This window comes from Sciurus vulgaris (genome assembly GCF_902686455.1).
Source record: "Sciurus vulgaris genome assembly, chromosome: 2".
In the NCBI taxonomy this organism is placed as follows: domain Eukaryota; kingdom Metazoa; phylum Chordata; class Mammalia; order Rodentia; family Sciuridae; genus Sciurus; species Sciurus vulgaris.
In genome coordinates, this window is record NC_136462.1 from 170867802 (window position 1) to 171011980 (window position 144179).

The following is a 144179-nucleotide window of genomic DNA, read 5'->3' on the forward strand; positions in this document are numbered from 1 at the left end:
TAAATAAGACATTTGGAAAACTCTGTTCTACACTTGGCTCTCTCATCATTATTTCAGTGGAAAAGCACAAAGGAGGTGAGACAATTCTTTACCACTTTCAGATCCTGATGTAAAGGGAGATTTGATTTTTCTCTTGGAAGATGGTAGTAGGATATGTAGTAAAGTTATTAGATTGGTGTGCCTCTAAGTCCCTCTCTCAGAGTAGCTAACTCTTAATCTTATTTGCTGATACAGAGAAATATGTCTGGTAGCTTTGTCTCAGTCTATACAAAGTTAGTTATCCTTGGTAGAGATTCTTCCAGCAAGGTAGATTTTGGCCCTTATTTTCTTTTTGATGAGAAAGTGATGAATTCAGTTTCTCACTAGTCTTTACATCAGTGTTTTCTCCCATTTCAATATCTGATTATCCTATCAGTAATTTGTAGACTTAAGTATTTCTAAATGTGATTCTGGTTAGTTGACATTTGATTAATCATGTTAACTTAAACATTATCCTTTGAAAAGTCTTCATCAGAATTCATTGTGTACTACTGTCACTAATGGAGCCCTTTTCTAAAATTATTTGTTGTAGTTACTTAGGTAGAGGCCATAGGATAGAGAATATTTGTGTCCCAGGACAATCTTCTGTGTTTACAAAATTACCGAGCTGTTATTCTATGGGATTGCTCTTCAAACAACTTCTCTATGCATAGGTTCTCCGCATGAATCTCAGTCTAATAAATAGCATCAAAAACCAGCAGCTTATAAGTTGACTACTCGCTTTTAATTATTTTGACTTATATTATTGTACAAGGTATTCTAATACTTTCCATATCCTTGACTGTCCATAGACAGGAAGCCTCTCTCTACTGGTGGGAAGTATCATACTATTGCAGTTGTGGTGAGAGCCAGGTGTAGAATGGAGTTTTCTAAATGTATAAGTTAGGAGGCTAGGTCAGTCCATATATAATACTATGGGCCAAACCATGGGATTATAATTTTGGCATCAAGACATTTGACCCTTCTTTCAGAGTCTTCATTCTATAGACTCTGGAAAAGTAGAAATTACCTTCTAACAGAGCCAATTACCTTTAAAGGTCATGAAGTTAAGATAATTTTTTTTTAACATAGATCAACAGTATTGACATTTGCTTTAAAACTGTAGGTCAGCTTTTATGCTATAGTAGGAAGATAAGCCCCTGTCTTGTGATTCAAGTCAAGTAAATGACTTCAAGAAATCAGTTCATGGCTATTCTTGGGCTAGGAAAAATGTCTCATTTATAAAATGCATAAAATGATGATTTACAGCTCAACCCAAGGAGAGATTTTTGTGTATGGTATGTCAAAAAGAGTTTTTGATCAAAGGAATTTTTTAAATGTCCTCTAATAAGCTAATAATGTAAATCTTCAAAGAAGAGTTGTCTCCAGCATTTCAAAACATACTTTTCAAGAAACATGGTGGAAAAACATTTGAAAGTTCACTACAGAAGCTAGAAATCTTGACTAAAATATAACATATCTCTTTAAAGGCAGAGTTGATTTCAAAAGAATATGAAGTTGAAAATTTACCGTGAAGCAAATAAATATCAACTAGTTCTAGTGCTTTATCCCAGTGATGGTGATAATGGTGGTGGAAAGCTGGCGTCCTAGGAAATCATGAAGTATGTGTTTTATTGGCCACATAGGTATAGTATAAAAAGTTTTGGCTGTCACAAGGTGGGATATTGGAGTTCAAATAATATCCCATCTATATACTTAAGACAAAGAGTCTCTTCACTAGCACATGAAGACTAAGAAAACCTCTCTCAGCCTGGTGTATGTGTTAAAACACAATAGGCTTCTCTAAGAAATTGTAAGCATGAGTCTGACCTTACAAAACTTGGAGTTTGAGCTACACTAGTTTTCATAATCTCAAAACCAAGAAATTATAAGGCTAATGGAATAGCAGGTGAGTCATACTGGCGAAAGCAAGCACAAAACTAATCTTTAAAACATCCTCAACCTGGCTTAAAGATTCCCGTAGGAAAAACCCCCATTTAAGATGACTTCACTGTGCTGGGCACGGTGGCACACCTGCAGTCCCAGCTTATCGAGAGTTCAAAGCCAGCCTCAGCAAAAGTGAGGCACCGAGCAACTCAGTGAGACCCTGTCTCTAAGTAAAACAAAATAGGGCTGGGGATGTGGCCCAGTCACTGAGTGCCCATGAGTTCAATACCTGGTGCCCACCCTGCCGCAAAAAAGATGAATTCACAATCCAAAATTACTCTGTTACCTTTTCATCTCTGTGACCAAAATAGCTAACGAGAAATTTAGAAAAGGAAAGATGTTTTTTTGTTTATGGTTTTAGATGTTTTGGTCAATTATAGGCTGCCCCCAATGCTTTGGACCCGAGCAGAGGAAACACAGTGGGTGGGGCAGGACAAGATATAGACCCCCAAAGGAATACCCCCAGGAACCAACATCTTCCAACCATGCTCTATCTGCTCTATCAATTTTTACCACCACCCAGTGGTCAGATCATCAGTGGATTAATATACTGATGAGGTCAGAGCCTTCACAATCCAATCAATTCCCAAAAGCATCACCTCTAAACATTGCTTCATTGGGACCCAAGCCTTCAATATATGAGTCTTTGAGGACATTTGTATCCAGAGCATAATGATTACAAATCACACAAGGAAGCTAGTCATCAGACAGCAGGGTTCGGCTTGTCTAAATCCTTGAGATAAAATTATTAAATAGAAACTTTATAGTTAAAAAAAAATAGAAACATGAAAGGACTATGAAATATAAAAAAGTACTTTTTTCTCAAGATAATGTATTTGTGCTTCATTTATCCTGTATATATTGGTTCAGTACTTTATTATATTATTACATTATACTATTATATTACACATCACTTCTATTTTTAGGTGTATACAATGTTTCTGTGTAACTGGTCCTTTGAACATTTTGACTGTGAGACATTCCCTGGCTTATGTTATTAATCACCTTTGGGAGAAATAGCATTAGAAATATATTCCTCAGGACTTTCTGAGATTTGTTTTGAATCACCAGAAACCAAGATATATTTCCCTAACAGGTAACTGAAAATAGACACTGGAGCAGGTCTTCCTGGGTCCACTGTTTGCCCTGAGTCTGAACTTAAGCAAGTTACCTAAATTTTCTGTGTCTCATATTTACAATGGTGATAGGAGACTTCCACATCTATTAATCAGGAGGAGAGGATTTTACCTAACTTTCAATGAGGAGAACTAGACAAACTGCTTTAAAAACAGTGTAAGTATATATGTATAGGTTATATATTATTACATAATTTTATATGACATCACCCCAGAATCTAGGGATGTTCTTGGCATTTGGGGCTCTTTTTCTCCTGAGGGTATTTACTGTTTCAAAGAGGAAAGATGGAGGTGTGTTGATCAACTTAGTGATGATTTTGAGTGTCCCCTGGCTGAAGAGACAAGCATTGGTTAAGAGTGGAAGGACTTATGAAGCCCTCTCATTTGGATTGGGTCTCTGAAAGCAAATTATATTAAGAATAAGGATGAGCCAGAAGTAAATGGATCCACTCAGAGATTAAAACTCAACCTTTTTTTATCTATCAAACTCCTGAAATCAGAATAAAATGATCTTGGAAGCAAGTGTTTGGTGATGATTGTGTTCTTAGGTTGAATGATGGTTCTCTTTTTTTTTTAAATTTTGCAATGAGGTGTAGGATTCCATGGTCTAAATTCCGAGACTCATGTAGCCCTGTCTTTGTGGATTATTGCATTCAAAGGACTATAATCCAGCAATCAAAAGTATAAATGAATTTCTAAATATTCTTGTCATTCTCTTTTACTGCCTGAAGCTATTCAGTCCCCAAACTAGTATGTTGCCTCATTTCATTTTTATTCTGTTCCTAAAAATTCCTTATGGTGTCCTCTCGAGTGTCAGCACCATTTGTTTTCTTCCCTTAACCACTTTCCTATTTACCACTAGCTCTCTACTTTCTCGAGAGGAAGATCCTCTCTCCACAGATCCTTTCTGACATAGATATACCATCTGTTTCTAAGTTTTTTTTCACTGTACAACTAAACTGTGAATCTTAGAGAAGTAGTAAATTTCAAAGACCATGGCCAGAATTCTCCATGATTGAGAGAGGAAGAGGGTAGGAGACCTTCCATATCCATGTGTCCAAAGGACTTGTGCCCTTGTACCTATTACACTTTCCATCTGTCACCCCTCACCCGACTTCTTCAGTTTATGCTGGCCAAATCAGAATTCCTGCCAGGCTTCTATCACAGAAAGAGCTTTTAGACTTAGTTCCCTCTGCCCAAATTCATCTTTGTCTTCTCCACAAACATTGTAGGTAGAGAATGGAAAACTTCCAGAAGGTCTACTTACCAGATTTAGTATTTAATCATATTCATACCTTCTCCCCATTCAGAGAATCTGCAGTCTCCTTCAGTCCCTATTCCTTGTATAAGGAAAGTTGATATGGATTTTAAACACCCTCATGGTGGAGGCTACTCTGGAAATTTCTCTACAAAAGAAGCAAGTGTTGGGCACTTCCAGCCTCCAAATGTGGCTGGGCAGGTTGGGGATAATCCTCATATGGACTCAACCATGTTGGATTCTTTCAGATCTCTCACCATAGGAAACCAGTTTGAACTGAAATCAAATTGGATTGGGGTCAATTCTCCAAAAATAACTGTATTGGTGGAGACCCTGAGGGATTTGGGCCCTGTTTATGCTTACCTAAGAACTCAATAAGATGGAGTACGCTTGCTATTACTCCCAGTTCCCTAAATCTACTCAAGAAATGTAATATGGGCCCCATGAGATGACCCTTGAGTTTGTAATCCATTCTTTTGCCTCCTCAGGTTGGTCAGCTACTTCAGTGCTAAAAAAGTTTGTTTCTTGCTCTGGGATTAAAAATGTAGCAAATTGTGGTTCACTTACCTATCTACTCCAGCCAGGGGATTGGCCAAGGCTCAAGTCACTTCAGGCAGACATTCCACCTTAGGAATTCTCCCAGCCACATATGAACACACCCTATCCACCAACCATGACATTAATTTCAGCCACTTTGGTTGTACCTGCATAAGTCACCTTTGGAGTAGGGTGGTAGGTTCTGCACCTCTTTATTTTTGTGTCTGCATCTTTGTATCACTTTAGTGGAATGCTCAAATCATAACTCAAGGCTTTTTTTATTTGGACCTTCATTGGCATATTTTTTCCACAAATTTCTCAAGTTTCTGGGAGCTATTAGCCTGTTCTGACTGTTCCGAAGTTGGCTTGAAGTTGACTTCCATGGCAGAAGCCAGATCCCTTTGGAATGAAACCATTCACCACCAATGGAGCGAGACAGCAGCTTTTGACTGTTCCAAGGGGGATTGACGTAGGCTGTTTTTCTTTGTTAAGAGAGTAATATAATTTCTTAAGAAACCAGATGGCTATTGAAGCTGTCTCAAAGATAATATCCAGTTTGCAATTTTACAGGGAAGTTTTGCTTCTGAAAAGAGTCTCGAGTTTACTATATCACATTTGCTCCTTAAATCTGATTTTCAAATTGGAGCCATGCATCTCCCTACCCGCACCCCACAACCAAATCAGTTTTCATATTATCAAAGTCTCAAACACATTGCTCTGGCTTTCTGGAGTTATTTCAGAAAACCATTCTTCTGTTCCCACTTCTTTATTCCATTGTTTCACCCATTTGGCTTTCATACCAAATATGCACTATTGGTTTGAGTAATCATTTAATCCAAGGTGTGGTAGTATCATAAACCCGAAGACCTGTAGATTCACTGCCAAAATATAGTGACCCTACATAGTCCAGTATTTGCAGTTAACAAAACTCAGAACCACAAATCACTATTTTTATCTCGAAATAATTTTAGAATTTTAGTAGAGTCCAATTTGTTATCTAGATTAACATCTTAAGAGCTCCACATATTTCTTTCATTCTCTTACTCTCTCCTAAACAGGTCCAAGTACAGGTCTATCTCCTTTACTGCTGATAAAATTGTTGCCTGTTTGACTATAGTTTTGCCCACCACCTCCCCACTCTTTGTCTGAGTTGAATGCTTTGGGTCCTCAATCTAAACCCAGAAATAAAATAATCGTTTTTCCTTCTTTCTCTAACATTTACCTATAAGAAGTACTACATTTGAGTGAAAGGTGTTAGAGCAACTTCCTCTTGGTGATATTAATTCCATTAAGTTCTTCCTGTCTGCTCAGAAGTAAGTTAACCTTCAGGATGTAGACAAGAAGATTTCATATTTACTGTTCCAGCATGGGAATAAATTTTCCTTCTACCTCACTTCCTCTTTCCATGTCATCATTACAAAGTAGCCAAAGAGTGTGTGTGTGATAGTTAATGTATTTTTCCTGTAAGAATTTAATATGTTAAAATCTCGCCAGGGTTGGGGGTTACTTTCCTTGAGTACACCTCTGTCTACTCAAGGAAACAGTCTCCAAAGAATGTGCTATTAATTAGTTTTCTTTTAGAAAAATAGCTTAGGTCCGTGAGAAGTTAGAACTTGGTCTCATTGTAAAAGTTTGCAAAAATATGACTTATTTTAGAACTTCAACTTTGCTAGTTTAGCTAAAATTCAATGAAGACTTTTCTAACATAACTTAGTGAACATGGAAAAGTGAGAATTTCTTGTAAAAATTTCTAAAGCATACATTGCTATGTCATTTGACAAAAGGGAAAGCAGTCAGACTGTAAGTCTGCAATGTTTCTATTTACAGTAACCACCCTGAAAGAATGATTTAGAAAGACTTCTTATTTCTGACTCCTGAACCAACTCAATCTTCTCTGCTACAAACATAACTATAATATTTACAGATATGTTATTCTATAGTATTACACACAATTGTAAAATCCTTCAAAACAGATTCATAAATTATTTTAAATTCAAAGATAATATTTTTAATGATAGATGAAAATTAATACTTTGAACTTTTGCATTATAATGAGTCTTTTGAAAGTTACTACTTAATGGTTTTCCTGAGAGTGTAGTACCTACTAAGGATACTGTCCCTTGAAATAAATTTTGAGAACATTCTGACTGTAGTTGGAGAGGTTTGGTTTAGATCCTTGTGTTCGGTTAGAGTGTCCTGTAAAGTGGTATGAACATTACTTTTGAGTCAGAAACTTCAGGGTCCAGTTTGATTCACACAATACTTGTGAAGTAATAAGCAAGTCATTTCACCTTTCTATCGAAAGTCTAAATTAACTTGACTTTATTATTCCACGGTCTTCATCAACATGACTTTATTTTCCAGGAAAATAAATGTGACAAATAGCAATGTTCTATCCAGGGACCTTCAAAAAGACCACCAGACTCTTCAATAGAAAACACAGTAGTTTACATGTCTTTTTGCCTTACTATGTTCTCTGATCCTGTACAATTGCATCATTATCTTTACCCAGTCCTAACCATGCCTCCAATCACTCCAAATTTCAATAAATATTCCAATTGTTCCATCTTTCCTCTGATATGCAATTAAGACTTCTTTGAGGTAGCATTCTGCGATACCATAGTAAGCAAGAAGCTTGATTTTGTCTTACTAAAAATGTTTTGGAGATATTCTGGGCACCAACAAAACATGTGGGTCTCAGTTTTTTTTGACTTACTGAATGCTATAGTTGGACTACATCAGTATTATTCAACTGTGGTTTTATATTAGAATAACTTGACTTTTAGAACAAAGCCCAGACAAATTATTTCAGAATGCTTCGGACAAAGGGGACTCTGAGGACACAATGTGCGCAGTCATCCCTACAAGGGCTCAGAGTTTGGTTTAAATACTGGGCTGTTGGTATGTTTTGAAGTTAATAAAAAATTTGTGAATGAGAAGTCCTGTACTTTTTACATGAGGTCCTGCAACTTATGAAACTAGTCCTTGGCATTAGGAAATAAAGCCATGAGCATTTTAAATTTCTTCAAGTGGTTTTAATGTACAGCCAGAGTTAAGGAACACAGGACTAGTACTTCCCTTAAACTATAAAACACAAAAATAATAACCATTGGTAAGTATAGAGTGATTGTACAAAGTCCTTTACACTTCATACAAAGTGCTTTATACTTCATACAATCAAGAACCTAACAGATAAGACATGAACTAAAAAGTTTTATTATAAAACCTCCCTCTAAAGTATGATTACATTCCTCTGTTAAGTGGATTCATTAAGCAAATTTCTGTTGACTGCCTCTGTATTTATTTGCTATTGCTGCTAAAACCAACTGACCATAAACTTAGTAGCTTAACACAGACATTTATTAGCTCATAGTTGTGGGTCAGAAACGATGGGTCTAAAATCAAAGTGTCTGCAGATCGTGTGACTTCTGGAGGCTTGATGGCAGAATCCATTCCTTGTCTCTCTCAGCTTCTAAAGGCTGCCAGAATTCTGTCTCCTCCTTATCATTTTCAGCTTCATCATCAGATCACCACTTACATAGTTATCTCTTTCTTATAAAAACATTTGTGATTACATTTGAGGACCACCCACATAATTAGAGATAATATCCCCATTGTGAGATCTCTAATTTAATCTCATCTGCCAAGTCCCTTTGCCACTGAAGGTAACATTCAATATTATTCAGTCCACCAGAGCATCCTGTAAGCCACACTCAGTTCAACACTAGCAAGTCAACTGTGAAAGAGAGATGAACCTGTGATTTCAAGGAGTTGATGTTTTAGTATGGGGTAATGGCAATAATAGATGCAAAAATAGATATGTGTTGTAATTTCAGATTTTCATATATGTCATTAATAAAGCAGGAGATGGGGCAGGTCTCTGGAAGGAGGATAGAGTTTTAAATAGGGTGGTTAAGGAAGGCTTCTCTGAAAGGGTGCCATTTCAACAGTATTTGAATAATGAGTCAGCCATAGAAAGATCTAGAAAATAGGTGTTTCTCAGAGTAGGGAGAGCAATCATGAAGTCTTTGAAGCTAGAATAAGTTTGATATAGTCTAGCAAAAATAAGCAAAAGGGACAATAGTTAGAGATGAATGCAGTATGTGTATGTGTGTGATAAAAAAGGAAAGACTAACACATGAAAATCACCAGAAGGAAATGTGGGTTTTATTCTAAGTGTGATGAAAAGCCATTGGAAGGCTGAAAACAGGGAGAAACATCATTTGACAGGTTCTTAAGTTTGTCATCTGGTTAACACTTCCAGAGAGATAGTGTGGTGGCTGGGGCCTGGATGGTTAACATACATATGTTGTTTAATGGTGGGAATTGGTATATAAGTTAATGCTGCTGGACTCGTTGTGGGCAGTGAAAGAAAGGGAAAGTGAAGAATTAGTAATGCTTCCTAGGTTTTGTCATGAGCAAGTCTGAGTGGTCATGCAAGGTTAAACTACTCCTATGGACTGATTGTGTTAGTTTGCATTTCCAACAGATGAGTCTAAGTTATTAGTTGTAAAACTGCTCAAAGACAATGAGAGACTAGAATCAAATAACCTGGGAGTCTGCGATCTCAATAATCATAATTTTTCACTGAAGTAAATTTTTGTTCCTACATGTAGATACATACTGTGAAAGAACATTTATTAATGACCCACAAAACCCAGTTTGGGAAACTTCTTTAGAAGTTGCTGCCTTCCTGTACATGTGCCAATCAAGGGAGATGGAAAAAGGCAACACAAAGATTATGTGTCTCACTAGTGGACTTGAATTCCAGGTACTGCTCATTTTAAATGTATCCAAACATTTTGAGAACTTACATATCCTCTATGGGCAGGAATTATTTAATGTTATTAAATGTTGATTTTCTGCCCCAGTAGGTACTGACTCCAGACTGGAAGAATCATAAAAACACATTTCATTTCTGTTTAGAAATATTGGTTAAAATAAATAACCTGCCCATATGACCATAATTTTTAAGTCTATCATTTTATATTTCCTGTGCTTTTTGAACCTGACTATCCATTGAGAAATTGCTTCCTGCACATTGGAAATGATGCCATTTTCTTTCTGGAAAATGTTGATGTCTATCAATAGTGAAATCTCATTAAAAGACACTTTCCTGTTACTGAGAGTTGAAAAAAAGTAGAATAATTGGTATGATCCTTATCCACATGATTTCTGGAAAATCCTATTAAGATAAAAGGGCAGAGAGTTGTGAGCTGGCTTGTTTCCCAAAGTTGTCTAACTGTGGTCTCACTGAGGATATGAATGTAAAGACTAGGAGAGGAGAAAATGTTACAAGCCTGTGTGTTAAGGTCATGGGAGAAAATAACAAAGACAATGAATGTATAGTTATTTTCAAAGGTGACATGAGAAGTTGAAGGGGACAATTACTTTAGATAATAATTTGAAAACTATTTGATACAGAAGTCTAATTTTTCTTTCTGTGGCAAATTCACCATATACTTTTTAACCTTTCAGAAAACCTACCTTTGTGTGTGATTTTTCTTTCTCTGATGAAACAGGAGTCCAATAGGAGTGTGAAGCACATGTATATCTAATTTTCAGGAGTTATTCCACAATAGGTAAAGCAAAGCTTAACAAAGAAAAGAAATATAAGTTTTCATTATAATATGGTCTCATTGCAATCTGGAAAGGAATACAGCCATGCAAAACCTGAGATTTTTTTTTTCTGGGGCTAGGGAGATATAAAGAATCATATACTTGAAAAATTGACTACTTTTACACTCTATAATGACTTGACTGATAGACTTCATATAGGAGGTGCATAGAAGTTGAAAAGCAGCTTTAATTTCCAAGTATAATGAAGCTGTTGGCATTAGGTATATTTATAATAACCTACAGACCCTTGGGAACATTTTTATTATTTTTAATGATCAAGGAGATTGCTAAAATAGTGACAGTCTCATTCAATAGATTGAAAGTCTTTTTTTTTTATTTTTGTAAACTAACAGCTGTTGAATACCTTTATTTAAGCAAAAAGAATCCATTATTCATGACAAAATCATATTAGCACTGCCCTGAGACAGTGGCAAGATTAATATCCATCTCAGAAGTGCTGGTATTCAGGGGCAGAATATATGTTGTATCCATTTACTTGAACAGAATAGAAAACTTCTGCTGCAATTACTAAAAACCAAGCTACCTGGCTTAGTGACTGCTTATGCACCTTATCTCTTCCCAGTCTAAGAAACTATAAGATCTAAGGTCCCCGCAACCCCTGTCGTACTCCAGCTTAAGCCCAGAGCCATACACATGCTAGGCAAATACTCTACCAATGAGCTACTTCCCCAGTTCTGGGAATATCATTTTGAACTAGTGTTATACAAGGAAAATCAAGAAGAATTATCATTGTACACTTGGGACATCAGAAACTATGATTAACCATGGTGAATATTCTCTTAGTATCTTCCCTGTCCTTATTGATAATATTTGCTTATAATTAAAACTTTTTAGTTGCTAAAAGCCCACACAGAATCTTCAAATTGAAATTTTTCTGTTTATCTTGAGTGTCAACATCACAGAATACACAAAAACATATATCCATATAGCCATTCCAATGAATTTTTGGAAGAGAAAACAAAACAATCACCACTTGGGAGGGTTTCTGGGAATTAACTCAGACTATCCTTGATTTCTACTATCTGTACTCCTGAGATACTACAATATTTATGCATTTAATGCTTACCATGGTTTTTAGCTTATCTTATAAAGAAGGTAAATTACAATGTAGCACCACTAAAGAAAGAGAACTTCATTTCTTATTTCCATCACCCTTCATGCCATTTGGAACCAATATTTCTAAAGATGTGACTACCACAGAAATTGCTTTTCCTAGGTAATAACTGGTGTTTTCCTTTGTTTTTCTTCCTTAGCTTAAGGTCTATATAATTTTGGTTAGTGATCGTATTTATATTACAATGACATCATATTATGCAATACGATATGCAATATGTGTATCATAATATGCATATTATGTCAATATGATGTTATATTGAGTGGATGTTTTTGTATGGAAAGGCAAAAAGACTATATAATTAGTCTGTGAATTGTAATATTGTGTGATTCATGAGTTCTATTAAGATTTTTAAAAAATGGACAAATTTCACATGATCTACATTGCTGTAAACCCCCACCTGAACAATTCACCACTGTTTTAGTCAGATTTTTGTTACTGTGACCAAAATACAATTTAGAGGAGGAAAAGTTTATTTCATCTCATGGTTTCAGAGGTTCAGTCATGGTCAGCTGACTCCATAGCTTTGGGCCAGGGGTGAGGCAGATGATCACCGCAGATATGTGTAACTGAGTAAAGCAGCTCAGAACATAGCAACAAAGAATCAGAACTCTGCTCACCAGGGACAAAACATATATATATCCAGTGACCTAATGCTTCCAGCGACACCCTACCTGCCTACAGTTTCCACCCAGTTAATCCATATCTGTGGAGTGTTGATTAAGTTACACTTTTCATAATCATTTCAGCTCTGAAAATTTTTGCATTGTCTCATACATGAGCTTTTGGGGGACACCTTGTAACTAAACCATTATAGGCACCAAGAGTTGAAAATCAGATAAACACTATTTCTGTTAAAACAATCCCCTCAGTGGTAATAAGTTGGAGGGCAAACATTTTTTTTTTCTTATGCATCCTCCTTTGTGGATAGACAACTACATTTGCTTACCATAAGGGATATTTTAGCAATGGAGCTGAAATATCAGAATATAAAAAAGCACTACATATCTTTAATGTTATTATGATTTTTTTATGTCTATCAACAAGAGGAGGGGAAGGATGGAAATTTATTCAAACTGATCCTTTTCCCAAGTCCATTTGCTTTGCAAAAATTTGCCCAGTTCCCAAACACATACGACATAAAAATATTCTCCTCTGTTGTAAACTTTCATAAGAGTCATACTTAACAACTTTCTGGTTTTCAAATACACTAAAAGGAACTTTTCATTTGACATGGGTCTTTGTTGTTTAGCCTTTGGTGATCAGGAATAATTTACATAAAGCATGCTATTAATAGGCATACATTACACTCCAAAAAGGGGTCAGGTACTAGTTAAAAAAAAAAAAAAAAAAAAAACCTTATTGGGAGACACTATGCCTGACCTTGTAAGAAAAGGCATCTGTTTTGGGATGTGCATCAAAGCACAGCAATTCCCTTTTACTATGGTCTTTCAGCAGAGCTATCATCCCTGTCTAGAATCAAGTGGTCAATCTAAAGAAATTTTCTTGGTTTGAATATGGAAGGTTTTTCCTCCTACCAGAAGACTATAGTTTAAATAAAACTCACCATTGAAGGTCATTTTGATTCTGAATCCTAATCTCCAAAATCAGAGAGTGTAACATTTCATTATTACTCTTTCCACTCTTGCTCACTGGTCCCAAATACTATTGTGTTTTTAGAATAACTTCCTTAGTAGATAGCTCATTTACCTTCCTGTTCACTGCTTATAGACCCCATCATTTCTAGCACGTATAATCCTTCTGCTTTCATTATTCACCTTGCAAATATCTTTATGTCTATGTAAGAAATATTGTGTCATAAAGTTAGTCCTTTGTTAATTAAAAGGAGGGGTGTAGGTTTTATTGGTTATAGTCATATTATGAAAGATTCTGTTTAATGAATATTATTATTAAATGAGTGGAGAAAGATGGGTTATTTAGCAAGTGATGGTGGGACAACTGGTTATTTGGAAAACTAAATTAATTCTTACCTTAGGCCATATGTATGTATGTGTGTATATGTGTATGCATATGTATATATACACATATATATGTGCATGCATGCATATATACATACACATTGCATTGACAATCTTATGCTCTAACCCCAATTTGAAAATCACATACACTGACAATTCATTGCCAGAAACTCAAACCAGCTTGATTCTATCCACAAGGGAACCAGAATATGTGGTCTCACCATGTGCCTTGAACGGAAGAGTTGATACACTTTCTGAGTCAAACATTTGGTCCACTTAACTTACCAAAGCAAAATAGCGACTACCGCAGTGCACGAAGATCAGTTCCAGATGAAAGAAAACATGGGAGAATGCCTTTAAGACCTCTGGGAGATTTGTAAAATGAGACTAAAAAGCCCATCACCAATACTCTGATATACTTGACTATATAAAACATTCACATTTCTGTATAATAGAAGGTCTATATCTAATCCATCATTAGAGATACATGGACTAACAACTAAAACATCTTTCACAAAACTCCTACAGATGTGTGATAAAATGTTATAAGTATATTTTACAGTGTGTAGCTGGAACGACAAGAAAGTAATGGATATTCTCGAGGAGCCAAAAATGAAACAACAAAACAGTAAAAACAACAAAAGCAAGTAAAACCTCACCAGGCTGGTAAGTGACACTAAGCAGGAGGTCCCCCATCTACTGAGCCTTGTTTAAGTGGCATGCCATGGAGACTGCAGTACAAAGATGAGAAGCCGAAGGACATCCCCAGGGAAACAGGGCCAGAAGAACTTGCTCTAAGGGAAGATCCAATAGGAAACTTCCCATCTTCACATCCCACATTATGTGAGATAATTAAAAAAGGAAGCTAATAAATCATGACCAGTAGTTAGTAGTCAAATAATTTGTTGCTTATTTTCGTACTAATAAAGTGATTTAAACTCTACCACTTCAACTGCTCTGCTGAACATAATGGAAAGTTACTTTAAATATAACAAACACATTTCTAAAGGTATCAAGGTCCCTATAAAATAATAAGGACTAACCAGACCAAAATTAGGGAGAGCAGGAGCTCAAAGTAGTAAACTGAGTCCTTAAAGCCCATCTTTACCCCAAGAACATGCACTGAACCCAATATGGTATTAGAGCTCCATTTTTAATGGCCTCTTAGACCTTGGAGAAACTGCAGGCAAATCCTATTTATCACTTTATAAACCAGTACTCAGAAGGTTGTTAACTCACAATAGTGGAAACATAAGGCAACCCTCTACACCCCTCCTCTTTGCCTTCATCCACCCCTAGGTGACTGCTTGCCAAGTCATATTGTTGCAGAGAATAAAAGAGGGAACCTTTCCCAGAAGTCTGTTAAGTACTTGTATACCTTTAATCCCAGCTCAGAGTTAGGACCTCAGAGGGCAATACTTGTAGAATATAAACCAGAAAAAGAAAATCACACTAGCTGAAGGTAAGTTGCCTGTCTAGGACTGGTCTCTGATTGGAGAGAGGGAGAGAGAGGAAAGGAAAGGAGAGAATTAATAAAAGGAGAATCTGGAGGAGGAGGAAGAAAGGGAAAAAGTAAAAGAAGACAAAGTGAAGTCAAAGATGAAGACAAGGAAAAAGGAAGGAATGATGGAAGGGAGGGAAGGAGGAAGGGAAGAAGGGAGGCAGAAATAAAGAGAAAGAAAACTGAGAACATCTAACCACAAGCTCACAATCATGCAGATTTCAGGTTGACACTGGCATTATTAATGTGTAAAGGCAAGTCAAGAGCTTAGTAAAAATGCAATTTACACATGCATAACTGCAAAAGATCAATGCCCAAAGTGTATACAGAAAATTTACTAATCAATAACAACCAGAATTCTATTATAAAAAGTGACCAAAGATGTCACTAAAGTGGGAAAATGAAAGGTCAGTGAACATATAAAAAGATGATCAAAATCATAAGTCGTCAGGGAAATATGCATTAAACCACAACAAAAGGGCCCTCCTACTCATCAGAGGCACTATCTCCAGTCATCCGGGGTACCTGCATCCTGCTTGTCAGTGGTGCTGGGAATGCTGTAAAACTTAGCCTTTTCTAATGCGTAGGATGGTAAAATGACTAAGATTCCACCGAAACCCCTCTCATTTAAGACAAGAAGACTTGTAAAAGGATAAATGCAGGAAAGAACTCATTCTTCAAGCAATAGTCTAAATTGCCTATTAGGCGACAGCAAGTATCCAGATGAAGATGGAGCTTTCTCATTGCTTCCTCTGAGCTCATGCTTCAGTTTTTGCTTGAGTTTTAGCATCAGGTGAGAGTTCTATGAGAGAGCCCTTTGGCTTGGACACCATCCTACAGTTGTGGAGATGCTGGGACATTATTCTGCAGAAGATTGTACTAGGCTACTAAGGAAGGTTGGAAGTGAGTTGAGTCCTACTAGTCTAGTATAGGAAAACAAAAACCCCCGGTCCTGTGGTCATTGTGAAAGGTGGACACCTGAACTAAGATGTCATTTGCAAATTTTCCATCTAATTCTCAAACCAGGGAGTGGAGGTGGTTGCCGCTGTAATGCATGCAGTCCTTAGCAGCCTGAACAAGACATGCACTTGCTTTGCCCTCCGCCTTGCTCCAGCATCTCACATCACGGAGCCTCCAAAGGAGGTTTACGGACTCCATTGTCTCTAAAGGGAGGTCAGATAGTTCCATAACATAAATATGACAAATTAGTAAGATCTGTTTTAAACACCAGCTACTTCGCTTTGTCCTTTCCACCTAGAGATGAGTGAAGCTGTGTGAGGACTATTCCATTTACTATTCCATTTGTTACTCCCAATCAGTTGCTGAGCAGAAGAAGAATGGAGGGCTTGTTCTTTTTAAATTCAAGTCTCTTACAATAGTACTCCTTTGTTCCCTATTTCTGCCCAAATCCTGACTCCGAAACAGTATTATGCATCAGAATCATCTGGATGACTTGTTGACCTATGAATGGCCTTAGCTTCTCCTTCAGGCTGGTGCCTGAGATGGCCTGATTCTGATCATTCTGCTGGGGAGGCCAATACTGAAGGTATAGGATCACATTTTGAGAAATGCTGGCCCTTATTTCTCTTCCTCAGTAGTACCAGGACTCCATCTGCTTGAGTTTTATCATAGAACAATGAATTGCCTCTTCATCCCAATGATATTAGTTGTGAAATGCAACTGATAATTCTTTTATGTATAATTTTATTTTTTTGTTCTAATAAGTTATACATGACAATAGAATGCATTTTGACACTTCATACATAAATGGAGTATAACTTCTCTTTCTTCTGGTTATATATGATGTAGAATTACAACAGTCGTGTAATCATACATGTCATAGGGTAATAATGTCTGATTCTTCTACTATCATTCCTACCTCTCTTCCCTCTCCCCTCCCTTCATTTCTCTCTGTCTAATCCAGAATACCTCTATTCTTCCCTAGTCGCCTCCCCCTTGCGAGTTAGCATCCGATATCAGAGAAAACATTTCGTCTTTGATTATTTGGTATTGACTTGTTTTGCTTAACATGATATTCTCCAGTTGCATTCTTTTATCAGCCAATGCTATAATTTCATTCTTCTTTAGGGCTTAGTAATATTCCATTGTGTATATATACCACAACTTCTTTATTCATTCATCTGTTGAAGGTTTCCTAGGTTGGTTCCACAATTTAGCTATTGTGAACTGAGCTGCTATAAACATTGAGGTGGCTGAGTCACTAGTATGCTGATTTTAAGTCCTTTGTGTATGAGGCAAGCAGGGGGATTGGGTCAGATGGTGGTTCCATTCCAAGTTTTTTGAGGAATCTCCATATTGCTTTCCAGAGTGGTTGCAAATTGGTGCACCACCAGTAATGTATAGTGTACCTTTTCCCCCACATCCTTGTCAACATTTGTTGTTGCTTGTATTCTTGATAATTGCAACTCATACTGGAGTAAGATGAAACCATAGAGTAGACTTGATTTGCATTTCTCTAATTGCTATAGATGATGAACATTTTTTCATATTTTTGCGGATTGATTGTATATCTTCTTCTGTGAAGTATCTGTTCACTTCCTTTGTCCATTTATTGATTAGGTTATTTGTTTTTGTTTTTGTTTTTTTTTGGTGTTGAGTTTTTTTGAGTTCTTCATATATCATGAAGATTAATAGTGTATCTGAGGTGCGTGTGGTAAGGATTTTCTCCCATTCTGTAGGCTCTGTATTCACATTATTGATTGTTTCCCTTGCTGTGAAGAAGATTTTTAGTTTGATTCCATTTATTGATTCTTGATTTTACTTCTTGCACTTGAGGAGTCTCGTAAGGAGGTTAGTTCCTAATCTGACATGGTGGAGGTTTCGGCCTACTTTTTCTTCTATTAGGCACAGAGTTTATATCTTAGTGCCTAAGTCCTGATTCACTTTGAGTTGAGTTTTGTGCAAGGTGAGAGACAGGGGTTTAATTTCGTTTTGCTACATATGGATTTCCGGTTTTCCCAGGACCATTTGTTGAAGAGGCTGTCTTTTTTCCAATGTATATTTTTGGCTTCTTTGTCAAGTATGAGATAAAGATATTTATGTGGGTTTGTCTCTGTGTATTCTGTTTTATATCCTTGGTCTAAATGTCTATTTTGGTGCCAATACTATGCCATATTTGTTACTATGTCTCTGTAGTATAATTTAAGTTCTAGTATTATGATGCCTTCGAGAAGTGCTTTACTTTTCTTACTAAGGATTGCTTTGGCTATTCTGGGTCTCTTATTTTTCCAAATAAATTTCATGATCACTTTATCTATTTCTATGAAGAATGTCATTGGAATTTTAATAGGAATTGCATTAAATCTGTATAACACTTTTGGTAATATGACCATTTTGACAATATTAATTCTGCCTGTCCAAGAGCATAGGAAATCTTTCCAACTTCTAAGGTCTTCAATTTCTTTCTTTAGTGTTCTGTAGTTTTCATTGTAGAGGTCTTTCACATATTTCATTAGATTGATTTCCAAATATTTTATTTTGTTTGAGTCTATCGTGAATGGGAAAGATTTCATATTTTCTCTTTCTGAAAATGCATCACTGATGTATAGGAACATTTGATTTATGGGTGTGGATTTTATATGCTGATATTTTGCTGAATTCATTTATTAGATCTAGAAGTTTTCTGGTGGAATTTCTGGATATTCTAAATATAGAATCATATCATTAGTAAATAGTGATAGTTTGAATTCTTCTTTTCTTATTTGTATCCCATTAATTTCTTTCTTTTGTCTAATTGCTCTGGCTAGCATTTCAAGGATGATGTCGAACAGAAGTGGTAAAAGAGGACATCCCTGTCTTGTTCCAGTTTTTTGTTTTGTCAATTTTTGGAATTGTTTATTTCATTTCATTTTCATTTATTTTAGCTCCATTTTAATTATTTGCTGTGTTCTACTGCTTTTAGTGTTGGTTTGTTCTTCTTTGTCTAGAGCTTTGAGATGTAATGTTAGATCATTTATTCATTGGCTTTCTATTCTTTTAATGAATAAGCTCACTGCACTGAATATTCCTCTTAGTACTGCCTTCATAGTGTCCCAGAGATTTTGATATGTTTTTGATTTTGATATGGCATGATATGATTTTGATATGACTATTCTCATTTATCTCTAAGGTTTTTTTTTTTTTAAATTCATCCCTGATTTCTTCTGCTATCCATTCATCATTCAATAGCATATTATTTAGTATCCAGGTGCTGGACTAGCTTCTATTTTTTGTTTTATCATTGATTTCTTATTTCATTCCATTATGAACTGATATAATGCAGGATAGTATCTCTATTTTTTTATGTTTGATGAGAGTTGCTTTGTGGCATAAGATATGGTCAATGTTAGAGAAATATCCCTGTGCTGCTGAGAAGAAAGTGTATCTGCTTGTTGATGAATGAAATATTCTATATAGGTCTGTTAAGTCTAAATTATTGATTGTATTGTTTAGTTCTATAGTTTCTTTGTTAACTTTTGGTTTGGAGCTTCTGTCCAGTAGTAAGAGAGGTATGTTAAAGTCACCCAGTATTAATGTGTTGTGGTCTATTTGATTCTTGAATTTGAGAAGGATTTGTTTGATGTATGAAGATGCTCTATTGTTTGGGGGCATAAATATTTATGATTGTTATATCTTGTTGATGTACAATTCCCTTAGGCAGTATGAAATGCCCTTCTTTGTCCCTTCTGATTAACTTTGGCTTGAAGTCCACTTTATCTGATATGAGGATGGAAATCCCTGTTTGTTTTCCCAATCTATGTGAGTGATATGTTTTTTTCCCATCCTTTTGCCTCCAGTCTGTGGATCTTTTACTAGGAGGTGAGTCTCTTGGAGACAGCATATTGTTAAGTGTTGTTTTATAATCAAATATGCCAGTCTATGTCTTTTGACTGATGAGTATAGGCCATTAATGTTCAAGGTTTTTATTGGGATTTAATAAGTATCCCCAGTCATTTTGGTACATTTCTAGTGTTTAGTTTGAATTAGCTTTTCCTTTGATTGATAATTACTTTAGTGTATTTCCTACCTTTCCTGGTTTTCACCTTTTTTTTTTTTAGTTCATCTTCATAGAATAAATACTCTGTAGTGCAGGTTTACCAGTTGCAAATTCTTTTGTGTGTGTGTACGTGTGTGCATGCATGCACATGTGCCAGGGATTAAATTTAGGGATACTCAGTCACGAAGCCACATTCCTAGCACTATTTTATATTTTATTTAGAGATAGGGTCTCACTGAGTTGCTTAGTGCCTTACTTTTCCTGAGGCTGGCTTTGATCTGCCTCAGCCTCCCAAGCCACTGGTATTACAAGCATGTACCACCATGCCCAGCACAAATTCTTTTAACTATTGTTTATCATGGAAGGTTTTTTTTTCCTCATCTTAAAATTTGAAGCTTAATTTTGCTGGATATAGGATTCTTGACTGGCATCCATTTTCTTTCAGAAATTGGTGTATATTATATTGCAAGACCTCCTAGATTTGAGGGTCTGGGTTGAGAACTCAGCTAAGATCTGTACTGGTTTCCCCTATATGTAATCTGTAATCTGATATTTTTCTCTCACAGTCTTTAAAATTCTATCCTTATTCTGTATGTTAGGCATTTTTTATTGTAATGTGCCTTGGTGTGGGTCTTTTGTAATTTTGTACATTTGGCATTCTGTAAGCCTCTTGTATTTGATTTTGCATTTCGTTCTTGGCTTGGGAAATTATCTGATAAAATTTCATTGAAAAGACTGTGCATTTGTTTAGTTTGTGTTTCTGTGCCTTCATCTATACCAATAAATCTTAAATTGAGTCTTTTCATGTTATCCCATAACTCTTAGAATTTTTGTTCATGGGATTTTAGCATCTCCTCTCTGTGGTCAACTCTATTTTCAAGATTATGTATTTTGTGTTCAATGCCTGGGGTTCTGTCTTCCAAATGGTCTAGTCTGTTGGTGAGGCTTTCTGTTGAATTTTTAACTTGGTTCATCCTTCATTTCAAGGATGTCTGCCTGTTTTTTTTCCAGAATATCTGCCTCTTTATTGACGTGATATTTCATGTCTTGTATTTCATTGCTTATACCATTCTTTACTTCACAGATCATTTTAACTATGTACCTGCTAAACTCCTCTGATATTTCTTCCACTGTGGTGTTGATGGGTTCCATTATTGGAATATCTTGGTTTGGGATGATTTGTTCCCTTGCTTATTCATGTTGTTTGTGTGTCTACGCATTTAACAGTATGGATCTGAGGCAGTAGACTTTCTAGTCTGTGGACTTATAGTGTCCCTGAAGTTTTCCAGTACCTCACAATTCAGGGAGAGGCAAATAATAACAACAACCAATGCAAACAATATACAGCATTAAACCAAATAGTTCCTACTATGGCATCTGCAATATTCATTATCACAATAAACAGGAATGATGTGATCAGTTACTGCCTACAATAAAAACAGCAAGCTTGCAAAAGGTTTCACAATTTCAAATGGTGAACAGGGAGAGAACACAAGGATTTGATAATTATGAGGGAGGAGGAGAGAAGATAGAAGTAAAAATTAAAGGAAGAGTGAAAGAGAGAACAGAAGAGATTGACTGTTAGCAGAAGAAAAGAGAATCAAAAACTACAGATAAATAGTAGAAAAATATAGAGGGTGAAAATTTTTAAAAATTAAAAATAAGAATAAAAGAATACAAAACAAAACTAAAATATATTTATCAAATGTCCTAGATCCCAAAAAATATCCATGAAAAATGACTGGTTTCAAAAATTCTAGGTATGAGAAACAAAATACAGATATGAAAGTGTATAATTGTCTATGTACCATAAGGTCACAATTAAACAGAAAAAAATTATTGAAAAAAGGAAAAAAAATCTTGATGAAAAGTTAAAAAATTCTTTCCACTGAAGTTCAAAATGTTCTCAGTTGCTCTTCTCAGCAGTTTCAGGTGGGGTTGACTGGAGGGTGATGCTCTACCCTCTGGACTGCTGGAGTGAGAGAGGTCATCTCGTAGGCAGAATTCCTGGAGGCAGGGTTTAGGCTTAGGTGGGCTCCAGACTCTTCGCTGAATGCCAGTTAGTCTGGAGTTTTTAAATCAGCACACCTCCAGTGCCAAGCACTTGCTGGTCCATGTTGGAATATTATACCCCCGGGATCTCCCCTGGGTTCCGCTTGTGCAGTCCCCTACATCATCTGGGGACCTGGTCTTGGTTTCATTCTCCAAATTCTCCCACCCCTGCCCTTCCGAGATCTCAACCAGATGTATCTTTCCCAACTGGTCCCGTAAGCAGTCTGATTGGAGGGGGAAGGGTCGAGCCAGGTGGGTTTCTGAAACCAGTTGTCCCAGGTCTACCCCTCTCCACATTTGATTTTCTCCTGGTCACTTAAGCATACTCTATGTCATGCAGTGTGTGTTTACTGGCCCTATATTTTGGGCCAAACTCAGGTTTGTCAGGATGGGCTCCCTCAGCAGGCGGACCTTGCACCAGGGCTGCAAAATGGTTCCTTTGTCTTCTGCATGCTATTTGGAGAGATAGCAGCTTCTTTTCCTGCAATGGATATTGGGCAGCATGTCATTCAGGTTTGTTGAGCAATGTCCTTGATCTTAAAACACTCCTTATCCAGACATGCCTTGGGCTTCCCAAAAATTTGGGTTCTTTTAATTCCTTATCCCTCTACTATGCTCATGGGAGGACTGGTCTTTCTGGAATGACCAAGGCAGTGGCTATACACTGGTGATTTTTTTCCTTGTTTTATTACATCCAACCTCTGTGTCCTTTATCTGCTTTGGATGTCCAGTTTTAAATTCCAGTAAAGTCCTCCCACCTTTTGTTGTTGTTCACCCACCTTGTGGAGAAGCAGCCTGTCTGCCTTCTTGGTTGCATGCCATGGAACAACCAGAAGGCAACTTCCTCTATTCTGTCTTCTTGAAAAAAGTAACAACTAATAACTTTTAATAAAGCTAAAATTAACTTTTAGTAATTGGCAGTGATGGAATAAAAGACAAATACAAGATCATGTTTAATTTTCAAATTTTTAATCCATATTCAACAGCAATTGAGATCCTTGGATCAACTTTCATGATGGTTTTATAAATTGTCAAATTGAGTTATTTAGAACTTGCTTATCAAATCCACAGATTGTTTTGCATCCTTACAGAAATTTTGTTTTTTATTTTATATCATCATTATTATTATTATTATTATTATTATTGTTATTATCATCATCATCATCATTATCAGGTACCAGGAATTGAACCCAGGGGCACTTAACCACTGAGTCACCTCCCGAACTCTTTTTTCTAATTTTTTATTTTGAGACAGTGTCTCACTAAGTTGCTTAGGTTCTTGCTAAGTTTCTGAAGTTGACCTTGAATTTGTGATCCTCCTGTCTCAGGCTTCTGAGTTGCTGGAATTTCAGGTGTGTGCCACACCACTCAGCCCCAATAGCAATTTTAAATTAGATTTTTTTCTTTTATTTTCTGTGTTTTTTTTTTTTTTTTGGTGCTGCAAATTGAGTCCTTTCATAGCAAACTTTATATGCCATTTTATCTATCACTGAAGTGATGCAAGAAGTAAGCATTTGTGAACTTTAGAATCAACATGTATAATTAACATCAATCCTAACTAACTAAATAATCAATAATTCAAACAAAGCTTCTTTGATTAAATCGATACTAATTTCCTTTTTAAAATTATGTTTCTCCTGAAAGCTGGGAAAGGCCTAGATATGCTTATAGTTTTGGTGCTTAATTCATTCCCTGTTTGCCCAATGGACTGCTATGGAACCAGCATCTTTGGTTTCTAGTTGCTTTGTTAGTTGTACAAATGGATTTGATCCACATCTTACCCCTGATCCTTTTGGTAATGTACAGAGTAGGAATTGTACATGAAAGTTGACTGGACTTTGTGTCTGCTCTGTGGCTAGGGGTCAAAAGTACATCACAGATTATATACCAAACCATAGTAATTCTTTTCTCCTTGGATGCTTTTCCCTCTACAAAATAAACTTAGAAGACCCTTACTCAGTATAAGATACTATGATTGTATATCCTATTCTATTTACTCTATGGAATTCTACAAAGTACAAGGTAAGACAGGTGTCCAAAAGATCCAGATATAGAAATCCACATTACTGCAGGAAGGCATGCCTCTTGAGGGCCCAGAAAATAAATTGAAGTAATCGCAAATCTAACCAGGAAATACTCAGAAGGACCAACTTACTTGCAGAATAGCAGTGGCATCATAAAAGCCCAAGAATCTCTTTGTCTATTTTCTTACATGCTAAGGATTTGTGTTTACATAATTTGCATTAAACAAAACTCTTTTAGAAAAAAAAACTTATGAACTATATTGAGAAGATAAGAGCAGAGGATATTCATTACGTGTGTGTGCTAAATGTTTCACTAAGGATGGGTCCTTCACTCATCACCTCAACTCTCAAAGTAGGTGTTACTCTTTGTCCTTGTCTTGGTTTGAATTTCACCAAAAGAAGCCTGTGACACAAGCATTTGAATATAAGGGTTTTGTGTGGGAGGTGGGAAGAACATTGATGAGGGGTAGGGCAGTGAGACTGGAAGGAAAGCAGTCACCACAGCTGAGTTATCAAGCAACTCACTGTGGGCAACTGAAGCCTGCGTCACAGAGTCAGAGCGGAGGAGTGATCCCACCAAGAGGAGTAAGGGATCTGAGGTATTTATGCACCATCTCCCTTAAGTTCACGGTTGAAGGCTGTTCCATGAGGCATTGATTTCATGACACTAAGCATGTCATGTGGATTGAAAAGCAGGTTCCAAATTTAGAAGAAAATTCTCATATAGCTGTAGACAGTTGGAATTCAGCCTTTGAAGAGCTGGGTGCAGCTCAAAGTAGAGGCTCCTTGATTGAAACCCAGACCTGATGTTAAAGGCATTGTTTTCTTTTAACTTTTTTTTTTTTTAATTTATTTGTTCTAATTAGTTGTCCCTGACAGCAGAATGCATTTACACATTTTGATAGATCATACATAAATGGAGTATAATCTCTCAATTTTCTACATATTATAGGATCACACTGGTCATGCAGTCATATATGTACATGAGGTAATAATGTCTGTTTCACTCTACTATTCTTCCTACCCCGCATACCACACGGTTTGCTAATCTGAACCTTCATTAGGTATTCTGTGATTGGGTGAAATTTTAGGTTGAGATCATATAGTTCTTTGGAATGGCACTTCCTTATATCCCCTCCAGAGATTCTTTAAGAATTAGCTGTAAATGTGGCCTTAATGTTCCGTGTTAAAGCAAAATGTTTATAATCAGCTGAATTTCATATTTGGTAAAAGTGGTGTATTTCATTTCATAAGCTCTTTTTCACATGATGTGTAGGTAATCCAAATGTGGTAGGAAAAGGAATGGGCAGCCCATTCTGGGAACAAAGCAAGGACCAAAAATAGGTAACATGAGGAAGAATCAGCCTTTGGCACAACTAAACCAAGAGGGCTTTCACATAAGTACTAAGTTCTTAATTTTTTATCCATTCCTCTGCTTTTTCAATATGATAGACACTTAATCACCTCCTTCTGCCTCCCCATCCTCAACTTCTTGTGGCTTAGGCATTCTTTGATGGATAACCTTGCAAATAAATTTCAAAGTCTAAGCATACAATGTTTGCTTACTTGATGTAAGCAACAGAGAACTACATTTGACCTTTGATAAAAACCTATTAATAATTGACAAATAACAGAATTGTCGGGGTGCAGAGGCAATACAAGAAAAAGACACAACAAAACACCAGAAATAGCCAAGGTAGCAACAAGCTGGAAAAATGTTCTCCCGGCTAGTTTGTATCAATGATTATGAACAACATGCTAAATCAGTACTTCAAAAGTCTATATATGACTATTATAGATCAGGGGCAAACGATCAGGAGACCTTGGCTGATAATATTACAGCATTTTCCAGGTAAGCAAATTTGTTATTTAACATTTGCTTTAGTATTACACTAAGACATTGCATCGAAACGAGATTCAGTTTTGTACTGATGGTGTGAAATTATTCATCTAGATGTGTGTTTAAAAGAGAGGGAAACATTCCTGGGGTTGTGAGAAATCTTGGATTCTTGGATTGTTTGAAAATAATCCAAGGCTGAGAATCTTGAAGAGTTGACTGTAAAGGCTACCCCTGTGTCCTCACTTGAAAGTATTGATGGCAATTAATTTAACTACGCATAACTTAGTAGTAAATTTTGATGCCTTGGGTTTTATTTTGTTGTTTGTTTTTTTCTGTGAGAGTGACAGTGAGTACTCATGTTCACGGGGTAGGAAACAGCATTAAATGCAAGATAGCCATCTTATCTGGTTGAACCAGATAGCATTATTGCCTCCGACGTTCCCATCCTGCTGACTTTCTATGTTATCATTCATTTTGATTACCGTTGTCTAAACTTCCACTTTAGGTTTCAATTTGTCTATGTAGCAATCATCTTTCAACTCTTGCTGTTTCATCTCTCCTGTGAAGAGCTTCATCTCTCTTCCCAAATTAGTTTTCCCTTGACTTTCATATTTCAAGATACAAGATGGTGGGTGTCATGGTTTATGTTTTCTGTTTGTAATAAAAACAAGAAACAAGATATTTTAAAGGAGTGATTTTTCTCTCAGTAAATACAAAAAAATGGTTTGTTTGATGAAGGAGGGGAGGGGAGTCTTCAATACACCGCTCTTTCAGTCTCATCCATCCTCCATTGTGGTGCTTAGTAAAGGCAATGAATATTGTAGGTGCTCATTATGGTGATAAATTAAAGGAAAAAAAGACAGAAAATATCCAGGAAAGAGAGTTTGCTTCTTTTTGCGTTCTTGAATCTAGATTGAAATCACTCAAAATCACTTTGCTATATGTAAATTAAGATAAATGAAATCATTCTAACCCAGATGGTCCCCTGCAGGCAATGCTGATTGACCCACAGGTCAGGGTGCCTAAGAATGGCCATGGAGTGAAGGGTGGGACCTGTCCTAGTCCCTGCAACCCCTAATTCAGGTTTTCCCCTAAACCTGTTTGAATTCAGCAAATACAGGGGAAGTGATCATTGTCTAAAGAGTGGAGGGGCTTGAAATTCTGCATAATCTGATCTTTTCCAATCATTGCTTACTATTTTGGATCCTATCAAAATTTTCTGCTCCTGGAAGATGCCCCTTCTTGGACACTCCCATGTCAGTTCTGTTCAACAGGTAACATGGTTTATTTGTGAGTGGTCCGAAAACAACACCTTAAACCAAATGGGTCATTGCAACCAAGGGAATGTCAGGCCCTTGACAGATGCATGGAGCTGGTGTCTCAGCATTGCTGCCAGTGATCACCCAGTCCATTCCTATACAGACTTCCACACTCCTTGGCCCTTCCCCTGATGCTTGCCAATGAGTTAACTTCTGCTTATAGCAGGCTCTATGGATTTTGAGTCTCTTCTATCCTGCAAGCTCAGGACACAGCAGTGAGCCAGAGCAACATCCATCCATAGGAACTTACATACCATGGATGCCTACTGACCTTGGGTTTCCATAATTCTGGAGGATTGAATTAATATAAAATGGATCCCAAACAGTTGGCTCAGAGAAGACTTCAGAGAAAAGAGCAAAGATGTGCAGCAAAGCAGATGGATCACCTCTGCAATCCTTGAGAGTCAGGAATTTTGTGAAATGTAGAAGTCACAACTTGGTGACTTCAAGTTGTGAACTGGAAAACCATCCTGTGGCTTATTCTGAATCATATGACACTCCAGAGTTTATTACCATCCTATGTGTGTGCTGAGAAATTCAGGGATGAGATGCAGGTAATGGGAATGAGTTTACAATGCCATCTCTTCCATGAATCTTGATAATTCACTTTTGCTCATCCTTAAAGAACAAAAAAGCATTACCAACTTCAGAGGACAGCTGATGCTTGAGTACTTGAGTTTGTATTGCAACATATTTTAGTGGCTACCTGTCTCGCATCTCAGTTCCTCTTTTGCTGTGTGACTTGCTGGGTGAGCCTTGATTCTTTGTCTTATGTCATCTAGCAGGTCACACGGAACTAATAGATTTTTTTTGCCAGGGTTGTGGTGGCTTTGGGTTGATAGCTTGAAGGAAATCACCCTGAAAATTTTTTGACTCTGATTCAAATAAAGACTGCAAAACACCCAAGCCTCAGATAACCTGTTGTAACAGAAGGTCAGGGTATTTCAAAGACATTTGTGAAATCGTCTCCTCCTGCTACAACAGAGAATCATTTAAAGTGACAGTGTTTATCTCTCTGTACTCAGATCTGACAAACAGATTTTGGAGTTTGGGGGACTGGGGCCACTCATGTGATCCAGCTGTTGCTTGGAGACATTTCTGAGTAAGACTTGTGACTTTAGTATTATCGTAACCAAAAACAAACAAACAAACAAAAAGACAAACAAAACAAAATGAAGAATAAATGGAACCACCCAGAAGAATGAAATTTCCTATTGCAAATATAATAAATATGATAAGAGCAGGGCAAATGTCAGCTTGCTGCATTGTGTGACCTGACCTGATTGGGGTTCATTTGGGAAAGAACAGTATATTTTTTTGTTTTACACATGCTCTCAAGGTAGTCTCCTCAAGTATGATCTGCACATATTTTGTGTCTTTTTCTGAAATTATTATTGATAGAAAATCATTCTATAATTTGGGTACTTACAGGCCCTCTGTCTTCAGAAATGAAAGCTCCTCTCTCTCCCACTGAGTCACCTAATGAGGCCGACAACTGTGTGCTTTTTTTCTGTTAATCCCTGATAAGTAAAAGTGATGTCATTCTCACTTTAATATTCAAGAAGCCACATAAACTCACCAGTAGCATTTTTAGTGTTGGTCTCATAGTCTTAAGTGTCATAAAATCCATCAGCTAATATCCAGGAGAGGCGATTAAGGCACGTTTTGCATCCTGTTTCAGATGTTTAGAGTAAAATATTAAGGTGAGGAAATTGGAATGCCAGGTGACAGTGTTCCAAGGACTTAGGAAATAGTCATTCGCTGTGTTCAGTGGGTGTGATCAGTAAGCACAAGGCTTTAAAGACAAGTGATTCAGCATGTCTTCCAAGAGCAGTCGCCTCTTGGGGAGTGTGTGCATCTCCTGATTTTTTGGATACGTTAAATTTGAGGGACTTTTGTTGGAACAAAAGTTCTGTTAAAGCCTACCATCATTATCTGCTTCCTTTACTCAGGCATCTTATTTTCTAGCCTTTGAAAAAAGTCTTATTCTTCAGTCTTTTCAACTATTTGGTTCACTTCAAGGCCTTTTCCAAAGCTGAGACCCCATTACAGCATAGTTTTTGTAGGATTGTGGGACAGTCACTTTCATTCAGGGTGGGGTCTGTGGGGTCTGGAAAGCTGTTGGAACCATCCTGTAAAGTTAGTGTCTTTGCTCTTTGGAAAATATCCAAACGTGGAAGATTCCTGAGAGGACACATTTTCTCGCTCCATTGGCTCTATTTGATTTTGCCCACAATTGGATTTTGTTCATTGGTTGATGACTCGATGTAACATCTTCAAAACAGAAAAGAGCATTTGTGAGGAAGCAGCAGCACCGTTATTAAGGTGATTGCGCCACCAGGTGGAGAAGTGTAAAGCTGCTGTCTGGAGAGAGTCTTGCTTTTCAAATGGGGACAAGACATTGAAAAAGGTCCCTTTTGCACCCCGCTCCCCGCCCCCCCCACCGCCCCAACCTTAGCACCCTGCAGCTTTGTGTGTCTGCTCCATAAATGCTTTCATTGTTCCTCCAGCCCTGAGTAAATATTAGGGCTTTCCTAGCCGCATGCCAATGGCTGCTATTAAAATCTTTTTCTCTCATTCTAAGAACACACATGATTGGTAATAAAAGCTCTCTTCAAGGCTTTTGCCTCCCCACTCCCTTCAAAACGGAGATCAAAGAATCACGCTGTGAAGGTCAGTGGAGAAGAAAAGACCTCCGGCAACAGAGTGTGCGGTGTGACATAAATAATGACAATTACGATGTTCAAAGGAATAGCATAGAAATCACACAGTGAAACGTCTTTATTGTGCTTTTCAAGGACTGGATGTTTTTACTTTATTATGGAGGGGTTAGATTACAGGCCCTTAGCTAGTCCACCAGAAATATTAAAGCAGAATTTCTTCTTCCAGTACAGGAAGTATGCTTCAATTAAGGACTTTTTTCTCAATTACTCCATTATGGCATCACACTTCACCATATTTACTAAAAAAAAAAAAAAAAAAAAAAAAAAAAAAAAAAAAAAATCAATCTCTGAAAGTAGAGTTAAATCTAGGAAGTGAAGTGTGAACAGAGTGCGTTAGGTATGGATATGTGTTTATACAAGCTATTCATTATACCAATACTCATTAATAATAAGACTGCATTTTCTTCAGTTTCAGTCAGTCACTAATGAGAAAAATAATGAATCCAAACAAGGTAGAGATGTATATTTTGCTTGGATGAAAGAGAATTAATTCTTTTGTTAATTTTACTAGTGAATGTTTGGTTGTTGACTTTTGGGAAATGTTTATTCTGGAAGAATCACAGAAAAAAAAATCATATAAGATAATTTTCAGGAGTCTTTAAGCCAAAAATTCTCACTTCAGTTAAGTAACATTTTCAAGGGAAATGTTCAACTCATCTCAAAAGGGTTATCTTTCCTCATTATCACACTTCAGTGGATACAGCTCAGCTCAACCAGGTTGAAGAAAGCAAACTACAATTTAAGAAGAAATTGAAGTATTATGCATTACAGAAAAAGAAGAGAAAGTGATGGAATATATCTCCTTCAACTCTAATCTAACTTCTGGACCTTTGTTCATCTTCAAAATGACTTATTCAAAAACCTGTTGGTCGATGTTTATAGTGGCTTTATTTTTAATCACTCCAAACTTAAAACATTTCAAATGTCCCTTAGTTTGGGAATGGATAAACATACTGTGGTACCCCTGTATGGTAAAGTGCTAGTCATCAACCAAAAGGCACCAACTACTGATACATGTAATAAGAACAGATTTCAAATGCTTTATATTTAATGGGGAAAAGAATATTATAACAGACTCTGATATTTTTGCAAAGAAAAACTTTGAAAACAAAAAACAAAACCCAACAACAAAAATCACATTCATGGTTGTCAGAGGATTGAGATGGGAAGAGTGTAAAAGGAAATGGGACTTTGTCTCTCTGCTTCCAGGCTGCCATGAACTGCGATGCTTTTCTCTGCTATGCACCATGATGTTCTGCCTCACCTCAGGCCCAGAGCATTTGAATCAACTGACCATGGACTGAACCTCTGAAACCATGAACCCCACATAAATCTTTCTTCCTCTAATTTTTTTCCCACAGGAGAAAATCAGAAGCAGAATGCAGAGGAGAATAATTTTTCAAAGTTTGCAGTTTGGCCAGAAAATCACAAGTAAAATTGGGGCCAAAGAAGATGTGGTTGCTGAAGAGATTACCACCTCTAAAGTGAAGTTAAGTACTTCTCACAGAAACAATAGGAAAGATGCTTTGAGAGCATTTCAGGAATCAGCAAGGTCACACTTATGGCAGTTCAAAGGTATAAAAATGAAAACTTCTTTGAGAAGAGACCTTGAGGGAACCCTTCTCACACAGAGGGAATCTAGGAATCTGTTTGCCTGGAGTTGATTCCACAGCACTCATCTGCTTAGTCATTTAGAGGCTACTGCAGCTCTGGTCCAAGGTTTTCCGGTACTGCGAGAGCTGGCAGCAGATATTGATATTTACATGGTGCTGGTTCTGCAGGAATTCAGGATGCTGGAGTTGGGGGGTCATGGAAGATTCCATTTAAATTTCAAAGGCCTGGGAGGCTGGGCAAAATTTAGCACTGTTGGAATCTCCTGAGAAGACAATGCATGAAGTTGGCAGAATGAAGTCAAAGCTGCAAAAAAGACCCCTGGGATTAGGATATGCCAGTAAAGTGGAATACCTGCCAAGGAAAGCTGTTGACTGCAGACAGTTAGCCTAAGAGAGAGGCCTGTTGGATGGCAACCAACAAGGTCACAGGGATGGAATTACTCAAGTCTTCTTACTACTGTGAGTCTGTAAATGTGCAGAACTTGTTTGCCTGACTGGATTTTGATCTTATTTTGATCCTACACCTTCATTACATGCATCTATTCCTTCCTTTTGTAATGGGAATGTTTCTTCTGTGGCATTGTATATTGGATATATTGCTTTTGCTTTTTACAGTGGCTCCTGCTTATAGTCAAGAGTTTGCCTCAAGTCTAAGTTGAGACTTTGTACTTGGACTTTTGGACAATACTGTAACTATTAAGATTATGGGAACTCTTGAAGATGAACTAAATGAATTTCGCATTGTGAGATAAACATGAGTTTTGGGGGGGCCAGGAGCAGAATATTATGATTTTGGATATAAGATGTTCTCTGAAAAGCTCACATTAGACTAACATTCTGTTAGTCAGAATTTTCAGAGGTAAAATGATTGGATTATGAGAACTGTGATAAAATAAGTGGATTTTTCCATATTATAGATTAATAATTTGGATGGATTACTGGGTGGTGATTGTAGGCAGGTGGAGTGGGGCTGAAGGAAGTAGTTCCTTAGGGTCTTGCCCTTGGGAATTATCTTCCTCTCTCTGTGCTTCCTGGCAGCCATGAGCTGAAGAGCTTTCCTCGACTATGCCCTTCTGCCATGATGTTCTGCCTCACCAATACAATGCATTCGGCTTACCATGGACTGAACCTCTGAAAGCAAGAACCCCAAATAAAATTTCCTCCTCTATAGAAAAAGGCAAGAGGTCAGGGAAGGGCATGGGAAAATTTAAGGGATAAACTCAACTATTCTGGATCTTTATTTTCTTAGCAATTATGCCACTGTGTATGTTTTTCACAATTCGCAAACATGAACACAAAAGTTGGTAAATTCTACTGTATGTTATTTGTACTTTAATTAAAAATTGCTTGGGAAACTCATTTTATTTTTTATATTTTTGTATTTTAGCTGATACATACACAAAAATAAAAATTGTAATGCTATTGGGTGCCATGTAATGTTCAATACATGCACAAATTGCATAATATTTATTGTCATCTTATTATTAACTTTCTACCTTAACAAGCATTAAAATTTCTTTAGCTTTGTACTGTCATTTGCTTGATAGAAAAAAAATTGAATTCTTTCTTTCTAATGAAAATGCCATGTCAAATTGTCATTTACATTTTGAAATTCTAAAACTATTTATCTTTTTTCATCGTAGATGGAAGCTATATCCAAGGATGCTCCAGAATGTTGCTGAAATTGATTTGTCAACTTCCATTTTAGGACAGAGGGTCAGCATGCCAATATGCGCTGGAGCTACTGCCATGCAGTGCATGGCTCATGTGGATGGAGAACTTGCCACTGTGAGAGGTAGGAAGAAGGTCCTTAGCACAGGGACAGAAGAGGAGAAATGATTAAAAACCTTCTTCTCTTTGTGCATCAAGTAAATACTTCCCCACATTCAGAAAAATTAAGCTCATTGATTGTATCATCAAAATGCCTGCTCTTATACATCTTGCTCTTCTATTTTCTGGTTGTATGTCTTTGGGGAGGATACTTCTCTGTGCCTTGGGTTCCTCTGTTATGAAATGGGGATACAATTCATACCTGCCTCATTGGGTTACTGTAAATATTGTATAAGTTCACACATATTAGCAGCTCAATAAGTGTTAGTTATGAGTATTAATATTGACAGCTCAGAAAATGAAGATCTGAGAAATGACTCCTCCAAGGTCATAGATATGGGCAGACTTAGGCTAATGGGGCTGGCATTCATTTTTATTGTTGCTGTTGTTTAATCCTAGACCACATGCAGGTAAGTGGTCTTGGGGTTCCAGGCATTGATTTATGGGAATCCTGAAAATTAGGCAAGGAGAAGTAAAAACTGAGTACGAAATACTAAACGGGCATATATCTATTTGAATTTGGAATACAACACCATTGGAAACAACCAGTTAAAAAAAGCAAACAAATGAACATAAAGAACTAAAACACCATTGCTCAAAAGAACTAAAAAATCATTGTATAAATTGAAAGAAAATGGCAAACTGAAAAAATTTGATAAAATATGAGACTGCAATGGGTTAATATCCCATCAATGTAAAAAGCCCTTATATTTGAGAAAGAAAATAACATATCACCCAAAAGGTACAAAAAAGATGTAAGTAGAAACAAAGATATAAGTAGAAAGTTAGCAAATGGAGACATGAAAACCACCAATAAACAGATGGAAAATATTTGATTTCCATCTGGAATAGGATAGGCAAAGAAAAGTAAAACATATCAAATCATTATTTTCAGATTACACAGTATGCTAATGTTGGGGTACAATGTGCATTTTTAAAAACTGATGGAGAAGAGTGTATCGTGGAATAATCTTTCTAAAAACGTTTCGGCATTAAAATATTTTGGTATATTAAAAACATTAAAAATATGAATTTCATGTGATATTATACATTATCTTCTAGGAATTCCAAGAAAGTATTATTTTGAGGAAAACATGTCTGCAAGGACATTCATGTCTGTTATTTTTCTTATTTTTAATTTAACTTAATTTTTTTTGCAGTGCTGAGGATCTAACCCAGGGCTTCACACACACTAGGCAAGGGTTATATCTCTAGCACATCTGTTATATTCAATAAGCAAAAAGTTGTAAAAATGTCCCATCATTGGGGATAGGTTGCAAATTGTAGGGTTCATCGAAAAAGGAATGAAATTTTTAAAATGATATCGTAGAGTATAACAACATAGAAAGCTGCAATCATGTAATATTTTTAAAAATTATAATCATTCCCAGAATATATTTAAAGATGAGAGTGACCACCAGAGTTGACAAAGTTTTATTTATGAGTGATGAGATTATTCCTGACTTTATGTTCCTCTGAAATTTGATCTGTAGTTATCAACTACTCTTCGGATTATTTCATAAGAGGAAATCAATGATAGTTAGATGTAAAAAAGGGGAGAAAAAAGGAAAACCATAAACCATGAAGAGAATGACAATGAAGGGGATGAAGTAATTAATAACAGAGCTCTAGGTAAGCCACCCAGAGCTAAAAATGTTGTTTTTACATATATTCCTTTACTTGATGTTTGACACCTGGCAGTGTCTCATTTTGTGGCCAAATGGCTAGAATTACAGAGAAAGTAGGTTTCATAGTTAGTAGTCACTTTTTTATTTTTTGTTAATTTTTTTAAAATGATTTTTTTATTGTTACAGACTACATTTTGATTCATTGTACACAAATGGGCTTCATCATTTCTTTTCTATGGTTGTGCACCACGTAGATTCATACATACCATTTGTGTAATCATTCATGTACATAGGGTAATGGTGTCTGTCTCATTCCACCACTTTTCATAGTCCCTCCCTCTCATTTCCCTCTATGTAATCTGAAGTTCCTCCATTCTTCTCTCATCCCCCAACGCCCCCACCCCCATTATATATCATCATCCACTTATCCGGAAAAATATTCGGTCTTTGGTTTTATTGGGATTGGCTTATTTCACTTAGCATGATGTTCTCCGATTCCATCCATTTATCTGCAAATGCCATAATATTATTCTCTTTTCTCAGCAAAGGGTACAATCAATAATGTGAAAAGAGAGCCTACAGAGTGGGAGGAAATCTTTTCCACACCCACTTCAGATAGAGCACTAATCTTCAAAATTTACAAAAAAATTTACAGAACTTTACACCAAAAATACAAAGAACCTAGTCAGTAAATGGGCCAAGGAACTGGGCAGACACTTTACAGAAGAGATATACAGGTGATTAATAAATATATGAAAAAGTGTTCAACACTTCTAGTATTTAGAGAAATGCAAATTCAAACTACTCTAAGATTTCATCTTACTCCAGTTAGAATGGCTATCAGCAAGAACACAAAAAATAATAGATGTTGGCATGGATGTGGGGAAAAAGGCACACTTTTACATTGCTGGGGGAGTTGCAAATTGGTGCAGCCACTCTGGAAAGCAATGTGGAAAATCCTAAGAAAACTTGGAATAGACCCACCTTTTGACCCAGTTATCCCACTCCTTGGTTTATACCCAAAGGACTTGAAATTAGCATACTACAATAATGCAGACACATCAATGTTCATAGCAGCTCAATTCACAATAGCTAGATTGTGGAACCAACCTAGATGTCCTTCAACAGATGAATGGGTAAAGAAACAGTGGTATATATACACAATGGAATATTATTCAGCTGTAAAGTTACTTCTAATGGTGCCAAAGTCAGTGTTCCCTGTTCTTGATGAAGATAGGGTGTCAGTAAACAAGAAAAGAAAGCTATTTAGAAACAATGGATGACTTCAGAGCCTAGGCAGGACTATTTTTAAATAAATATATTTAACATATATATATTTATATATGCGTTGATGGATATTAATTACTTAATTAATTTATATGTGGTGCTTAATACCAGGCACAGTGCCTCACATAGGGTAGGTAAATGCTCTATTATTGAGCTACAACCCAAGACCCTAGGCAGGACTATTTTATCCAATATTATTTTTCCCAACACTAAACATGAGAGGATATTAAATGCTCATTAGAGTCTTACCCTTTAGATTTATTTAGGTGACACTTATAAAGCACCATGAAATCCACTATAATTATTAAAGCATTGAAGTTTCAGAGCAGCCTGGATAATCAAGTCATTTTATTAAGTCCATTTTATGCATGAGAAACCAAGGCACACACCAGATGAGTAATTTGCTCTGGGTTACATGATTCAGAAGGGTTAGAGGTAAGATTGAGATTCAGTGAGTCTGCTCTATAACTGGAGCTCCTAACCACCTTGTGCAGTCTTGACTTTCCAGATAAACCTTCTGAAATGTCATGAGAAGAAATTCATTTACTTGCCAATCATAACCCTGCAGAAGTTATTAATTTATAACTTTAGATGCATGCAAAGTAGGTCTCCCAGGAGAACAAAATATACAATGGACATTTGAATAAAGTGGAAAAGGCAGAATAAAGAGAATGTAGTGACATCAAGGTTAGAGAGGATTTGGAAATGTCAATGAACAGTTACACTACTCTCATGAGTAATCAGACTTATAAGATAAACCTCCCTCAAGAACTTCAGTATTTTTAAGACTTTCATCAATGGGGTATTGGTCTGGTTAATATTCAGATTTACCTTGAAAACCAGTGGTTTTCAGCTTGTAATCAAAATGATTCCTTGGCTGTAGTGTTTTGGTTGTGGAATGATGGGTTATTTGGAAGGAAGGGATATGTCCCTGGAGTAGATTCTGTTGGTGTCCCAGATATATTCCTTTGTTGTTCCTCTTTTTTTCTGATCTTGCAACTTTTTGCCTGACATTTTCTCTGGCAGCAGAAGCCCATGGATGGCCATTGGGAGTGAATGAGTGGCTGTTCATGTACAGTAATTGGTGGAAAATATTTCTTCTCTCTTCGATCAGAGTAACTGAAACATTTGCCAATACTGTCACCCAATGGAATTGAGCTTAGTTGCCCACCAAAGTTACCTGCCCATTAACACACTCTTCTCAGTTGGCTGCCTTCTCATCTGTCTCTCACTTCCTCCATTTTTCAGTGATTGGGATCATCCCTAGCTAAAACAACTTGTACTCACATCATCCTGTGGTTGACTTCCAGAGGAATAAAAACTAGGATGACAGTTAACCGAAGGCTGTATGTAGCCATGGGAAAATTTTAAGTAAGAGTGAAAGAACATTTATATTTTATAGAGATTCCTTTCTGAAACTCAGAAAATTATCATGAAATTAGGAAACTATTATTTGGTTTACTCCACCATTCCAAAAAAGAATATGGAAATCTTTTTCAGTAAACCCAATCCTTGGGAATATTGTAAAATCTATGGAAGTTATTATGAAGGGATTTTTCTGTTGCCCTCCTAGTTATCTGACTCCTAAATTTTCCAGATTGCAGGGATGTAGCCCCTAGCAAGGAAGAGAAATTGGTGCCAATTTCTGAGAACAGAGGTTATTTAGCAATCTGTCTCTTGAGAAAGTGTCCCCATCACCATAGTCAGAGAGGGTGAAGGCCATTTGAATCTATAGGGAATGATCTGGCCTGAGTAATTAGTATGCGCCTCCAGAAAGTACTGAATGTTGCCATGGCAATGTAGTCTTAAATTCCCAATGGGTTCTTTAAACGTTTTCACGGAGTCTGACTTTAAGGAATCGTTGGTCTTCTCAACTCATAACCCCAGTAAAATTGGGCCCAGTGGCAGTATTCTGCTCTTTTATGCTTATTTTTTTCCCAAAAATGGCAATGAATATGAGGTTACCAGATAAAATACAGGGAAAAAATTAGATGCAAATTTTAGATAAACAACAAATCACTTACTAATATTTGCTAAACATGGCAAACCTATAAAACTAAGAACTTTCAGGGATTCTTATGAGGATTCTTCAAATAAGTGCTAGAAAAGCTTACAGAAATGGGGCACACTTTTTATTTGTCCTTCTGAATCCAAAGTCCCCCAAATATCTCTTTCATGTGTAAAAACTCACTTCCAGAAAGCCCACTCCATTTTATACCTTGCTGGGAATTAAAAACTACTTTTTCTTAGTTAAAAATATTTGTGTCTTAAGCTTCATAAAATGGCCTCAACAAATGCTTATAAGGCTCAAGCTTGTAATGTCAATGTCTGAAGAGAGAAGGAATTAAGAAAATAACTGCACAAATGGCGGAGAAAGTAGTAAACCTGAGATTGCATATTCCATCCAATCCTTGCTGAGATTGCATTTGTGTCCCCGAGAGGGTGGCCACTTCTTGGAGCTCGCTGACTCTTCCCCCAAGGGGGTGGAGATGCGGGGTTGCCAAATCTTCAAATATTTTAAGAGAAGCCAGAAATCTTCATTTTTTTTTAATGTACAATCTCCTGGTTTTTATATGTTGGCAAATAAATCAAAATGGTCTAAAACACTCTTTAGGGCAACAGTATATGGGCCAAAGAAAATATTCCTGTGGGCTACAACTATCCCCTGGGCTGCTCAGCTGGGACATCTGATTTATGTGGAAATTTGCCACTAACTGGTTTTTCTTCTTGTGACAGGTCATTTTCACTCTGCAGGATTAGGTTTCCTCACTGATAAAGTGAGGGGCCTAAGCAAAGCCAGTGGTTTGCATATCACATCCCGAGGGTGCGAGGGTGGTTTCCAGGATCCTAGATACCCTTAGCTGTGTCACCAAACATGCAATACTTGTGTTTCACATTGAAACTTAGAAGAAAATTTATTTTTAAATTGAAAAAAAAAAAAAAAAACAAGGCAACAAAACAAAAAAGAAAACTCTTCAATGAGAAAACTCCAAAAATAAAACCTGAAAATTCCCAATAGAAATGGATGATTTTTACATTTTTTTTAGTATGTAAATAAGTGGTTCTATCCCCATTTAAAAGTTCACTGAATACACTATACAATTCAAAGCACAGCGCTGCCCTTCCTTATTTTTCTGAAATCCTATCTCTTTCTATTGCATTTTATGCCAAACCTGGAGAGTTTAAATGGGAATATTTGTGTGTGCTTCATTTCTTTCTCATACTGTATACCTGGAATAGAGCAGAAGAAGAGGATACCTATTTATCTTTGGATCTTGCTGAAAACACGAATGCACATTTAATAAATATTGCAAACTCTGAAAGCAATACTTCAGAATCTTATGAAAAATGATCAAAGTCAGCATTTGTTGAGCAATTACGTGTACCTGGCAATTTAAGTTTGTAATCTCGTTTGTTTCTTACCACCAGCTCAAAAATATGTGAATCCAAAGCTGTAAGATCATTTTTTTAAAAAAATGTTTTTATTAGTGCATTATAGTTATACATAACATTAGGGTCCATTTTGACATAATCTTACAAGCATGGAGTACAATTCGATCCACTTTAGTCCCTAGTGCTTCTTCTTTCTCTCCCCTCCTCCCTCTCCCAGTTCATCCTTTGTGCTACTGTTTATTTATAAATTTTTCTATTTATTTTATATATCTATTTCTAATTTTCAAAATTGTCACTTTATAGATATAAATCAAGCAAAGTTCATTCTTGTATATGTACACAGCAAAATTCATTCAGTTTCATTCCTCAGTTCCTCCCCTTCATTCCCTCCTTCTTCCCCCTCTATCTTCTCCATTTACTCTGCAGATGTCCCATCTACTTTCATGGGATTCTTCCCTTTATTTTCCTCATTTTCTCTATTTTCTTAAGAATCTTTCATTGATTATTCTTCAACCTTCAACCCCTCTGGATGTGGAAACTGAGACTTGGGGAGGTTAACTTCCTCTCTTGGGGTTAGTATTCTCTTAGGAGATGCTGTCTACAATATCCTGGTCAGTTACTGATATTTCCAGCGTCATGAACTGTAGCAAGAACCCCAAGGCAAATCCTATGCTGTAATCTTGGAATAGTAATTGAAAACATTATGTTATGTTTTTATGGTTTTATCCTTTTGACTTTGAGAAGATGGAATAAGCCATAGAAAATAGAACTCATCAGAAAATATAAACTTTCTGCAAAATTTGGGAGCACATGTAAAGGTCTTGAATTATCAATAAATAAATATCAAAATTCCTAAAACCCTTTTGAAGAAAGAAAATGACTAGAAAACATTGACTGGAATTTCTTGTGCATTGTGCTATGAATAAAAGAGATGTTGCTGCAGATTATTTAGTCAGCATTTTAATAATTGTCCATTATTCTAATATTATAATATTATAATGAATTGCATAAATACCTCTATCAATAATGGCACATCCATTTGAGATTCTAGTAGATTAGTTTTTAGTTTTTGATTTTAAAGTTTTTCCCTCTATATTCTTTAGGTTAGGGCACAGAATCAGTTCTACAAGTATTTAAAATATTTTAAAAAATACCAATATTAAACATAAGTGCTAGCAGTAGGTGGTATCATTAGGTTGAATTTTAGTCTGGCAAGATAAGTAGAGTATCTCTGATTTCTCAGAGAACCAGTTAACACAATGCTTACTCTGTCACTTGATGCTTTATGAACATTTCTATGGGAATCATCTGAGTTTGTGAACAATGGTTGTAAGAAAATTTTACTTCACCTTCCATGGAGTTATATAAGCTCTTTCGTTCCCCAACTTTTAAACATGGGTAATGAAAAAGAAATTTTAAAAAGATTAAATATTCATTCATCCTTGGGCTTCTGACTTGTTATATAGACAAATGCCACATGAGGGAGCACTGGTTCCTCATATAGTGGAAAATTAAAATCCACCTAATGCGTTCCAGGAATGTTCAGCATATTAGCACATTCGTATTAAACTGTCAAAAAAAAAAAAAAAAAAGTTTAAAGAGAAATTCCTGCCCCTGGATATAATTAGAGGCTACGACACAGGATTTGATGGGCCATAAAACCATTAAATCTAAACACTTTCTTTTTGAGCCCAAAAGGCCAGAATATTCCAAAGTGAAGTTTGAGGCCTCAGCTATGTGCTGACCACCTATAAGGTACAGGTGGAAAAGATTGCAGTGTAATACAAAGAGCCACACAGACCCCAGAGAACTGAGTTAGCTGAGAGCTTTAGCTGTTGAATTTTTGGATTTTCCGAGATTAAGTGATCAAACTTAACATTGAGCGAAAGACCATTCTACAGGAAAAATTGTCATTTCCTTTGCTCCAAACTCAGACCAGTTATATTTGAAAGTTTTTTTTTTTTTTTTTTTTTTTGATTTATACGTTTCTGTGTTGTACTAGGTGACCGAGTAGATATACATTTCAGCATTCCTACTAGGAAAATATCCCCATTATACTCAATTTTACTTAATCCAGGCAAAACACTGGACTAGCTTTAAAGGAAACTTTTAGTCTTTCTGAAGTAAAGTGGCTTTTATGCACCCGGTGTCATTTTTTACATCCCTGTCATTGCCCCGTACAACAGACCTGTAAGGACATTGTCAGTTGGCCTTTGACAGCAGAGGGAAGGAAACCCTGGAGTAGGAACCAGAACCATTCAATGGTGGAGAGGGGACCTGAACCCAGTCCTGTTTCACTCTCTAAAGTCTGACCTCAGTGTTCATCTTTGTCCAAGATTTTGTGCATTTTTTACTAAGAAGAAACAAAATTAGGGAGGAAAAAAAGGGATTTCCTAAAATTTTGTCCAGATTATATTAGCTCAACATTTGGAAGGAAATATCTCCTGGGGTCATTGTAGTAAAAACAAACAAGTGACAATATTAGTTCATGCCTCTTTTTACCCTTATTTCAATGAGTTTTAGCTCGATTTCATGTTTTTGACCTGCTTTTCCAAAAATGGAAAGTCGTGCATAGGATACACAGTTACACACTCACACATGAAGTACACAACACAGGCATGTGTACGTACATGCATCTTAAAAGATTATTGACCTCCTTTGTATATGTGCATGCTTATGATGCTGTATTACACATAGATGGCCCTGACTAAAAAATGGGTTTTCATGTTGATAAACACATCATAAGTTGGAAATATCATGAGGTTGAAAGTGCATTTAATATACCTGACCTATTGACTGCCATGGCTTAGCCCCGAAGCACACTGCAGAGCATTTGTCATTTGCCCATGTGTTGTCCTGGTTGACTGGGAGCTGTAACTGAGCACTGCAAGAGAAATATGAAACAGGAGGTAGTGGCTATTCCGGGAAAAGATCAAAATTCAAACTTTGAAGTATGTTTCCACTGAATACATGTTACTTTTGTACTATCATAGAGTTGAAAACCAGAAATTGCACTATGGTAAGTTGAGGAAGGTCCGTAACTACACAGTGGGTAATTCATTTCTAAAAATTTTGATAAAAAGTACCTTCAGTTCACTTTGCAATCAGACAAAATTTGTCAACCCAAAATGTCTGTAACACATTAAAACCTACCAGTATTAAAGTCTAATATCAAATGACATACTATCAAGAACTTTTCACCAACATTTAACCTCTAGAGCATCTTTCTTGAGAGCATGGAACTGTTTCTTCTCTAAATTAGTGTGCCTAGGTACATTAAAATGAGACAATAAGAAATCAGAGGCTCACATGTGTGTCCCAACACTGAGAATGTTAAACTGTGAGATGTTGATTGAAGTTGTCAGGTGCAAACTTGATACTGCTCAAAATCATCATGAAAAGGCATCTCACTGTGGTGTGGTCTCTGTGTGATCTGCCAGTTATGCCAGGACCTGACAGTTAGATCAGATGACAGAATAATAACCTGAGAGTATTGTAGTAGAGCTAATGTTTTAGTCTATTGCCGAGTTCAACCCCAGATATAAAGTGAAAGCAAGGCAGGGAGGTCTAAGATGTGACTGGGACTATTTGTTCCTTGCAAATATTTCCACATAGAAAAAAAGAAGTCTAGAGATAGAATGGCAATGTGATCACTCAGGAATTATTCTGCTTCTGATTCAAACGATGAAACCTCATGGAAGCTCTGGAACAATTAAGTCTAGCTGCCTGGCCTTTCTTGAAAGTGTTTAAATGGGATAAGTTCCCTAAGTAGGTAAATTAAGATTTGTTTGACTGCTTCTAAGAATTTGAATTATAATTGTAGTGGAAGTTTTGTTCTTCCTGTAGATCATGGACTTAGAACTTTATTTTCTGGGTAATATCAATCGTAATTTTTGATATTTATGCACCAATGTTAATTGTGTCTTCAGCAAAACTGTGCAACATAAGTGCTCGTAGGATATAAGGTGCACACACGCAGTGGACATTGTGGCGCACACTTAAGCAAACACTTCAATATGTCAGACCTTGAGTTTAGAACCACACAACTGCTTGATACTTTGTCATAGCATATTTTCCCCATTACACAATGACTTCCTGTGCAGATGACAAAATTCGTTTTCTCAACAAAATTATTTTCAGTGCAGCTGTTTTGGTGACTAAGTTTTGCAGAAGCTTTATAATCAAATGCACCTTAACAAAATCTTAGGCCCTTTGAACAAATTACCCTTTCTCCCCCCGAACCCGCACTTCTTCCTTTTTCTTTAAAAACATAATTCTGGAAAATCAATTCTCCTTTCTCATAAAAGGGAGTTCTTTTCAAAGAAATCATTCGTACCCAAAGCAGCACATTATTTAATTGTTGTGCTCCAGTCTGGGTACATGATTTATTCCACATGAATTAGCATTCCAAATAATAGACCTTTACTCCCCTTGATAAATAATGTTTTCTCTGATGTCATGAGGGTGATGGTGGCTGTGGATTGGCATCATTCTCAGATACACTATAATTTCCTTTGGTGTCCAGTCTTTGTGATGTGCTTTAGTTTTAATTGATGACTGAGCATCCTGTTGGTAAGATTGTTGGACCTGATATTAAACATTTGGAAGCTATTTTATAATTGGTAAATTGTGTCTTCTTAGCTTTGAGTAACTTCTTTCTTTTCTTTCTCATCTTCTGCCATTTCATTTTTTATTTGGTTATTTATTTTCCCTTCTAATCTGAAATCTAGGAAGCTGGCCAAAGCACGTATAAGTTGGCTTATATAATCAGAAAAATGAGAGATGGCACTCCATTTATGTATGATCTATCAAAATATATAAATGTATTCCACTCTCATGTACAACTAATTAGAATAAATAAAATTTTTAAAAAAATTAAAAAAGAAAAAAAATTACAACTGATGATGGTTAAGTGTGCTGAGGGGTTGTCACTCTAATGCCATTTAATTCCTTAACATTAAAATGAGAAAACATGGTGAGAGAAACTGTGTCCCTCTCTGGAGGGTTACTAACAGGGAATGATGGAGTCATCAGCCGGGCATGACTGGAAGTTGGCATGCCAAGTCATTGCCTACCTGACCACCACTGGTCAGTTTCTTTCTCCCATTATCCATAAGGAAAATCTTGGGTGTCCAAGAGTGGAGGACCACCACACATATCCCAGGAACTTAGATGGGTACTTGAGAAAGAAAATACCTACCTCATTATTTTCAGATTATGGTCTATGAGTCAATAACATTAACGTCACTTAGAAGCTATTAGGAAATGCACAATCTCAGGTCCCACTACAGAACAGATGGGTCAGAATCTGAATTTTGTCAACATTCCCATGGGATTGCTATGCACATCAAAGCTGGAGAAGAACTGGACGAGCCTGGTATGAAAGTTCCTGGTGGTTTCCAGTCAAAAGCATTGTTTAAATTCTCAAACATGAAACAATATTAGATGGAGTACACATATTATTCCCTTCTGAAGACCATCTAAGGTCTGTCTGGAAGACTGTCTGAAGTGAGTGGGAGGTAAGAAATAGACTAGATAGATAAGGGACATTCTCAGAGTGAATTTTCAATTGAAGACCTGGCATGGGCAGGCTGAGAATCCAGGTTCCCCAAATTGAAGTACACAACATGTTTCCCATTTTCACTTCTCCACCTCCAGATTACCTTGATCAGAAATAAAAGCTTTCATTAAGGTTTGATATTTAAAGGAAACTTCCAGTCATTAGAAGCATAACTATGACCCTTGGCTTTAAGGAGGATGCTGCCAGTACAGACTGTTTTTGAAAGCGTTTGACCTTTTCTAGCTCATGACATCACTACCCCTTGGCATTCAGAATTTGTATCAACCCTAGAGGTGACACAGCATTCATATCTGGTAGATGTCAGCCTCAGTAGTCCATTATGGGTTCCACGGTATAGGGAATTCAGCTAACTCTCAATAGCATGGTGGTCTAGAGGCATGAATCACACTTACTTTATAGCAGGCTACTGCAGATCCTTGTAGCATTTCATCCTTCTAGTGCATGGGACTTAATATTAATCAGAACCTGTATTGTTTCAGGGTCTTTCATTCTATAAAACTGGAAATGTTAATGCTTTCCATCAACTTAGAGCCATTTTTTGGTGGGGGCAGAGATAGGGGTGATCGTAAGCAGTGCTATTTTTAAAATTAAAAAAATATATTGGTAAAGTATAATTATACATAGTAGGGCGGTTCATTATGCTATTTTTCATATGCGCATGCAATTTAATTTGATCAATCTCACTTCCCAGTACCTTCCGTTTTCTTTTCCACCTCCCTTCCCCCCTGATTCCCTTGTTCTACTCTACAGTTCTCCCTTCTATTATTAGTATTATTTTAATTGGTAGGTTTTAATTATATAAAATGGGATTCTTTTTTTTTTTTTTTTTTTTTTTTGTGCATGGACATAGCACAATTTGGTAGATTTCATTCACCATTACTTCCCCATGGCTTCTCTGCCTCCCTCCCTCTTGATCCCATTCCTCTACTCTATTATTTATTTAATTATTTTACTTGGGATTGAATCCAGGGGCACTCTACCACACCCACAGCCCTTTATTTTTTTATTTTGAGAAAGGATCTCCCTAAGTTGTTCAGGCTGATCTTGAACTTGCAATCCTTCATCCTCAGCTTCCTGAGTAGGTGGGATTACAGGTGTGGACCACTGAATCCTGTTCTCCCTTCTATTTTCATTGAATAACTTTTTTCCCCTTTTTTTCTCTCTAGATCCCACATATGAGAGGAAACATTTGACCATTGACTTTCTGATTCTGACTTATTTCACTTAGTATGATGTTCTCCAGTTCCATCCATTGACCAGCAAATGATATACATTTATTCATTTTTATGACTAAAACTCCATTGTGATTACATACATTTTCTATATCTGTTCATCTGTAGATAGCTATCTAGGTTGATTCCATAACTTGGCTATTGTGAATGGGGCTACTATAAACATTGGTTTACCTTTGCAGTTAAATCACAAGTGGAGTGGAGACAAAATAAATACTAAGGACTTCTTAATTCTTCCATGTATTATTATTATTAGTGATTGGACTATGTAAATACTGACCTTCCTGTAGACTTACTCTACAGTTCTCTTCATGAAAATCTATAAATAGTTGTGGATGGAGGTGGGGAGAGACTGGATTTGCTGCAATTTCTGAATTATTTGATTTTATCTTGTTGCTGACCCTCCAGAAATATATGTCCTAGGAACTCAGATATTATTTTAGATATTGCTTCCTATACAAGGTCTTTTTTTATTGTAAACGAATGGGATACATTTTGATTCTCTGTACATGGAGTAAGGCATACCATTCGTGTAATCATAAATTTACACAGGGCAATGTTGTTTGATTCATTCTGCCATTTTTTCTCCCTTCCCCCCCACCCCACCCACCTCCATTCTTGCCCCCCTCCCTAACCCTAACCCTAACCCTAACGCTAACCCCTCCCACCCCCCATTATATGTCATCATCCGCTTATCAGCGAGATCATTCGTCCTTTGGTTTTTTGAGATTGGCTTATCTCACTTAGCATGATATTCTCCAACTTCACCCATGCCTGCAACTGCCATAATTTTATCATTCTTTATGGCAGAGTAATATTCCATTGTATATATATATATGCCACAGTTTCTTTATCCATTCATCAATTGAAGGACATCTAGGTTGGTTCCACAATCTGGCTATGGTGAATTGAGCAACAATGAACATTGATGTGGCTGTATCTCTGTAGTATGCTGATTTTAAGTCCTTTGGGTATAGGCCAAGGAGTGGGATAGCTGGGTCAAATGGTGGTTCCATTCCAAGCTTTCTGAGGAATCTCCATACTGCTTTGCAGAGTGGTTGCACTAATTTGCAGCCCCCACCAGCAATGTATGAGTGTACCTTTTTCCCCACATCCTCTCCAACACCTATTGTTGCTTGTGTTCTTGGTAATCGCCATTCTAATTGGGGTGAGATGAAATCTTAGGGTAGTTTTGATTTGCATTTCTCTTATTACTAGAGATGTTGAACATTTTTTCATATATCTGTTGATTGCTTGTACATCTTCTTCTGTGAAGTATCTGTTCATTTCCCTAGCCCATTTGTTGATTGGATTATTTGTATTCTTGGTGTAGAGTTTTTTGAGTTCTTTATAGATTCTGGAAATTAGCGCTCCATCTGTAGTATGAGTGGCAAAGATATTCTCCCACTCTGTAGGCTCTCTCTTCACATTACTGATAGTTTCCTTTGCTGAAAAGGAATTGCTTGGCATGAGAAAGATCCTTCTCTTTTTAAAAGAGCTTTCTCCTAAAAGGAATGAGCATTTTCCACTATATATAGGGAAAGAAAGAGAGGAATGGGTTTCAAAAATAATGCAGAGGAACTTCCTTACTATTTTTCAAAATGGTTGTAGCAGTTTACATTCCTACCCAAGAGTACCCAAGAGTTCTCCTTTCCCATCCTAGAGCACGCTTATTATTATTTGTCTATTTCGTTGTAGTTGTTTTTTTGGTACTGGGAACTGAACCCAGGGGCACTTGACCATTGAACTACACTCCCAGCCCTTGTAAATGTTATATTTTGAGACAGGCTCTCTCTCAGTTGCAGAGTTTATGCAGAAAATGTCCAAACACTGTGTGTCAATGGACTAACCAGAAATGCTGTAAACTGGGCAGGGCAGCTGTACTTATAGATGTTTTGCAGGTGGAATGTGCTTCAGAGATTTAATGTTAGCACTGAAGCCCGGGTCTTTCCACTCTTGATCATCCATCCTCATGCTGAGATATCAATATTATCTCCCAGTTCATATATATATAGCTGTACCTTTGATGCTTGAGTGTCTGAGACCTCACCAACGATAGTGTATGTGTCTCCTATGCATTTTTCTTATAGCAATGGTAAAATGTATTACCTGATACCCTTAAATATAGATGAGAAAGAAATGCCAACATATAACCAAAGTCTCTATAAATTTAGAGAGCATTAAAAATTTAGGTGTTTATTCTTGAAGATATGTCTTAAGAATGATAAAAGGGGTATAAGTATAGGGAAATGCAGTGCAGGAATTTCACGTGAGATTGATATTTAGTTGATGGTGTAGGCTCCTGGATAAGTTGTCAACAGGATATGCTATTACAAAAGTCAAGATTTTTAGACTTAGAATAACATTAGGGATTCTTTTAGTCAGGCTTTTCATTGCTGTGAGAAAAAGACTTGATAAAAACAACTTAGAGGAAGAAAAGTTTATTTTGGTTTATAGTTTCAGAGGTTTAGTCCACAGTTAGCTTACTTTATAACTCTGGGTCCAAGGTGAGGCAAAACATCATGGTGGAAGGGCATGGCAAAGGAAAGCAGCTCAGGATATGGCAACCAGGAAGTAAAGAGAGAGAGCTCTATTTAATATAAGCACCAAAGGCACAACCCCAAGGACCTACTTTCTCTAGTCCCACTACCTGCCCAGAGTTACTACCCAGTTAATCCATATTAAACGATTAATTCACTGATTATTATACTTCTCACAATCTAATCATTTCACCTATGAAAATTCTTGCTTTGTCTCACACATGAACTTTGGGAGGGCACCTCATATCCAAACCATGAGAGAGAACGTCATCTTCAGTAAGATCAAGGACTTGACTCTATAGTAATAGCCTCTCAGCTGTAAGCTCCATTTGTCAGGTGTTGTGAAAATATAACACATTGTGGAATCTTTAGCACAGTACGATAAAAAGACAAAAGTTTGGAATGGAAATAAAAACTTATGCCAGTTCTTTGTAGAATGAAATCTGACTGTTCTTTTGAGAGCAGGAGGACAGAAATTCATGGATGCACTGGTAGAGTAAAAGGACTGAACACGGGTGTCCTTTCAGGCCCTAGACCAGAATAACTCGAATTAAAACTTTTAAACAAAGTGTAAGCATGCTAGTTATTTATGATATTTTAAGGTTTATAATTTTTTATCCCCCAAAAGCAATGTGAGCTAGAAGGGTTCAGTCTTCATCTCTCAGATAAAGTTGATATTTGGAATACTTAACAACAAGATTAACCAGTTGGAAGTAGTGTTTGGATAATGGTCTTCAGGGTTTCAGTAGGTGGGTATGCGTCCAAGTCTTTCAGGCATTAATGTTTAAATTGCTGGATTGTGGAAAGGTATGATGATTCCTTGGGGAGGGAAGGAATGGATGACACATTGAAGCATACTGTAGGAAACTAACATTGGTTTTATTTACTTCAAAGTCATGCTTATTTACCAACTGATATGGAATCATTTTGATATTTTAACAAGGGTCTTTACCATACTGATAGCTATCAACTGAATCTTAGATCTATCCTTAGTTGAATGAGCAAATTTTAAAAATATTTTCTCTAAATTTTTATTTAATATAGTTTAGTATACATTTTATTAATTTGTTATTTTTAGATATACATGGCATTACAGTGTATTTTTTTTTTTTTTTTTGTTACCAGGGATCAAACCTACTGAGCCATATCCCCAGCCACTTTTTAAATGTTTTATTTAGAGACAGGGTCTTGCTGAGCTGCTTAGGGCCTAACTAAGTTGCTGAGATTGACTTTGAACTCATGATCCTCCTGCCTCAACCTCCCAAGCTGCTAGGATTACAGTTGTGTGCCACTGTCCCCGGCCATTAAAGTGTATTTTGACTTATTATACATACATGGAGTATAACTTATTCTAATTAGGGTCCCATTCTTGTGGTTGTACATGATGTGGAGTTTCACTGGTGGTGTATTCATATATGAACATAGAAAAGTTCTGTTTGATTCATGCTACTGTCTTTCGGTTCTCATCTCCTCGCCCTTTCCTTCATTTCCCTTTATCTAATCCAATGAACTTTTATTCTTCTGTCCTCACCCACCCTCCCTTTTTGTGTGTTAGAATCTGTAGTTTGGAAAGAGCATTCAGCCTTCGTTTTTTTGGAATAAACAAATTTTTTAATTGTTATTTTGAATGGTCCTTATATAATCTCAGGCTCTTGTAGCTCATTCTATTATTAAACTATGCTGAATACAATAGATGCAATTCATCCATAATTTTCTTTTATCACAGAAAATAATCACAAGTGAATAGGAAACATCGAGATCAGTAATACTTGTTCCAAGAAGCATGGAATCTTATAAGTTATTTTTTTCCCTCTGTTTTCTCCTGGGAGTAATAATAGCCTCAACAGATAATATGTCAGCAAAGACTCTGATATTCTTTCTGAATTCTGAAGACTCCCTTAAAATAAATGCATTAAATTACCAATATTTATTGAGTGCCTAAAACTGAAAACAATAGTAACTTGGAATTTGGGGGATCCAGACTCCAAATTTCAACCCCTTAAGTTTGAATTATTAAAAATCAAACAAGAAGCAGCAATAGCTCCACTTGTATCATAACAGGTAGACTCTGGAAATAGATGGCATGAAGATCCTGTCCTCTCTTCTCCCTGGACATCCACAGTCAAGCCATTTGGGTACATGCTTGTGAAGACTGACACCTTGTGCAAATTAGATGGTTTGAGTGGGAATTAGCTGTACTTTTTTTGTGGCACTTTGACAATCTATGTGTAATGTCTGCAGCTATTTCTTATGAAGTCAAGCAAATCTTTTTGCAGATTTTGATGTACTATTGGCAGAGCCACTGCTAAACCTACATGATGCTTTAGTGTTGATTATAAAAAGATGCCCTGTCATCTGAGTGGTCCTCTTTGCTGGACCCCTTTGTGTCCCCTCACTGCCCCTCTGACATGTGGCAGACCTTCCCACTGAATTCCAAGATTCTGTGCCTCCTCACAGATGTGAGCATGCTTGTGTTTCTCAGGCACATGGTGAACTTACTCTCTTGGATATCATGGCTATGAAATACTGAGAAAGTAAATTTATCTCTGCTTGGTACCAGAGAGTTTTTTAGACATCTGGGAGTTCTAGAAAGATCATTGCCCTGGAGAAATGGTCAGATGTAATGGGTTTTCATGCTACTTTGCTGCCCAACTCTGTGTGACCTTAGGTAGGTCACATCTTCTCCAGGACATCCTTTCTTTGTGGTAAATTGACGGTTAAGAAGATTCTGACCTAAGCAATCAATGTCCTCTGGCATTATTTCCATATTTCCAAATTTTAATGAAAGTCAGACAATGGTCCAGATGTTCATATGTGTTATTGCTTAGAAAAATATGGAGTTTTTCTTGGACAACATTTTTTAAGTCATAAGACCCTATGATAGAAATTCTCAGAGGAACTCCTGGGGCAACAAATTAATGACCCATAGACATAACGATCTCCAGCTTACATCTTTTGAATGTGCCCAAGTGACCTGAGAACAAGGATGAAATCACCTTCAAAGTCATGGGAAAAGTAACATTTTTCAAAAACCAAATCCATTTTATTACTGTTTGAACTTGGACTTTTACTATCAACGGATGATGCTACTATTTAAATGTCAGAGTATGATTCAGCACTGGCAGCATCAGTATTGTAACAAGTTTTCCTTGTTAGAAAAGAAATCTTGGGGGCCCATCTTGGACCTAGGTAATCAGACACTGTGGGTGGGACACAGAAAGAAACCTGTTTTCCATAAGCCCTCCAGTGGCTTGGTTATTGCTGTTAGTTAAAGTTTGAGAAGCACAGAAGTTTTATTTATTTATTTTAATTTTTTATATTTTGGCAGTGCTGGGGATCAAACCCAGAGGCTTAGACATGATAGAAAAACACTTTACCACTGAGCTACATTCCCAGCCCTTTTAATTTTTTTAGTTTGAGATGGCGTCTTCCTAAGTTGCCTGGGTTGGCCTCAAAATTACTATCCTCCTGAATGAGCCTCCTGAGTAGCTGGGATTACAGGTATGTGCTACCACGCCCTGTAGCCCAGAAACTTTTTAGCCTGTCAAGTGCAGCTTTCTAAACAGCATCTCACTGATTTATCATCATTATCCTGTGAGTGTCACTTGGTTGACAACATTTACTCCCAGTTGATGTGTACTAGGTGCTCCGAGAAGCCAAATACCTGGAGTCATGGACTCTATTTTAGATACTTATAATTTATCTCTTGGCCTTCTCTATGTAGTATTCAAATATTGTATTAATTTTTCCTCCACTAAGTTGACTACAATTTTACTATTTTTGGAGGAAAACCTATGATCCATGTTTGTTCAAGTCCTCTAAGACAATTATTTGGACGGCAATCTAATTTTTCATTTAGTTTTTTGTTTCTTGCTATCTTGCTCAAAGAGTGTGAGTCTACTTGAGATTTCCAACATACACACCTTTGTAAAGATTTAAGACAACATAAGTGGTAGAAAACATCTTAGTAAAAACTTGGAAAAGGAAATTTTAAAAATTGAAAAGGAAGAAAAATTAAATTCACTGACAATTATCTTACCCACTATTAACATGTACTTTATTTCTATATCAATAATTTTATGTTATGCAAATCTGGAATTATGTTATGATATATGTTTTGTAGAATTTTTTTCCTTAATGTATCTATATCAAACAACTTTGTATGATTGTAAAGTTTTTTTTAAAAACAATTGTAATAGGGTTAGATAGAACACTGGAGAAATAATTTCTAACCCAGATATTTCTAATCCAGAGAAATAGAACCAATAGGCCCTCTCTTTCTCTCTCAATATAGACAGATGTGTATCTATATCAGTATCTATCTACCTATATTTCTCTATCTATTCACAGTTAGATAGAGATTTATTTTAAGGAGTTGGCTCACATGATTATCTAACTTGTCTAATCTACAGGTTAGATAGAACACTGGAGACTTAGGGGAAGGTCAATATTACAGCTCAAGTCTAAAATCAAAATCTAAATCTGTTGGCAGATTTCCTTCCTCTTTGGGAAATCGTCAGTCTTCTGTTAAGACTTTCAACTGCTTAGACGAGTCCACCCACATCAACGTGGACAGTCTGCTGTATTCAAAGTCTACTAATTTAAATGTTAAATCTAATCTATAAATACCTTCATAGCAATATCCAGATGTGTTTGATTAAATATCTGGGTAACACAGCCTACCCAAATTAACACATAAAATTAACTAGCACAATAACATTAACTTTAGTGTTTGTGCATATTTAATTTTATATAGGAAATACAGTTAATCCAATCCTCTGAAGCTGGATGTTCAGGTTGTTCTCAGTATTCCCACCCTTATATAGATAGTGCATCTTGTGCATTATATACACAATGTGAACAGGATATACTTCCAACATTTTTAAGATGTGACTTTCTATCGCCAAGTAGCTCTTGCAGAGATATTTGTCCACTGATCTACAACATGAAGGTTTGGGAGAGGGAGAGATGCCTGGTGCCCCTTGATTGTCTCCTTTCTTTCTCAGCCTGTCAGGCCCTGGGAACTGGCATGATGCTGAGTTCCTGGGCAACCTCCTCAATTGAAGAAGTGGCAAAGGCTGGTCCTGAGGCGCTTCGCTGGCTGCAGCTATACATCTACAAGGACCGGGAGGTCACCAGGCAGCTGGTGAAGCGAGCGGAAAAGATGGGCTACAAGGCCATATTCGTGACTGTGGATACCCCTTACCTGGGAAACCGCTTTGATGATGTGCGGAACAGGTTCAAGCTGCCTCCTCAATTCAGGTAACGATGATCATGTGGTCCCTGGGCTGATGTGCTAGTCCTCTTTGCTGCCATGACTTGAGAATAGACAGGCTTTGCTCGTTTCTAGGTGGTGCTCTGGGGAATTAGATCTCCAACAATTTCAAAGCATGGTGTGTTTGTTTTTCACCACTGTGACCAAAATACCTGACAAGAACAACTCAGAGGGGGGAAGGTTTATTTGGGATTCACACTTTCAGAGGTCTCAGTCCATAGATGGCTGACTCCATGGCACTGGGTCCAAGGTGAAGCAGCACGTTATGGGGGAGGGGCCCAGTGAAGGAAAACTGTTCAACTCCTGGAGGCCAGGAAACAAAGAGAGAGAGAGAGAGAGAGAGAGAGAGAGAGAGAGAGAGAGAGAGAGAGAGAGAGAGAGAGAGAGAGAGAGAGAGAGAGAGAGAGAGAGAGAGAGAGAGAGAGAGAGAGAGAAAGAGACAGACAGACAGACAGATAGACAGTGGGGAAGGGGCCACAGGGAAGATGTGCCCCACCAGTGAGCCACCTTCTCCGGCCAGTTAGCCCATTCAAACTAGGATGGACTGATAGGCTGCAGTGCTTACAATATAATCATTTCACCTTAGATATTCCTGCATTAACACAGGAGGGTTGGGAATACCCTTCATACATAAACTACAGCACACGGATAAAAGGGATCTTCTCTAAAAATGATACGCACTGGGTTCTAGTTGGTGTCCTTGCTAAATGTCCACATAATCTCTAGCAAATAACATCTCCTTTCTGGGTGTCACATATTAGAGCTATAAAACATGATCATGAGCTGCCAAATGCTTATAAAATTCCAACACATTTGTGTGCCAGAGTGTATTAGAGCTTTGGTATGTACTACCATACAGATGAAAGATGGTTAATTAAACTTAGGCAATGGTTTATTATCATGATCCTGGTTCTCTATTTCTTTGTGTGTTGAAATCAAACAGCCATTTTTAGATTTCATTCTTAATTATATTAGGAGCAGTTAGGGCTAAAATCTTGAAAAGAGTTGACATGAAAAAAGCCATATCTTTGATCCTTCATCTTCTACTCCTTTCAGCAATATTCCTCTTTCATGTGGCTCATCCATGGATCAAGATTCATTCATTCACTCACTCATTTTAGCAAAACAATGCATCAAATAATTTAAACTTGAACTGTGATGATTTTATTAGTTCATTCAGTCTTTACATTAACTTTGAGTGTTGTCTCTTTCCTTGTAGTGTTTTAGGGTTAGAAATGAGTTGGAGCCGGGAACTCAGTAGAGCTTACTGAGAGAGATTCCAACTTCCCTAAGTCTAGACCTCTATTCCCCATTGCTTTTTCTTTCCTATATTTCCCACCAAAATCCTCTCGTGGATTTTCATACAATGCATGACTGATGTGTAATCATCCTCAGGACCATGAGTATCCAACAGGGATCCAACTTAGAGTTAAAGGAGGACTATTGGTGGTGGAAATCCACAGCAGTCAGCAGAGTGTGAGCTGATGAGGGATGGACCTGGGAGCCTAGTCCTCATTCCACAGGGGCTATTACTCACACTATGTATGTTTTCATTGTGTTTGGAACAACTAGGTTTGGGAGATTGAAGAAAGATAAAAGAGTGGAGACAGAAGAAGTCATACATGCATACTCTGTTTACCCTTCCAAGAGTCCCAACCTAAACAGATTCAAAAATCAAATCAGCATTCCATGTAAGGACAAAAGGATTGTTGGAAACCAAGAATGGGATACGTATTGCAATCAGATTAGGGTGTCTCTCTACCACCACCTAAGTTGTAAGTCTCTACGTAGTCTTGTACAAGTGGCACATAATTGTCACTTACCTATGTTGTGCACATACCTATATGAACATAAACTGCTGTCCATAAAATCTTGTGGTTGAGCCAGGTATAAATTAACAGTGTAAAGTTACCTCTCAGATTCTTCCAGGCAGGTTAAGATACTATTTCTGTGTGTGGTACCTGTAGTGGACCAATGCAGAGAGAGAACGCACTGTCATTTCCAGGCTTGCCAATAAAACCACTTCATGTATCCCAGACGTAGGATTACCCAAGCAGCCAGTCTTTAAAGGGAACAAAAAATAAAAACAAAAGCCTCTGACATAACCCTACACCTTGCCAAACTCATCAGAAAGCAGATGACCTCAAACTTCCCTAATAGGCAACCTGTAATTACATTATTTCTCTATTTTGACTACCTAATTTCTTTGAGACTTTCTAAAATAATTAGTTTCCCACTGTCTTGGCTTCTTTTGAGAAACATTCCTCATTATTTCCCTTTGGTCATTTGAAAAGGAATCTGCTATTACTTTTCTTTCTCCCTGTAATAGCACTCCTGCTAACAATAATAATAATAATAAATAATACAGCAGGGGTTGTTTTTATTGTTGTGTTTGTTCTTTGCAGCTTAAATACTTTCTTATACTGCGTAGCAAAAAGTGCATTCGGTGGAGGTACCTAATTAGGTGGGTGAGATGACACGGTTACTAATTCTGGTTGGTTCCTTTTTCTCCTTCAGTTCTGGGACTACTCTGTGAGGAGTGAGGAGGGGGATTTGCCTTCTGCCTTTTCCACTGCTCCTGGGCTTCTGCCCAGATGACGCTAAGGACCATGAAACAAAGATTCTTTTCAGCTGTCTGTGTGCACAGGAGTGGCCGTGGCTCCCTGGCTTGTCCTACCTCTGGTCTGAAGATGAGCAAATAATGAGCCACACATGCAGGTTACCGGGAACATGGGAACCATCCACAGCTGGGTGCACTGCCTTCCCCAGTGCACACATTGACACACTGACTTTGTCATGATGGGCTTCGGGGCAGGTCAACGCCATCTGATCAGCTCCTCAGTTGCCCTCATTCTGCTCTTGAAGGCAGAGTACACCAATCGGAGGTCCTGGCTTCCACTTTAGGTCACATCCACCCCAAAAGTTCATCTGTTACAGCTTGCTATGAAATTGGGTTCTTTCCACAACTGACCTGACTCACAGAAGGTGAAGCCTGGCTTTTCAGAAGTGAGGTTTGGCAGGCAAAGGAGACAGGAAATCCAGAGGAGAATGAGTAGGTAAAGCGGTGGCTCCTTCCAGCCCTTGCTACTTCCTCTGCCTGGGCAGGGGGAGGGTCCTGAATTGGCATCTGGGAGCACCAAGAGTTCAGGGGCTAGGAAATCTCTGCTTGGTCTATACACAAAATACATGTAAGTGTGCACATTTTAAATGGGACAGAAGTGCCTGGAACTGAGAAGGAGTAAGGAAAATTCACCTCTGCTCTGAAAGGAGCAAGGAATAAAGCTGGTTCACCCACTGATTCTTGAGGCTTTGAGACAGGGGTCTTCCTTCTCTTTTCTTTGAACCCTCATGGAGGGGTTCATTTACCCTGGGTAAGGACTTGACCCTTCAATGCAGTTTCAAGAGAAGGGAGGTAACTTGACTAAGTCTGAGGTACATCATGAAGGAAAACATTCTCATTGATGAGTGAGGTGGGCTGAAGCTGTCCACATTTGGTGACTTGAACCTCTTACTTCACGTGGCAAAATAGACTTTGCAGATCTGATTAAGGACCATGAGATGGGGAGATGATCCTATCTTAGACTAGAAGACTTATTGTTTAAGGAACCATGAGGCATGAATGTCAGAGCCAGAGAGGGAGATGAAATAACGAAAGCAGAGGCTGGAGTGATGTGGCCAGCAGCCAGGGAAAGCAAGAGGTTCCTACCCTTGAGAAAGGCAAGGAAATGGATCCTCCTTAGCACCAGAAGGAATGATGCCAAATGGACACCTGGAGTTCTGTCCAGTGAGATCCATTTTGCACTTCTGACCTTTATCAACCTAGATGTCCTTCAACAGATGAATGGATAAAGAAACTGTGGTATATGTACACAATGGACTAGTTTTCAGCCATAAAAAAAGAATAATATTATGGCATTTGCAGATATATGGGTGGAATTGGAGAATATCATGCCAAGTGAAATAAATCAATCCCAAAAACCAAAGGTTGAATATTTTCTCTGATAAGTGGATGATTATATATAATGGGGGTGGGGGTGGGGGCTGAGAGGAGAATGGAGGAACTTTAGATTATGTAGATAGAAATGAGAGGGAGGAGGGGGAGGGGGTATGAAAGATGGTGGAATGAGACAGACATCATTACCCTATGTACATGTATGATTACACGTATGGTATGAATCTACATCGTCCACAACTATAGAAATGAAAAGTTGTGCCCCATTTGTGTACAATGAATCAAAATGCAGTCTGTACAAATATAAAAAAATTGGTGGCATCTTAAGCTTCCACAGTGGTGGCTGTTTGTTACAGCAACAATAAAAATTACTAACTTCCTTCTCAAAATATCTTCTTATGAAGTCAACCCTGGTCACCATTAATTAAAATTTCAGCATGAAATTCTGCCAGTTCACATCCCCTTTTGCAATCCCATTTTTATTTTTATTTTTTTCTTATTTGCTATTACTTAATGTTCCAATATGCTCTATGATTTACAAATCAATAATCTTTATAATGGGCAAAAGACTGTCTTATTTACTGGTGTCTCCTAAATATCTAAAACACTGTCACATAACGGGAGCTCAATAAGTAATTGTTGTGTCAGTAAATAAAAATGTAGTAAAGCATGAGATTTTCCCTACATAACATAACTAGGAAGAAGCGATCATGGATCTGAACCCAAAATTTATAACCCTAGCCTGTCTTTTAACTACCAGGGTATATTGAGAAACAAACTACCAGGGCTCTGATCTGAACATAAGAGCTTTTGTGATCACAGAATTAAAGGCTGGTGGTCCGTGAACCAATCCTATATGGATTTTGAATGTCTCCCTCAATCTCTCTTTTTATTTTTACTGTTGAGATTGTGAGCTTTATTTTATTTTAGTTTTTGGCTTCCCAATATAGAGACATGACTTTAATTTTAGTGTTACATTACCAATAGAGATAACAAATATTAAACATTATCCAATAATATTATTTCTAGCTTTGCTATTAGTTACTTAATAATATTTAACTTTCTTTAGTAATAACCACTATTACCATGATACGAAATTACTAGAAGCTAAAGCCATTTCTATATTAGGTTCAAAATTATATTAAGAGCCTCTTGAGGCACAACAAATATTTTACAAAGAAGGTACTTTTACCTTTGTGCCACAAACAGAACGGTATTTAAAAATTAGGCCTTAAGCAATTGTGTAATTATTTTGATATTGCTTTTTTCCTTCCTCACGAAATGGAATACTTTGGTTATCAGAAGCACCTTAAGTGATGTGTGTGTGTGTGTGCGTGTGTGTGTATGTGTGTGTGTGTGTGTGTGTGTATAAGCATATATATGTCATAATCTGAATAAAAATAGCATTCATGGTGGTTTCTCTTGGAGCCATTGGTAAAACACTCCATCGTGGGTCTCTGTCAAGATATCTGAAAACTTTTCCTTGGCTTCTGGCTTTGAACAAAGTTTGAGGGTGACAACAAGGCTTCATTGTGCACTGAGATTTCTGTAAGGCAACATTCATTCAAGTGTTGATCTGCATTTCACCGTCCAAGAATAACAACAGTTATTTATATAATTTTATCCATGTTTCTGTTTTTTCCTATCCATTTCACCCTTTCACCCCACCCCTGCTGAAGCACTGTGGCTTGTTTGGGATGGGGGTGGTGTGCCATGCAGACTCCATACACTAGCAATTTTTTTTTTCTACTGGTCTTGCTGGGGGATAGATAGACTGTACTTTTTCTTATTAACAATATTACTTGAAAGTTTGGAATTTATTATCATTTATAAGTAATGGAATAGATCTCACCATAAGGGTATGTTCCTTGACCAGAAAGTTAAATTCAATTCAAGGTAGTGTGACCACAGAAGACCAAAGTCTGTGATAAAATGTACAATCCTATGTGATTTGATTTTATAAAAAGCCCAGTTAAAGTCCCTATCAAAACTCAGATAAGTATTCTTATAACTCTCAAGGAGCTGGAATTTTCTATTACTTTTAGTGGTCACTGGAGTCTGTGAAACTATAGGGCTATTCAATTCTTATTGAGAAAATGTTGCCAATGGCTTGAATCAAGGAATTAGGGGATTGAACGCTCCTGTCCTTATGATAATATATGCCACCTGAGATACACAGTCCATTATTTTAGCTGAAACATACAGAAGTGTAAAAAGTATCAAATAGAGTTTTGTATTAAAGGATTATTTTTAAAATAATTTTAAAATAGTGTTCCCAGATATTTCTAGTTTTATATAAATTATTTTACAGCCATGGCTCCAAGTTCTTTTCTATGTTCAGTGCCAGAGGGGAGGAGAGAGCTTGAACTAAGCCAGAGATCAAAATATAGCTGTACTTACACCTAAAAAGGAGGCTGGTTAGCAGGGTTAGTTACAACATGCAGAAGAGCAAGGTGAATACAGGTCATTATCATTATCCATAAGAAGTCTTTCAGGGGCTGAAGTTTGCTATTGGATTTGGAGCTGTGGGCAGATAAGTCAAGTGGATGGTCCCATCATGTGTCCAGGTGGACATGTATTCACCTAATGGTCAGACGTGCAGGCAGAAAGAACTTTTCCCTTAGTTTGGGGAACTGCCAAAGTCTAATCAGAATATTGAGGATATTAGATCAAATGAAAAGACTTCAGGCGTAGGATGAGCCAGTAACAGAAACTAAGAGGTGAGTTAGAAACACTGGACTATACTAGGTCAACAAAATTAGACACAGGGAAGTTAGCAACTCAGTGGTGTACCTAAGGTCGGGTTCCTTGAGCATCAGACCGTGAGCCAGTTGTTTGAGTGAAGATAGTTCATTTGGGATATGAGGAAATATTGTTAGAGAACCAGGGAAATGGTGCAAGGAGGTGAAGGCAGCCTACAGAGAACTTCTTATCAAGGTAGTTACAACTGAGGGCTACTGAGGCTTAATCTTGCTGGAAAATTCTGGAAGTATATGCAGATGCAGATTGCATCTCAGAGTTAGTCTACATAGTGGTGAGACAGCTGGGTTACTTATATTTCCAGACTTCTATATGCCTGGTAACTCAAGTCCCCCAGAGAAGAAAAAGTCACAGGTTAAGGTGTTGACAATAGGACAGCTCATGGTTTTGTCCAAGCTGTCTGGAAGATCAGGGACATTCGAATCAACAAGAACTGATTCAGCAAGAACTGTTCTCAGAGAGAACAACTAAATGAAGGAAGGAAAGTAAGTACGATAACTTATCTACCAGGAAAGACCTCCTATACCCAGTGCCCACCACCACCAGTACCCTAACAACATTGGCAGGTAAAATTGTCCACTGGGGAACAGGCAGGTGGTATTAACACCTATTACTGCAGTTCCAACCTTCTTTAAACTGGACCCCGGAGCATTGTCAGGTTTCCTGAAGTCAGCTGTAACAGCCAGGATGCAACTTATAAAAAGCAAAGAGAATATAATCAAGAGTTCAGGGAAGAGACTTGGGTTGGAGCCCAAATGCTGTCATTAGCTACCTTTATTCTTGGAGCATCTCGTTCCTACATTTTTGTTCTTATTTTTTGTGTAAACTGGGAGACATAAAGAGTCAATTTTACTTTCTAAAAGTTTTTGAAAGAAAATAACTGTGAAAATGCAGATATATAAAAACCCTTTGTAAATTATAAAGCACCATGCAAATGTTTCTCATTATGACTAATTTGCATTGCTGGCTGAAAATAGCATAAAGTCCATTGTCTAGATCCATAAACTGACCTAAACAGGAAATGTTTGAACATGACCGCATATTCTTTTTTGAAATTGCTTTGTTTGTATAAATATACGAATTAAAAAAAAAAAAAAAAACTTTAGGTAACCAAAGAAGACCACTGAATTGTCACATTTAGCCTAGAGTTTTACAGCAAAACATGGAAAATATGCATGCAAACAACCTGTGATTAAGGAATGAAGAGTTAATTGATTTGAAAAGGCTCACGTTTTTTATTAACTCAATCATCATAAATATATTTCTGACTTTGAGAATTTCTTATTTTGTGTTACTATTTCAGGTTGAAGAATTTTGAAACCAATGATTTAGCATTTTCTCCTACGGAAAATTTTGGAGATGACAGTGGACTTGCTGCATATGTGGTGAAAGCTATAGACCCATCCATCAGTTGGAAAGATATTGAATGGCTGAGGGGACTGACATCACTGCCCATTGTTGCAAAGGGCATTTTAAGAGGTTTGTTTGTTTCTCAGTTGGAGTCCATACTGACTTTATGATCTTTAGTGGATATGGCCATGATATTTTTTAAAGAAAAAACAAATCAGGAAAAATTATTATGGAAATCAAAAGAAATATTCCAATTTTTAATTCTCTCTTCCGTTGTTAGTGAGTAAATATCTTATATTCTTAGGCAATATTCTGAAACAGAGCTGGTAAGTAGGAAGTTATCTTTTTCAAAGTGTCTGTGATGTCGTTGATTTGTTTTGGAGCCATTACTGAGTCATGGAGCTTGGCAAAATCTTGGTAGAACATTGCAAGTCCACTGCTTTACCTGAAAGCTACAGTAGTTACTCTGGGACCAAAGACGGTCCAGAAGAAGTAATTATGAGAGCCAGACTTTGTTGTTTTAAGAGCCTTTTCTCTTCTTCCTGTGCCACCTCCAAGTACCAATGGCCAGGACTAATTTTATGTGTGGTGAATTTCCTATCATCTCTGTATAGAATGGTGGACAGTAAAATCCTCAATTATCAAGTCACAGGTAATAAGGAAATTGACTCTTACTTCCAAATCCCCAGGAGGTTATGATCACTGTAATGACTTTGGAGTGCCGATATATTCCCCACAAAAAGTTTTCTTATCTTTGAAAATATGTTGCTTTCTTTCCCCCCAACATGGTTATATAGATAGCTAATAAACACTTTTTTAAAAAAGTGAAATGTTTAAGTGGCTCTTGGATGAGAGAGTCTATTAACCTATCTCAGAGGCAAACAAATCAAACCTTGTTCATGAATTTTACTTGAACATGAGTCCTGTGGTCCCTATGTATAACGCTGTAGGCATACTGCTTACTTTGACTATGTCATCTAGGCATGAAGAAAAATTTAAAGTAAAAAATGGACTCAGCGCCCTTGGAGATATGTTTAAACAGGGGTCTGTCTTAATCTTTGCTTTTGAAAAAAAAATATTGTCACAGTGTTTTCTATTGATCATTATCTGAATTCAAAATGTCTGTGGGTTTTATACTTTAGGGATTAAATACTGATTTACATACACCTTTAAACAACAGTTTCACTTACTATATTTGCAACTATCTTGTTCCCCTACTTTCTGTAGCCACACAGCCTTAGGTACTAAAGAACATAAACAGGGAGTTTCCGTGTGATTCATTCATTCATTCATTCTTCTCTTATTCACTTATTCACTCATTCCATGCACATTTATTGTGCTTACTTTGTGCTAAAAGTTTTTGAAGTAATAATTTCAGATACTTGGCCTAAAGAAGACCCTGTTATTATAGGAGATATACATATAAACAAGCATTTTGGGTACAATCAAGTGTTGAAGATATAGTAGGCAGTATAAGGCAGTGGTTTTAAAATGGTTGGACAATTATAAGAGTAGATCAGAAAGATTTCATTTCAGAATGAAGCTATTTGAATTTCACTCTGATAACAGGTCAAGTCTGAAATAGTAGCAGAATAAAGCAGTTATGGGTAAATATTTATATAACACATAAGGCGTTTTAGAAAATGCAGGCTTTAAGGTAGTTGAGAATCACTGAAGCATCTTGATCAAGGAAATCACCTCATCAGATTAGCATCTTAGACAAATCATGTTTTGCACAATTGACCTAATGGGGGAAGTGGCCAGGAAGAACACTCAGAAACTTTTGTTGTCTAGGCAAGAGAAGATTGTCAGGGAAGGGAATGAGAAGATACAATTGAATTAGAAGATTAATATGGTTAATCTCAGAGATGACTTGGAATACCCAGCTTGATATCACTAAAGAAGAATTAATTTTTAATCTAGTCCCCAAATGATCTTAATTAAATAGGGAACGAATAAAAAAAATGAGGTCATTTTATTGAATCCACTTTTCAATTCTGGATTCCCAATTTAAATCATTTTCTACTTTTTGTCCAATAGGATATTATGCAGATCCATTACATTATGTTTACTCTCCTGGGTTTCATTGACAAATACTTTGGCATCTAGAATTTTAATCTGTAACCATTTTGCCCAAGACTATCACCACCACCACTACCATCATTATCACCTCTCTTTTCTTCTCATTTATATAGATTATCTGGCTCATTTTTACATGTTTTCACAATATTTTGCACATAGCAGAGAGCCCAGATGTTTTTTGGGTAAAATACTCAGTGAAAACTCTAAGTCTATATAATTAGAGAACTCAAAAAGCAAGATAAAGAGAACAGGGCATTTGGTATTTGAAAGGAAGTTAGTTATTTATACATGTAAGTTTATATTGTCTAGTTTTTCTGTAATTATTTGTTTCATTTATTTAGCAAACAGCAATCATCTCTATGACAGCGATTGCATTGAATAATGCTCATGTACAATCTGGAGATGGGGAGGGGGATGTGGGTGAGTTCTGGGAAATCCAGTTCTCATGTCACATGGATTGACTGAGAATCGTCCCTTTCCTTTCATTTTCCTTTTACCAGAATGTGTAGATTATGTTTCCAGGAACATGAACTCATGAGCATCTGGAAAGATCTAGATAAAATATCCCATCCTTACCACCATTTTAAGAATTGTGCTTTAGTAGAAGCACAGTGGAATGCAAGATGTAATCTCTTGCTGTGGTTAAACTTGGCCCTTGGAGAACATCAACACAAGCTCAAAACGTGTACTTCAGACAGGATTTGGTCTTCGCCAGAATTCACACTAACAAACAAATGACTCATGAGTAAAGGCGTAACTGTTTTTAGTTTCTTTTTTCTTTTTTAAAAAATGAGGTTATCTCACTGCCACAGTGGCATTTTGCATCTGAGAAATTGTTGTCTAATTAATTCTTTTCACAGTCGGTTTGCTCATTTAAGACACTTCAAAGAATATTCACTCAGTATTTCTCAATTGTGTTCAAAATTGCTGCCCAGTTATCTAGAGTTCCAAGGACTTTAGTGTAAATCTTGAGGACCTATATTTCACTTTGATATGGAAACAGTATATTAATAAGATAGCAAACAGTATGATTATCTATCAATTATTTTATTTCTAAAAGATCAATATGTTTAATGGCAAGAAGGAATGAAAAATCAGTAAACTGATAGAATTAATGAAAATATCAAAAATTCATGAATATTTTGCTAAGTCAGAACATTCTGACCTTCTCATGAAGTCAAAATTGCTTTTCTGTCCAGGTTATAAATAAATTTAAATGTAAAAGATTGATTTCATAAGCAGCTAATGAAAAGAGCTTATATCCATTAATGAATTATTCTTACCATTTTTGCTTCTCTACAAGCTCATGCTTCTATCCTCTGAGCAAATCTTTCTGTCATTTGTCCTTGTAGTCCTATCACTGCCTGGAGAACATGGAAACCCACTTGAAAGAATGGAAAACACTAATCTGTTTCTTAAGTAAAATTTACTTTAAATGCAAGGTCCTTTATAATCATCCTCCTGACTAGGATGAAACTTCATTGCTATAAACAGAACTCAACTAGACTTTCTCAAAACATTCAGCATATGAATCTTCCTCTACCTACTCATCATCTTAGTTTATATTCCTTGCATGACCAGATGAAAATAATGATAATATTTCATATTTATCTGAGTACTTGACATGTATCAGGCACTATCCAGACACTCAATTTATTTCATAAACTGGTCTGATGATTGAAAAATCCACACAACAGTCATTTCCTTTTTGACAAAAGGTGCCAAAAACATACATTGGAGACAAGACAACATCTATAACAAGTGATTCCTGGAAAATTGGATATTCATATGTAGAAAAATAAAACTAGATTCCTATCTTTCATCCTGTACAGGTGCCTCAAAATGGATCAAAGACAGAAGTGTAAGACCAGAAATTTTGCAACCTTTAGAAGAAAAAATAGGGGAAACACTTCAACATATATATGTAGGCAAAAATCTCTGACTAGTACTCTTATAATCTAGTAAATAAGAGAAAGAATCAATAAATGGCATGTCATCAAGTTAAGAAGCTCTGCAAAGTGAAGGAAAGAATTAGCAGTGAAGAGGCAACATAAGGAATGGGAGAAAATCTCCACCAGTTATCCTTCCAAAAGAGGAATAATGTCTGGAACACAAGAGGAAGTAAAAAACAAAAACAAAAACAAAAAGAAACAAACATTAAAAAAACAAATACTAAATCAATAAACGGGCAAATGAATCGAACAGACCCTAAAATGTACTAATGGTCAATAATTATATGAAAAACTTTCAACATCTTTAGCCATGAGGGAAATGCAAATAAAAATTGTACTGAGATTCCATCTCCCTCAGAATGACAAATATCAAAATTGTAAATAGCAATAAATGTTGATGTTGATATGGGGGAAAAGGGAATTCTGTTGCTATAATGTAAATCAGTGCAGCCACTCTGCAAATCAGTATGGAGGTTCCTCAGAAAGTTAAAAATAGAAGTGCCATATGATTCAGCTATACTGCTCCTTGATACCTGTCCAAAAGAATTACAGTCAGGATACTTTTGAGAGACAGTCGTATCCATGTTTATTACAGCACAATGCACAATAGCCAAGTTATAGAATAGGCCTAGGTGTCTGTAAACAGATGAATGGGTGAAGAAAATGTAGTATATGTACACAATGGACTTTAATTCAGCCATAAAGAAGAATGAAATTATGCATTTGTAGGAAAATGGATGGAATTGGAAATCATACTTTTGAGAAAAATAAGTCAGACTTAGATTTTTCTCTTATGTGGAAGCCAGAGAGGAAAAAAAGGGGTAAAGGGATGCAATTAGAAGGAAAACCTTAAAGTAGAGGAAAGGGATATTGAGAAGGGAGGACAGAATGGTGGGAGAAGTACTAGTAGTAAACTTGACAAATTATGTTTTTCTGTATAGAAAAATATGGTAAAATGAATCCCACCATTCTATGTAATTAATATGCTCTGATTAAAAAATGAATGGTCCAATGACTTAGGCTAAGAAGTTAATCACTTCTTCATTCTGCATGAGATCAGTTTATCAATAATTTCAACAGTGACTGACATTGAATATATATGCTTAATTTGTGGGGTTTACATAATAACAATTCACATACTTTGGTTTTGGGTATTTTTAAATATATAACTTTTCTATTTGGTATCATGCATACATCTTTCAGAACATAATTTTATGTTGCTTGTTAGTGTTACTTATGACTGTATCTAGACCTTAAAATAAATGACCTACTGTGTCTCATTATTAGGACAGGTGAGGTCATGTAAACATCAGTTGTCCAGTATAGTAGTCACTAGGCACATGAGGTTATTTAAGTTAATCATAATTAAATGAATGTTAAATTCTAGTTGCTTAGTCACTCTGCCACATTTCAATTACTCAGTGACTATTCGTTGCAGGTGGTTACTACATAGAAATGAACAGATGAAGAATAATTTCATTTTCACAGTGAATTCAATTGGACAGCAGTGCATTAAGGCCATACCATTAGAGAACCATTTTTTAAAAATACATTTTAAATGATAGTGCATTGGGTTTCTGATTGAAAATGAAGGACTAAATACATAGGCACCTTCTAATCAAACATAAGACCTCACTGACCATTGATAGATGTAAATCAATGACAGCAAAGCAAAAGAGATGAAGAACATAAATAGCCAAAATTTTTCAAGAAATTTATGAAAAAAAAAAAGGAAGAATTTTGATGAAGGAAAATAGAAAACTATAGCTCAAGATAGGCTTTCTGGGAATGTAGAGGAGACTGGGAAAATTATGTAATGGAATGTAGGAAAGGCTGTTGTCTGCAAGTGTCACAGAAGAAGAGAAGTAGAGACGGAAAGCCAGGGGACTGGCTGAAGCTGATGAAGCTACCATATCAGCCGGCAATCCTGTTCCCTTCCATCAATCTCCTGTAACAGTGGGCAGCTATTCACCTCTCAGTAAGAAATAGCATGACCCTTTCCCAATAAATGAATAAATGGCTGGGCTACACACAGCTGTGTGGCACTTACAGTATGACATGGTGATGTCTTCAGTCTGACACTTGAGGAGCTCATGGCCCAACAGCCTCTGAGTTGACTTTTCTTACCCTTTCCCATGTGGAGCTCCAAGAAGGAATTTCCACTCCTAGCAGGGAAGAATTGATTTACCAAACATCCCTGGAATCCTATACCAGCTCCTCAATCTTTGTTCCCTAATGTAAATGGAAAACTTTGCATCACAAGACAGGTCTCGGAAACACCAAAAACATAAAGACCATAATAAAAGTATAGAAAATCTGATCCTAGAGAAAAGAGGTAAAATAAGAAGAAGAAATGATGGACTCAGAAAAGTTGAAAATACATTATAGCCATATAAGAAGAGTTAGCTATGAAAATGAAATTAGAAAAAAAAAAAAAAAACAAAAAAACTCCCAATGATTAAAACCACGACTTGCCAGTTTTTACATAGGAAAATTAAAGTATAAAAAAGAGCTCTAGATTAAAAATGTGACTTTAGAAATTAAAAATGGAATGATTGAATGGTTCAATAATAGTCAATTGCATTTTCCAAAATGTAAAGCAACAATAAGATAAATTTTAAAAAAATGTGATTCAATGAATGAGATACATGAGAACCTCTTTAAAATATCTGCTATCTGATTAGTAGGGATTTTACATAGAAAGACATAGAAAGAGGCAGGAAGAATCGCTAGGCAGACAATTTCTGAATACTGGTGACAAAACTTATTAGACTGAGAAAACAATTTTACCTTATCCCTTTCTTTATGAAATGTCATATAAATGAAAATGAAGAGACATTTATATAAAACAGTTTACTTACAGAGGAATGCAAGTCAGACTGGCATCCACCTTCAGGTCAGGCATGGGTACGAGAACACAATGAAGTGATGTCTGAAAGGGGCTGGGGAAAATGATTTCTCAAGCTAGAGTGTGATACCTAGCCCAATTATCCTTCAGATGCAAGTGAAGATATTCAAGGGCTGGTTTAGTTTACTTCTCATGGAACCTTTTTAGATGATTGCTAAGGAATGTACCACAAACAAATGAAAACATGGACTGAATGAGGGCATACAGCAGACTACAAGATATTCAATCCTAATAGAATAGGAGCAATCACAGAGGATGAAGATAGATAACAGGGCCTCAAAATTACAAGAGCAGAATACAGCAAGAAGGTAGAGGGCTCTAGGCAGTTGCCTTTAGGGGAAAATAAGATGACTGAAGTGGTTTAGATAGAATAACTGGAAATTCTGAAGAACTGAGGATATACTGAATTTTCATCATAAATGGATAAAAAGACTGGGATGCTGCAGCCTCTAAACCCAAACCTGTTAAATCCTAGTTTCCATAGGATGGCTGTTTTGCTTTTTCCAGGTGATGATGCCAGGAAGGCAGTTAAGCATGGTCTGGATGGGATCTTGGTGTCCAATCATGGTGCTCGACAACTTGATGGAGTGCCAGCTACTGTGAGTTTCTATAAGTGCTGAGATTTTGCTTTGGTTTCCATTTCCATCTCATTTTTTAAAAAATTTTTTTTCTTAGTTGTAGGTGGACACAATACCTTTGTTTTATTTATTTATTTTTATGTGGTGCTGGGAATAGAACCTAGTGCCTCACATGTGCTAGGCAAGTGTGCTACCCCTGAGCTACAACCCCACCCCCTCCATCTCAGTTTTGACTCTCTGTGTGTCTGCTTATTCTGTGTGCAAGTTTTTGTCATCACACAAGGTGAATCATGTGACTACGTGAGATTGCAGATTTTCAGTGTCATGGAACTACTTAAATCAACTAATAGGAGTATTTTTAATCAGTCCAGTATATTTATTTATAAATTTATAAGTCTTTGTTAAGTAATAAGGCATTTGTGAGCAGGGGTTGTTCTTGTAAACATAGGCACTTCAGTAGGTATAATAAAGGGGATTAAATATTAAGCAATGAGAGTCCAAAAAACATCAACTAATAGACAATTGTGGGAATTATAAAAAAACTTTGGTGGAGTTTGAGATCATGGGTTCAATTGTGACAAGAGAGGTACGTTGGAATTTTCTGTGGAGCTGGGAATGGAATTTTAAAAATTTGTTTATGATTTTTGTGGTGCTGGGGCTTGAACCCAGGGCCTGGTGTATGGTAGGCCAGCACTGTACCACCAAGCTCCATCTGCAGCCCCTAGAAGTGGGAGTTGAAGTGGGTGTAGAAATAAAGTAAGGAGTAGGGGAAAGGTATAGACATCCTATGGCCCAGGTGAGCAGAAATCAGCAGCAAACAGGCTACTCTGTGGAGCTGTGAACTGTCTTGGCTGTACATTTTTATCACCTGGAGAACTTTGATAATCATGATATCCAGGCTGCCCTGCAGATCCATTCATCAGAATATCATGTCAAGGGGAGGCACATAGTCACCAGTACTTTTGAAAACTATCCAGGAGATTTCATTGTGAATCTAGACAAATCAGAGTCTAGAATCTAGATATAAAAATGAACTAAACTGACCTGTAAGTTGTGGTAATGAATTAGATCTATAACAAAGAACAGTTAGCCCCAAGGAGACCCAAAGCCAAAGATACCAACAATAGACTTTAGTGCAGATTTTGGGATCAAAGATTGGGGAATGGGAACTGGATCAAAAATCATGGAGACTGTTTTAGTCAGCTTTTTTACCATGGTGACCAAAAAACCTGAGAAAAATAGTTAGCAAAAGAAAAAATTTATTTGGGGGCTCATGGTTCCAAAGGCCTCAGTCCACAGACAGCCCACTCTATGTCTCTCCACCTGAGGTGAATCAGAACATAATGGAGGAAGAGTACGTCAGAGAACATCAGCTCAGGACATGACAACAGAAAGCAGGAAGAGTTCTTGCACAACAGAACAAAATATAAACCCCAAAGGCACACCCCAGTGATCTACCTATTCCAACCACACCCTGCCTTCCTCGGTTACCACCCAGTTAATCCATTCAACTAAGTAAATGTTCTGATTATGTTAAGGCACTCATAACCTGATCATTTCACCTCCAAATTTTCTTGCATTTTCTAACACATGAACTTTTGGAAGACGCCTCATATCTAAACCATGAAACAGATAGATATCTTGGGATAGATTTCATGGATCCATGATCCAGAATGGAGATCAGAAATTCTGAACAGGGTGCTAAAATGTTGTTTCCTTATATGCCATCCACTTGCATGGAGTTTGCTAAGATTCCTGTAGATGAGGCAATCATGGTGCAAGTATCTTTCAGCTCTGCCCTGTCCTTAGGTGAACCTCCATCTTTGGAACTGTAAGCTTTACTGTGGAATGGGATACACTTGTGGAATATCAAGTAGTCCATTCTATTTGCAGTGTCTGGTGGGAATGAGGGAGTCCTGAGAAATATGCCTGCCTGGATAGACAGAGGAGGAGTTTCTTGAATACCATGAATCATCAGATGTACAACAGAAGAGACTTGGTTTAGTAGCAGTGAGTCTTATAAATTCGATTTTGGCATGAATAACAATTAGGTGACCTTAATAAATATCATAGCCAATGGAAGAGAAAAGAAGAACCTGAACTGCTGAGGGGACTTCTGCTCTGAATCCAGGTTTCCTTATCATTTGAAGTTAGACTTTAATTAGATAATTTTTGTTGCCTTTGAACTGTAATGTATTATAATTTGATTTATCATAGGTGAAACAAACTAGTATCATATAGCAAACATTTTTAAAAATGTTTACTAAATTATGTAGATGGTCTTTTAGACCACGACATTTCTCTACACTGAATCAACACATACCTTGTCCTCTCTTTTACTAGATCATTCAGTCATAGTTCTTACACCAATGGCTATAATTGGGATTGACCAGTGGAATTTATTTAAACAACTGAAGAATGGTGGACTGAGACAGACAACATTACCCTATGTACATGTACGATTACACGAATGGTATGAAACTACATTGTGCACAACCATAGAAACAAAGGATGTACCCCATTTGTGTACAATGAATCAAAATGCAGTCTGTAAAAAATAAAAAAAAATTTTTTAAAAAGATGCAAAAAACAATTGAAAATAGAGTAGAAGAAATAATTTAGCCCAGTAGATTATCGTTTCATTGAACAAGCAGGTCAATTTCGCTACATCCATAGATGAGTCTTGAGAGACGAAGGGCAGAGTAGATGTGAGCTGGGGATTATTGGGTGTGCTTATGGCACTCTTGGCTCTTCCTACAGCACTAGTGATTGCAGCCAACCAAGTCTGTACACTGCAGGATTATACCAAGATTTAGAATCCTAAACCTGGAAGTGTTCAGCCTTTTCCAAGTCAACTCTACTCATAGAGACACATCTTTTTAGGTGATATTAAATATTGCCTGCAGGTAAATAGAGGTGGAAAGGGAAGCCCTCCTCTGAGCAGGGTGGAGAAGTTGGTCAGAGCTCAAGGCTTTTTCTCAGATTTATGCCTTACATGAGTAAGGCATAAATGAAGACATAGACTCAGTGTGCGGGCCAAATTAAGTTTGTTTTCTAAAAATAAAATATAAATCTACTGAAATCAAATCTAACTAGATCATAAGGGGAAAAATATCTAAATGGTGTGGTTTATTTTCCTCTGGCTGAGGGGATATGGAAACTTATCTAAAGGGCTTTTTGAGTTGTGGTCTCTGAGACTGTTTTTAAAAAAACAATGACCCTCCCTTCGCATGCTGTGCGCATGAGACGAGATACTTGCTTGAGCTTTGCCTCCTAATTTAGAGCAAATTTAAGGCCCATGATGATGAGAGAAATGTGAGAGAGGACTCCATTTATGGCAAATTGGGGTTTTCCCTCACTGTGTGGATTTTGAGGTTGAGTGGCAAAGACCCTTGAAGGAGGCTGTGGTGTCGAGCTTTTCAACAGATGAGCACAAGGGCTCGTGGTCCGGGAGATTGGATTACATCATAAATCAGAAGAGGAGTAGCATGACGACATGGGAGGAACACTGAAATGGGAGTCTTGGGCTTAATTAAGTCTTTGTGTTGCCAATCCTTTGGGATGAGAGATGGAGAAATAGGCTCCTTTTATGCCTGATGTTCTACTGTGTGGCTGAGTAACAATCACAGGGTTCCTTTGGATGGAGAAATACTTATCACTAGGAGTCCTAGGCTAGGAATTTAACTTCAGTTCATCTTAACACTTTGCTTCTGAGAATTGCTTCCAGATCTCTGCTATTCCCAAAAGGATTAAAAAATAAGTCAATAAAAATAAAAAAGAGTTGATTGAATCTGACATAACTTTCCTATGTACACATATGAATATACCACAGCAAATCTCATCATTGTGTATATCTACAGGAAATTAATTAAAAAATGACTATAGGTAAAAGGCAGAAAGATCAATAAAAAGGAGCAGAGGGTAGGGGGAGAAAAGGGGAAGGAGATATACTGGGGTCTGAATTAAAATAAGATATAATCCATGCTTGAATAATTATGTCAAAATGGATTCTACTGTAATGGATAACTAAAAAAAATCAATACAAGAAAGTAAAAGATTAAAAAAAAAAATAGTTTGTTTTAAGGTCTTTATCATCATAGTAATAATGTGGCCCAGCTTGGCCTTCGAAGCCATTTGAGAATAATATGATAGAATCAGATTGTTTTCTAAAATCTTAAATGTGGGTCTAAAGACAGATTGTCTGGTATGTTTGAATCCTGAGAGCATTTCTTTTTCAGTTTTCATTTTGTTTTAATGCTAACTGGATCCAAATTCTCTCAAATTTACAAACATGACATTCTTTTCCACTGAAAATTCTCACTTGCAAATCATTTTCAGTATAAGTATTTGGGTTGTTAAGTTGGTGTCTTTTAAATTGAGTCATTGGGCATATTCGGTGAGATTTGAAATTTTATATTTTTCTTTTATAACGGGGTCCATGGGGCTGGGAGTATAGCTCAGTGGTAGGGCAGTTGTCTAGTATAGAAGCACAAAAAAATAAATAAAATTAAAATGCAAAAAGGTCCATGTAATTTCATCCTTGAGTAACACTTGACATCATCAGTTGGCTTCTGCTGTGTAACAAACCATTCTGAAATTTACTGGCTAAAAAACAATAGCCATTTATTCATTGCACAATTTTGTGGGTTGGCAATTTGGACTGAGATCTTCTGGGGAGTGGAGTTCTGTTTCTGTCTGGGCTGACTCATCTATGCCTGTGGTCAGTTGTGGAGTCTATTAGGACAGGCTGGTGTAGGATGAGCTCAGTAGGGATGGCTCTGCTTGCCACATCTTGCAGTACTCTAGTGGGCTTATTCTCAGGAGGTGGCAGATTAAAGACCTAGGCTTAGAACAAATCAGTTCTCTTAAGATCTAGCTTTAGAACTGAATGCCAACTTTTCTCATCTTCTATTGGTGAGAGCAGGTCAGTTCAGATCTCCCTGCTCCTGCACCCTTGCATGGTAATCCTGCAAGAAATGAAGACAGAGAGGGAAATCATGGCTACCATTTTTGCATTTTGCAAACAATAAGCCAAACCTTGTGGATCAGTGCTTTTCTAAGTGTGCTTAGTAGGAACCCCAGATCTGCCCAGTAAAGTGTGATGGCTAGGGTCAGGTAAAGAATAAAGGGAGGATTTATGGGCATTGACTTGCACTTGGTCTCCTTTGCTTTTAATTACATCAGGTCTGGTTTTATCTGATTTTTCTTATGTTCAACTGCTTTGCTAAAGTGTTAGAAGTTGAAAGAATAGCAATGGATATTAGAAGTCAGAAGAATAACAAAGGATGCTATATTGATGTGAACCGAAAAGAAGGATATTTAAAACAGGGACTTGAAATAATGGGTTTGTCTACTATATTTATTTATTCAACCTGTCCTGATTAGAATTATTTTGTATAATCTATATCTCATAAAACTGCAGCTACTGAAAGGAAAAAGGGAGAATGGAGATGCTCAGCAATGATCAGAACATTCTTGTCCATAGACACATGAAGACAAATGTAGGCTCTGTTTTGTAACCCAGGATTCACATTTTAAGTATCTTTATTAGTTTACTTTTAGGCCATGGTAGGCATTGGAAATAACCTAAACAGACTTGATTTGTGTGACTTTGAAAATGTGTATTGAACCCAAGCTAGCTAATATTTTTCTTTGGTTCTGGTTTCAAATGGGGAAATATGCTTAATTATGGCTTGCATCATGGCCTGGAAATTGTAGCATTTATATGTTGATGTAACTTGCTTAATGTAAAAGGAGGACTATGTATAGGTAAGGGGACGTATGTAAATGGATCCAAAGCATGTTTGGCAAGGCAGCAAAACCAAAGGAAAAGGGGAAAATCACATTACCTGCCAAACATTTAAGGGCCATATGCCAAGTGTTGCCTCCGCTTCCTCCAACACTGTAGCCGTGTTTGGTTTTCATCCTTTTACATAAAAATCTACTTGAGTTTAGCCTCAAAATTTTAGGGGAGAAGTAGGGAAGGTTTTAGTGATTTCAGCACAATTATTTCTGGAAAATATACACTTGAGTGTCTGGTAGCTTCTACAGCATGCATTTTAAATGGAGTCTGGGCTTCATTTTAGATGTCAACAGTTGGGGATGAATGTGAATAATTTTAGATTTTCACCCATAGGAATTGTTTCAATTTTCAAAAGCAAAGATCCTCATCATATTAGCTAATTGTATCAGTTAGATACTGCCACATGATGCTATAAAATAAAAGATCCCTTACTTAGTGATTTACATTTACAGTCATTTATTTCCTGGAAGCTTTGTGTTAACAGGCATTTATGGATCTAGGCCTGGTAGCTGGCTGTGATCCAAGTTTCAGGTCCAGCTTGGCTTGGTTGGGATAGCTTTGCTTCCTGAATATGTTCTCCTGGGTTCCAAGCTAAGTGGGGAATATCACCTAGGGGGTGCTCTTCTTAGGACAAATGGCCAAGGTACAAGAGTGAGTCAAAATGCATGAGGTTACTTAAGCCTATGCCCAGAAATGGCCCTTTGCCATCTCTGCTCACATGTAATTGGCCAGAGTAGGTGGGATGGCCAAGGCCAAAATCAAGGAGTGGGCAAGTGCATTCTGTTTCTTTTAGTAGGATAAAATGAAGTTGCCTTGGAAAGGAAGTAGATTCTGCGAAGTATGAGGATAAGTATGAGGATAACCCACCAGATCGATCTCTATGAAGATTTTGCATTCTCTAGTGCTAATCTGAGCCCATCCTCAATTGTCAACCAAGACAGGGATTTTCAAGTTGCATGTGGTTTTTATTTCTCTAAAAACAAGGAAGATATTTTTGAGAAGGTTTTTTATGTTTCTAAATGCAAAACATGTTAGACAAGGAAATCAAGACTAAATTTTTCATTGCTTGCCAATTTGCATTTTTATACATCACTGCTTGCACTATCATCTGAGTGTGAATTTCATCTGATTTGTAATAATTTGTCAACAAGATACTTTTTTTTTTTTCTTTTTTGGGTACTGGGGATTGAATGAACCCAGGAGCACTTTATCACTGAGCTACAACCCCAGCCCTTTTTATTTTTTTATTTTGAGATAGGGTCTCACTAAGTTGCTGAGACTGACCTCAAACTTTAATCTTCCTGTCTCAGTCCTCCAGGTTCCTGGATTACAGGTATGTGTCACTGTACCTGTCAATTCAATTTTTTTTTTTTTTTTTAAAGAAAAGCTTACATAAAAGATCAAATTGCTTCAAAATTATGTTTATAAATTTTTTGATCAGAACCCTTTAATTTGAATATCAGGAGCAGAAAAACAAACCAACATTGGACTTTTGAAGAAAAATAAGCTACTCAATTTCAAATTTGCTCATTTTTGTTTGCTTGTTTCAGTTACTAACATTTGTACTTCTTTCTATTCAAGGGAAAATATCTTTATTGTTCATCCAAACCTACCTAGTTTCTTTCTCTCTAAGTCTTTAGTTGGGTGGGTTGGTGGTCCTCAGAAGTGGAATTGAATAAAAATTCAACATTAACAGTGTGACATTATTGACCTTATCTCTCCACAGATTGACGTTCTGCCGGAGATTGTGGAGGCTGTAGAGGGGAAGGTGGAAGTCTTCCTGGATGGGGGTGTCAGGAAAGGCACTGATGTTCTAAAAGCTCTGGCCCTCGGTGCCAAGGCTGTGTTTGTGGGGAGACCCATCATATGGGGCTTGGCCTTCCAGGTAATTAAACAAAGACATAAATATATAAGGCAAGATGAATAGATAGTGATATAAGTGAACTTTTAAAGAAAAGTAAACTATTCGACTTCAAAATAGCTTTTTTTTTTTTTTTTTTTTCAGTTAGTGAAACCAGTGCAACTGATTTACCCAAAAGTTCTGTATCTTTTACTTGTGTAGGGGGAGAAAGGAGTCCAAGATGTCCTTGAGATACTAAAGGAAGAATTTCGGTTAGCCATGGCTCTGAGTGGTAAGGTGCTCATTCTCATCGACAATTTTCTTTTCTTCTGTGGTCTTTAAGTCAGACTCCTTGTTAGAGAGAAGTCAATTTGAGCAGGAAGAAAATGGAATCGTTGGTGCAATTAAATTTGAAGTTGACTTTTTATTTTCAGTTCCAGTGCAGAGCACTCTGAAGTGAAGAATTCTGCAGTGTACAATTAGATTCCATCTCTGACAGTTTTACTAGGGTTACTTTGGGGGGTAGGTGCTACCTCATGCTCTTTCTCATTTCAAAACGTAAGAATACATAAATCTCACTGACCTGTCCACCCTTCCTGTTGCCTATCCAAGTGGCAGGTCAAACTCTCAAAACTAAGTCGCTAACTTTCTCCATTAGATCTGTTCCACCTGTAGTCTCTCTAGTCTCAGTCTCATACCTTATGTGTTAGTCAGTTTTCTGTTGCTGTGACAAAACACCTGAGATAAAAAACTTACAAGGAGGAAAGATTTATCAGGGCTCATGGTTTGAGAGCTGTAAATCCAAGGTTGCTTGATCCCATTGCTTTGAGTGTGTGGTAAAACACAACATATGGTGGAAACGCCTTGGGAGGTAACCTCTTCACCTCATGGAAGCTGGGAAGCAGAGAGAGAGAGAGAGAGAGAGAGAGAGACAGAGACAGAGAGACAGAGAGAGAGAGAGAGATTGGAAGGAGCAGGGATCCTGATATCCCCTTTGAAGATACGCCCTAAATGACCTGACCTTTCACTGCCTCCTCAATAGCACCACAGCCTGGAGACCAAACCTTTAACATATGAACCTTTGGGGGATATTTAAGACCCAACGGTAGCACCACATTTTAAGTTGCTCACGTCAAAACTTGTGGGTCATTCCTGAGTCTTCATTCTGTTCTCATGCCCTTACCTCCACAGGGCTCTATCTTCAGAATATGACCAGGATCTGCCTTCACTCATCACCTCCACTGCCAGAGCCATCATTGTCTCTCTTCCTGTGGATATTGCTGGTCTGCCTCTCTATCTGACCTCCCTTCTGATGTTCTGTTTTGATCATAGCAGTTGAATGATCACTTCAAATTCAGATCATTTAATTCCAATCACACTGATATTCTGATCAGAACCCTGCAGGAGCTCTTGGCTTCTCAGAGCAGATGCCGAAGTCCTTTCCGTGTTGACAAGGCCTTCTGGGGTGTGAAGCCTGTTCCCTTTGGGATCCCAGCTTCCTCTATGGTCTCCCTTGCTTATTCCACCTGGACCACACTTGTGCCCCTGTTGTGGTTTGAATGTATCAGGCATGTTTTGGCCTAGGAATTTTGCATTGCCTGTTCCCTCCTCCTGGATGATTTGCCTCAGATATCTCTATGAATAACTTCCTCAGGTACTTCAAAGTTTCACATAAAAATCATCCTTTTTTTCAAAAAGGCCCACCTTGACTGCTCTATTTAAAATAACAATCCATTCTCCATCAACTTCCAGTTTTCTCTCCCAGTGGTCTTCTTTGGCTGCTTTTCTTTAGCATCTATCACTGTCTATATATAATTTTTCATATAATTTACATGCCCTCTCAGACATAAGAAGTGTTAAGCAGGGCTCTTGGTTGCCTTCACTGTAGTATTTCAATGGCTACTGAAGTGGTTGGCACATAAATAATAAATATTTGATGAAAGAATGGATAAATAAATGCCATTATGATTAGTGACTGTTACAAATCTGGCACAGAATGGACCTCTCGCTGCAAAGAATGACCTTGAATAAATCATCAACTACCCCAGTTTTAAAGGTAAACAGGGATTCATTTTTTTGTGACCCAAAGAAATGATCCAGATTGCCCAGGTAGATAGAACTCCTGAGATAAACTGACTACTCACTACTGTCTTGAGCCTGTCAGACAGAGCCTCCCCAAGAAGAAGACCATCCCATGAATCCTCACTTTGCATTTTAATTTGGTACAGACATATCCTAAAAGAGAGCTTTCAGCCACTGGCTCTCTATTAAATGTGGCAGAAAGAATACACTCTTTGTGTTAATAAAAATATGTGCCAGTCATTTTGTGTTAAGGACTGTTTAGGTAATAAAAATGGTCTCATGCCACATAAGATTTGGCAAGCCTACCTTGAATCATAAACCTTACATTTGTCAAGTTTTACATTCCTTGGGAAAACGATTACCTGCCTGATTATTATTGCATTCATTCCATATTAAATGTATGCATTATTTTTTTCAGGGTGCCAGAATGTGAAAGTCATCGACAAGACATTGGTGAGGAAAAATCCTTTGGCTGTTTCCAAGATCTGACAGTGCACAATATTTTCCCATCTGTATTATTTTTTTTCAGCATGTATTACTTGACAAAGAGACACTGTGCAGAGGGTGACCACAGTCTGTAATTCCCCACTTCGATACAAAGGGTGTCGTTCTTCTCTAACAAAATAGCAATCCCTTTTAGTTCATTGCTTTTGACTTTTCAATGGGTGTCATAGGAACTTTTTAGAAAGAAATGGACTTGCATCCTGGAAATATATTAACTGTTAAAAAGAAAACATTGAAAATGTGTTTAGACAACGTCATCCCCTGGCAGGCTAAAGTGCTGGAAAACAAAAGATATCCTTTGGTAAAATTGGAGGTAGCTAACAGAGAGGTAAAAAGATAATGTTCTCACTGTGTATTAACCTGCATTGTGTTTGGATACCCTTAAAATCATGGATCTTAAATTGTATGCTCAGATTTGAGATATTGGAAATGCCTGGAGAAATGTGAGATTCCGAATTACAACCCAGAGGAGATAGTACTGGGAATTGGAATGGGTGATGGTAATTTGTGATTTTTCTAGATAGTTTTACTTTCTAACACCCCTGAGCCAAGCTGCTGCCTTGAAGGTAGATGTCCATTCTCATTGTTACTGTTTGAGCAGATCTGAATTTATGGTGTATATTGCTTTCTAATCATAAATAAATAATTTTAAAAAGGATGTGTCCAGTTTATTTTTAACAATATGGAATTCAACCAGTTAGTCTCAGAATCTTTTTTTTTTTTTTTTTTTTTTTTGTGATACTGGGGATCAAACCCAGAGCTTTGTGCTTGCAAGGCAAGCACTCTACCCACTGAGCTATCTCCCCAACCCTCTGAAACTTAATTATCTCCCTATTCCTCTGATCCATACCCATTAATTCCTCTATTTCTCATATATCCTTTGCTTTACTTGTTTACTTTTTGCCCATTCATGGTTATATTTGGGGATTGCCACATCATTTATGGGGCCAGTTCAAAAGAAGTTATGAATCTCTTGCTCAGAAAGAAGGGAAAAAACCTTTCCATTTCTGCACCGTTTTCTCTTAGTTGATCTTGGTGTCTTTTATTTATTTTTTATTTTTTATTTTTTATTGTAAACAAATGGGATACATGTTGTTTCTGTTTTTACATGGAGTAACAGCATACCATTTGCATATTCATACATTTACATAGAGTAATGATGTTTGATTCATTCTGTTATTTTTTTCCTTCCCCCCACCCCTCCCACCTCTCTTTTCCCTCTATAAAATCCCTCCTTCCTCCATTCTTGCCCCCCTTCCACCCCCCGTAACGTGTCATCATCCGCTTATCAGTGAGATCATTCGTCTTTTGGATTTTTAGATTGGCTTATTTCACTTAGCATGATATTCTCCAATTTCATCCATTTGCCTGCAAATGCCATAATTTTATTATTCTTTATGGCTGAGTAATATTCCATTGTATATATATACCACAGTTTCTTTATCCATTCATCAGTGGAAGGGCATCTAGGTTGGTTCCATAGTCTGGCTATTGTGAATTGAGCAGCTATGAACATTGATGTGGCTGTATCTCTGTAGTATGCTGATTTTAAGTCCTTTGGGTATAGGCCGAGGAGTGGGATAGCTAGGTCAAATGGTAGGTCCATTCCAAGTTTTCTAAGGAATCTCCACACTGCTTTCCAGAGTGGCTGCACTAATTTGCAACCCCACCAGCAATGTATGAGTATACCTTTTTCCCCACATCCTCTCCAACACCTATTGTTGCTTGTATTCTTGACAATCACCATTCTAATTGGAGTGAGATGGAATCTTAATGTAGTTTTGATTTGTATTTCTCTATTACTAAAGATGGTGAACATTTTTTTCATATGTTTGATGATTGCTTTTAGATCTTTATTTATTTATTTATTTATTTTTTATTGTAAACAAATGGGATGCATGTTGTTTCTGTCTGTACATGGAGTAACAGCATACCATTTGCATATTGATACATTTACATAGAGCAATGATGTTTGATTCATTCTGTTATTTGGTGTCTTTTATTTACTAGTTAAAGTCAAGTGTCCTTGGACAATTGGTCATGGATAGTTGAAGATGGCCCAACAGGGCAACTGTAGACCCTCTCAGGTGCTTGGGGTACTTCCCTGCACCTTGATTTGACCCTTCCTTGCCTGTGCCCAGGTCCTGGCCACAGCTGCAGAACAACCATTACTGAGCAGGATGACTAAGCCAGGAACCTATTCCAGGGATATGGTGGGGTGGCAGAAGAACAGAAAATGTGTGATGCTAATCTCCAAGACCATAGTGCACTGCCTCATTGAACCCCACTATAAAACACAAATTCAAAGATAAAATTATTAACGATTTTAAGCCAACAGGCACAGAGTATCAAGCCCCAAGCTTGAGGACTCCTTATGAGTATGGTGTCTTGGTGAATGCCTGCTGGCATGCTCATGAAGCCCTGGTCATATAATTTTTAGATTTATTCTCAAACTAAGCAATTGACAAATGGGAGCTAATTGACAAATGGGAGCTAAGCTTAGTAGTCTCTCTCTCTCTCTCTCTCTCTATATATATATATATATATATATATATTTTTTTTTTTTTTTTTTTGTGGTGCTGGGGATTGAATCCAGGGCCTTGTGCATGCAAGGCAAGCACTCTACCAACTAAGCTATATATAAAAAAAGTATATATAAAAAAAGTTGCTTTTTTACCATGTACCTGGTTTTTGTCCAGCCACCATGAGCAATTGAAATGAAAGCTTTCAGAGATTCACTACCTAAAGTATGATTGCTATATTGTTTTATTATTATGTTTTGTTATTCTCAGATCTCCTTCCCTGTCCTATGTACTCTCTAAATGAGAGGGCATTCTGAAATATTGACATGGATACAAGCATAAATTTTCTTTCTGAATTATATTTAAATTTGATAAAAAGAATTAATCTGATAAAAAGGAATAGTTACTCCTTACTTTTTCCTCTAAACACAGAGAGAATGTTATTGTCCTGATTGTTTTCCAATATTGTTCCATGTTGTTTCCATATTCTGTAATTGCTTCTCCAGTTGATATTAGTCAGTGAATAGGTATACAGTAAGCACCTCCTTGACTCTCCCAGCTGATTCAGAAATGCCTTTCTCACAGAGTGTTCATTTTGGCTACATCATAGTATGTGATTGGGGGATACTTCCCTGAAATATTGATAACTTCCCAGAAAACAAAGATCCACCAATGCTGTTTTAGGTAAGTTACAGTGGGAAAGGGAATTACTGGTCTTAATTTGTGCATTTTTTTTATGAGTTCCAGAGCCGTGCTACCTTCTCAAACATAAATTTCCACTTATATCTTCAGAGCGTACGAATGCCTAATGTCTGATAGTTTTCCCATAGTCAAAAAAAATATAGTTGCTTTTCACCTTTTTTGTATTTTTTTTTTTTTTTTTTTTGATCCAATTGTACTGATACTAAAACCAAGCGTATCTAGTGGTTGAAACAGGAATAGGGTGTGCAGGTTGCTCATTTCTTTCCAGGAGTTTCATTACTTAAACTTGACAGAAATTCTTTGCATGAGCTGACTGATTTTTCTACTGCTCATTTTCTTCTTTAAATTTAAATTAAAACTTTAGAACTGATACATGTAAGCATAAACATTCGACATATTAATGGAGTACCATGTGATGTTTTGATAGAGGAACATATAATGTTTAAATCACATGAAACTATCTCCTCGGTGAGTTTCTGGCACTGTGTTGGGGGAAGGGCAATAGGGTATGGGTGATTTAATTAGGTCTTCTACTTTTCTTCTCTGTCATTTAGTGTACAAAGTATGCTTGAACAGCTTCCCCACCCCCGCAAACTTTGTAGTGGAGCAGACTGTCTAGAGAGGTGTTAAAACAGATTGTTGGGCCTCCACCCTCACAGATTCAGATTCAATCAGAGGTAAGAGCCAGCGGTTGGGTGTGGGAGATAGATGGAAGTCTTGCCCCACTTCAAATGCCAGCAGCTCTTTGGCAATGGATTCTTTTAGTTGAATTTTATTTCTTATTGAGGTATAAAATGCAGACTGAGGTATGTAAAGTGCTCAAACCTAAGTGTATAGGTTGATAAATTTTACATATGCATTCACAGGATCCCTCCCAATCAAGATATAGAACATTTCCATCATCCCCAAAGCACCCCGTCCATCAGAAGTGAATTCTGCTGACTTCCATCGCCATCAGCTTGTTTTAACTGGTCTTGAACTCCACGCATGTGGAACCAGGATCCCTGTGCTTTGGTATTTTTTCTTGGAGAAAACATATGTGAAATTCATTCATGTAGAGGAGTGCATCAGTAGTTATTTCTGTTTATTGGTCTGAACTAATCCATTACAGGATTAGATCACAATAAATCCACCTCTTCTATTATTAGATATTTGGAATGTTTCCAGTTTTCCCGCTGCAGGCAGCTTCTGATTTCTCTGAAAATTAAAAAACAAACAAACAATGTTATTTTATGATCTTCACAGCCACCTAGATTTTCATGCAAAGAGTCTAAATGGTATCTCATACTTAACATTTTAAACACTGAGCAGGTCACATTCAATATGGAAGTGGCCCACATCTAGTTCATGAGCCACAAAGTTCCCACCCCTGTAACATCTTGTCCCTTCAGATGCCTGTTTCCCTATGACTGAAATCACTTTTATGCCCTTATACAGAATCATACTTGACCCTATGGCAGTGATGTGTGCCTGCTGACAGAAACTTCCAGAATCGCCTTTGTTTAAGCTTGTGAAAGAATGTGGGTGTGAAGTAAACTTCCTTCTCCCCACCAGGCATGGGGGCTTAGGTTCTCAGGCCTGGAGGAATGAAGAACATGAAACTGATGCTTCTTAGCGTGCTGTTTGCAAACTGCATCTGTGTCACTGCTGTGTTATTCATTTGCTTGTTTATCTTGCCAAAACACTGGTGTTTGCAAAGCAGCTTTAAAAGGCTGTGGTGGATTAGGATAGCATGAGAGGAAGTTGTGGCTTGTTCACTAGTAGGGAGAAAAGAGTTTTCTCTTCATTGTAAAAGTCGTAATTTATTTACTGTCTCATGGACTGTGAAGCACATTGGTTGCATAGCAACAAAGTAAAGTTGGTCTGCTTTGAAAGTCTGAAGATTTCTTATAAAGACAGAGGATGCTTTCTGGACTTACATTTGCTTAAATGTACCCTCTCTCACATGTCAATTATAGAAAGACATCAGGGTAAGAGCTTATTTTAAGCAAAATAATGTTAACTCCAATGACAGAAGGCCATTATTGTATGTTTACATGATGAGAAATCTTATCTGTTTTAAAATACAGTATTTCCTGTCCTTACCCAAATCTAACCTGAGCAATAAAGATCATCCTTCTTCTCTAATGCAATTGTCCAGAGTTGGTGGTAGGCGGGGGAATAAAAAGACACTTAAAAAAATTAAGTTGTCTGGTTGTTTCTCCACTGATACTTTTACAAACTTAGATAATGAGCATAAGTTTAACTGAAAATTTTCTAGGATCTTCTAAAAATAAGAATTGTGGGTCCCTGCATGGTGTCAGAACAGGAGCTGGAATTTCAGTGAGTATCATGTTTGATTTTGCTTGTGGATTCAGCATCACTGGGGAAAGGGCTTGGCATCATTTGCTAGTTGTCTTCACTAATTGACTTACTTATCTTTAAAATTACCTGGTTTTCCCTTGGAATGGAACCACCATTTGACCCAGTTATCCCACTCCTTGGAATATACCCAAAGGTCTTAAAATCAGCATACTATAGTGACATGGCCACATCAATGTTCATAGCAGCTCAATTCACAGTAGTGAATCTAGGCGCCCTTCAATAGATGAATAAATAAAGAAAATATGGTACATATACACAAAGAAATATTAGTCAGCCATAAAGAAGAATGAAATAATGGCATTTGCCATTAGATGCATGGAACTGAAGATTATCGTGCTAAGTGAAATAAGCCAATTCCCCAAAACCAAAGGCCAGATGTTCTCTCTGATATGCAGATGATGACTCCCAATAGGCAGCAGGGAGGCAGGAGTGGAGATTCACCAGGTTGGACAGGGGGTATGGCGGGGAAGGGAGGAAGGATGGGAATGGGAAAGAGTAGCGTAAATCAGATATAACTTTCCTATGTTCATATATGAATACATGACCAATCATCATGTACAACCACATCATGTACAACCACAAGAATGGCAAGTTATATGCCATATATGTATGATATGTTAAAATACATTCCACTGGCATGTATAACAAAGAAGAACAAATTTAAAAAAAAATTTTTTTAAAGTTATCTGGTTTTCCATTATAGTCAACCCTGGAGTTTGTCTCTAAGATTGGAATTTTCTTATTGATAGAGTCATTTATGACAATTTACATTATATGTTAAAACTTGCTTATTATCTTCACCAAACAAAGCTCTATGACCAACATGCCTGAAAGCACTGAATTAGTATCCTGAGGGCCCCAAATATTATCTTCTGTAAGGATAGTTTTCAAAATAGTTTTCATTTAAAGGGGTTCAGTGGTTGCTCTCAAATTGAGATCTTCTCTATTCTTTGATCCTAATTTTGATTCATGCCTTGGTTCCCTGGATTTTACTGGTCAACTGTAACTTAAAGAGCAGTTGTATTGCCTTTGTGAATATTTAAAATACTCTTGATGCTTTTATACTAGAATGACACCTTGGGTGAATATAACATTTGGGGTCACACTTACTTTTGAAAAGTTTTGGATTGCCTTCTGGCATTGAATTTTATCTGGAGAAATTGAGACTGGCCAACTTTTTCCTCCTTGATGTTAACTCATCTCCTCCTACCCCAAAACTGTCTGATTTCTGAAAAAGTATTTCCTTATCTCTTAATTTCAATAACTTCACCTAAGGTGATGCTGAATGTTGTACAACTTACGGTTTTAAAACAAAACTATGACTAGTCCAATGTGTTTTAATTTAAGTTTAAATATACAAAGACAGCCAGGTGCAGTGGTATAGACCTATAATCCTGGTGACCTGGGGAGCTGAATCAGGATTGGAAGTTTGAGGCCAGCCTCAATAACTTAGCAAGGCTCTGTCTCAAAATAAAAAAAATCAAAAGGGCTACGGGCGTAGCTCAGTGATAAAGTGTCCCTGGGTTCAATCCCCAGTATACAAAAACATGTAAATAAAATAAAATAAATAAAAAAGAGATCTTTGAGTAATAATAAAGTATTAGTTTAAAAATATACAAAAACCACAAGCTTATGTCTCTTATCATTTACTTTTTTATTTTTTATTGTAAACAAATGGGGTACAACTTGTTTCTCTGTACATGAAGTAGGGGCATACCATTTGTGTAATCAAACACTTACATAGGGTAATGGTGTTTGATTCATTCTGTTATTTTTCCCTTCCCCCTTATCATTTATTGACATACATTTTTACGAAGTCTTCTAGTTTTCTGTATTACTTTTACAAGTTCTATTTTGACAATATTAATAACAACCTTATAAAATGTTGGACATTTGTTCTATGATAACACACCTATTTAGAGATTTTAGTTATCCAAAACAGTGCTTTCCCATGAATGTTCTATAATAATAGGAATGTTTTTTAAATTTATTTATTATTTTTATTTTTTTATTTTAATTGAAAATCATAAATTTACATAGGGCAATATTGTTTGATTCATTCTGTTATTTTTTTCCCTTCCCCCCCACCCCTCCCACCCCTCTTTTCCCTCTATACAGTCCTTCCTTTCTCCATTCTTACCACCCTCCTTATCCCTAACCCTAAACCTAACCCTAACCCTAACGTTAACCCCTCATACTCCCCCTTATATGTCCTCATCTGCTTATCAGTGAGATCATTCGTCCTTTAGTTTTTTGAGATTGGCTTACCTCACTTAGCATGATATCCTCCAATTTCATCCATTTGCCTGCAAATGCCATGCTTTTATCATTCTTCATGGCGGAGTAATATTCCATTGTATATATATGCCACAGTTTCTTTATCCATTCATCAACTGAAGGGCATCTAGGTTGGTTCCACAATCTGGCTATAGTGAATTGAGCAGCTATGAACACTGATGTGGCTGTATCTCTGTAGTATGCTGATTTTAAGTCCTTTGGGTATAGGCCAAGGAGTGGGATAGCTGGGTCAAATGGTGGTTCCATTCCAAGCTTTCTGAGGAATCTCCATACTGCTTTCTAGAGTGGCTGCACTAATTTGCAACCCCACCAGCAATGTATGAGTGTACCTTTTTCCCCACATCCTCTCCAACACCTATTGTTGCTTGTGTTCTTGATAATCGCCATTCTAATTGGGGTGAGAAGAAATCTTAGGGTAGTTTTGATTTGCATTTCTCTTATTACTAGAGATGTTGAACATTTTTTCATATATCTGTTGATTGCTTGTACATCTTCTTCTGTGAAGTATCTGTTCATTTCCCTAGCCCATTTGTTGATTGGATTATTTGTATTCTTGGTGTAGAGTTTTTTGAGTTCTTTATAGATTCTGGAAATTAGCGCTCTATCTGAAGTATGAGTGGCAAAGATATTCTCCCGCTCTGTAGGCTCTCTCTTCGCATTGCTGATAGTTTCCTTTGCTGAGAGAAAGCGTTTTAGTTTGAATCTATCCCAGTTGTTGATTCTTGCTTTTATTTCTTGTGCTATGGGAGTCCTGTTAAGGAAGTCTGATCCTAAGCCAACAAGTTGAAGGTTTGGACCTACTTTTTCTTCAATAAGATGCATGGTCTCTGGTCTGATTCCGAGGTCCTTGATCCATTTTGAGTTGAGTTTTGGGCAGGGCGAGAGATAGGGGTTTAATTTCATTCTGTTGCATATGGTTTTCCAGTTTTCTCAGCACCATTTGTTGAAGAGGCTATCTTTTCTCCATTGCATATTTTTGGTCCCTTTGTCTAGTATGAGAAAATTGTATTTATTTGGGTTTGTGTCCATGTCCTCTATTCTGTACCATTGATCTACCTGTCTATTTTGGTACCAATACCATGCTGTTTTTGTTACTATTGCTTTGTAATAGAGTTGAAGATCTGGTATTGCGATACCCCCTGCTTCGCTCTTTCTACTGAGGATTGCTTTAGCTATTCTGGGTTTCTTATTCTTTCAGATGAATTTCATAATTGCTTGCTCTATTTATGTAAGGTAAATCATTGGGATTTTAATTGGAATTGCATAGAATCTGTATAGCACTTTTGGTAGTATGGCCATTTTGACAAGATTAATTCTGCCTATCCAAGAACATGGGAGTTCTTTCCATCTCCTAAGGTTTTCTTTAATTTCTTTCTTTAGTGTTCTGTAGTTCTCATTGTAGAGGTCTTTCACCTCTTTTGAGAAATTGATTCCCAAGTATTTTATTTTTTTCAATGCTATTGTGAATGGGGTAGTTTTCCTAATTTCTCTTTCTGAAGATTCATCACTTACGTATAAGAATGCATTGGATTTATGAGCATTGATCTTGTATCCTGCTACTACACTGAATTAACTTATGAGTTCTAAGAGGTTCCTCTGAATATATAATCATGTCATCAGCGAACAGGGATAGATTGAGTTCCTCTTTTCCAATTCATATCCCTTTAATTTCTTTGGTTTGTCTAATTGCTCTGGCTAGAGTCTCAAGAACAATGTTGAATAGAAGTGGTGAAAGAGGGCATCCCTGCCTTGTTCCAGTTTTTAGGGGGAATGCTTTCAGTTTTTCACCATTTAGAATGATATTGGCCATGGGCTTAGCATAGATGGCCTTCACAATGTTAAGGAATGATCCCACTACCCCAATTTTTTCTAGTGTTTTGAGCATGAAGGGATGCTGTATTTTATCAAATGCTTTTTCTGCATCTATTGAAATAATCATGTGATTCTTAACTTTTAGTCTGTTGATATGGTGAATGACATTTATTGATTTCTGGATGTTGAACCAACCTTGCATCCCTGGGATAAAACCCACTTGATCGTGGTGCACTATCTTTTTAATATATTTTTGTATGCGATTTGCTAAAATTTTGTTGAGAATTTTTGTGTCGATGTTCATTAAGGATATTGGTCTGAAATTTTCTTTCCTCGATGTGCCTCTGTCTGGTTTAGGTATCAGGGTGATATTGGCTTCATAGAATGAGTTTGGGAGGGTTCCCTTCTCTCTATTTTATGGAATACTTTGAGAAGTATTGGAATGAGCTCTTCTTTAAAGGTTTGGTAGAACTCGGCTGAGAACCCATCTGGCCCTGGACTTTTCTTTGCTGGTAGGCTTTTGATGACCTCTTCTATTTCATTGCTTGAAATTGATTTATTTAAGTCGTGTATGTCTTCCTCGTTCAGTTTAGGTAATTCATATATCTCTGGAAACTTCTTAATGTCTTCAAGATTTTCTGTTTTGTTGGAGTATAGATTTTCAAAATAGCTTCTAATTATATTTTGTATTTCACTTGTGTGTGTTGTGATATTTTCTTGTTCATTCCGAATTTTAGTAATTTGAGTTTTCTCCCTCTTTCTCTTTGTTAGTGTGTCTAAGGGTTTATCAATTTTGTTTATTTTTTCAAAGAACCAACTATTTATTTTGTTAATTTTTCCGATTGTTTCTTTTGTTTCAATTTCATTTATTTTGGCTCTGATTTTATATATTTCCTGTCTTCTACTACTTTTGGTGTTGGTCTGCTCTTCTTTTTCTAGTGCTTTGAGCTGTAGTGTTAAGTCGTTTATTTGTTGATTTCTACTTCTTTTGTTGAATGTGCCCCATGAAATAAATCTTCCTCTAAGTACTGCTTTCATAGTGTCCCAGAAATTTTGATATGATGTGTCTTTGTTCTCGTTTACTTCTAAGAATTTTTTTATTTCCCTCCTGATGTCTTCTGTTATCCATTCATCGTGTAATAGTTTATTATTTAATCTCCAGGTATTGGAGAACTTTCTGTTTTTTATTCTGTCATTTATTTCTAATTTCAATCCTTATGATCTGATAGAGTACAAGGTAGTATCTCTATCTTCTTGTGTTTGCTAACAGTAGCTTGTGGCATAAGACATGGTCTATTTTAGAGAAGGATCCATGTGCTGCTGAGAAGAAAGTGTATTCATTCTTTGTTGATGGTATATTCTATATAAGTCAGTTAAGTCTAAATTGTTGATTGTGTTATTGAGATCTATGGTTTCTTTATTCAATTTTTGTTTGGATGATCTATCCAGCGGTGAGAGAGGTGTGTTAAAATCCCCTAGTATTATTGTGTTGTGGTCTATTTGATTTCTGGAATTGAGAAGGATTTGTTTGACGTACATGGATGAGCCAATGTTTGAGGCATAGATATTTATGATTGTTATGTCTTGCTGATTTATGCTTCCCTTAAGCAGTATGTAATGTCCTTCTTTATCCCTTCTAACTAGTTTTGGCTTGAAGTCCACATTATCTGAAATGAGGATGGATACTCCAGCTTTTTTGCTGTGTCCATGTGAATGGTATGTTTTTTCCCATCCTTTCACCTTTAGTCTATGGGTATCTCTTTCTATGAGATTATTCTCTTGCAGGCAACAAATTGTTGGATTTTTCTTTTTAATCCATTCTGCTAGTCTATGTCTTTTGATTGATGAGTTCAGGCCATTAACATTCAGGGTTATTATTGTGATATGATTTGTTTTCCCAGTCATTTGACTCATTTTTGTTTTTTGACATGATTTGGTTTCCCCTTTATTTGGCTATTCCTTTAGGCTAGTTCCTCCCATTGCTGATTTGCATCGTTGTTTTTCATCTCTTCCTCATGAAATATTTTGCTGAGAATGTTCTGCAATGCTGGCTTTCTTTTTGTAAATTCCTTTAGCTTTTGTTTATCATGGAAGGATCTTATTTCATCGTCAAATCTGAAAGTAAGTTTTGCTGGGTATAAGATTCTTGGTTGGCATCCATTTTCTTTCAGGGCTTGGTAAATGTTGTTCCAGGCCCTTCTAGCTTTTAGGGTGTGGATTGAAAAATCTGCTGATATTCTCTTTGGTTTCCCCCTGAATGTAATTTGATTCTTTTCTCTTGCGGCCTTTAAAATTCTGTCTTTATTTTGTATGTTAGGTATTTTCATAATAACGTGCCTTGGTGTGGGTCTGTTGTAATTTTGTATATTTGGAGTCCTATAAGCCTCTTGTACTTGGTTTTCCATTTCATTCTTCAGATTTGGGAAATTTTCTTATATTATTTCATTGAATAGATTGTTCATTCCTTTGGTTGGTTTCTCTAAGCCTGCCTCAATCCCAATAATTCTTAAATTTGGCCTTTTCATGATATCCCATAATTCTTGTAGATTCTGTTCATGATTTCTTACCTTCTTTTCTGTTTGGTCAACTTTGTTTTCAAGATTAAATATTTTGTCTTCAATATCTGAGGTTCTGTCTTCCAGGTGTTCTATCCTATTGGTTATGCTTTCTATGGAGTTTTTAGCTTGGTTTATTGTTTCCTTCATTTCAAGGATTTCTGTTTGGTTTTTTTCAATATCTCTAACTCTTTATTGAAATGATCTCTTGCTTCCCATATTGGCTCCTTTAACTGTTGATTGGTGTGATCATTTAATGCCTGCATTTGCTCTTTCATCTCCTCGTTTGCTTCCCTGATTGTTTTAATTATGTACATTCTGAACTCCCTTTCTGACATTTCTTCTGCTGTGCTGTCATTGGGTTTTATTGATATAGTATCTAGGTTTGTTTGGGACATTTTCTTCCCTTGTTTTCTCATATTGGTCAGATGTCAGTGGGACTTTGTGATATTGCAGAATTCTTCTATTGGCTTATAGTGTCCCTGTAGATTTCTAGTGTCTCACCTTCCTGCCTTCAGTAGCCTGAAGTCTTGGAGTAACTTGATAATTCAGTGCTTCCAAGGAAAGCTGCCCCTAGCCCTCTACTGGCTCCAGGACTTGGAGCTGGCTCTGTGTAGAAAGGCTCTCACTGTGGGGTCTGCTCCGAGAAGCTAGCCTGGAAAGGCTCTTCCTGCCGGAGGGGGCTGGGATGTGGACTGCTTGGGGAAGTCCCTGGCTGCCCTGTCCTGGTCCCTGAAGCAACCTGTGGGCAGGAACTCACCGCCCTGGTTCAGGGACTTGAAGCTTGGTTCTGTGCAGAATGGCTCTCACTGGGGGGCCTGCTCTGAGATGCTGGAGAATCTGGCCCTGTGGGTGGAGCCCACCACCGAGGTGCACAGAGTTGCCTGGGGAAGACTGTAGCTGCCCTGCCCTACTCTAATAAGCCACCCTAATCCAGGCCTGCCACCTGGGCAGCGCTTCATCGGGTGGGGGAGACTCACCCCGTGGCTCTGTTTTAGTCCGAGTCTCTCAATGCCTCCCCTTCTTGAATCCTGGGTTCTGGAGTGACTGGAGATGTAGTCACCCTCTAGTCCGCCATCTTGGATCGACCCGTGGAAAAAGCCTGCGGTGGGGGGTGGGCCGGGGGGCAGGTACACCTGGAGAGGTCTCTGGCTGCCTTTCCCTGGTCCCAGAGATTGCTTGCGGGCCGGAGGTCACCACTGGCTTGGGGACTTGTGGCTGGCTCTGTGTAGAAAGGCTCTCACTGGGCAGTCTGCTCCAAGAAGCTAGCCTGGAAAGGCGCTTCCCGCTGGAGGGGGGCCGGGCTGCGGGCTGCTTGGGGAAGTCCCTGGCTGCCCTGTTCTGGTCCCTGAAGCAACCTGTGGGCAGGAACTCGCCACCCTGGTTCAGGGACTTGGAGCTGGTTCTGTGCAGAAAGGCTCTCACTGGGGGGCCTGCTCCTAGATGCTGGAGAGTCTGGCCCTGTGGGAGGATCCCACCACCAGAGTGCGCAGAGCTGCCTGAGAAAGACTCTAGCTGCTCTGCCCTACTCTAATAAGCCACCCGAATCCCGGCCTGCCACCCGGGCAGCGCTTCACCGGGTGGGGGAGACTCACCCCGTGGTTCTGTTTTAGTCCAAGTCTCTCAATGCCTCCCCTTCTTGAATCCTGGGCTCTGGAGCGACTGGAGATGCAGTCACCCTCTAGTCCGCCATCTTGGATCGCCCCCAGAAATGTTTTTTATCTATGCAGTTTTATATAGTAACCATTAGCCACCTATGGCCACCAGGCATTGAAATGTGCCAAGTATTGAAACCTTGGTTTAATTTAATTTTAATTAATTCAAATTTAATTATTCATAGGTAACTAGTGGGATCTGAATAGTACAGATCCCGAAGTTGAGAATAACCTTAATCATTAAAGAAATTTAATTGAACAGAATCAAAACTAGTATGAATTGTCCAACTCTATTACGTGGTTCTCTTGGGAAAGTTACTTAAAGCGTTTTCAAAGTAAACTTTCTGACTTCAAATGTTATAGTAGTTCTTCCTTATATGGTAGGCACATATGTTGAAATAATAAATATAATATCATTTGTAAGTTATTTGTATAGTAGGAATGTCAATTGTAATAATAAATGATAATTTTTAAAACTATTTGTAAGGAAAGTACTATATTGATCTAAAACAGCTTTAGGGTTTCTGATTGTTTGTTTTTTCCTATTCATCTCTTTAGTTATGATTTATTGGGAATAAATCAAGAATTTTGTTTAATGTTTTGAGTCTATACCCAGCCCAGTTCCTGAGTGTACACATCATCTTGAGAAAATAATCTTGAATGTTTCATCATTAGGTGGAGCTGTAAAATCACTGAACATTAGGATGTAATGATAAATTGTGAGAAAACCTTCCAACAGTAAGAAAGGATGTGTGTGTAAGTCATTATAAAATAATAGTAATAAGCATAGATGGTACATGTGTAATGATTTAACTTTTGGAAATCTGAAAAGAATGAATAAAGATTGTTAGAAAGTGAAATATAATCAACAGACAGGGCAAAACCCTGCATCCTCAACCCTGGCACCTGTAAATAATCTTTCTCTAAAGAATTTTGGCATCTCATTGATTTAGGAGAACAAGTTTCATTGCCACATAAACAAGGAACATTGCCTAAGTCAAGAATGCATTTTTGGTTCTGATATTTCTTTATTTGTTAATACTATGTTTTAATGTTAGTAAGCAAATCTTTCAGATTTTAAAAAAAATTTTTAAAATAATGATAGTAGACAATCACTTTCTCTTGGTGAAAATTATAGTTTTGTTTCAAATTACTGTTTGAATACTAATTGGTATTTTAATCATATAGTACTAGTTAATTTTCCCATGGCTGTGACAAGAAAAACCTGAGCCAATCAACTTTTAAAGAGGAAAGATTAATTTTGATTTCCAGGTTCAGAGGTTTCATCCTTGGTTGTTGCTCCATTGCTTGGGGTCTTGGCGAGGCAGAACTTCATGGTGGAAGCGTGCAGTGGGGGAGGTTGTTCATTTCATGGAGGCAGGGAAGCAAGGAGAGAGAAAAGAACTGAGGTTCTAATGTCTCCTTCAAGGTCACAACCTCAATGACCTGACTTCCTCCAACTAAGCCCTACCTCCTGAAGGCTTCACCTCCTCTCAATAGTGCTACATGCTGGGCCCATGCCTTCAGTATATGGACTTTTGTGGGACATTTAAGATCCAAATCATAACATACACTATCTATTTTAAATATGACATGATGGATAATCTCTGAGACCTTTTTGAGAATTTTGGAATAATAGTAATCTCATCTAATGTATGTCATCATTGTACATAACCCTGTTTAAAGTAGTAATCTTAATGCATTCAAAAAGTAAACAGAAACCCTTTTTAAAAATTCTTCAATTATTTAACTAAAGTTAAAATTTTGTATTTTCAACTTTCCCAAATATATAGACACACATACATACACATGATAACAACAACCAATAAAACAACATATAGCTGAAGACTCAAGCATTAGTAAAATGCTACTCTATCAAGAAAAAAAAGAAGAAAAAATTTAAAATTTAATTTACGCAACTCTTAAATATTTATGATTAGGTCAGAACTGCAAGTACTAAAGCCAAAATTCATAACTTTGAAAAGGCAATCATTGGATCAGCTGCCAGTTTTATCCACACAACTGCATAAACAATTTGCCTACTTTCCATTAAATACACCAGATGCTTTGTTGTCATGTAAACACAATCTAAATGAAATCCACAGATTTCCCTCAAAACTTCATTTTAGATAAATGGTTCTTGGCTGATCTTATTCTAGGTCTGCTAACAATTTAGCCAGGATTATTTGATTGGCTTTCAACTCTTTTGCCATCTCTTGTCCATCCTTTATTGGGCAGGCAAATGCTGGAGAAAATGATGTAAAGACAAGCAAATAAACATAGAAAGAAAGGTCTCTGCAAAGTCAGACATTCCTCCCAGTTGTCAGGCCTCTCTCAGGAAGGGAGTGGTTAGAGGGCATGGGAGGTTAATGTCCAAACTGCTTCCTGATTTGAAATGCCCCTCTCCCAGGAGCTCAGGAATGAGAATCTCTTCCTCTCTGCTAAATGGCCTATCTGTTGACACTTCTACCTCCAAAGTTCTTTCAGGCTCCAGGTAAGTAACAGATAATCACATATATTTTTTCCCATTGACTAAAAATGTTATACAAGCAATTAATTACTCTCTAACAGTTTTCATAAATACACACCTTCCTGATGATGAAGGTCACATGGGCGGTCAGTGTTTTTTGTGTTATCTGAAAGATGGGAAATAAGAGAAGAGACAACCACAGCAACAATAACAGCAAAGGGAGGCTCACATCGTGAGGGAATCGAATGCTTCATGTCCATTTCACTATGGTTTATGTCTTTAGGACTGTTCTCATTTTTTGTTTCTCAGTCAGAAATACAGCATTACTCAGGCATTTCCAATTGTCTACCCACTACAAGAGTCAGTATGATTTCCCAGCCTAGATTCATTTATGGTTTCACTACTATCAATATAAAGTTGGGAACAAACTGAGAAATATCAGACCCTACTGGAAATGCTTATGCACAGACCCTGTTGGCATTAGTGTAGCACTTCAGTAAAAGGAATAACTAGGCCTGTCATTGGCCAATGCATGATGACATATCAGTTACTAAAACAATATACAACTTAAAAAATATTTTTGAATAGTTTCGTGTATGGAGAGTGAGAGGAAGGATAGGCAGGTGTAAAATTTTAGACATGATCTTTAATTTTTTTATATGATCTTTAATTGTCTATAGGCAGTGAAGATGCCATTTGTATCTCTCTGAGTATCAAGGACCTGCCTTGATGCATAATGGAATTTGAGCTGCCATCAGGTCTTTGGGCTCCTGGCAGAGTTTTTCTGTATGAAGCACTCTATGGAGGGTGGGCTCTATGGTCAGTAACTGACTTACAAAACCTTTCATACATTGACAGAAGAATGGTGTCCAGGCCCATAGAATCGTGTCCCCCCTATAGCTGTGTGCTGTCTACTTATGTGACACTGACTCCAGTTCTGTTCACATTGCATGCATTCAGAGGCAAGAAATTATACAGTGAAGATGCCTGGAAATCAACTCCTGCTTCTAGAATGTGCCACAGTCTTTGGGTTGATGTGATGATCTTTACTTTCTTCCCTGCTCTTTAAGTAAATGCATGAGTAAACTTACTCAATATATTCCCAAGAGCAGAATGAAAACAATGTGAAAAAAATTGTAGGGAAATAATGCCTTACACTAGATTGTCATATGCATGAGAAAAGAAAATTTTCCTGTCTTGTTTTTTTTTTGTTGTTGTATTACCAGCATCTTGCATGAAAAATTATAGTTTTTCAATTAATCTTATTAAATTAATCAATGAATATTAATCAGGGATATTGCCAAGACTTTTTAGAATGAACTCTGATATTTTGTGCTTAGGGATCAAATAAAGCAAGTACTGAAAATTATGCAATAGAGAAACTTTTAAATGATAATATTTAAGGGAGAAGCCTAAAAACATGGATTTCATGCATTAGTATTTTATGACCACAAGTTGCTATTGTGAAATTGTTTAATTTTCAAAACAAATAAATAGAGAGTATTATAATATCAAACAGCATAATTTTCCTACATATAGATTTCATCATTTGAATTTTTCAGCAAATAACTATCAAACTGAGATTGATAAATACTTCAAATTTCACAAAGTCAGAATTTTAAAGTTGCTTGAAAATATGTATGATTATGTGGCTAAATGTTACTCACATGCATTCTCTGAATAAGTCCTATGATCCACTCTTTTAAAAAAGGATTATGTGGTCAAATAAGTTGGGCTAAGATGTGTCCTGCATTTTTATCATGCAACAGCTAGCACTTGAAAAGTGGTGAGTAATTCATATTTCTTTAGAACTTCTGAGAAAGTTGATTTTTATTCAAGCATCAGAAATAGTGTCCAACTATGATTTTTCAAACTCATGATGCTGGATTGGAAGGATCAAAACACTTTTTGAACTAAGTCAAGTAAAAGTAGGAGTTAATATCTTACTTTGTCACAGGAAGTACTGAATAACCAAGCTATGGGAAGAGCATGGGGGTTGACAGGTCTTGAGGAGCTTGGTTTGGAAGTAACAAGGACTTGTTCTGATGTTTTGCACGCTTGTTTCTGCAGAATGTTGGCGTTCTGTTCTTTTACTGCAAATTGACATCCTTCACTTAGTAGGGAACACACGGTTGCCTGCAGCTCTCCAGGTTTATATCTTCCAGTCCTGGTACCATATGCATTCCGTGTTCTTCTCACAGCTTGGTTGTTCAATACTTCTGTGATTTAGTAAGATGCTAACTCCTCCTTTTCCTTGACATAGTTCAAATTGTATTTTGTTCTTTCCAACTAAGCATCATGAATTATAAAATCTTATTGGACATTGTTTATGAGGTTTAAATAAAAATTAATATTCTCAGAAGTTGTAAAAGAAAATTCATGCCGTTGTTTCACCTCCACTTAAGAGGATGTGAAGAACTGGAAATGGGTCACACATTCGTTCTTCCCTTGACTAGTCTAGTGTTTCGTGATTGAGAAGAAAGGATAGCAAATAAATATAGGTGTAATTGAGAAGAGAGAAGAGAAAGATTATTGCTCTTCCCAGTGTAAGAAAGCTTTATTGGGAACAAAAATAGATGTTCCTTGTGTAAGCAACAAAATTTTTTAGTATAAGTATTTCCTATTCAGTAAGTTTAAAATATACTAAAAAATTTACTTGCTTATCTGAAATTCAAATTTAATGGGGTACCTTGTATTTATAAGTATGTGTGCTAAACCCGGCAGTCTGTGTGAAACTGTGTTAGCTTTTTGTCACAGAGACCCATAATATCTGTCAATAACAACTTAGAGGAGTAAAAGTTTATTCTGGGCTCCTGATTCCCCAGGTCCATGGTTTGCTGACTCCAGAGCATCATGGGAGAAGGGTGTGGTGGAGGAAATTTGCTCATCTCATGGAGGCCAGGAAGTGGAGAGAGAGAGATTGAGCCCTCAGAGACTAAGCACAAATCCCAGATGCACACCCCCAGTCACCTACTTCCTCCAGCCACGCCCTACAGTTACTCCTACCTTCCTACAGTTACCACTCAGTACAGTGGTCCTTTCAAAGTCTTCATCCAACTATTAGGTTACAACTCTTACAATCTAATCATTTTAACTCTGAATATTAACAAAGGAGTTTTTGCAAGACACCTTATATTCAAATCATAACAGCCACCTTACAAATCAACTAATCTTTTATGGTTATATTTTCATAAAAAAGAAAGTTAGAAAACATGTAGTCAGGCCTCTGTATCTGTGGGTTCTGCATCTGTGGATTCAACCAAATGTAGATTGAAATTACTTAAAAAAATTGTATCTGCATTGAACATATACAGACTTTTTTTTCCTGTCTTTATTTCATACACAGTTTGGTATAACAACAGTTTATGTAGTATTTGTGTCGTGTTGGGTATTATAGTAATGTAGGGATAATTGAAAGAATATTGCAAGAGATGCCTAGGTTATATGCATGTAGGCCACTTTACAGAAGGGATATGAGCAGGGTGGTGGGGTGGGGTCCTTGAATTAATTCTCCATGGATACCAAGGCCAAGGGACAACTGTGTTAGTTCTTTGATTTAATCTTACAATACCTTGTGAGTACCGCATCATGTGGCAACTCGGAAATGAGATGCTTGCCAGGAAATTGCCTGGAGTCTCACTGTGAGTAGAGTCTTACTTTGTTTGTTCAACATCCCCATCAATGATCCAGAACCATAGTGTCAGTTTAAGACCACAGAATGTTTGATGGAAGTTTAACATGTTATTCCAAAGCTAATGTGTTCAGTCTTGCACATTTAACTTCTTGGTTGCTTTATTCTTGAAGTGCCTACATTAATTATATAAACTTAAGGTTGAGTCTTGTGGCTTTATAAGACTCTCTGCTATTAAGGTATCTTACATTTTACATTAAAAATATAATTATAAATACAAATATAATTACTTAACAAATAATATTTGTTAAAAAAAAATATATATATATATATATATATATATTCTGAATACTTTGTGTATGTGCCCAAGTAATATGGTGAAGGCTGTGTGAGAAATGTTAAAAATCCAGCCCTTTCAGTCACTGGATAGGTTAGAAAAGAACTAACCTAGAAAGATGATTGACTTAAGAGCAATCAACTAATAGTAGTAGAGCTGAGATAGTTGCTAAGTTTTTAATAACAATTTAAAGCAAGGTTTAGTTGCAAGAAATGTAAAAATTTGTTAATGCAAATCCATAGCATAGTGTTCCTAACCAGTTTAAATAGTCAAAACTAGGCTTCAGGTAATTAGTACTTCAAAAAATTATGAATAAAATGGTATGATTTTGTTTTCCTACACTGCTAAAGAAATCATATGAAGCAAGAGAAGAATAACTGCTCATCAAGATCAACAAACAGTGAAAGAAATTCACCACAGAGGAGTTGGAAATCAACTGATATCAAGGCACTCTCAGATCCCAAACCCAATGTGTTAGAACTGCTCTTTCCTAATGTTTATGCACATCAACCTCAGGGAAGTGGTCTGAGGCCCCCTTTGTACCTTGTTAATCAACTTGATTCTGCTATCTGGAGTTGAGCAGACTTCAGTATAGAGATCCAACACTGAATGCCCAGAATTCACTGAGAAGTTTCTCAGAAGCAAGAGAAATAAACTTTCTAATCATCCAATATTCTATTTTTATTGACATAGTTGGGTCCTGCATAAAGGGAGAGCATAGAGTTGTTAATGTGATATTCTCTAAAAAATCATCAAGGAGAATCAGAAGGAAGTTGTTATTTCCTAGTTGCCTCAGAAGAATGCAGGATCTTTCAGGTATAGCAATGGTCAGACTCCAAGTGATATGGCATTAATTCTTCTTAGAGAAAAGTAACTATCGTCCAGAGATCAGATGCTCCAGGTGGTCCACAAAAGTCCCAGTTTTATACTTGTTCTCCCATCATAATTAACAAAGTCTCATTTATGCTCAAAATCTCCTGATTTAGACTATAAATTACATGGGCCATATGGATGGCATAGTATGAGTTCTCCTTGTGACATGCTGCAAGTGATCTTCAGTCTTCTTGAACTGTTTAATATTCTAACTTCATACTTCAATAAATGAGGTATTTGTGAGGAGAATTCAGTATTTATCCAGAAGCCAGAAAGATGCAAGAAATGCTAGAACATAGGCAGTGGTCTTTCACATGTAAGTAACCCTTAAAAAAAAAAAAAAAGAAAGAAAGAAACATAAAATATCTTAGCCTGCCTGTGTCCAAGATCAAAACATAGAATCTCTTGCATACAAGATTGTACAGGCCACTGTTGATCAATTTACTTTCTTTCCTGGCAAAATAAGAGTAAGGAGTATCTAACCGGAATACTTTTTGGCATTGAAATCTGATGTAATTTGGACAAAAAAAAAAAAAAATTTTTTTTTTCAAAGAGAAGGTCAATAAGTAATTCTGCTCTCTGCTACTTCCAGGTCAGAATGCTCATTATTGGGCAAGGAAAAGAGAGAGAGGAAATGTTTTTTTGCCTACACTAACTCAGCTGGTTTCTCAAATGTCTCTGGGCATGTGTGACAATCCATCATTTCTGTCTACTGTTTAGTTTTTCTTACAGAAAGTTGTTGCCTTTGATTCCCTCCAATAGCTCTTCAGCAGGCCTTGCTCTGGTAAGGACTGGAGCCCGGGAGAATACAGTGGAGCACTTGCCTCTGGCTCCCATTCTGACTTTGGCAAGGCTTAACTCCAGGATGGAGACAGACACAGGAATCCAGCCATGAGTATCTGTTCCAGTCAGGTTTCTTGCCAGGCCTGGATCAGGTCCTTATTTGAACACCTGAGACCTTGCTCTCCATCTTTATGGTTTGGTGATTTAGACAATTATTTCCACTGTCAGGTATGGGTAAGATGCTAAACCCAGTAAAAACACGGAACAGTGATTATAAGAGATCTTGATTTGCAATTGTGATTTAAAATTCATAAATACAGAACATTTCCAAGAAAAATCTTCCAAGTATGGTACTTGTAGTAAGACTTATTACAAATGATCCTCAAGTTCTGGAGTTATCCAACTTACTTATAACATAGTCAATGAAAGACCAAACATCAAGTTTTGAATAAAACATGCTGATGAGCAGAGTCAAAATGAGACTATTGTGTACATTTATCCTACCTCTATGAAAACACATTTTATTTATGTTTATGAGCCACTGGGGATTGGATTGATGAATTAGCTGTGGGCTATTGATTACTACACAGTCCGCTGATTCCATTCACATCTAACTTTTTACTAAGTTTTATTTGAGTGAGACCCTGAAAGACAAAATTTTCCAGATTCTAAAGCACTCTTTTGTAGGAAATCCATAGTAATTACAGAAAGACCAACTCCATCCTGGCCTTATGGGATTGGCACCATCCCCCCCCACCCCTTCGTCTCTCTTTCCATCGTTTTGTCTTTGTTTCATGTCTGAACACTGAAAACTTGTTTGAAGTTATCTTATTCTAAAGTGCTTTGCAACATCTCCAACACCTGTCCAGATAATTAACAGAGCAGCAGAAAAAGATCAAAGCTATGGTTATTTTCTCTGTTCCTCACACGATACATGCCCCTGGTATCTGTCTAGTGTTTGATATAAAAAAGAAACCTTGCCACAGTCCTATGCATTGATATACATTACCAATATTTTCAGCTGCTAACACATTTGCCTGTTACGTCAAGGCATTTGAAAGTTTAAAGCTTGGCAAAAGAATGTTTTTCTTTTTCTTCTTCTATAATCCCAGGGTAAACATTAAGCAGACAGCATTACTGCTTTGAGCATTAAAGGGGGAAGAAAAAAAAAAAAAAGGACTGAATTTGAAAAGCCTAGTGGTACACTTTGGGGATTTCGGAAAGTGTCGTTTGGCTGGGAGTTGAGTGCAGAGGCAGCCACTCTGTAGAAGGGAGAGGAGAGAAGCCGCATGGCCTCATTCATAACTTCACAGCTACTGCAAATATCAGCTGATGAATATTTATGTTATCCCTGGCTAAGACCAGAAAGACAAACAAGTGGAAAAAAAAAAAAAGTTAGGAAAAGGTCGTCTGAACTCTGTGGGATTTTTTTACCAACACTTTCCATGCGCGAGCAGTAGTCCTGAATGAAGTCATTCTGTGCCGGGGCCCCGCACAGGAAAACAGTCTGTTCATTAGCACCCGCACTTTGTTTGAACCTTGTACATCCGTGGGGTCCTGAAAGGGAAACCCTTTTCCTTAAAACAAACACACAGGATATACAGCTACCTTATTACTATTTTTTTTTTTTTTTGGTAAATTATTGCAAATTGCTCCTCACTGTATAGTAATTTAGTGGTTCAAAGAAAGAGCAAGTAAGTGAAGGATCTTTTAAAATATTTTTTTAAAAGGGATGATTCCAGTCTGGGTTAATATTTTATTGAGTTACAGTTTCAGAAAAATATTTTTAAGTATATGTAAACATTATATAAATCTACTATGATCATAGCAAAGCAAAATATTTTCTTAAAAATGTACTGGAGGTTTTAGTCTTATTTCAGGAAAAATAGTCCTTGATCCATCCTATTGAAAACTAATCATGTCTTGACTACTTGGCATTCATTATTTAAATTCCTTGCCCCTCTTTTTACTGTTTCTTTGCCCATGAGTGAAAACTTCATGTTCTTCTTCCCTCCCTATCATATTTATCACCTCCATGTTGACTTAAGGTTATGAAGATAAGAAAGGGAGAAGCACTAAGATGAGCAACTTTTCCACCTAACAGTCTTTCTATGTATCAGTTTGGTTCAGAGGAGGGACTAAAAGTCTAGCGATAATGAAAGGTGTGACTGCCTTGTAGATTTTAGTGCTATTTTCTAACCCTCATGGAGAGGCAGGCGTGTTCTGTGTGGATTCCCAGAAGGTTTTTATTGAGATGGCAATGGGGGTCCATGTCATTTATGAAGCAAGTCTTTCCAGGAAACGGAAGTGAGAAGGAGCCAACCTGATACAGATGGAAGATGATAAGTAAGGGAAATTCTATCCTCAGCTGGATCCCTCAAGAAACCCCAGGCATTGTTTCTTCTGAGGGTTTGTCCCAACTTAAGGAAAGGGAGGTAGGCTTTGATATTCCTTCATAGTCCAGTATTGGCTAAAGGCTGTCTATGAATGGTGTTGGGGGTGAACTGGGTAACTGACCGTCTTGGTTTTCCAGGGACTGTCCTGTGTTTAGCATGTAAAATTTTTATCTTAGAAAATCCTTTAGTCTCAAGCAAACCTGCTGACTGACCACCCTTAAAGAGTAGAAACCCCCAGGCACTTCTGACACTTTGTGCAGCAAAGTAGTTTTAATAAGTTAAGGTCATCCTACTAAAGGGAGTCACAAGTACAGGCCACATGATGAAAAACCCACTGAAGTGTAAGGATGGGCGTATAGCTATGACAAGGAATCCAGGGGTCTCCCAATGGAAAGCAGCCATGTTTCCTTGTAGCAGGCACTTCCTGTGACCAGTTTCCTAAGAAGCACTGTCGTGCGAGTGGAGACTGTTATAGATGTGGGAACAAGGGCAGGAATCTCAAGGGAGGTGAATATTTTTTCCTCCACAGGAAGTTCTGAGTCATAATGGAACTTAAGGACAATGACGTACAGGTTCATGACTAGTCGATACTTCGAAACAGATTTGTGAAGAGGACATTGGCACCTGAATGACATTGATGACCAACCCACAAGTGAAAACTCAATGAGTGGTCTCGAACCCAATAGCTATGGCTTCCATATGGGAAGGGGTAATAAGCATTTGCCCTTTATCAGTGAGTTTCCTTTAACCTACCCATGATGCTGTGATATCTAACGTAGAAGGTGCATGGAGATCATCATGAAGATGAGGCGGAGCCTTCTCTGGCACTATCCACGAACAGCAGAACCTATATGTTTTGATTTAACTTCCAAGAGCAGTTGGTAACTACTCAAAGAGAACAGTGAATAATCTGAAAAATTCACCCTTTTCTTATCTTTTTCTACACCCCTTGGCTAGTAAACATAGAGGCAAGACTTTATCTTGCATTTCTCTGTTGGTTTATTAAAATAAAAGAGAGGAAGAGAGATATCGGTTGATTTGTAGCTTGGTCAGGCACAAGTGGTAAATGGAGTGAGTGTATTTCACTTTACAAGTCAGCAGTGATAATTGCTTCATGTCACATAGTGTTTTTTTTTTTTTTTTTTTTTTTTTTTTGCTATTGTGCTCTGATTTTCAAGACTCTTGTGAAGCAGGCTCACTTTAAGGACTTAGAGGAGTGCTTCCTATTGCCTGAAACAACCAGATGTTCACGAGAAACGGTATCTCACAGCTCCCATGCATTACTGCATAGGAAAAATAAGGACTCAAAGTGTCTAGGTAAATATCTGTAAAAAAGGATCAGGCAGAATATTTTAGGGATATGCAACGTAGATATCTCTGTTCCCCCAACACTACTGCTTAGTTCATTAAGGAAACAATCACAGTGCTGGCTTTTTTTTTTTTTTTTTTTTCTTTTAATTCATAAATCCTTTGAGTGTGAGCCAGGTTGCTGTTTTGGCCACAACTTTAAACTGTCAGGCTGCTCCTTCAAAAAAGTGATTTCTCAGCTTATTATTTAAGTCAGTATCAGTTAAATATCAGAATTATGTTTGGATGATGAGGGGAAAAGGAGACCTGAAATTAAAAAAAAAAAAAAAAAGAAAGGAGAAAAATTTAAAAAGTGACACAATCTCAGAGAAAAAATAGAGACACAATTTCTGAATCATTTATTTATGAATATGGTGGAAGGGCAAAGACTGATGGTTGAAGATGGGCAATTTCACAAAAACTGAGCACTGTAAAACTATGACTGAGCCATTGCAGCTACAGTGAAGTGAATTTATGGCATGTTAAAGGAATAATATTTATTGAAACTCTACCTTAAAAAATGGCACATATCAAAAATATGGCTAGGTTTGCAACATTTTAGCCCTCGTTTTATTGTAGGTTTTGAGGTTTGAGGGACTGCTTACCCAACCATTTAAGCTATTGGTTAAGTAATTTTACGTACATCTTCAGACTTTTATATGACTGATGAGAGCAATTACTCAAGTGCATAATACAAATGAGAATTAGGAGTTATAATGAATGTTCTTTTCTATGATGGCAAAGTTCTGTGGAAAGAAATAGCAAGACTTGGTGGTCAAGAGGTGTTTTTCTATTGCAGAAAATACATGAGAAGTAAGAGATAACCATTTCTAAAATGACTTCAGCCAAAAACCTGTGTTGTCAGGTTTCACCTCCAAATGTATTAGGTTCCAGAACCAGAAGAGATGATAGAAACTAACACATTGTGCTTTTATTCTAACTGACAATATTCTGAGAGAATTTATTTGGGTAGAATAAGTCATTTTAATACTATAACTAAATATAAATAAGTTAGATCATTTAGTGATACGATTTTCTCTGAAGAAGAATTGCCCCTGTTTCCACTTAGTGCCAATCAGATCACTTCTGTTGGATATCAGCAAGTCAATTAAATTCAAATTTTTAAAAAGTTTTATAGGGGTTGGGGTTGTAGCTCAGTGGTAGAGTGCTTGCCTAGCATGTGCGAAGCACTGGGTTCTATCCTCAGCACCACAAATAAATAAATAAAATAAAGGTCCGTTGACAAGTAAAAAAAATTTTTAAAAAGTTTTAAAGGGTGCTTATCTTTTTATATAAGTATAATTTCTATGATGTAGTAAAGCTTGGATTACAGGATCGTGTCCAACTGGAGACTTCTAAGTCTTGACAGTTTTGGTCTTAGTATCTTTTCTTATTGTTCACATTCTCCAAACAACCTGCTTAATAGAGGATGGCTCATACACATCAAAAAACTTAATGCTTATTCCTTCATAATTGTTTCCCATATGTACCATTCCAACCTGCCTTGTGACCCTGCTTTCTTTCCTCTCTTATGTCCCTAAAGCTTCCCTCCCCAATTCTGATCCTATTTCCCCATCATTTCTAACTTCATACATCTAATATGCCTTGCTAACATAGCTGCTTTAGGATAGGTTCTTGGTCTTCCTATTCTCCACAGTGTCCCAAGTTTGCTTTTAGCATAGTACCTTACAGGACAGACAGACATGAAATAATTGTTATATAAATGAGTTTTAATAAATAGTCCAAGAAGTCAATTAATGGATCGGGGATCTAAGGAGATGCAGTGAAAAAATCATGGCAGAAGTAGATGTTAGTGCAGAAATAAGGTCTTCCATGTCATGAGAGTTTTAATATTCTCCCTCCCCTAGCGTAGGTTGACCTTCCCCCCCCCCCCCCCATCATAAATTGAATTCAAAAAATGTTCTGCTTATAGGTTGCAACATTGGACTTCTCATCATTGGGTAAGATATGTCACTTTGAGTTATAAGAACTAGTGTATGGATCTATAAAGGCAGATGAGAATGTAATTTGGGAGTTCAAAAGAAAGACATGTATTTACTTATTTCTATTATGTCAGCTAACAGAAAAATTTCTAAAGGCATTTCATAAAGATAAAAATTCATATTGAAAGTCTACTTTACATAGATTTAAATGCATTAGATGTACTCTCTGCCATCGATTTTCATCATTCAAACACGAATAATGTAATGTAACCATTTTATTACACTAAAATTTGCCAATTAAGTTTATTATTTTTGAATATAAGATATTTGAGGCAGAAGTCAGTGATCATTTTATTTAGCAAGTACTTCCTTTTAAGAACAGATTGATTAGTATAAACAAATCATGTGTAAGAGTAGGGCATTTAAAAAAAAAAAATTATTGGTACCAGGGTGCTTAATCACAGGGCCACATCCCCAGTCCTTCGTGTTTTCTGTTTAGAGCCAGGCACTCATTAAGTTGCTTAAGGCTTCTCTTAGTTTCTGAAGCTGGCTATAAATTTGTGATCTTCCTGCTTCAGCCTCCTGAGCTGCTGGAATTACGGACATGAGCCACTGTAGAAAACTTTTAATTCCATCTTTTAAAAACTATAAATGTTGTATTCTGGACTACAGGGTAATTACACTTCGTATTTTTTATTGTTATACTTCATGTACAGTGAGATTCCACTCTTCCCATTCTGTAGTTCTGAATGGGAATGTGTATAGATGAATGTGTACAGTGTTATAATCAGCATCTCAGCTTACCCAATAAGACATTAAATAGAATAATGCAGTATGTAGTTCGCCCTTTGAGACTGACTTCTTTCACCTAGCATGAAACATTTGAGCTCATTTCATCCTTGTCATTAGTTGACTCAGTAGTTCCTTCATTTTCATTGTTGAAGGGAATTCCTTGGGCCACAGTGTATCATTTGCCTATTCAGTGTGGTGATATTTCATTATAAACAATCATGTACAATCGATTAAACAAAAATTTTCATTTCACTTACCTCAAGACAGAATGGCTGTATCATGGTAAATCTATACTTAGCAACATAAACTTTCAACTGTCTTCCAAAATTGTTGTGCTAGTTTTAATTACCGACAGCAATAGAAAAGATTTCCAGTCACTTTGCATCCTTTAGCATTAGATGTATCTAAAAACAGTAAACATTCTTAGAGTCATTGCATAGTGATATCAATGGTAATTTTAATCATCATTTTCCTTTTGAGTACTAGTGTTGAGAATTTTGTCTGTTCGTGTCTTTCAATCATTTTAAAATTTAGTTGGTTGTTTTCTTATTCCTGTGTTTTAGACGTTCAATGTATATTCTAGATACATGTTCTTCATCATATAGGTGATTTACAAATATTTTCCCGTTTCTTGCTTGTTTTTCTTCATTCCTCAATGGTGTCTGTCAGAGGGTGGAAATTCTTAATTTCTGATAGTCTCCATTTACCATATTTACTTTGATGATTGTGCTTTTGGTGTCCTATCCAAGATATCTTTGCCTAACCCACAGTCCCAAAGAATTTCTTTTATGTGTTCTTCTGGAAACTTTATGATTTATTATTTTAATTTGGGTTTATTATATTTAGTTAGTTTTCATACAAGACATAAGAACTGAGGTTGTATATGTTTTTTTTATAATTGTTCCAACACAATTTATTGAAAGCTATCATTTCTCTATTGTAATACTTTCTTGCCTTACTGAAAAAATAACAAACTCAAAGTGCTGGTCCATATATGAAGTCTCTGTTCTGCTCCATTGATCAGTATATCTGTTCTTAAATATTACAGCAGGCTAGTTAATTTTTAAACCTTATAAATGTGATAGTGATTTTTCTTATAAATTGAAGACCTGAGAATTGTGCTCTTGATGAACTCAACCAAACTTTCTGATATCAGTTTCTTTATCTTTGAAATGTGGAATTGTGCTAGAAGATATCAAAAGTTATTTTCTTCTCTTTCTTTTTCTTTTCTGTTCCCTGTCTCCTTCCCTTATGGCCTTTTCAGCCATTCTCACCGTCTCCCTCCCTCCTTATATTTTTCCCTTTTTAGTCAGTAGATGGTGCTATGCTGCAACACATATATTTGATGGCTTTTTAAAATTTATAAATATCATATTATGTCATCTGTTAATTCTGTGACTTCTGACTACATTTTGAGAAGTGATCATTAAATTGTTAATGGAAAAAACAATGTTCACACCTCTTCCTCCATGAGAAGCAGAATCTCAAACATGAGTCAGGCTACTTACACTTAATGAGGATCAGCACCATCATTAGCAAAGTTATCAAGAGATAAAGGATTTTGATTAAGAAGGGAAAAATGTTAAAAAGCAATGCCAGGTATTGACCCTGAACACCCACAATGTGGTTTAATATGACATTTGAGTTGGTGTTTATTTACCCAAGAGCCAAAATATAGATGGCCGCAAAGAACACAGGCTAGGAAGCCCCTTTGCTCAAAATAAAATCCAAAGGTTAGTTTGTTTGTGAGTCACAGAGCCAGCTGGCTGTCCTACCAGTATGACTTTTGTGGTGACAGCTGTTTCTACCAAGATTTAACGGGTGGGAGTGAGGGCAGAGCTGGTGGTTGCAAGATGGGATGGAAGTGGGAGATGGGTTGGGAGAATGGATTCTGGTTTCTTTAAAAAGGAAATCCATGGGTTTCAGATACTCTCAGTTGAAATCATAGTTTCTCTAACTGCACATAATGCTTTCACTTCCGGGGAAGAATGGGTAGGTATGCATGATCAGTTGTTACTTCATATACCTTTAGGTTATGATTTAATGATTGTTATTTCATTTTTGAAAAGTTTAGCAACCTGAAACTTTCCAGAAAGGGTGCTATATTTACCTGCAAAATATCTAACCTGTGCTCCTGTGGGCCAAGAACCCTGAGAGTGCTGTGGACTCAAGTTTCTTTTCACTTGCTTTTTCAAAGGTCTACTGAAAGGCCCTTCTTGGAGTCCATGGGGATCATCCTGGGATTTTCATGTATACCTAATAATAATTTTTACTTGATAGTGCCTTATGGTTTTATATATAATTTTACAAACATGTATAATTATCCCTTTGCTTAGAAAATGGGGGTTTCGGTTAGCTCACTAGGGATCAAAACCTGAGAAGATCAGAGAGGAAGAAATGCTTGAATTAATGAGGTCTCCCCTTGGGTGTTTCAACCTGATCCACTCAATTTCCCATCTTACACATCTGGATAAATGGCAATGCCATCCTTTTAGTGTCTCAGCCCCAAACTTTGGAGTTGTCTCTGACTCTGCTCTTCCTTTTCCTATTCATATATATCTGATTGACAAGCATAAGTTGTTGGTTCTGCCTTTCAACTAGAATCTGAACCACCTCTCTTGCAGCACCTGGTCTCACTCACTGTCATCTGATGTATGGATTAGGACAAAAGTTTTCTAACAGTTTTCCCTGCTTCAACCTTTCCCCTACTTCTATCTAATTTTAGCATAGTACCCATAGTGTGTTCAAATCAGTTTTGCTTTGCTGTAACCAAAATACCTGACAAGAACAACTTAAGGAGTATTAGTATACTTTGGTTCACGATTCCACAGGTTTAGTGCATGATCAGCTGTGTTCATTGCTCTGGGGCCCAGGTGAGGTAGAACAGCATGGTGGAAGGGTATGATGGAGGAGCACTGCTCCATTTGTGGCAGCCAGGAAGCAAAGAGGGAAGGGGAGAAGGGGCCACAGAGAAGATGAACCCTTTTAGGGCAGGTCCCCAGTAACTTGACTCTTCCAGCTACGCCCCCACCTGTGTACAATTACCACCCAGTAAGTCCATTCAAAATGGGATGGACTGATTTTAGGTTATAGCTCTCACAGTCCCATGTCACCTCTGAACATTCCTGCATCAACACTGGAAACTTCTGGGGGACACCTCATACCGAGCCATAACATATAATGATGTTGTTAAAAGATAAGTCAGAAGCTTTGCCCAGGAACTTCCATTGGCTTTCCTCACACAGGGAAGAGCAAAGACATAACAGTGGCCTTCAAAACCCTGTGTGATGGGATCTCCATATTCTCTGGGGTACTCTTTTGAGTCACTTGTCCCCTCACTCATTCCATTCTGACCATCCTGGTCAACTGCCTGATGCTCAAACTTTCCATGAACATTCGTAACTTAGGATCCATTCACTTCCTCTTTTCCTTGAATGCCTTTTCCCAGATTTGGTTCTCATGCATGAAATCCTTCAGATCTTTACACAATGTCATCTCACAGTCACCGTCTTTGACTGCCGTACTTAGAATCACACCCTCTCTCACTCTTCCTAACCCTTTCTTGGTTCAATTTTTCCTGTTAGCACTTATTTAAAACATATTATAATGTGTACTTATTTATCTTAACTTCCTGGAATACAAACTTCATGAAGGCAGGAATTCTTGTCCCATGGATTCATTTCTACATACCCCAAGGTCCACAGCTATACTTGACACATGGAGTTACTTTAATGAATGAATGAATGAATGAATGAAATTCTCCACTTCACTCCCAATGGGCCTCAGAGACTCCAGCAGAAGCATCAAAGAAAAGGACTAACACTGGACTAGATTCCTGGGATTGGAACATTTCCTGGTTAGGATGACTGGAGCACAGGACTCAATGTTCCACAATCACTTTGTGAAAAATGCTGTTTCATGGTCCTACCCCTGGGGACTCTGATTCAGGAGTTCTGGGAATCCATATTTTTATGTGTTCCTTAAGTCATTTTAAGTCTTAACCAGTTTTGGAGGCCCACTGGCCTTCAGAACAGTTTCCCATTAATTCCACAAATATTTAGTGAGCATGTTCTGTATTCCAGAAATGGTGCCAGGGAATGGCCTTGGCCTGAAGCCTGGTTAGAGAGACAGATGTATAAAATTATACTTGCAATGTGCTATACTAAAATCTTTCCTGAGCCATTTATTACTTGCAGGGGTTGCAGAAGACAAAAGAAGGATGGACCAGGGATGGATCTGAAGGATTCTCAGGGGAAATGATTCATGGTGAAGAGGAAGTGACAAGACAGATGGACAGAGAACACTGTAGATGGGAAAAATGTCTTGCCCTCTGTGTTCAAGGTAATTGTGAGGTTCCTGAGACTTTGTTGGAATATCTCAAAAGACTATTCAAACACTCAATGACGGGGCAAAGTTAAGTAGTTGTCAACTTTTTTCCCAAACTACCTGTTTTTATTTTATTTTTTATGGACTTCTCTTACACATACCCAGGATTCTGGCTGTCTTGAGAGGATTAAAATATATCTGTGACTTATTTATCAAGTCTTCCTTTGAAAAGGGCATAAAAAATTCCTTCCTAATGTAGAGTAACTAATGATTCTCCAGAATGCTCACATTAAAAAAAAAGGCAGACTTTATTATTATAAACAATTAGGCAGACATTAATGACAAGACAGCAAGGGAATATCCTTTTGGACTTAAAATTTTAATTTTCCATAGGTCACATCACATGAAGAGGACCTTAAGGTGGTTGCTGGAATTGCTTTCTGGTAAATCTCTGCCAATTCATCTCAATATTGGAGGAAATGATACCTACTTTTGACTCTTCCAAGCTTTGATGGTGGCATTGAATCTGTACTTTTATTTTTCTGGTCTACAATTTTTGATTTTTAAATTTAATATTTGCATAAAATACTTTGTTTTACTCATTCATGTTTGTCAAGGTTAGTGATGTTAGCTGTTCTAATGAATAATTCCAAGATATCAGTACCGTAACATACACAGTATTTATTTATTTGCTTTTTCTTTTCCTCATTTCATAGTCAATGTGGAGTTGAGGGTGGGCCGGTTGTATGGTGGGGACCTCTATTCCACGCATTTTTTTTTTTTTTCAGAAATCTGAGTTTTTACTTAATAGACTTTTGCAAGGTCATGGCTTCAAAATTGGTCTGACAGACAGCCGATAAGAAAAATTAAAAGTGAAGTGTAATTTAATTTTAATATGGCTTAGAAAAAAAATCAACATATTTTCTGTAATGGGACAAGTAGTAAACATTTCAAGCTTTTTGGACCACTTCTAATGGGTCAAAGAGTAAACTTTTTAGCTCTGTTAAAACTACTCAGTTCTGCTGCTATACTGCACTAGGAGCCATAGACAATACATTAATGAATTTGGGTGGCGGTGGTTCAGCAGAAATTTATTTACAAATGCAGGCAACTGTGGCCAAATTTGACCTGTTGGCTGTAGTTTGCTGAACTCTGTGCTTAAATCCATAGGGGATGCCTTTCATTCACAGTCCAAAGGAAAATCTCTATCACTGTCTCTCCTTAGATGCTGGATAGCCAGGGGATATAGTTTGATTGTGTGCCCAAGAAGAAAAAAACAAAACAAAACAACAACAAAAATAATAATCAAAAACAAAACAAAACAAACAAACAAACAAAAAAACAGCTGGTGAGCATATATCAGTTCCCTGACATGATGTATCAGGGGTGGAATGTTCATTGACTGTTTTTTTTTTCTGAGACAGTGAACATACTACTGTCTAATTCCAACTTGTTTAATGTCAAAAATGGTTTGTTGGGGGGAGGGGATAATGTGTCGTCTCACATCTCACATTTTTTCCAAGCTTCTATAACTATTATTCTGTGTAACAATGTGGATGGTTTACCTAAATTGGTCCTGGGAGATCCTACATGGATCAGGTGGAAGGCTTAGCTTCCAAGCAAAGATGAGTATTACCCCCAAATATATGACTGAAATACAGTGTTATTCACTGAGAATACACACTTACTCCTGGGTGGTAAGGATAGGGATCACTTTGTATTATCACAGCTTTCAAACATCAGCTAGCACCTGAAGTTCTTCCATGTATCAGTTTTCTTTCTTGTCTACTTTCAAAGTCCCTGCAGATGGATGAAAACTTTGCTCCCTCAAGTGTGCATCCAAAGATATAATTATACCAGCAGCAAATCAGCTTGTGGTACAGCATCTGTTTTTTGCATCTCCAAAGGCCTCCCATTTAATCTGCTATGGACTCAGAAATTAAGGTTTCTTTCAACATCCTGTGAATTAAACAGAGAAAATTTTTAGCTAAACATAAGTTTAGGGAAGGCTTCTTATACAAGAGGTACAAATAATCACACAATCCCAGCCTTGCATCTCTCATATTCTATGATCAGTTGAAAGATTTAGCACAATAATAGCTCTAATTCTATATGATAGCTCTATTTTGTTCAGAATAGCTCTATTCTGTTCTGTATTGGATTTGGCCCAATCACCTGTTTTGGCATACAGAATATGGTGGAAGTTATGTTGGAAACTCACACTCTCTACTTAAAAAAAAAAAAAAAAATCTTGCTGTTTCCATATACAAAAGAATAGACTAGACAGTTACAAGATGCCCCTGCTGATACCCTCATAGACAAGCCTGCCTGCCAGTGACCCCAAAATGCCTGGAGAGCCCAGCAGAGGTCTGGTTGTGATCAGCAGAACTGCCCAGATGACTTGTAGGTTCATGGGATTGCTTGTTAGTCAGCAATAGCTTACTGCCAATGTGTCAATTATGTTATGACTTTAATAGTAAAAAACAAAATACTTCATCACAGGGACTTGGAAAGAAGGTATTTATTTATCTTATATATTAGGAAGGATAAAATTAGGTACCAGGCTGGGGTTGTGCTATAAATGACAGAAATAACACAGTTATCGTATCTTCCACAACTTAGTGTGCTGGCTTTCATTCGCTCGTTGGTATCCACATGGCTGAAAAATGACTGGTTCATTTCCAAAACTATAATGGTGTTCAAGGTGGGGTGAAGAAAAAGTAGAAAGAGCAAAGGAATGTGTCATTTCTTTTTTTTTTTTTTTTTACACCAAAGATGTTAAAAACTTTTGTTGAATTCTCATTTCAACAAATGTCTGCTTGTGTGTTTTTGGATGAACTAGGACACATGGTTACACCTTGACTGACAAGCTTTTAAGAAGGAGGGATTTGTGTCTGCTGCAAGAAATAAACAAACATGTGGTTGATTGGTAAGGTATGCCTCCTGGACGTTATTTTCATGAGAGAGCCTTACAGAGGCAATGATAAAGAGCTGCTCAGGTAAACTGGATAAGAAAAGCATTCTGCCAGGGGAGCTGCACATACTAAGGTACCTGGTGAGGAAGGAACACACCTATTTCAGAAACTCAAAATCAATGACTGCACCCCATAAAAACTCAAATATTTTCTAAGAGTAATGGAGATAGATATTGAGTGAGCAAGACTTCAAAAACAGATCTTTAGGACAGATCTGGTCATAGAAAATGCCTATGACTTCAGTTTCCTGTCCATCCATTTATGACAATTATTACATTGAAATACAGTTATCTTCTTCTTAAAGGGAAAGATGTGAAGGACATATTATGATTAGTTAATGAACTTGTGCACATTAATTAACTTTTAGCTTCACATTTCTCCAAAATACTCCTAAAAGCATCACTCAGTTACTAAACAAACAAACAAACAAAAAAATCACCTGTTATTCACCCTGTCTGTGAACCTGAGTTTTCCTACATCTGTTAAGTTGTAGAAGTCTGTTCATTGTATATTAATAATTCCTTACATTTATCCTATTCTATCTTATACGTTTAGTCCCAGTTGCCTCTCAAAGATCTAGTGCAATAATCTCAATGTCTGTTTCCTTGGGGCTTCTCAAGTCCATCCCACATCTGAATTCTGCATAGTTCTTTCTAAAGCACAATGCATCCAGGCACTATCCAGCTCAAAACCATCTCTGTCCCCACTGCTTTTCTAAATACAGATGCCTAAAAGTCAAGCCAGAAAGTTTTATAGCTTTACCCTAAGGAAAATCCCCACATCCATGTGATGGCCTCAGTATTCACTTCTTGTCTTTGTTCTCAGTCCAGTTTCTCATTTTTCCTTTCCTTTTTTTTTTTTTTTTTTTTTTTTTGCTCTTAAAACTCAACCAGTTTGGATGATAATGAAATGATCATTTCCTATACTTTTTTTTTTTTGTAGTCTTTGTCATTCTGTGAATCTACTGAGCTGCCCTTTCTTTCTTTCTTTTCTTCCTTCCTTCCTTCCTTCCTTCCTTCCTTCCTTCCTTCCTTTCTTTCTTTCTTTCTTTCTCTCTTTCTTTCTTTCTTTTGGATAATAAAGAATGTTCTTCTCAATGTCTAAGTTTCCCTCTTGAAAGATTTAAGCAAAAATGAAAGATTGCATTTGGGGAAAAGGAGGTGAGAAGTACTAACTGGCAAGCAGAAAAAATTTTTGAAGTTTTGTCTCACTGAGGGAGACAAATTTATTTCTCATTGAAATAGGTTTTAGAAATGCAAAGCCTTTCTTTATAGCTAGCAGTAGGAGCAACAATGTGGGAAAACAGTGACAAATATCCAGACAATCACAAAGTTTCAGTAAGAAATAAGTTAGTATTTCAATAAGGAAACAGTGTGAAAGGAGGATCTGTTCCCAAGCCCTTTGGGGGTGGTTGCAGGCTTGCTCTGAAAATTCACTACATTTGGATTAGCAGGGACAGTTCGTCAACCACAGATTCTCATATGTGAGGAGAGGAATCTGCTGGGACATCTGCCTTAAGTCATGGAACATTAAGAATATCCAAGGGGCTACCATTTGTCAGAGCTCTGAGTGTTTCTCCCATAATAATGCTTGTTGTGTGTGGTGCTTGCAGTTTTTTTTTTTTCCTCCCTTTTTTTTTAGTTTTAAAAACTATCTTTATTGAGATAAAATTCACATGTACTACAACTCATTCATTTAAATATACAACTTACAACTCAATGGTTTTGACTATATATTTTAGAGATATGTGCAACCAACATCAAAGTCAAAATTACAATATTTTCATCACCTCAAAAAGTAACTCCAGACCCTCAAGATATTATTTAGATATCACCACCCCCTCACAGCCCCTGCACTACCAAGTCCCATTCTCTATTCTTCCATCCCTGGGCAGGCACTTGGAATCTTAATAACTGTTGCCAATTTCCTTAGCAATATGATGGATCACAGAAGTCAAGTATGAATTATCATTCTATGAATAACAAAATATGTTCTTTATAGCAAACAGAGGACTCACACACATACCCAAGTAATGTCTATCCCATCACTTGGGTGAAAGAACCTAGACAAACTTGCACTGGATCCCAAGGGCAGACTGTTTCTACAGAGGAGGTGAACTCTCTGCTTTCAGTTCCCCTAAAGACATTTGAAATTATTGCTGTAGGATCAGTGTAGAACATAACTAAGAGGGATCAGAATCATACTTGATATTGGAGGTCATACTAGATTAGAAAATTAAGCTCGGATATGTGTCTAGTGGTGTCCTTATAAGAGAATGCTAAAACAAAATAAGTTACTGTTTGTTATCTAATAAGGAATCTCTACTTTCCCTACTTCTGGCCTCTTTTCTTTTTCTTATTTAATTTCTTGAAAGAGGAAGGTCTCAGTTCAGCCAGAATACAGACACATAGAAAAGGGAATTTAGCAAAAGTAACAGATGTTTTTCTAATTTTGGAAAGGTGTAAGGTTGAAACATGCCTTTCAAAGCTAGAGATATGCACAGATTACCACCCTGTATGGGTTATGGGCACTTGGGGATTTCTTGTCAATTTAATATTTTTTGAAGTTTAATATCTCAGCAGTGAAAGGAAACAGAAGCAGTGAATTCTGACCCTGAGTTCTTTCCTGACCCCTTCTTACCTAGGCACAATAGGGTGAGTTCAGGACTGAGTTAAGGTCTTAACTCCCAGCTTCCTGTCTTTTGTTAGTTTTAATCTGACACTTAAATATACTTCAATGTGGACTTTTGTGAGAGAATGTCTTTGATTTTTTTTTTTTCTATTCATGTGGAATGGCAGTTAAGAAAGGGAGAAAAGTAGGATAAAGTTCTAATCATATAGAATATGTGTTTTAAGAAGTGATGTGCTTAAAAAAAAAACTTGAGTGAAAGACAGGTGACCTTGCAATGCCCTTTTCTTAAAGGGAATCTGAACTTCAGTCTTAGGAAGAGTGTGTACTCCCAGTCCTCTGAAATTCCATGTTTTCAAGAGAAACTCAAACTGCCCAGGTAATGAGTCACATGGCTCCAGGGACTAGATCTATTTTTTGTGAATGGATGCTGAAGCAGTGGTTATTGGGTTTGGGAAAGAGAGATCTGTTCCCCTTGCAGAGAATGGTATGAGCAGCCCTACTAAATGCAAAGGTTTTGCTGGGCCTGAGTCTGGGTTGGGGGAAGGACAGATTCAATGGAATGTTTCATCGACTGAGCAAACCTCTCCCTACAGCTAGTTAACCCAGTTACCTGGTCAGTCATGTCAGTGGATCATCAGCTCACTATGAGTAATGGACCATTAGATTTGGAGGGTTTTTGTTTGTTTATTTGTTTCATGTGGTCTGTTCAGCTGCCTTTATTGGAAAACGTTCTTATTTCCACTTGAATGAGTGGGACCATGTTTGTCAAAGGGGTGATACATAGGCTTTAGCTAGGAAGCATGATGGAAAAGCAAATATCAGTCAAGGCTGAGTAATAGTGATTAAAAGAGTTTAGCAACAGAGTTAACATAGTACCCTTCTGACTACAGGTTTAAGAGAGTGTGATACATACTTGTGATGCACAAACCTATAAACTTGAAATCACTCGTATGGAAAATATATTGACTACAATGTACAGGTAACATTTTAATACACATGTATATGTAAATGTGTATGTATATGATATAAATAAATGTATGATATATATATATATACGTACATATACATATATATACAAGCTTGGCAACCACCTGCTTCAAAAGGCTTTATTGTATTTTTCTGTTACGTTTCAGTGTTATGATTTTAATAGATACATTAATTTTGCTTTTGAATTACCATACAATAGTCACATTAAGTTATTAAAACACTTCCTATATTCTGTTGGCACACACTTAACCTGTGCTATTTGATAGTTTACATTAGGCACAATAATTATGAAGATGTTCTAATGTTGAAGCATACTTTTCAAAAATAGGGAAATCATGATTTATGCAAATATAAAATGAGCACATGTAAATGATTTTATTTAAGAGAGAGAAGTGAAAAGATGTCAAAATTGGTTCAACTGAGAATTCAACCTATAGGGATTTATGTACTTCATTTGTGTTGTGGTGGACAGGAATCATCCTCACTGCTATTAATCCTTTATATATTAACAGTCATCCCTACAGAATTCTAAAATGGGAAGAAAATATTTATTTTGTATTATTTTCAAGTCTTGGGTAAATTCTCCTGACAGTAGTTTACCTTGCTTCGTTGATTTATTCCAGTGATTTTGAGGATCTATTGCAAGCATGTCTGAGAATCTGGTACACTCAGGGGAATATTAGAAGGTGCCTGTTCTTTGGAGTTCAGTATTTAGATGGGGGAGAGGAAAGTACTCCAATAACTAAATTTCTTTTGGTAAATGTCAATAAGATCTTCATAAACCGCTCTCTTGTGGAGGGATATGTGTGGTTGTAGAGAAGGAATTTTGTTGAACTCACCAGCAACACAAAGGCGGCGGTGATTGGGAGTTGTCAGGCAGGTTTCTATTCTGCTGAGATAGAGTCCAGTATGAAAAAGCACTGGGATATGAAAGAGCAAGGTGTATTTCATGGGAACTCAAGCATCATCATAATCCAAGGCACTGGGGAGAGTTGTTATTGGGAGGTGAAGCCCCTGAAGTAGGAATGCAGTCTAAACTGATAAACCACATTATGCTAAAGGAGGTGTAGGACTACATTGTGAATTTTAAGCAGGGATGAGCTAATAACTTCCATACTTAACTTTCATACTTCACAATAGAAAACAGTGTAAACTGGTTAACAAGAAAATTAGTTAAAATGTCTTAAAATAGACAGGGGGAGAGGACCATGCCCCCATGTCATTTTAACACTCTAAGTGGCCAAATTATGCCATTCAAAGTAAGCACTTCTTCCTTTCTCTCACTTTTCTTTGCTCCTATTCTTTCCCTTTTTTCTTTTCTCCTTTCTTTGTCCCTTCCTTTCTTTCCTCCTTCCTTCTTTCTTTCTCTCTTCGTGACCCTGTTTCCATGAAGTTCAGTGGTCTAGGAAACACCTGTTGCTTGTGTAAAACACTGTGATCCCTTGTGTAGCATCAGAGTGATCCTGGGTGGTGTTCTGATTCTCCAGACAGTCCTGGACAAACAGTGATGCATTCCTATTCTCTGATTCTTGTTTTAAAATCAGTCGCTAAAGCACCATGACATCATCTAAAGCAAGGTAAAATACAACTGCACAGTTTACTGCTTTACAATTATGAGACACCAGTCCAGTTTTCCTGATCCTTCTCTGGACTGGAAATCCTTTGTTTCCATTGACAAGGCATTTACAGGCCACCTCCCTGGATGAGATATTTCCACAGATGGCTAATTTGGTCCATTTGCCTTGTTTTGTGCTAATTTATTTCCAAGGGGATGAGATTTTTTTTTTTTTTTGATCAATTTTTTTCTTTCTAGGTAGTAGAGGTGGGGGGAAGTAGAGGAGGAAGCTAGGATAGTATTTTCATATAACTCCTGGTTGTCTTAATTTTCACAGCTCCATTCGAACTCCCAATTCATTCAGTTAGGGTGATTTAACCCAAGTGCCTGGCTAAATTTCATACAATTGAGAAAATTCACCTTAATATGTGAAAAGATCAATTACCAACTCATCTAAATTTGATGTTCTTTTCAAAATGGGAGCTTGTTAACCAGAATGATTCCCAAATTGAATAAAATTGGAGTACTATGGTAAAAAACATAGGCAACTTAACAGGAATATGTTTGATCACTTCAAATCTACTACACCAGAAAATACACAAATCATTATTCACTTTGTGATGAGGATAATTCTGGGATAGTCGAAAACAATGACCTCTTGGTTATGGTAGCTGTGACATGGTTGACCATATCAAAACTGTTCTAGACTCAGTTGCATAATCCTGAAAAAAGGGGACCAATCTATAGTAGGGATGAGGGTGAGCCGTGGGAAAAAAAAAAAAAAAAAAAAAAAAAAAAAAAAAAAAAAAAAAAAAAAAACCTCCTTTAAACCTAGCTGGAAAAGTATACATGTATACATATTCATGGTGCAAAAATGCACACCTCCAAATCAAATGAAACCAAACATAACACAACATTCAACGGTACAAGTTGAATGAATATAACCAAGTATTACAAGGTAATAAAACAGTTCCCTTATGGAGCTTCAGAACCCATAGTCCCCTTTATTCCTCAGAGGTAACTAAGATTAACTTCTTGTATATCTTTCCAAAAATGTTCTTAGAACATCATGCTAGTTAAGGTTCTCTTGGTTTCAGGCCACAAAAATAAACTCCTGCTGACTTAAGCCACAAAAAAGAGTTTACTGGAAAGATGCAGGGGTATTTTGCGGAACTGAAGTAGGATTAAACCCCATAGTCTTTGGAAAGGGGAAGCTAAAAGAAAGTTATGAGACATCTCAGTGTCATGTGTCAGATGATGCCATTAATGTGACTTGGCTACAAAGATTCCTAGACACAGTTATTTCTGATTTAATTCCAAGTATCATTGACCTAACTAATCTGGATCAGTGGGCTGTAGTCTGGCAGGATACGGGGGTGTAGGGCTGAAGAGATGGGGCAATCTAGTAGTGTAGAACATGGAGGGAATTTTATAGACAAGATGAATGTTTACTTTAAGGAGAGAAACCTTATAAAATCTTCCTTTTTTGTGCATAAATATGTCTGCTTACTCATATACAAAAAAATCAAAGCACATTTATATGATTTTGAGTCAAACACCTTTCACATTTTAATTATTTCTTAGGTCAAGGATGTATTTTATAAGTGATGGTATCTTAGTATTATCTATAGATCCAGACACAGATATGCCCCTTTTTTCTTTTTCTCTGGTGTTTAAGTAAAGAAACACTCCAGTAACTTCTACATAGGTGGGAAAATCAATATTTGTTCCTCAGTCAAGTATCACTTGTGGGTCTATTAGAATTGCATACCTGGCACTATTTTTTCTTTCTTTTTAATTTTTTTTTTAACCTGGCACTATGTTTAGGAATCCTTAAACTAAAAGTGATGCCTAAAATTTTTTTTTATTTATTTTAATTAAAAAATCATAAATTTACATAGGGCAATGTTCTTTGATTCATTGTTATTTTTTCCCCTTCCCCCCACCCCTCCCACCCCTCTTTTCCCTCTATACAGTCCTTCCTTCCTCCATTCTTACCACCCTCCTTATCCCTAACCCTAAACCTAACCCTAACCCTAACGCTAACCCCTCCTACCCCCTCTTATATGTCCTCATCCACTTATCAGCGAGATCATTTGTCCTTTAGTTTTTTGAGATTGGCTTACCTCACTTAGCATGATATCCTCCAATTTCATCCATTTGCCTGCAAATGCCATAATTTTATCATTCCTCATGGTGGAGTAATATTCCACTGTATATATATGCCACAGTTTCTTTATCCATTCATCAACTGAAGGGCATCTAGGTTGGTTCCACAATCTGGCTATAGTGAATTGAGCAGCTATGAACATTGATGTGACTGTATCTCTGTAGTATGCTGATTTTAAGTCCTTTGGGTATAGGCCAAGGAGTGGGATAGCTGGGTCAAATGGTGGTTCCATTCCAAGCTTTCTGAGGAATCTCCATACTGCTTTCTAGAGTGGCTGCACTAATTTGCAACCCCACCAGCAATGTATGAGTGTACCTTTTTCCCCACATCCTCTCCAACACCTATTGTTGCTTGTGTTCTTGATAATTGCCATTCTAATTGGGGTGAGATGAAATCTTAGGGTAGTTTTGATTTGCATTTCTCTTATTACTAGAGATGGTGAACATTTTTTCATTTATCTGTTGATTGCTTGTACATCTTCTTCTGTGAACCAATATGAATATCAGCAGATTTTTCAATCCAGACCCTAAAAGCTAGAAGGGCCTGGAACAACATTTACCAAGCCCTGAAAGAAAATGGATGCCAACCAAGAATCTTATACCCAGCAAAACTTACTTTCAGATTTGACAATGAAATTAGATCCTTCCATGATAAACAAAAACTAAAGGAATTTACAAAAAGAAAGCCAGCATTGCAGAACATTCTCAGCAAAATATTCCATGAGGAAGAGATGAAAAACAACAATGCAAATCAGCAATGGGAGGAACTAGACTAAAGGAATAGCCAAATAAAGGGGAAACCAAATCATGTCAAAAAACAAAAATGAGTCAAATGACTGGGAATACAAATCATATCACAATAATAACCCTAAAATTATCTTTATAGAAAAGCATCTTAGCCATTGAAATTAGATGAAATGCCATACAAACACCTCAGAATTTACTTGAAAAGGAAAGTATGATGTGAGGGGCTGAGGCTTAGAATAAAGAGAAGGTACCCTAACCACCGTAAGTACAAATTAGCACCATAATGTTTAATGACTTGCCTTCAGATATGTGAGGACAAAAAGTCTGTTTTACTACTGTGTTGGTGGTACTTTTTCACAGCACTCCCTAGAAACGACTATAAGCCAATGAGGTTGCTCACCATTTTATTTTTATGTTTGAAAAGATTATTTATTGATTGATTTTTAAACTGATAGTTAAATTGGGTGTTTTGACCCTGTGTGGTGTGATGCTTTGAAATACATATTCATTGCAGATATGTACTGGTTAAATTTAACTAATTAACAAAATGATAACCTCTCACAGTTACCAATTCTTTTCAGGAATATGGCGTAGTGGTTTCTTGATATTGGATAGTGTTACATCCAAATAAATTAAATGTAAGCTGATAAAATCTTGTATAAAATGCAGTTAATACTAACTTACAGAACATGATAGCCTAGCCTAACCAACCTTAAATAGTTACATGCTCAGAATAGTTACATCAGCCTACATTTGGGCAAAATGACCTACCACAAGCCTGCTTTATAATAAAATGTTGAATATTTCATGATATTTCATGACCATTAATGAATACTGTACAGAAAGTGAAAAAAGAATGGTCATATGGGTATTCACCATTAAAATATGATTTATGTATATTTAAATACAGTTTTTACTGAATTCATATTACTTTTGCTCCATCATGAAGTTGAGAAAATGCAAGGTGAACCATTGTAAACTGAGGACCATCTGTATATTGTCATTGACTATAGTTATCTTGCAGTATAATGGATCTATAGGAATTTATTCTTTCTATCTGTAGTTATCTATTCTTTGACCAATTCTTTGCCCTGCCATGGCATTGATGGATTAGATGGAGATTTGATTTTAAATTTTTTAAGGATCCTACACATCATTTTCCATAGTGGCTGTACTACTTTATGTTCCCATCCACAGTGCATAGGAATTCCCTTTTCTCCATCTTACTGTCTACATTTGCTATCTTTGTTTTTTTTTTTTAATTTAATGTAATTATTTTATTTTACTTTTTACAGACTGCATTTTGTTTCATTGTACACAAATGGGGTACATCATTTTGTTTCTTTGGTTGTACATGATGTAGATTCAGACTATTCGTGTAATCATACATGTACATAGGGTAATAATGTCTGTCTCATTCCACCATTTTTGTACCCCTTTCCCTCTATGTAATCTAAAGTTCCTCCATTCTTCTCTCATTCCCTAAATAATAGCCATTTTATCTGGGGTGTGGTGATATCCAGTTGTGGTTTTGACTTGAAGTTCCCTTGGATTATTGGTGGTATTGAGCATTTTTCATATACCTATTAATCATTTGTATGTCTTCTTTTGAGAAATGTTTATTCAGGACTATTTTTAATCTTTTGTTTTTTTGTTATATGGCTTCAGTGTATGGTCACTTGAATTCCTTATAAATTTGGGATATCAACCACAAAGCATGAGATAGGTTGGATCTCTTTTTCCTATGCTTTTGGTGACAAGAAGGGCCATTATATATCTAAGACTCTGGGCTTTAAGCAAATGAATTCACCAAATACAGATTGAGTTTCTGTTAAAGCAATAACTGGCAGGACTACTGGCTAAAATGGAGTTAGGACAATTCATATTTAGCTGCTTTCTGAGAAAACCAAAACAATAAGACAAAATATATGGGAAAAAATAGTTTTTAAGACATTAAATGTCAGGTAACACAGGATAATGATACCCAAGAGATGGAAAACAAGTGTGGAGAACCCAGTAGCTGCCCCAGATTATTTAGTACCTTGGAGAATTTTAAAGCTGCAATTCAGGGAGGGAGAGTGCAGGCAGAACTTGATGGACATGCTGAGTAGAGGGGATAGAGCTGAAAGTCTGGGGAGACCCAGGTGAGAAAAGGATTGAGTACTGGGGAAGAAAAGTATATGACCATTATGATTATCCACACTGATGAATATAGTACTAGTGCATTAATTTTTCACTGAAAGCCTTTGCAATGTATAATTTCTTACAGTAATTCACTAGAGTTAAGCACTTCTATTTGGGAAAGCCTTTGGAATACTCTATGTGTTTTTGTTTTTTTTTATTTCCATTTCTACTTGAGAGCTTGCATGAGCCATTATTGTAGTGTATAAGTACCATTCCTTTCTTAGAGAATGTAGATCAATGGTGCTACTTTTAAAGTAGCTGCAGACAAGTCTCTTTGACACATTAGAAGCCCAGAAAAAGCTTCAGAAACAATAAAAAATTCAGAGAAGTGAGATAATTTGAAAAGATATTTCCAGTGGAGAAAAACCTTCCCTTTCACAGGGAAATGAAGCACTTGATGCCAGGGACATTAACAGAGGTCTCAAAAGATTGCCTATGTGAAATATATGTGAGAAACCAGAAAAAAAAAAAAAAAAAGAGAGAGAGATTTTGGGGCCCATTCACGTGACTTCAGTAAAGTATGCAGACTGTTAAGTAAAAAAATAAAATGAAATAAATTCTTGCATGCATGTCCAGTTTCTTACACATGCCATAGGATACAAAGGACTGTAGGCCTTCAGTTCTGCCACTTGAGGAGGGTTTGGCCAGTCCTTCTGGCATCTGAATGGAGAATTAGAGCATGACTGTAGAAGAACAGGATCTGCGAGGTGAGAGGAGGAGGGAAGGGATGAACAAAAGGCTGTCAATCAATTGTCACACCGAAGGTGATAAAGGGTAGGAATGAGGAGAAAATATTCGAAAGACAGAAGCCTGAGAGGTAAATATTCTTTTGCTATTCTAAAAAACGTGCTTGGGGGATTGGCTTCCATGCTTGTCAGGAGATGACAGCAGGAGAGGAAATTTTAAAGTATTACTGGAGATTCTCTGTTCTCTTCAAAGAGTTAAAAAATGCAAATAAAGAATTTGTTCATGGGTACTTATTTTTGCATGAATGATATCTATTTGGTTGCAACACTTCTCAAAGGATGAACTCAGAAATGTACACGTGATAGTATGTCCTCCGTGAAATATAGTATATCGTATTATTGGACTTTAGAAACATTTAATTCTATTTCAGGTGAGACAGATTTATGAGGAAAACATAGATGCTCAGGGGACTTTCCTCTCTATATTTCTTCTGGAAGTCACATTTCATCAAATTGGACTTTCCTTCATGTTTTGAATTAATAAGTTCTTCTTCAGGATCTTCCTTTCCCTACTGGAATTTGTAAAGATATTTGCTGGTTGACTGCTTCCACCCATTTATATTCCTAAACCCAAACTGTCAGATTGGGTCTGCAATACTCAAACATCAAGACACCAGTTCTTTAGATTGAATGAGTTACTCTATAATCAATGTGTCTTCAGGAAGGTTGGTATTCAAATATTCAGAATGGACGCTTGGAGCAAGATTGGAAAGGGAGAAATGGGCTTAACCTGATGATTACGAGTGTTCTTTCTTCTCTGGGGAAATTTGGTTTTATAATCATTTCATACTAAGTTTAGAACCTATTTTCCAGGGGCCCTTACACATACAGGTGGGGCAGTATTAACACATTATTTATATTAATAATTCAATGTTATCTCTCATAACTAATATGCTGCAAATATTGAACTGGGGAGCAGCTGTGTAGCTGTTCATATCTGAAATAAACAAAGAGCTAGTGTCTGTGAAAAGAAAGAGCTCAATTCATAACAAAACTGCCTATATTTCTAATATACAAAATATCTCTGCTTTGCAAAGTTCTTTCTAGGACAGTGGAAGATGTTATTTTACACACTCAGCATTCAAGAGTTTTAACTTCTTAAACAGAACTTATTTCAAATACATTAGAGATTTTTGTTTTGTTTTGTTTTTACTTTCCTTAACTTGAACAGATGAAGACTGCCTTCATCAAGCACTTGATTGACAGCAGAGGTCCAGCCCGAGCAATCAGAAGGCATTAGGCAATGGTACAGACAGGAAGAGACAGAGGAACATTGGGTGGAAAACAAGGCAGGGGCCCTGGACTTGGGAGTCTTGCTGAATGTCAGAAATGGAGTTTGAGGAGGCTGGGGATGAAGTGAATGGGTGCCAGCCAGGGAAAGGCGAACGATGACGGGAGTTTGGGAGGGAGGTCGAGGAAATCAGGAAAGGGCACAAGGAATGTTGGAACTGTTTTGAGTGAGACAGACTTTTTCTTTGGGGTCTGGCATGCAGAGAACTTGCCAAGGCTCAGTCCTCAACTCAAGTAACCTGGTTGGTTGAGGAAAAAACTAAGAAGGAGGTAAGGTTGGTTTCCAACATCCTGCCATTACATTTCAACACCCCTTAGCTCTTTTGGCAGATTCTCTCCATCCAGCTATTCAGACACCCTCCCTCCCATCCCCTGAACTGCAGGGTAACCCACATTGTAGGAATCATGGCACAATTTTCATAGGCCAAACTTTTCTCTCCCACTTTTTTTCTCCTTCTCTCAAATCTGGTTCCCTCTTTGCTGATGCCCTTGATCCTTGCTGGAGCTAATTTGACAACTGATTGGAGCTAGGGTATCAATGACGATAATGTTTTCCTCCCTCTCTGATCACATTAGTACTCTTCCTAACACGGTCAAATGCAAATTCTAGTGGAATTGGGCAGGAGAGAGGTCTTTCCCTGATTCCTTTAGATTGCAGTTCATGACTTTGCTCATGAATAAGGAGCACTCCCGAATGTGTGAACTTAGCTGTTGAGAGCAATTGTGGTTTAGGAGAAATAGAAGGGAGGAAGAAGACAGTTGGAGGGAAGAGTCAAATGGAAGCCTCTGGGGTGGAGTGGGAGCTAGATGAGAGTGTGTGGTGTTCATAGGCAAGTTTGGGTAATAAATACAAAACATTGGAAGGACTTGGTAAATGGCTGAGGATAACTTTGTAATCCACTCGTTAAAGCCTTGGGCTCAGCTAATGAATTGCTCCAGGATGCATTTTCTTTTCGCCTGCTCTGAAAGTGCCGCCCAGCCTCTGTTCTGCTCCTGCTCATTGGTTCATTTAGGAGTCGGGAATGGAAAAGGTTGCTTAGGTGTCAGCCAAGACACTCCCTCTGCTTGAGGCAGAGGGAGCTGCCAGCCTGACTCTCTGTTTCCTGCCAGCTTAAGGAGCTTATGACTCAGATTCAAGCAAAACACTGTACTGAAGCAAAAGGAGAGGAAGGGAACCTCAGCTTAGATGAAGGCTCTGGGGCCAAACTGCATCACTGAAACATTCAACTCAGGGGAACCCATCGCACCAGAGGGATCTCTGATTGTGTACTTGTTCTCTGTTCTGAAAATACATAACTGTGCATAGACACAAACTGCCTTTCGCTCTTACTCACAGTGACACATTTCTTCCTGAGCTGGAGTTCTAGGCTGTAGGAACAGCTTCTCTCAGAGACCAGCATGATTATTAAGCATCTCTCCCATTCTGTGATAGCATAAAAGTGCCTGCCAGATGTTATGATTCAGCTGATGTGTCCAGTTGTTCCTCCTTACCTCCTGTCAACCTTGTTTCCATTCCTCACAGAGGGAGGTGTCCGGGGAGGACTACTGACATTTCTTGGGAATAGCGAGGAACCCAGACACATGGGTTTCAAAGTCCTCTGTGGTTTCAGTAGCTTCCTGGATATTGCTCTGGTGGCTGAGTTGCTGCCAATGTTGACTTGCTGGTCATTTAAAAGCCAAACTCTACCCCTGAGGAAAGGTACTGGATGAGTTAGAGAGATCTCTAGACTTTCATTTCCTTCCTCCTTCCATTACTCATGGACAGGACCACCCCTCATCTCTTTTCAGTTATCTTTTGTGAGTAAACATTAGTCATTTCCCTCTAAGTGCCTTATCCCCATGTACTGAAAAGGAATGTGTGATGCCTTAGACAGAATTTCAAAGTACTTGTTATAGTTTTGATCTTAAATTTCATCCAAAGACCTGTATGTTAAAGGCTTAGTGTCCTGTTTGGCACCATTTGGAAGTGGCAGAATCATAAGAGGTGGGTTCTAGTGGGAGGTCTTTAGGATATTGGAGGTGTGCCCTCGAAGAGGATTGTGGGACCCCCATTCTTCTTCTCTCTTGCTTCCTGGTCATAAGGTGAACAGTTTTACTCCACCATATGCTGCTACCTTGATGTGCTGCCTTGTCACAGACCCCAAAACAATAGGATTAATAGATCATGTGCTGGAATCTCCCAAACTATGCACCAAAATAAACTTTTTTCTCTTTATAAGTTAATTTATCTCAAGTATTTTTAATGGCAATGGGAAGTTGGCTAACACAGTACCATAAACTTTGGGTTTAAATATCATTTAGTGTGACTCCTTCATGCATGAGAATACATAATATGCATGATATTCCTAAAATTCAAACTTCTCCCATATCACTAACTTTAAGAAATCTTACAAACTCTCCTAGTCAACTGCATAGGACCAGATGCCTTAACACCCTTTGGAAATCTTCCTGATCTGGGTCCAGCTTAAGTTTTCAGTCTTACCTCATTGGTATCACTGCTCAGTACATTGGATGGACCGATCTACTTTATCCCCCAACACAACTCTAATTCCAGCTCTGTTTTAAATCCTTCTTCTAACATCTATTGAGTCCCAAGGTCAAATCAGTAAATTATCTTTACTGGACGAAAAAGAAGGAGAAGGAGGATAAGATTAAGATGGCATAAGAGGACAGAGAGAAAAACAAGTGTGTTGATATTTGACAGGAAACAATCTCAATTGTGATTTAAAGTTTTCCTTACGAAAGTCTAGCATTATAACAGGAGAACAACCTTCTCCCTTCTGCATTTAGAGAAGCTCAGAATATGGTTTATGAGTCTAGCAAGTGCTGTCAAAAAATAGTATTACCTCCATTCTGGAGTGTGATCATGGTTTTCATCCTGATGGCTATGTGGGAGGTAAAATTCAAATAAGAAGGTAGTTTAGTGGGCATAGGTAGAGTGAAAGAAGAGTCAGTTTGCAGAACTAACTGATGGTTACAGTTGTAGCTCCCCTATTCTTGAGCACATTTCTCAGTGGGAGCATATGGATTTAAATTGACCTAGAGACAGGTTCTCAAGGTTAAAGCCTGCGAATTTCTAAGACTGACCAACGCTGTTCCTTTCAGGAACACCGCTCTCTCTCCTCTAGGACACTCACGCCAACTTCTAGGCACTAGCCACACATAGATGGAGAGATGTTTTGTAACTCATTATCTGTGAATTTCACTGTTTAATAAATGCCCAGTTATAAGAAGGAAAGCCATCCACTTGCCTGTAGTTGTTTTTTACAAGACTCTGATGCCTATCAGTTTTATGTAGTAGTTTGTCTCTAGCAGCTTCTCAGTAAATATTCGCTGGCTAATAATTAGTCTACTCTTTGTATTTTACTTTGTCTAGGATAGGTAGCCAGGCATGTGGAGTTGATGACTAAAAATTTTCAAAAGTTTCAGGTCAAGAATAAGATTATTGGAGAGGGGGTAATAGGTAAATGACAAGGCACACGTTTTTTATCATTCAGTTAAAAATATATTTGGGTTGATCAAAGCAACTTCAAATCTATTAAAACAAACCATTTCTTTTTTTTTAATTTTTAAATTTTATTTGTTCTAGTTAGTTGCAGGGACAGTAGATTAAGGCTCATCAAGGTTGATTTGTCTCATTCAAATCAAACAATTGATCAGAGACAAAACAGGGCAGGAATCTGCCTCCTTTAACTTCCAGGCAGAGGAAGTCATCCTATTCAACCATGGTAATTGAGGACTAGTTTAGTAATTGAAAACTCAGTTACTTAATCTTTATGTTTCATGATGGTCTCTCAGGAGCCAATAGAACATCAGCCACCAGAGTTAGGCAATTTTATTCTTTTGGCCAAATATTTATGTCCAAAGTTCTTTAGGTTCATTATGATATTAAGTAATGAATAAACAGTGCCACAGTTACCATGGAGTTAGACTACAATTTCAACATACACTGTTTGAGGGGACTGACCCAGCCACTTCAGATGTAACTTCCAAGGTAAAGATTGTGGTAAGGGTGACTCCTCTCAAGAAGTCAGCTTTTGTGAACTTTGGGCATCAAAGTTGCAATGTCATCTCATACATTTATTTATTCTGGGCTAAATGGAAATACCGTATGATTAGGCTGTCTGATACCATGGAGGCAAAGAAAACAGTCTTAATTTTTTCCTATTTTCTCATTCTTTTCTCCTCTTCCTCTTTCTTTGATACAGTGTGTACAAAACTACTTTTATAGCGACTTTCGGGTAAATTGTGTTCTTTTCATCCAAACATGAATCAACCAAAGAAATATTATTTGGAAGCATTTTGGAGTAATGTTAACACAACACGGATTCAAGCATGATAAAGTGCACTTGATACTGAGTCATTTAAGGTTGGTGCCTTTTATGTAGTTAAAAGAGTTTTGTGATAAAAGTGAAATTTTAAAACTCCTTTAAGCTTAAAGGGTAGCTGGGACATGAATTTTTTTGGGGAATTGCTAGGCAAGTTTTTGGCAGATACCCAAGATACTTTGACTACTTTGACTAGAGTCATTGATAATGTTCTCCACTCCCTCTTAACCTCTGTACTCTAGCAAGAAGCACTGTGGGCTGAGTATGGTAGCCAGCCTCCAAGATGGCGTCCTATGTCCCTTGTCTCCTAATACTTACACTCTTGTATAGTTCTCTCCAGGTTGAATTTTTCAGGGCTCACTCATGTGTCCAATATAATATGGTAGAAGTGATATAGTGTGAGACATCTAAGACTAGGTCATAAAGTTATTACAACTTTTGTCATAGTTTCTTGGATCTCCAATTCTGCCAGAGGCCAGTCATTCCTGGTAAGAACACTCAACCACTCCCATGAAGAAGGACTAACCTCCCAGTTATTTATATTAAACACCTTTAAAATGGATCATCCAATAGGATTGAGTTTCAAATGACCCTTGCCCTAGCTAACATCTGACTGCAACTTCATGAGAGATCCTGAATCAGAACCACCTAAGTTAACTGTTCTTGAATTCCTGACCTATGAAAATGTAAGCAATAACTAATGATTATTGTTTTTTTAAGCTATTTAATTTTGTAATGATTTGGTACACAGTAACAATTACTACATCTGGGGTCATCTAAACCCTGGTTTTTTTGTAAAGCAGTCAATTTGAGGCATATTTACAGATGATTCTAGAGCATGGCAAGAGAGCTACATTTAATGCTATCTCATATTACATTGGCTATCATGTAAACTAAATATTAAAGGTTAAGACAAGACTGTAATGTCATTAAAACTTTAGTTTTTCATTAAGTCTTAACAAGTCGTATGACAGCATTTGAAAATGTTCTGTATGTGCATGGTCCAGTATGGTGGCCACTAATCATAGCTGAATTTGAGTCCTTGACTTTTGCCTAGTGTGCCTGAAGGGCTGAATTTTTAATTTTATTTAACTTTAAATTTTATCTACCATATTTATTGGGAAGTATAAAGAGAGGACAAAAATATTTTGTTTTGATTTGTAAGTTTTGAATTGAGAAAGACTAGAAATTCAATAAAGGGAGCAGTTCATGTATGATGTAGTCAATTAAAATTATTCTTATATTATCCCCAAATACGTGTCTTTTGAGTGGAAAATGACAAACCACAAGGCAGCGGATCATAAAGGATTGTGAAATCCAAGATGTAGCTGAACTAAGACTCTCTAACATCAAAGAAGCTTATATTGGGATTTAAGAAAGATTTTGAGATGTTGTGAAAGCACAATGGTCCATATGGTTCCTGATGAGCTGCTTTCCAGAATGTATCTGGCTTGCCAACTGCCATCTTTTCTGTTTGCTCAATCTTATCAAGTGACTACATACTGCAAAATCATCTCAGGAAACGTTCTACATTATGTACCACAAATACCATCTATTTATAGCATCAAATATTTGACAATAAAGCACAAGGAGTCATACTTTCATGAAATTAAATGTCCTGTAGTTATTTTATACAATGTTGAAATGGATATGTATTTATAATTATCAGGTTTTTTGAGTGTTCAATAGATATTTGTGTATGTATTAACATTCTAATTTTAATATGCTCCTTCTAGAAGCATATTTTGTACTCCAAAGAATTATGAGATGATAAAAAAATGGAGAAATATTAGATGTAAAATTTTCTATGAGGATCTTTTTCTCTTTGAAGGAAGAGTCAGATATACACTAATATTTCATTTAAATCTCTAATAAACTACTGAGAAGATAGTCTCCCCCAGAGCACTGGAAAAGTAGGGAGAATGTTTGAAATGCAAAGTCAATGAAACATACATTATTTCACCAACCTCTTGAGGTCTATCTGAAGATTATTCTAATTCTGAAGATTGAAGGAAGTATTTCTAAATGTTCTAGAGGAAGAGCTAAACTCTTTGTTATTATTTTTCTTGTGTTACTTCCCCAGACCCCTCTTACCCTGGGGGTCACTGTCAATATAAACTACATTGGAATGCTATTTCTGGGGGAACCTAAATTAAAACCTTAGCTTTTAAAGGATATTTGGCATAAGCCTTTTTTGGAAATCCATTAACAAGGTACAAAGAAACACTGAATAATTGTGTCAGTACAATTCATTAAGGAAAAGATTTTTTTTTTTAAACTGGGATGAACAGACTGAGTACTGTAGGAAGTATTGAGAAATTGAGTATGTTGGAGATCTGAGGGCTATCTGATTTCAATCTCATTCCTCACTCAAACAACTCATACAAATGACCATAAAGTATATGAAAAATTGCCCAATATCATAAGTTGTCAGAGAAATGCAAATTAAAATCACAAGAAGAAATCATCTTATCCTAGTTAAAATCTCAGTACTAGTGTTACATTCAAAAGAATTGAAGTCATTATGTCCAAAAGATACGTGCACATCCATATTTATTGTGGACTATTCACAATAACCAGCATACAGAATCAATTAAGATGTCCGTCCATGTATGAATAGATAAAATTATACACACATACACACAATGGAATGTTATTCAGTGATAAAAAGGTTGGGATCTTGTCACTTGTAGCAAATGGATGAAACCAGAGGACATTTTTTTGTTGAATGAAATAAACCAATCACAGAAAGATCATTGCTACATGTTCTCATTTTTAGAAGTCAAAAAAGTTGATACCATAGAAGTAGAGAATAGATAGAGGTCACTAGAGGACAGGTAGGGAGGAGGAAGTGACATAGTAAATAGGTGGATCATGGGTACCAAAACATCATTGTGGAGGAAGGAGTTCTAAATGTTATATGGCAAATATAGTTTATGACAATTATTTAATAAATAAGGCAACTATAGTTTATGACAATTAATTACATATTAAGAATACCAAAAGAGAAGAGGTAGAAGATTCCCAACACACAGAAATGATACCATTCCAGGAAATAGGCATGCTAATTATCTGATTTGATCCTTACACATTGTATACATGTATCAAATTACAATCCCAAGTACATTAAATTGACAAATATGTGTCAATTTAAGAGTAAAATAAAAAATCTTATTTCTCTTTCAATATATCTCTATACAGGGGGCTTGAATTTAGGCACTGTGGATATAGCATTGAGAAAGGTAGGCAAGGTCTATCCTAATAAACAGGAGACAGACAGAAAATTGCAAGTGAAGTGAACAATGAAGTCCATACAGCAGTTTGTTGTATGAAAAAATAGAACAGAATAACTGAATAATTTATGAATTAACTCATTTATTAATCCCTTTAATACATGTTTATGTCCTATCAGTATAAGATAGCTAAACTCTAATTTCTAATAAACATCAAAGAACATGATTTCTAATAGAAGTTTGAAATATGAAAATTACATATTGGCTTTCCAAAATGGTGATAAAGATCTCCAGAATTTATAAAGAACTTAAAAAACTTTACAATAAAAATACAAAGAACCCAATCAATAAATGGGCCAACGACCTGGACAGACACTTTACAGAAGAAGACACATAGGCAATTAATAAATATATGAAAAAGTGCTCAACATCTCTAGTAATCAAGAGAAATGCAAATTAAAACAACTCTAAGATTTCATCTTACTCCACTTAGAATGGCTTTTATCAAGAACACAATCAATAATAGATGTTGGCGTGGATGTGGGGAAAAAGGCACACTTTCACATTGCTGGTGGAGTTGCAAATTGGTGCAGCCATTCTGGAAAGCAGTATGGAGAGTCCTAAGAAAACTTGGAATGGGTCTACCTTTTGACCCAGTTATCCCACTTCTTGATTTATACCCAAAGGACCTAAAATCAGCAAACTACAGTAACCCAGTCACATCAATGTTTGTAGCAGCTCAGTTCACAATAGCTAGATTATGGAACCAACCTAGATGCCCTTCAACAGATGAATGGATAAAGAAACTCTGGTATATATACACAATGGAATACTATTCAGCCATAAAGGATAATAATATTATGGCATTTGTGAATAAATGGATGGAATTGGAGAACATACTAAGTGAAATAAGCCAAGCCCAACAAACCAAAGGCCGAATGTTTTCACTGATAAGTGGAGGATGATATATAATGGGGGTGGGGTGGGGAATGAGAGAATAATGGGGGAACTTTAGAATATGTAGAAGAAAGTGAGACGGAGGGGGTTATGAAAAATGGTGGAATGAGAGAGACATCATTGTCCTATATACATGTATGATTACATGAATGGTATGAATCTACATTGTATACAACCATAGAAACAAAATTATGTACCCCATTTGTGTACAATGAATCAAAATGCTGTCTGTAAAAAATTAAAAGCTAAATAAAAATTTAAAAAAGTTTTAACAAGAGGATTGCTGTCTTTTTAAAATTTAATACAATATTCTAGAATGAATTATCATGCTTGTTATTTATGTATCTTTGGAAAATAGTAGAAATAATCTCTAGGAGCTAACGTATATTCATTCAAAGCAAATGATTCCAAATTCACATGATTTTCCATTTTGTTATAACCTCCAGAGAACAGAAAATTCCATGAATAAAATGCATTTTAATTACATCAATGCATCTGAAAATATTTTTGTCAAGATTTTCATGGTTAAGTAGTGAATTGAGTAATACAGCCGTTGATTTTAGTGACTTAAACATATGCTTGGTGTGTGTTAGTGAAGAGCTGTGTAGTTTTCTAATGGAATTTGAGAATAGTTTTAGTTCTTTTGGCTCAATATTCCTATCAATAATTTTATCTGATAGAGTTTTAAAAGGGAGGATGTATAAGTGGGATGCCTAGCAAAAACTCTAAGTGACTGACACAAGAAAAAGTGATGTCAACTGACAGAGACATACTGGTCCAAGACCAGTGAAATGAGATTAAGCAGAAACAAGTTTCAAATTCTGTTTAGGTTCAGAAAGTCAGCCACATGAGAGTGAGCTGGCTTGGCTACAGTACAGATGGCAAAGTTCTGGGATTTCCATTTGATGACAACCATAAAATAAGCCAATAGTATGATGTGGCTGTTAGGAAAATAGACTAGCACAATCTTAGGTTGCATTAGTGAAATATTGTGTCTAGCACAATGGAAGCAATAGAAAAGAACATTTCACCAAATTCTGTTTTAGTGAGATGACTTACGGAATAAAGTGTCAAATTCCTTGCATTATATTTTAGGACTTCTCTGGTTGAAATGTTTTGAGTAAGGCACACAGAATTCTGAAAAATCATCTTTCGAGGCAAGCCTCTATACAAGCCATTATTTTCCTACAGGAGAAAAGGCCAAACAGATATTTGCAGGGTGCCTTTGCTGGTGTTTAAGAAACCAGAGAAGTTTCATCTAGAATATAAGGTTGGAGTTAGAGTGAAATATTTACCCTAACGTAAAGAAAAAAAGTAATGTTAGCCAACACATGGCTACCATGTGAGAGGGGATCCCTTGTGCTAAAATATTTTAATCCAAAAGTTTCATCCAGAGTGAAAATTCAGATAAGATAGCATATCAGTTTTCCATCCTTTATAAAAAGTTGCTCTGACATTTATAGAGTTAAAATAATTTTATTTTGCTGGTGCTTTCATGGGTCAGGACCGCAAATTTTCTTTTTTTTATTTTTTATTTTTTTTATTTATTTATTTTTTTTATTGTAAACAAATGGGATACATGTTGTTTCTCTGTTTGTACATGGCACAAAGGCATACCATTTGTGTAATCATAAATTTACATAGAGTAATGTTGTTTGATTCATTCTGTTATTTTTTCCCTTCCCCCCACCCCTCCCACCCCTCTTTACCCTCTATACAGTCCTTCCTTCCTCCATACTTGCCCCCCTCCCTAACCCTAACTCTAACCCTAACACTAACCCTTCCCTCCCCCCCATTATGTGTTATCCTCCACTTATTAGCGATATCATTCGTCCCTTGGCTTTTTGAGATTGGCTTATCTCACTTAGCATGATATTCTCCAATTTCATCCATTTGCTGGCAAATGCCATAATTTTATCATTCTTTATGGCTGAGTAATATTCCATTGTATACATATACCACAGTTTCTTTATCCACTCATCAATTGAAGGGCATCTAGGTTGGTTCCACAGTCTGGCTATTGTGAATTGAGCAGCTATGAACATTGATGTGGCTGTATCTCTGTAGTATGCTGATTTTAAGTCCTTTGGGTATAGGCCAAGGAGTGGGATAGCTGGGTCAAATGGAGGGTCCATTCCGAGTTTTCTAAGGAATCTCCACATTGCTTTCCAGAGTGGCTGCACTAATTTGCAGCCCCACCAGCAATGTAAGAGTGTACCTTTCTCCCCACATCCTCGCCAACACCTGTTGTTGCTTGTATTCTTGATAATCGCCATTCTAATTGGGGTGAGATGGAATCTTAGGGTAGTTTTGATTTGCATTTCTCTTATTACTAGAGATGTTGAACATTTTTCCATATGTTTGTTGATTGCCTGTAGATCTTCTTCTGTGAAGTGTCTATTCATTTCCTTAGCCCATTTGTTGATTGGGTTATTTGTATTCTTCGTGTAGAGTTTTTTGAGTTCTTTATAGATTCTGGAGATTAGCGCTCTATCTGAAGTATGATTGGCAAAGATATTCTCCCACTCTGTAGGCTCTTTCTTCGCATTGCTGATAGTTTCCTTTGCTGAGAGAAAGCTTTTTAGTTTGAATCTATCCCAGTGGTTGATTCTAGCTTTTATTTCTTGTGCTATGGGAGTCCTGTTAAGGAAGTCTGATCCTAGACCAATAAGGTGAAGATTTGGACCTACTTTTTCTTCTATAAGATGCAGGGTCTCTGGTCTGATTCCGAGGTCCTTAATCCATTTTGAGTTTAGTTTCGTGCATGGTGAGAGATATGGGTTTAGTTTCATTCTGTTGCATATGGATTTCCAATTCTCCCAGCACCATTTGTTGAAGAGGCTATCTTTTCTCCATTGCATATTTTTGGCACCTTTGTCTAGTATGAGAAAATTGTATTTATTTGGGTTTGTGTCTGTGTCCTCTATTCTGTACCATTGATCTACCTTTCTATTTTGGTACCAATACCATGCCGTTTTTGTTACTATTGCTTTGTAGTAGAGTTGAAGATCTGGTTTTGCAATACCCCCTGTTTCACTCTTCCTGCTAAGGATTGCTTTAGCTATTCTGGGTTTCTTATTCTTCCAGATGAATTTCATGATTGCTTGCTCTATTTCTGTAAGGTACGTCATTGGGATTTTAATTGGAATTGCATTGAATTTGTATAGCACTTTAGGTAGTATGGCCATTTTGACAATATTAATTCTTCCTATCCAAGAACATGGAAGATCTTTCCATCTTCTAAGGTGTTCTTTAATTTCTTTCTTTAGTGTTGTATAGTTCTCATTGTAGAGGTCTTTCACCTCTTTTGTGAGATTGATTCCCAAGTATTTTATTTTTTTCGAGGCTATAGTGAATGGGGTAGTTTTCCTAATTTCTCTTTCTGAAGATTCATCACTTATGTATAAAAATGCGTTGGATTTATGGGCATTGATCTTGTAACCTGCTACTTTACTGAATTCACTTATGAGTTCTAAGAGTTTTCTGGTGGAATTTCCAGGTTCCTCTAAATATATAATCATGTCATCAGCGAACAGGGATAGTTTGAGTTCTTCTTTTCCAATTCGTATCCCTTTAATTTCTTTGGTTTGTCTAATTACTCTGGCCAGAGTCTCAAGAACGATGTTGAATAGAAGTGGTGAAAGAGGGCATCCCTGCCTTGTTCCAGTTTTTAGGGGGAATGCTTTCAGTTTTTCACCATTTAGAATGATATTAGCCATGGGCTTAGCATAGATGGCCTTTACAATGTTAAGGAATGTTCCCACTATCCCTATTTTTTCTAGTGTTTTGAGCATGAAGGGGTGCTGTATTTTATCAAATGCTTTTTCTGCATCTATTGAAATAATCATGTGATTCTTGACTTTAAGTCTATTAATATGGTGAATTACGTTTATTGATTTCCTGATGTTGAACCAACCTTGCATCCCTGGGATGAAGCCCACTTGATCATGGTGCACTATCTTTTTAATATGTTTTTGTATGCGATTTGCTAAAATTTTGTTGAGAATTTTTGCGTCGATGTTCATTAAGGATATTGGTCTGAAATTTTCTTTCCTTGATGAGTCTCTGTCTGGTTTAGGTATCAGTGTGATATTGGCTTCATAGAATGAGTTTGGGAGGGTTCCCTCCTCTTCTATTTTATGGAATACTTTGAGACGTATTGGAATGAGCTCTTCTTTAAAGGTTTTGTAGAACTCGGCTGAGAACCCATCTGGTCCCGGACTTTTCTTTGTTGGAAGGTTTTTGATGACTTCTTCTATTTCAGTACTTGAAATTGGTCTATTTAAATTGTTTATGTCCTCCTCGTTCAGTTTAGGCAATTCATATGTCTCTAGAAACCTGTTGATGTCTTCGAAATTTTCTATTTTGTTGGAGTATAGATTTTCAAAATAGCTTCTAATTATGTTTTGTATTTCAATCCTGTCTGTTGTGATATTTCCTTGTTCATTCTGAATTTTAGTGATTTGGGTTTTCTCTCGTCTTCTCTTTGTTAGTGTGGCTAAAGGTTTATCAATTTTGTTTATTTTTTCGAAGAACCAACTATTTATTTTGTCAATTTTTTGTATTGTTTCTTTTGTTTCAATTTCATTGATTTCGGCTCTGAGTTTAACTATTTCCTGTCTTCTACTACTTTTGGTGTTGGTCTGCTCTTCTTTTTCTAGGGCTTTGAGCTGTAGCGTTAGGTCGTTTATTTGTTGAGTTTTACTTCTTTTATTAAATGCGCTCCATGAAATAAATTTCCCTCTAAGTACTGCTTTCATAGTGTCCCAGAGATTTTGATATGATGTTTCTTTGTTCTCATTTACCTCTAAGAATTTTTTAATTTCCTTCCTAATATCTTCTGTTATCCATTCATCATATAATAGCATATTGTTTAATCTCCAGATGTTGGAATAGTTTCTGTGTTTTACTCTTTCATTTATTTCTAACTTCAATCCATTATGATCTGATAGAATACATGCTAGTGTCTCTATCTTCTTGTATTTGCTAACATTAGCTTTGTGGCATAATATATGGTCTATTTTAGAGAAGGATCCATGTGCTGCTGAGAAGAAAGTGTATTCGCTCTTGGTTGGGTGGTATATTCTATAAATGTCCGTTAAGTCTAAATTATTGATTGTGTTATTGAGATCTATGGTTTCTTTGTTCAATTTTTGTCTGGAAGATCTGTCCAGTGGTGAGAGAGGCGTGTTAAAATCACCTAGTATTATTGTGTTATGGTCTATTTGGTTTCTGAAATTGAGAAGGATTTGTTTGACATACATGGATGAGCCACTGTTTGGGGCATAGATGTTTATGATTGTTATATCTTGCTGATTTATGCTTCCCTTAAGCAGTATGAAATGACCTTCTTTATCCCTTCTGACTAACTTTGGCTTGAAGTCCACACTATCGGAAATGAGGATGGATACTCCAGCTTTTTTGCTGAGTCCATGTGCATGGTATGTTTTTCCCCATCCTTTCACCTTTAGTCTATGGGTATCTTTTTCTATGAGGTGAGTCTCTTGCAGGCAACATATTGTTGGATCTTTCTTTTTAATCCAGTCTGCCAGTCTATGTCTTTTGATTGATGAATTCAGGCCATTAACATTCAGGGTTATTATAGCGAAATGATTTGGTTTCCCGGTCATTTGGTTCATTTTTAAAATTTTGTTTATTTATTTGTTTGACACAACTTGTTTCCTCCTTTATTTGACAATTCCTTTAGGATAATTCCTCCCTTTGCTGATTTGCTTCTTTGTTTTTCATCTCTTCCTCATGGAATATTTTGTTGAGAATATTCTGTAATGCTGGCTTTCTTTTTGTAAATTCTTTTAGCTTTTGTTTATCATGGAAGGATTTTATTTCATCGTCAAATCTGAAGGTAAGTTTTGCTGGGTATAAGATTCTTGGTTGGCATCCATTTTCTTTCAGGGCTTGAAAAATGTTGTTCCAGGCCCTTCTAGCTTTTAGGGTCTGGATTGAAAAGTCTGCTGATATCCGTATTGGTTTCCCCCTGAATGTAATTTGGTTCTTTTCTCTCACAGCTTTTAAAATTCTGTCTTTATTTTGTATGTTAGGTATTTTCATTATAATGTGCCTTGGTGTGGGTCTGTTGTAATTTTGTGTATTTGGAGTCCTATAAGCCTCTTGAACTTGATTTTCCATTTCATTCTTCAGATTTGGGAAATTTTCTGATATTATTTCATTGAATAAATTGTTCATTCCTTTGGCTTGTTTCTCTAGGCCTTCCTCAATCCCAATAATTCTTAAATTTGGCCTTTTCATGATATCCCATAGTTCTTGTAGATTCTGTTCATGATTTCTTACCATCTTCTCTGTTTGTTCAACTTTGTTTTCAAGGTTAAATATTTTGTCTTCAATGTCTGAGGTTCTGTCTTCCAGGTGTTCTATCCTATTGGATATGCTTTCTATGGAGTTCTTAATTTGGTTTATTGTTTCTTTCATGTCAAGGATTTCTGTTTGGTTTTTTTTCAATATCTCTAACTCTTTATTGAAATGATCTTTTGCTTCCTGTATTTGCTCTTTTAACTGTCGATTGGTGCGATCATTCAATGCTTGCATTTGCTCTTTCATCTCATCGTTTGCTTCTCTGATCATTTTAATTATGTACATTCTGAACTCCTTTTCTGTCATTTCTTCTGCCATGCTGTCATTGGGTTTTATTGATGTAACATCTAGATTTGTTTGCAGCATTTTCTTTCCTTGTTTTCTCATATTGTTCACGTATCAGTTGACCGCTGAGATATTGCAGATTTCCTCTATTGACTTACAATGTCCCTGAAGATTTCTATATATATCCCCCCTTAGCCTTCAGTAGGCTGAAGTCTTGGAGGAAGTTGATAATGCGGAGCTCCACAAGGAAGCTGCCTCTCTAGGAGTGGTGGCCCTCAGGTGGGGTATATTCCCTGCTAGTGGGCAGAGGTGCCTCCACTTGTTGACCAATGGTCATCCAAAGGGGACCTAGGCTGCGGGCTGAGGCAAGGCCTGTTTGGGCCTGAGTCTCTAGTTTTACCGTCCTTGTGGGGAAACCTCACCCGGCAGGGAAGACTCACCCGGTGGGGAGGTCTCGCTGGTCAGTACCCTCCTAGAGGTTCCCCTCAATTACAGCTACCGCCTGGGCTGGGTTGCCTTCCTGTGCAAAGTTCTCAGGGGCCCGGCCCTACCTCCTGGGCCTGGGAGCCTCACCCTTCGCAGATGAATCTCCTTAGGCTGCCCCTCCTCAGAGAATATGCCCTCAGGCCTGGACCCTTTGCTCCGCCCTAAGCCTGTCTCTGTGCGGCTCTTCCACCCAGAA

General features: G+C 37.0%; 1 protein-coding gene across 1 annotated transcript; it reads left to right on the plus strand.

Moving 5' to 3' along the window:
• Window positions 1-25884: 25884 nt before the first annotated feature.
• On the plus strand, window positions 25885-80932 carry HAO1 (hydroxyacid oxidase 1). The gene is made up of 8 exons (XM_079126629.1): window positions 25885-26054; window positions 33341-33492; window positions 54195-54450; window positions 62479-62654; window positions 69975-70066; window positions 77575-77733; window positions 77911-77980; window positions 80189-80932. The coding sequence occupies exons 1-8, from the start codon at window positions 25918-25920 to the stop codon at window positions 80257-80259; spliced, it is 1113 nt and encodes a 370-aa protein (XP_078982755.1). The 5' UTR covers window positions 25885-25917; the 3' UTR covers window positions 80260-80932.
• The last annotated feature ends 63247 nt before the right edge of the window (window positions 80933-144179 follow it).

Bases quoted from the DNA above. Each gene is read 5' to 3' on its own strand.
- HAO1 (XM_079126629.1), top strand. From the start codon at position 25,918: ATGTTCTCCCGGCTAGTTTGTATCAATGATTATGAACAACATGCTAAA. The intron at 54,451-62,478 runs GTAACGATGATC...TTACTATTTCAG, and splicing joins AAGCTGCCTCCTCAATTCAG to GTTGAAGAATTTTGAAACCA. The intron at 70,067-77,574 runs GTGAGTTTCTAT...ATCTCTCCACAG, and splicing joins TTGATGGAGTGCCAGCTACT to ATTGACGTTCTGCCGGAGAT.